At 42.1% G+C, this 144,179-nt stretch overlaps 3 protein-coding genes and 1 non-coding gene across 9 annotated transcripts; 1 reads left to right on the forward strand and 3 right to left on the reverse strand.

Annotated features, from left to right (window-relative positions):
- Positions 1–25,835: 25,835 nt before the first annotated feature.
- si:dkey-183c6.8 (protein O-GlcNAcase) lies at positions 25,836–76,650 on the reverse strand. 2 transcript variants are annotated; one of them, XM_045721869.1, is made up of 18 exons: positions 76,363–76,650; positions 67,078–67,129; positions 66,465–66,562; positions 66,105–66,160; positions 65,842–66,013; positions 59,455–59,553; positions 53,093–53,207; positions 52,786–52,940; positions 51,307–51,393; positions 50,576–51,033; positions 49,749–49,923; positions 49,455–49,511; positions 49,220–49,305; positions 46,389–46,493; positions 46,135–46,226; positions 45,737–45,920; positions 45,400–45,556; positions 25,836–28,243 (listed from the first exon to the last, which is right to left on the reverse strand). In XM_045721869.1, exons 1-18 carry the CDS (start codon positions 76,400–76,402, stop codon positions 28,107–28,109), a joined length of 2,325 nt encoding a protein of 774 aa, XP_045577825.1. In that variant the 5' UTR covers positions 76,403–76,650; the 3' UTR covers positions 25,836–28,106. The 2 variants fall into 2 exon arrangements, with proteins under 2 accessions (XP_045577825.1, XP_045577824.1); XM_045721868.1 differs by having other exon boundaries at positions 66,105–66,235.
- Positions 29,402–29,454, reverse strand: LOC123743878 (U7 small nuclear RNA). Its single transcript, XR_006770730.1, has one exon. It is a non-coding gene; the product is annotated as a U7 small nuclear RNA (small nuclear RNA).
- Positions 76,372–81,930, forward strand: ccdc166 (coiled-coil domain containing 166). Of its 5 annotated transcripts, none has more exons than XM_014207477.2 (11): positions 76,648–76,919; positions 77,013–77,091; positions 77,502–77,620; positions 77,723–77,776; positions 78,462–78,516; positions 78,895–79,039; positions 79,115–79,194; positions 81,086–81,207; positions 81,275–81,329; positions 81,438–81,524; positions 81,605–81,930. In XM_014207477.2, the coding sequence occupies exons 3-11, from the start codon at positions 77,511–77,513 to the stop codon at positions 81,800–81,802; spliced, it is 906 nt and encodes a 301-aa protein (XP_014062952.1). In that variant the 5' UTR covers positions 76,648–76,919; positions 77,013–77,091; positions 77,502–77,510; the 3' UTR covers positions 81,803–81,930. The 5 variants fall into 5 exon arrangements, with proteins under 5 accessions (XP_014062955.1, XP_014062952.1, XP_014062956.1 ...); XM_014207479.2 differs by lacking the exon at positions 76,648–76,919 and adding an exon at positions 77,307–77,376 and having other exon boundaries at positions 76,926–77,091; XM_014207480.2 differs by lacking the exons at positions 76,648–76,919; positions 77,013–77,091 and adding an exon at positions 76,372–76,635.
- A 13,168-nt stretch (positions 81,931–95,098) lies between these two features.
- LOC106609081 (semaphorin-4B-like) lies at positions 95,099–107,906 on the reverse strand. Its single transcript, XM_014207472.1, has 5 exons — positions 107,825–107,906; positions 102,279–102,398; positions 101,919–102,073; positions 101,545–101,764; positions 95,099–95,271 (listed from the first exon to the last, which is right to left on the reverse strand). Exons 1-5 carry the CDS (start codon positions 107,904–107,906, stop codon positions 95,099–95,101), a joined length of 750 nt encoding a protein of 249 aa, XP_014062947.1.
- Positions 107,907–144,179: the final 36,273 nt, after the last annotated feature.

The following is a 144,179-nucleotide window of genomic DNA, read 5'->3' on the forward strand; positions in this document are numbered from 1 at the left end:
TATCCATCTGTCTCGCATCTGCAGGTATGTTTGATGTGAGAGAGGAAGCCAGTCCCGTCAGCCACCTCATCCGCTCTTAACCTGTTTGGGATAGGGGGCAGTATTTTCATGGCCAGATGAAGAAAAAAAAATAGTCGTATGTTTGAAAAATTGAAATTATTGTATTTGAGGTTTTTGTATTTCACGCCACGTTCTTCCATTGGATATTGGCGAGGCTTTCCGCCAGCGGAAGGTCTGTCCTCAACATTAACTTCCCTGGGCTAGTCAACAGCCAGTGGAATTGCTTGGCGCGAAATACAAATACCTCAAAAATGCTATAACTTCAATTTCTCAACATTTTCTCAATATTTTGCAATATTCTGAGTACATAGCCCGGTCCATCACGGCTAGCTATTTTGACACCCACACCAAGTTTAGGACAACCTAAACTCAGAATTACTATTACAAAAATTGGATTACCTTTGCTGTTCTTCGTCAGAATGCACTCCCAGGACTTCTACTTAAACAAATGTTGTTTTGGTTCCAAATAATCCATAGTTATATTCAAATAGCTCTGTTTTGTTCATACGTTCAGGTCACTATCCGAAGGGTGACGCACGAGCGCATTTCGTGACAAAAAAAATTCAAAATATTCCATTACCGTGCTTCGAAGCATGTCAAACGCTGTTTAAAATAAATGTTTATGCTATTTTTCTCGTAAAATAGTGATAATATTCCAATCGGGCGACGTTGTATTCATTCAAAGGCTGAAAGAAAAAAATGGCGAATTCTCATAAACACGCATCTTTAGTGTCACTGTCCCCAGGCTGACCACTCACAAATTCTCCTGCTGTTCTTCGCCCAGAGACAGCAGACACCCCAATACACTTTCTGGCACCTTCTGAGAGCCAATCGAAGCCTTATAAAATGTCACTTTACAGCAGAGATGCTGTATTTTCGATAGAGATGCAACAGAAGGACAACAAATTGTCAGACAGGGCACTTCCTGTATGGAATCTTCTCAGGTGTTTGCCTGCCATATGAGTTCTGTTATACACAGACACCATTCAAACAGTTTTAGAAACTTTAGGGTGTTTTCTATCCAAATCTACTAATTATATGCATTTTCTTGTTTCTGAGCAAGAGTAGTTACCAGTTGAAAAATCGGGTACGTTTTTTTATCCGGCCGCGCAAATACTGCCCCCTAGCCCCAACAGGTTAAAATAGCCTTGGGCTCCCAGTCAGCCCGAAGGTTGGTTAGGAGACACCGCTAGAGACACTATGTAATTGTGACGAACTGAGAGAATATTAGGGTATCACTGGAATTCATTAATCATATGCAGTCTTCCCTGCTCTTCTGTTTTACCTCTCCCCACCTCTTTTATAAATGCACACCATATGTGCATTGAGGTACAGCTTGAACTTGTATTTATAATGCATGTATTTATAACAACTGGATAATGAACTTGTCAAAGTGTTTCACATTCTCCACTGGTTGAATGTAAGTATCTCATTGGAATACGACACCTATCCTGTGTCGTCAGAGTAATGCAGATGTAGAGAGTTAGATATGCATAGATGTATTTCTTTATACATGAACTACAAAATCAGCCTTTACTTAATAAATCATGTTTCTAGTCTATTGCATAGTTACAATGTGTAATCATTGATGTCCCAGGAGCAGTTAACACTGTTGAAATGTATAATTGTAATACATACATGCAGACACAGCATCATTCAAATAATGGAGTTTGATACTCCTGGTACTGGATATGACTGAAAAAGAATGTCAGAGATTCATACCTGAACCGCACCTTTATTTGCCAAGGAAGAGTACATGATCAGTGAATATATTCAATGTACAGTCTACAATGTGGGGGGGGGGGGGAATCTCATGCATGGTAATAACTACAGTACATCCTTGGCACAATAAAGTTATTCTACTCAATCCATAGGCCTCATTAATGCCATTCGGAAGTCGATACAACAACTGATTGGTATGAATATTAGGTTCAGAACCTAAAGTTTTAGGGTCCATACACAGACCGGCTACATACTGTAGCTAGCTACAAATCCATAGGCATGCAATCATTTTTATCCTCCACTACACAGTAAGCAAATAGTTAGCTAGCTATATTATTTCAGCTGTATTGCATGGCAAATATAAGCAAAGCACGCTAACAATTGAACATTCAATTTGCACTAAATGCTTTAGCTAGGTAGATTCTTTACATCCACTATTTCCCAAGACGACAGCCTGGTTTCCTGGTTCTCTCAGCAGTCCCTATAACATTAAACACAAATTCATACTCATGTCATAACACTAGCTAGCTAACTTGCTAAATAGCGATTTTCGTAAATTAACTAAGACAAACAAATATCTACATTAACATATTCCTCTCAATTGTATATTTTTTGCTTGACTCATGACGTTATAAAAATGTACATTTGTTTCCACCATAATGTATTGTCAGCCATCTTTGCTGAAGAAAATCACCAGGGACAGGTGGCGCGCGTCAAATTCTTAATTTGAACCACTCGATATGATCGGTCATATAAAAACATTGGGACCCAAATGCATAATGAGTGCTCTACCGCTCCCTTGTGGTGGTCTGGAGCAATGAAGCCGTGACGCTGGGTACCTAAGTCCCGCGGTGTAAGCTCGCAGCTTTTAAAAGGAAGAACCACAATACCCCATAATGACAAAGTGAAAAACTTTTTTTTTGCAAAAGCATAAAAAATTTAAAAAACAGAAATACCTTATTTACATAAGTATTCTAAACCTTTACCATAAGATGTGAAATTGAGCTCAGGTGCATCTTGTTTCCATTGGTCCTCCTTGAGATGTGTCTACAACATGATTGGAGTCCACCTGTGGTAAAATCAATTGATTGGACATGATTTAGAAGGCACACACCTGTCTATATAAAAAGGTCCCACAGTTGACAGTGCATGTCAGAGCAAAAACCAAGCCATGAAGTCGAAATAATTGTTCGTAGAGCTCCTAGACAGGATTGTGTCGAGGCACAGATCTGGGGAAGGGTACCAGAAACATTTATGTACCATTGAAGAACACAGTGGCCTCCATCATTCTTAAATGCAAGAAGTTTGGAACCACCAAGACTACCTAGAGCTGGCCATCCTGCCAAACTGAGCAATGAGGTGACCAAGAGGTGACCAAGAACCCGATGGTCACTCTGACAGAGCGCCAGAGTTCCTCTGTGGAGATGGGAGAACATTCCAGAAGGGCAATCTCTACACAGTGAGGGAAAAAAGTACTTGATCCCCTGCTAATTTTGTATGTTTGCCCACTGACAAAGAAATGAACAGTCTATAATTTTAATGGTATGTTTATTTGAACAGTGAGAGAGAATAACAACAAATCCTGAAAAACAAAATGTCAAAAATGTTATAAAAATATTTGCATTTTAATAAGGGAAATAAGTATTTGACCCCTCTGCAAAACATGACTTAGCACTTGGTGGCAAAACCCTTGTTGGCAATCACAGAGGTCAGACGTTTCTTGTAGTTGGCCACCAGGTTTGCACACATCTCAGGAGGGATTTTGTCCCACTCCTCTTTGCAGATCTTCTCCAGGTCATTAAGGTTTAGAGGCTGACGTTTGGCAACCCGCACCTTCAGCTCCCTCCACAGATTTTCTATGGGATTAAGGTCTGGAGACTGGCTAGGCCACTCCAGGACCTTAATGTGCTCCTTCTTGATCCACTCCTTTGTTGCCTTGGCCATGCGTTTTGGGTCATTGTCATACTGGAATACCCATCCACGACCCATTTTACATGCCCTGGTTGAGGGAAGGAGGTTCTCACCCAAGATTTGACGGTACATGGCCCCGTCCATCGTCCCTTTGATGCAGTGAAGTTGTCCTGTCCCCTTAGCAGAAAAACACCCAAAGCATAATGTTTCCACCTCCATGTTTGACGGTGGGGATGGTGTTCTTGGGGTCATAGGCAGCATTCCTCCTCCAAACACAGCGAGTTGAGTTGATGCCAAAGAGCTCCATTTTGGTCTCATCTGACCACAACACTTTCTCACAGTTGTCCTCTGAATCATTCAGATGCTCATTGGCAAACTTCAGACGGGAATGTATGTGCTTTCTTGAGCAGGGGGACCTTGCGGGCGCTGCAGTATTTCAGTCCTTCACGGTGTAGTGTGTTACCAATTGTTTTCTTGGTGACTATGGTCCCAGCTGCCTTGAGATCATTGACAAGATCCTCCCGTGTAGTTCTGGGCTGATTCCTCACCGTTCTCATGATCATTGCAACTCCACGAGGTGAGATCTTGCATGGAGCCCCAGGCCAAGGGATATTGACAGTTCTTTTGTGTTTCTTCCATTTGCGAATAATCGCACCAACTGTTGTCACCTTCTCACCAAGCTGCTTGGCGATGGTCTTGTAGCCCATTCCAGTCTTGTGTAGGTCTACAATCTTTTCCCTGACATCCTTGGAGAGCTCTTTGGTCTTGGCAATGGTGGAGAGTTTGGAATCTGATTGATTGATTGCTTCTGTGGACAGGTGTCTTTTTTTTTTTTTTTTTTTTTAACAGGTAACAAGCTGCGGTTAGGAGCACTCCCTTTAAGAGTGTGCTCCTAATCTCAGCTCATTACCTGTATAAAAGACACCTGGGAGCCAGAAATCTTTCTGATTGAGAGGGGGTCAAATACTTATTTCCCTCATTAAAATGCAAATCAATTTATAACATTTGACATGCGTTTTTCGGGATTTTTTGTTGTTGTCATTCTGTCTCTCACTGTTCAAATAAACCTACCATTAAAATTAGACTGAATTTCTTTGTCAGTGGGCAAACGTACAAAATCAGCAGGGGATACTTTTTTCCCCTCACTGTAGCACTCCACCGATCAGACCTTAAATGGTAGTGGCCAGACCGAAGCCACTCCTCAGTAAAAGGCACATGACAGCCTGGTTGGAGTTTGGCAAAAGGCACCTAAAGGACTCTCAGGCCATGAGAAACAAGATTCTCAGGTCTCATAAAACCAAGATTGAACTCTTACCTGAATGCCAAGCATCATGTCTGGAGGAAACCTGGCACCATCTTTAAGGTGAAGCATGGTGGTGGTGGCAGCATCATGCTGTGGGGATGTTTTCCAGCGGCAGGGACTGGGAGACTAGTCAGGATCAAGGGAAAGATGAAAGGAGCAAAGTACAGAGAGATCCTTCATGAAAACCTGTTCCAGAGTGCTCAGGACCTCAGACTGGGGCGAAGACTCACCTTCCAACATGACAACGACCCTAAGCCACAGCCAAGACAAGACAGGAGTGGCTTCGGCACAAGCCTCTGAATGTCCTTGAGTGGCCCAGCCAGAGCCCGGACTTGAACCCAATCGAACATCTCTGGAGAGACCTGAAAATACCTATGCAGTGACACTCCCCATCCAACCAGACAGAGCTTGAGAAGATCTGCAAAGATGAATGGGAGAAAAATCCCCAAATACAGGTGTGCAAAGCTTGTAGCATCATGCCCAAGAAGCCTCATGGCTGGAATCGCTGCCAAAGGTGCTTCAACAAAGCACTGAGTAAAGGGTCTGAATACTTATGTAAATGGGATATTTCAGTTTTGTCTTTGTAATACATTTGCAAAAATTTATAAACCTGTTTTTGCTTTGTCATTATGGGGTATTGTGTGTAGATTGAGGGGGAAAAAAACGATTTAATCTATTTTAGAATAAGGCTGTAACGTAACAAACTGTGGAAGAAGTCAAGGGGTCCGAACACTTTCCAAATGCACTGTATATGAGATTGTTTAATGCCAAAAGGGGTTAATTCATTATTTTTGTTTAATTACAAGTGTTTCAGATATGAGTTTTCCATGCATTAAATCTGTTAGTCAATGCATTTGTATGGGCTAATAGCAGTAAGGCCAAATTTGTTTTATATATTTGATAGTTCAAGGTGTTTTAAAATAGCAAAATGATCCTTGGTATGACCTTTTTAAAACAATTCCATATAGTTTAGTAGAACCTCTCCATTGTCTTAGTCAGGGCTTAGGTTAAGAGCATATTAGCATTGGAATGAGACACTCAAGGCTCATCCATTGATCTATTAATTCATCCTGTCACTTCTCACACTACATACAAGAGCAGATACTTATCCACTATTGTTCAGTTGATAAAAGACATGCTCGCAACAGTCTTAGTGTAGGGGATTCTGTTCCTGGCAGCTGACACACCATGGTCTGTAGGAATTCCCATGCTGGGACACAGTGGGAAAGTTGACATCAAACACATAATAGGACTTGAAGCACACATCCAGTGCATCTTGCTCCAATAATGACTTAAAACCTGTGAGCAGTCCCCAAGAACCAACACAAATAGGTAGGGTCTGGTCACCACCTGGTGTTGGTCCCAACTGGTTACAGAAATCATTTGATTTTAGAATATGAGGACTTGTGCAAAGCAGAGGCACACTGAAAAATGCAATCACACACACAATTTATTTTGTATACTTTATACCCATTTACATCTATAAACACCCATTCCCTCTTTGAAGCTTAGATCTTCCATTAATTTGGGGCTGGGGCTCATAGGTTCAATTACCCCACACTAACCACATTTCCATCCATGAATTACCTGATGCATGACAAAAAAAAAATCATAACCAGGCTGATGGAAACATGAAATACCAGTACAATTTCATAAATGCCTACAAAAAATGTGTTTGTTCGACATGGTGGGATCTTTGTGTCGGTAAAATTATTTATGCGAGAAATGGCTGTGGAAACTCCTTTGTGCAAATATTGATATACAGTGGCAAGAAAAATTGTGAACCCTTTGGAATTCTGGATTTCTGTATAAATTGGTCATAAAATGAGATCTGACCTTCATCGAAGTCACAGACAGTCTGCTTAAACTAATAACACACTAATTGTATTTCTCTTGTCTATATTGAATATGTCATTTAAACAGTCTGTGTAGGTTGGAGAAAGTATGTAACTCCTAGGCTAATGACTTTTCCAAAAGCTACTTGGAGTCAGCTAACCTGGAGTCCAGTCAATGAGACAAGATGTTGGTTAGAGCTGCCCTTGCCTATACAAAAAAAAAAAAAAAAATATGAGTTTGCTATTCACAAGAAGCATATGATGTGAACCATGCCTCGAACAAAAGATCTCAGAAGACCTAAGAATTGTTGATTTGCATAAAGCTGGAAAGGGTTACAAAAGTATCTCTGAAAGCCTTGATTTTCATCAGTCCACAGTAAGACAAATTGTCTATAAATGGAGAAAGTTTAGCACTGTTGCTATTCTCCCTAGGAGTGGCCATCCTCCAAAGATAACTGCAAGAGCACAGCACAGAATGCTCAATGAGGTTAAGAAGAATCCTAGAGTGTCAGCTAAAGACTTACAGAAATCTCTGGAACATGCTAACATCTCTGTTGACAAGTCTACGATACGTAAAACACTAAACAAGAATGGTGTTCATGGGAGGACACCACAGAAGAAGCCATTGCTGTAAAAAAAAAAAAAAACATTGCTGCATGTTTGAAGTCAGCAAAAGAGCATCTGGATGTTCCACAGCACTGCTGGCAAAATATTCTGTATACATGAAACTACAGTTTGGTTGTTTGGAAGGAACACGCAACACTATGTGTGGAGAAAAAAAAAGGCACAGCACACCAACATCAAAACCTCATCCCATCAGTATGGTGGAGGGAGCATCATGGTTTGGAGCTGCTTTGCTGCCTCAGCAAGCTGTCCAGGCCCTATCAGACAGAAAAATGAATTCCCAAGTTTATCAAGACATTTTGCAGGAGAATGTAAGGCTCTCTCTCTACCAATTGAAGCTAACAGAAGTTGGGTGATGCAACAGGACAACGACCCAAAACACAAGTAAATCAACAGAATGGCTTCAACAGAAGAAAATATGCCTTCTTGATTAGCCCAGTTAGAGTCCTGACCTCGACCCAATTGAGATGCTGTGGCATGACCTCAAGAGCGGTTCACACCAGACATCAAGAATATTGCTGAACTGAAACAGTTTTGTAACGAGGAATGGTCCAAAATTCCTCCTGACCGTTGTGCAGGTCTGATCCGCAACTACAGAAAATGTTTGGTTGAGGTTATTGCTGCCAAAAAAGGGTCAACCAGTTACTAAATCGAAGGGTTCACTTACAATGCAGGGTGGGAAAAGTGTTTACATGGTGTGTTCAATAAATACATGAAAATATATAATTGTTTGTGTTATTAGTTTAAGCAGACTGTCTGTTGTTGTGACTTAGATGAAGATCAAATCACATTTTATGCTGAAGTCCAGGTAATTCCAAAGCGTTCACATACTTATTCTTCCCACTGTAATAACCATCATATCGAAGTAAATACTCTCGGACTATCTCGACCTTCTTGGCCCCATTCTGTCTGGTAGACTGAGCCCTCTGGATCGGGGTCTCCTTCATGTACTCCGCAACCTGGTTTGCCGGCCAGATGTTCAGCTACTTGGTCATCTGGGCTGCCCTCTCACATTTGACACTGTTGTGAGCACAAAGTATTCAAACAATTATGAATTCCTTTTAACAATCAGTTTTCAAAATACACAAATCTTTCAACATGTACCTGGCAAGACACAGCTATGCTTGGTGTGTCCACATTCCTATGTATATCCCGAGGACCTTCCCACGTGTATAAAAAAAGGTTGCGTTTACAGAATACTCACTGCATGCAAGGCTTTTACGTTCTTCATTAACTTCCGACTATAGTTTGTTGTCCAAAAGCAAGAGAATTTTCTGGTCCATCTCTTCCCTTTTACCCTCTATTTTGCAGTGGAAAAGCTAATCAGTTGCACAACTGAATGCATTAAACCGAAATGTGTCTTCTGCATTTAACCCAACCCATATGAATCAGAGAGGTGCAGGGGGCTGCCTTAAATCAACATCCACATCTTCGAGGTGTGGGAACAGTTGCTGTTGGGGGTTAACTGCCTTTAAGGGCAGAAAGGCAGATTGCTGATTAGAATCCCCAAGGCAGCAAGATGGAACAAACACCATCTACATACAAAATAATGTAGACACCCATTCAAATTAGTGGATTCGGCTATTTCAGCCACACAAGTTGCTGACAGGTGTATAAAAAATGTAAATCGAGCACACAGCCATGCAATCTCCAGATAAACATTGGCAGTAGAATGGCCTTACTGAAGAGCTCAGTGACTTTCAACATGGCACCGTCATAGCATGCCACCTTTCCAACAAGTCCATTTGTCAAATTTCTGCCCTGCTAGACGTGCCCAGTCAACTGTTGTTATTGTGAAGTGGAAATGTCTAAGAGCAACAACGGCTCAGCCACGAAGTAGTAGGCCACACAAGTTCACAGAACTGGACTCCTGAGTGCAGAAGCACATCGTGCGTAAAAATTGCCTCTCCTTGTTTGCAACACTCACTACAGAGTTCCAAACTGCCTCTGGAACAACGTCAGCACAAGAACTGTTCGTCGGGAGCGTCATAAAATGGGTTTCCAAGGCCGAGCTGCCGCACACAGGCCTGTGACCACCACGCACAATGCCAACCCTCGGCTGGAGTGGTGTTAAGCTCGCTGCCATTGGACTGGAGCAGTGAAAACCTGGTCTCTGGACTGATGAATCACGCTTCACCATCTGGCAGTACGAGGGACAAAAGTTTGGCAGATGCCAGGAGAACGCTACCTGCCCGAATGCATAGTGCCACCTGTATAGTTTGCTGGAGGAGGAATAATGGTCTGGGTCTGTTTTTCATGGCTTGGCCCCTTAGATCCATTGAATGGAAATCTTAACTCTACAGCATAAATTTACCTTCTAGAGGATTTTCTGCTTCCAACTTTGTGGCAACAGTTTGGGGAAGGCCCTTTCCTGTTTCAGCATGACAATGCCCCATGCACAGCAAGGTCCATACAGAAATGTTCCATTCAGATATAGTTTGTAGAGATCAGTGTGGAAGAACTTGACTGGCCTGCACAGAGCCCTGACCTCAACCCCATTGTACAACTTTGGGATGAATATGAATGCTGACTGCGAGCCAGGCCTAAAAACCCTGCATCAGTGCCCGACCTCACTAATGCTTTTGTGGCTGAATGGAAGCAAGTCCCAACAGCAATGTAAAGCCTTCCCAGAAGAGTGGAGGCTGTTATAGCAGCAAAGGGGGGGACCAACTCCATAATGCCCATGATTTTGGAATGAGATGTTAGACTAGCAGGTGTCCACATACACTATATGACCAAAAGTATCAGTTACTGGCCCAACAACCTTAATCACTAAGCTTAAAAGGAAGATTTTAAGGGATAGTGTCACCCACATTTCTAAGCATTGTCATATGGTTGAACAAATACAAGGGAGAGAGAAAATAGAAAATTGAGTACCACCTACTGCTGTTGTGCCCTTGAGCAAGGCCCTTTACCCCTAAATGCCCATGAGCTGCTCCCAGCATGTGATGTGTGTTGTGCGTCAGGTTGGTCACTTTAACAGAATCTTTGAAAGTGACCAATAAAGAAAGTATGGTAAAATTAAGGCAAGACTATGGTAGCTGTGCATGTAATGTATCTAGTAACAAAGTGGCTGCATGGTTCTAAGAGGCTGTGGTGAAGTGTAAGGTCAACTCTAACGTTAGCTAACTAACAGAATTAGCATCCATTCTTCGCAACTTCATAAGTCCGACTAAAGCTGTCACTGCCAGAAACCTTTGAAAACCAGTACAGTAACGCAAGCTAACTCAATCAATCACAATTCAAGCATGAGATAAGCCTGCATAATTGCTTGGTTAAATTAACCCAGATGGAGAATAAATAAAAACAATGGTAATTTAGCTAGCCAGCTAACAAGTGAAAACGGTGTCAGAGACAATCCAGAAGAGTTGTCAGACTTAGCTAAAGAAGTTACCGTTATAGACACTGACAGTTTGCCAACTAGCTAAAACAGTACATTTAGTTATATTCCGCAACACTTCAGTAACCTAGCTAACGTTACCACAGCCAGAGATAATACCTCAGAAAACGGTTAGCTAGCTATCTAACATTAGCTACATACCTAATTATGATAGGACAATCTATTTGACCTGAATGACCATCACATTCATAATTAGTAACATTTGTTACTTAACGTTTTCAGTCAGCCAATCACCCTTAACACGGAACCCAAACCGGCTGCGCATATGCGCCATTGTGCATATATGTATTCTGTCCCCCCACACCAAACGCGGTCATGACACGCAGGTTAAAATATCAAAACAAACTCTGAACCAATTACATTAATTTGGGGACAGGTTGAAAAGCATTAAAACATTTATGGCAATTTAGCTAGCTAGCTTGCAATTGCTAGCTAATTTGTCCTATTTAGCTAGCTTGCTATTGCTAGCTCATTTGTCCTTGGATATAAACATTGAGTTGTTATTTTACCTGAAATGCACAAGGTCCTCTACTCTGACAATTAAGCCACACATAAAACAGTCAACCAAATCATTTCTAGTCATCTCTCCTCCTTCTAGGCTTTTTCTTCTCGACTTTATATTACAATTGGCATCTTTCATACATTAGGTGCATTACCGCACTGACCTCATTCGTCTTTGTCACCCACGTAGGTATAACCAATGAGGAGATGGCAAATGGGTACCTGCTTCTATAAACCAATGAGGAGACGGGAGCACGATCTGCGTCACAAATAAAACTGACTTCTATTTTAGCCCTTGGCAACAGACGCTCATTGGCACCCAAGCAGTGTGGGTGCAATAATTGAATATAGATTTCTAAATTTATTTTGCAACGCTCGTGAGCTGTGTAGTCAGCCTGTTATTTCACGTTTGGTGTGAGGGGACAAAATACATTTATGCATGATGGCGCAGGCGGTTTGGGTTCTGTGTTTGTCTGTCGAAATAACGTTAGCGGTTTTCCACTCAGTCACTGTCGCACTACAACGTTTGCAAGTATTCTTGTGGACTTCACACACTGGCTGGGTCAAATATCCATAACCCAACCTTAACCCAGCACCAATAACTCAACCTTGCTGTATTTACAAAAAAAAAATATTGCCCCAAAACCTGCAACCCAGCAATTGGGTCATCCAAACATTTTGTGTGTGTGTAATTTACATCTTGAAGCCACGCATGCAAGAGGCCTTGACCTGTCTGGTGCACACATTTCTCTGTCCTCAGTTTGATTGGACTCAATCTGTAATATTCCCTTGTAACCAATTGTTTCTAGAAAGAGAGAAGGAACACATGATCAATATGAGCTAGCTGCTAGTTTAAAGCAAGGAAAAGATTTAGCTAATTATTTAAAATAATGAATGTATGGGATAGCAACATTTGAGAATACATGCATTTACTTGCCTTATCACAAGTGTTGAGTGAGTGCACCAAACATATTTCCAGGGTGTTGATGCATCCTCCCAATACAGCCTCCTCCAACACCAAAAGTAAAGTTTTGCTTTGATGTCAAATCAACTTATATATTTGCTAACTACCTACCAACCTCAGCTCTTGTGTTAGCTAACATGTTACTGAACCGTGACTCTAGCATATTGACATGCATATTGGTATTAAAAGACAGCAACGTATTCACCTAAACATGTGTTTAGGCAAGGCATTAGTTAGCTAGCTACCTATCACATGAATTGTGCAAAAATATGCTAAGCGTCAGTCAGTCAGTCAGTCAGTCAGTCAGTCAGTCAGTCAGTCAGTGGCGCTGACAGATTGAAACTGGTATCAACAAAATGTTAAGTTTATCAGGAAGTTAGACACTCACCAGACAGCTGTAGCTAGCTAAATAGCTTGGTTTCCATTTTCCAACAGATGTTTCTAATCCCCTTGATTAGTCATCAAAGGCTACTGGTCTTGGAACTCATGTGCTCACCAGAAAAGGCTTCTGATAAACTGTTTGGCACTATTGGCAATAAATATTGCTGCCACAGATTCAAATAGACTCTTGAGAGAATTGTCTGCCAGTTAAAAACCTCTGGCGAACTGTTTGCCACTAGTGGCAATAAATAGTATTGTTGCCAAAGGTTTGCCGCAGATTCACCACTAGTGGCAAATGTTTGCAAACTTCTGGCAACATTTTGTGGCACACTATTTAGTTTGCACCATATTTGACACAAACTTGCGGAAAATTTGCAGCAACAAATTCATTTTTGCAAGGGTATATTAGACTTTACTGTACTATGCTGTGCTCTGTACTGTACTGTCCAAACTTGTGAAACATAGATGTCTATGATTGGTTAAGATTTTATTTAATTGTCGACAGATTTCACAGATGTCTGGTCCGCACTCAATTTGGCCCAAACATTAGACGTCTGTGATTGGTTCAGATCCGACCAAATCAGAACCAATTATAGACGTCTATGTATGGTTCAGATTTGGTTCATGCCTGACTTTGGACGCTGCTCACTGGGAGGCTACTATTGTTTACTATCGTCTAAACACCCACTCTCTTTATATCAAAATGTAAATGTATGATATCTCACCGGACTCACCCTAGGTTAGGGTCAATTCCATTTCAATTCAGGAACTAAATGGAAATTGTGATGGAATTGACCCTAACCCTTATCTCTCCTAAATACTCTCCCTCAATCCATACCTGTCTCCCTCTTCTGTAGCTAAGTGAGGTCCTCTGTAATTCAGTTGATAGAGCATGGTGCTTACATTACCAAGATAGTGAGTTTGATTCCCGGGACCACCCATATGTAAAATGTATGCACGTATGACTGTAAGACACTATGGATAAAAGCATCTGCTAAATGGCATATATCATGATATTTTCCTGTCCCCTCCCCTCCATCACTTTAGGCTGTATTAGGATATTCCTCCCCATGCCTCGTGTCCTCAGGCTGGTTGTTTTGACTCGCTCATTCTCTCTGGCTCTCCTGCTCCTCTACATGTGGGTGATACACAAGTGATAAAGAGGGGTGGAAGGGATGACTTAAATCACACAATGTAAAGCATGAAGTTCTATTTAAATCTACCAGATACAATAATCTACCAGACTAACACTTCAATTTTTCCCCCACACAGCCAACACAGAATTTATATCACAACGTAGCTTTAGAAGACAGATAGACACAGACAGACTGACTGACTGACTGACTGACTGACTGACTGACTGACTGACTGACTGACTGACTGACTGACTGACTGACTGGCTGACTGGCTGGCTGGCTGATTGATGCATACAGACGGAGAGACAAATGGACAGACGGAGATACATAATGTAAATAATGACTTCTTGATCATTTCTTCTTATTATTATTATTCTTATTATTATTCTTATTCTTCTTCCAGCTCTCTGCTGAGTCCCCACAGCCCCGCTGGGCTACAACAGATGTTCTTCCAGTTCCACCATGTCCACTCCTACCCCCTCCTCAGACAGCCATGCTGATGCCTCCTCCACACACACAAACCTCTCTCCCCTGGACCCAGCCTTGGAGCCAGCCCTATCTCCTGGCCAAGCGACTGCCCCAGCCCCAGCCCCAGCTACAGCCCAATCCTCCTGCTCCTAGCCATCAATTCCCACCCTGCCAACTCTGCCTGCCGGGCTGCCATAATGAATCACCTGGGGCGGGGAGAAGGAGTGGAGAAGTCAGGCTGTAAGCAGGGTGTTTCTACTGGGTCTGGGGGAGACGGGGGAGGAAAGGAGGGGGAGACCCAGAGGTGGGGGAGGAGAGCGAGAGATAATGGGGCACCCTTCAGTGGGGGTTCAGAGAATCCTTTTACAACATGACCCTGATAGAGGTTCTGTTCTGGAACTACATGGAACGTATCTTCATGGACACCCTGTGCGTATGTGGTGGAATAAGTATTACATCCCCTACTCTTTCTCTTTCCCTACTCCCTGTAACCTGGTCCTTAATCTTTCAACTCTGTGTCACGGTTTGTTGTTGTTGTTGTTGTTGTTGTTGTTGTTGTTGTTGTTGTTGTGTTCTTTAGTTTATGTATCGCATAGTTTCACAGTGTAAATAAAATGTGGAATGACACACTCGCTGCACTTTGGTCCGCTTCTCCTTGTGACAATATGCTAGTAATTGAAATCATATTTGGTCATTTAGAAATATATACAGTTGAAGTTGGAAGTTTACATATACCTTTGCCAAATACATTTTACACTCAGTTTTTCACAATTCCTGACATTTAATCCTAGTAAAAATTCCCTGTCTTAGGTCAGTTCGATCACTTTATTTTAAGAATGTGAAATGTCGGAATAATAGTTGAGAGAATGATTTATTTCAGCTTTTATTTCTTCCATCACATTCCCAATGGGTCAGAAGTTTACAGACTCAATTAGTATTTGGTAGCATTGCCTTTAAATTGTTTAACTTGGGTCAAACGTTTCGGGTAGCCTTCCACAAGCTTCATACAATAAGTTGGGTGAATTTTGCCCATTCCTCCTGACAGAGCTGGTGTAACTGAGTCAGGTTTGTAGGCCTCCCTGCTTGCACACGCTTTTTCAGTTCTGCCCACAAATTTTCTATAGGATTGAGGTCAGGGCTTTGTGATGGTCACTCCAATACCTTGACTTTGTTGTCCTTAAGCCATTTTGTCACAACTTTGGAAGTATGCTTGGGGTCATTATCCATTTGGAAGACCCATTTGTGACTAAGCTTTAACTTCTTGACTGATGTCTTGATGTTGCTTCAATATATCCACATCATTTTCCTCCATCATGATGTCATCTATTTTGTGAAGTGCACCAGTCCCTCCTGCAGCAAAGCACCGCCACGACATGATTCTGCCACCCCCGTGCTTCACGGTTGGGATGGTATTCTTCAGGCTTGCAAGCCTCCCCCTTTTTCCTCCAAACATAATGATGGTCATTATGGCCAAACAGTTCTATTTTTGTTTCACCAGAACGGAGGACATTTCTCCAAAAAGTACAATCTTTGTCCCCGTGTGCAGTTGCAAACCGTAGTCTGGCTTTTTTATGGCGGTTTTGGAGCAGTGGCTTCTTCCTTGCTGAGCGACCTTTCAGGTTATGTTGATATAGGACTCGTTTTACTGTGGATACAGATACTTTTGTACCTGTTTCCTCCAGTATCTTCACACTGCACTTTTCGCACCAAAGTACGTTCATCTCTAGGAGACATAATGTGTCTCCTTCCTGAGCAATATGACAGCTGCATGGTCCCATGGTGTTTATACTTGCGTACTATTGTTTGTACAGATGAACGAGGTACCTTCAGGCATTTGGAAATTGCTCCCAATGATGAACCAGACATTTTTTTTCTGAAGTCTTGGCTGATTTCTTTGGATTTTCTCATGATGTCAAGCAAAGAGACACTGAGTTTGAAGGTAGGCTTTGAAATACATCCACAGGTACACCTCCAATTGACTCAAATTATGTCAATAAGCCTATCAGAAGATTCTAAAGCCATGACATCATTTTCTGGAATTTTCCAAGCTGTTTAAAGACGCAATCAAATGAGTGTGTGTAAACTTCTGACCCACTGGAATTGTGATACAGTGAAATAAGTGAAATAATCTGTAAACAATTGTTGGAAAAATTACTGGTGTCATGCATAAGTAGATGTCCTAACCGACTTGCCAAAACTATAGTTTGTTAACATGAAATTTGTGGAGTGGTTAAAAAAAATTGTTTTAATGACTCCAACCTAAGTGTATGTAAACTTCTGACTTCAACTGTAGGTACATACAGTACAGTCAACTCCTGATAACTGCAGATGGTTGATCGATCGCTTGATTTATTGATATTGATTGAATCTATTTAGGAAAACAGTACAACCATATCACTTGTTGTCAATCTACCAAACTTTCACCTATGATTGATTCACAGTACATTCATTCCAAATCATCACTGACAAGCTCACTGTACATTTATCTGATCCTGATCAGTGTAAATTTGCCATCAAAGCTTTCCTTTAAGACAACTGGGACAAACCTTGCTGTCTGTGCATGTACATTTTTCGGAATTCCAATCACTGAGCAGCAGCAGCTGAAAAATGAGCTCCTACAAATATTGAAATTTACATGGTTTTTAGAGTGAAGTACATCGGAAAAAATCTAAAGAAAACTGCAAGACTGAATAGGAGAAAAAACAAGCAACAAACAAAGAAGATAGGTTTTTGAAAAAAGTTACTATTTTCATAAAATTGTAGTTATCTTAGCTAGTTGAATTGTTTACCAGTTGCTAAGCAGTTGCTAGGGACTCTTTTGGAAGAAGCTAGCTAGCTAACGAAGAATAACAAAGAATATCTAGTTAACCTGTTAGGGCTAGGGGGCAGCATTGACACGGCTGGATAAAAAACATACCCGATTTAATCTGGTTACCACTCCTACTCAGTAACTAGAATATGCATATACTTATTACATATGGATAGAAAACACCCTAAATTTTCTAAAACTGTTTGAATGGTGTCTGTGAGTATAACAGAACTCAAATGGCAGGTCAAAACCTGAGAGATTCCTTTACAGGAAGTGGCCTGTCTGACCATTTGTTAAACTTCTTTTCCATCTCTATCATTTACTAAGGATCTCTGCTCTAACGTGACACTTCCCACGTCGTCCATAGGCGCTCAGAGCCCGGGAAAAAACAGAATGTCGTCATTCCAGCCCCAGGCTGAAACACATTATCGCCTTTCTCAAGTGGCCCATCAAGAGACACTAGCTTATGCGCGTGACCCCGACCGCCCCCGCCTTTGGGATTTTTTCCTCTGTTTGCCGAAAAGGAGATTCCCTGTCGGAATATTATCTCTTTTCTACGAGAAAAATTTCGTAAAAATTGATTTTAAACAGCGGTTGACATGCTTCGAAGTACGGTAATGGAATATTTAGAATTTTATTGTCACGAATTGCGCCATGCGCGCGACACTTCTTTACTATTTCGGATAGTGTCTGGAACGCACGAACAAAACGCCGCTATTCGGATATAACGGTGGATTATTTTGGACCAAACCAACATTTGTTATTGAAGTAGCAGTCCTGGGTGTGCATTCTGACGAAGACAACAAAAGGTAATCAAACTTTTATAATAGTAAATATGATTATGGTGAGTGCTAAACTTGCCGGGTGTCTAAATAGCGAGCCCGTGATGCCTGGGCTATGTACTTAGAATATTGCAAAATGTGCTTTCACCAAAAAGCTATTTTAAAATCGGACATATCGAGTGCATAGAGGAGGTCTGTATCTATAATTCTTAAAATAATTGTTATGCTTTTTGTGAACGTTTATCGTGAGTAATTTAGTAAAATGTTAGCGAATTCCCCGGAAGTTTGCGGGGGTATGCTAGTTCTGAACGTCACATGCTAATGTAAAAAGCTGGTTTTTGATATAAATATGAACTTGATTGAACAAAACATGCATGTATTGTATAACATAATGTCCTAGGGTTGTCATCTGATGAAGATCATCAAAGGTGAGTGCTGCATTTAGCTGTCTTCTGGGTTTTGGTGACATTATATGCTGGCTTGAAAAATGGGTGTCTGATTATTTCTGGCTTGGTACTCTGCTGACATAATCTAATGTTTTGCTTTCGTTGTAAAGCCTTTTTGAAATCGGACAGTGTGGTTAGATTAACGAGAGTCTTATCTTTAAATGGCTGTAAAATAGTCATATGTTTGAGAAATTGAAGTAATAGGATTTTTAAGGTTTTGAAAATCGCGCCACAGGATAGCCGTGGCTGTTACGTAGGTGGGACGAATTCGTCCCGCCTAGCCTAGAGAGGTTAACAGAAGAAAAGAAAGAGAAAATCAGGACAGAAGAAAAAGGATATCAAAGTGAAACAGTTCTCTAAAGACACAAGAGACAATAATACAAGAAACAACACTTCTGTAGCTTGTCAACTATGTGTCTGTCTATCCCTGTTCTCTCCTCTCTGCACAGGCCATACAAACGCTTCACACCGCGTGGCCGCTGCCACTCTAACCTGGTGGTCCCAGCGCGCACGACCCACGTGGAGTTCCAGGTCTCCGGCAGCCTCTGGAACTGCCGGTTTGCGGCCAACAAGGCTGAGTTCATCTCAGCCTATGCTACCCTCCAGTCCCTAGACTTCCTGGCGCTGACGGAAACATGGATTACCACAGATAACACTGCTACTCCTACTGCTCTCTCCTCGTCTGCCCACGTGTTCTCGCATACCCCTAGAGCATCGAGCCAGCGGGGTGGTGGCACTCGAATCCTCATCTCTCCCAAGTGGACATTCTCTCTTTCTCCCCTGACCCATCTGTCTATCTCCTCATTTGAATTCCATGCTGTCACAGTTACCAGCCCTTTCAAGCTTAACATCCTTATCATTTATCGCCCTCCAGGTTCCCTTGGAGAGTTCATCAATGAGCTTGACGCCTTGATAAGTTCCTTTCCTGAGGATGGCTCACCTCTCACAGTTCTGGGTGACTTTAACCTCCCCACGTCTACCTTTGACTCATTCCTCTCTGCCTCCTTCTTTCCACTCCTCTCCTCTTTTGACCTCACCCTCTCACCTTCCCCCCTACTCACAAGGCAGGCAATACGCTTGACCTCATCTTTACTAGATGCTGTTCTTCCACTAATCTCATTGCAACTCCCCTCCAAATCTCCGACCACTACCTTGTATCCTTTTCCCTCTCGCTCTCATCCAACACTTCTCACTCTGCCCCTACTCGGATGGTATTGCGCCGTCCCAACCTTCGCTCTCTCTCTCTCCCGCTACTCTCTCCTCTTCCATCCTATCATCTCTTCCCTCTGCTCAAACCTTCTCCAACCTATCTCCTGATTCTGCCTCCTCAACCCTCCTCTCCTCCCTTTCTGCATCCTTTGATTTTCTCTGTCCCCTATCCTCCAGGCCGGCTCGGTCCTCCCCTCCTGCTCCATGGCTCGACGACTCACTGCGAGCTCACAGAACAGGGCTCCGGGCAGCCGAGCGGAAATGGAGGAAAACTCGCCTCCCTGCGGACCTGGCATCCTTTCACTCCCTCCTCTCTACATTCTCCTCTTCTGTCTCTGCTGCTAAAGCCACTTTCTACCACTCTAAATTCCAAGTATCTGCCTCTAACCCTAGGAAGCTCTTTGCTACCTTCTCCTCCCTCCTGAATCCTCCTCCCCCTCCCCCCCTCCCTCTCTGCGGATGACTTCGTCAACCATTTTGAAAAGAAGGTTGACGATATCCGATCCTCGTTTGCTAAGTCAAACGACACCGCTGGTCTTGTTCACACTGCCCTACCCTGTGCTTTGACCTCTTTCTCCCCTCTCTCTCCAGATGAAATCTCGCGTCTTGTGACGGCCGGCCGCCCAACAACCTGCCCACTTGACCCTATCCCCTCCTCTCTTCTCCAGACCATTTCCGGAGACCTTCTCCCCTACCTCACCTCGCTCATCAACTCATCCTTGACCGCTGGCTACGTCCCTTCCGTCTTCAAGAGAGCGAGAGTTGCACCCCTTCTGAAAAAACCTACACTCAATCCCTCCCATGTCAACAACTACAGATCAGTATCCCTTCTTTCTTTTCTCTCCAAAACTCTTGAACGTGCCGTCCTTGGCCAGCTCTCCTGCTATCTCTCTCAGAATGACCTTCTTGATCCTAATCAGTCAGGTTTCAAGACTGGTCATTCAACTGAGACTGCTCTTCTCTGTGTCACGGAGGCTCTCCGCACTGCTAAAGCTAACTCTCTCTCCTCTGCTCTCATCCTTCTAGACCTATCTGCTGCCTTTGATACTGTGAACCATCAGATCCTCCTCTCCACCCTCTCCGAGTTGGGCATCTCCAGCGCGGCCCACGCTTGGATTGCGTCCTACCTGACAGGTCGCTCCTACCAGGTGGCGTGGCGAGAATCTGTCTCTGCACCACGCGCTCTCACCACTGGTGTCCCCCAGGGCTCTGTTCTAGGCCCTCTCCTATTCTCGCTATACACCAAGTCACTTGGCTCTGTCATATCCTCACATGGTCTCTCCTATCATTGCTATGCAGACGACACACAATTAATCTTCTCCTTTCCCCCTTCTGATAACCAGGCGGCGAATCGCATCTCTGCATGTCTGGCAGACATATCAGTGTGGATGACGGATCACCACCTCAAGCTGAACCTCGGCAAGACGGAGCTGCTCTTCCTCCCGGGGAAGGACTGCCCTTTCCATGATCTCGCCATCACGGTTGACAACTCCCTTGTGTCCTCCTCCCAGGGTGCTAAGAACCTTGGCGTGATCCTGGACAACACCCTGTCGTTCTCCACTAACATCAAGGCGGTGACCCGATCCTGTAGGTTCATGCTCTACAACATTCGCAGAGTACGACCCTGCCTCACACAGGAAGCGGCGCAGGTCCTAATCCAGGCACTTGTCATCTCCCGTCTGGATTACTGCAACTCGCTGTTGGCTGGGCTCCCTGCCTGTGCCATTAAACCCCTACAACTCATCCAGAACGCCGCAGCCCGTCTGGTGTTCAACCTTCCCAAGTTCTCTCACGTCACCCCGCTCCTCCGCTCTCTCCACTGGCTTCCAGTTGAAGCTCGCATCCGCTACAAGACCATGGTGCTTGCCTACGGAGCTGTGAGGGGAACGGCACCTCCATACCTTCAGGCTCTGATCAGGCCCTACACCCAAACAAGGGCACTGCGTTCATCCACCTCTGGCCTGCTGGCCCCCCTACCTCTGAGGAAGCACGGTTCCCGCTCAGCCCAGTCCAAACTGTTCGCTGCTCTGGCACCCCAATGGTGGAACAAGCTCCCTCACGACGCCAGGACAGCGGAGTCAATCACCACCTTCGGGAGACACCTGAAACCCCACCTCTTTAAAGAATACCTGGGATAGGATAAAGTATTCCTTCTAACCCCCCCTAAAAGATTTACATGCACTATTGTAAAGTGGTTGTTCCACTGGATATCATAAGGTGAATGCACCAATTTGTAAGTCGCTCTGGATAAGAGCGTCTGCTAAATGATTTAAATGTAAATGTAAATTTAACAACGCTATTTTGGTAATGTTCTTATCTAGGGTTGTTCAATCTCTGTAACTTTCCCAGGTTTTCCAGAAATCAAATATCTTCCAACCGGGATTTCTGGAAAACCTGCATTTTTGCCAACATATTCCTGTCTGTCTCCAGGCAGCCAACCTATCAGATAGACGGGGACGCTCCCCATTATGGATAAACTCACAAAAGTTAATGTAACCATGTTATTTCCATAATGTTCTAATTTCTCCCTATTCCGTCTTTCTCTCCCTTTCTCTTCCCCTCTTCTTTCTCTTTCCATCTCTCAATCCCTCCCTCTCCCCTTCCCCCTCTATCCTCTCCCTTCTCTCCTGGCAGCCAACCTACTAGGCAGACACCACCCTGGCTTCATGTCTGTGGAGCAGTGGAGGTACCTCAGAGGAGGAATGGGAGGACCATCCTCCTCAATGAATTACCTGAAAATAAAAATAGTGAAACATTTACCCTCTACAGCCTAAGCCCTGTCTAAGTCAGGGGGGAGGGGGTTGTTCTACTAAGCTATATGGAATTGTTTTATGGTCATACCAAGGAACATTTAGCTATTTGATTTTGAATTTAAGAATTTAAGAATCAGTAAAAATATTTGATGAAAAATGTAATTTGGCCTTACTGCTATTAGCCCATTCAAACGCATTGAATAACAGATTCACTACACGGAACAACAGATAGACCCCCCCAAATAATCTGAAGGAAGTTTGTCCTGAAGTGTCTATCCTATATGTGAGAAATATAAGAAATGTCAGGAAATATATATTTATTTATATACAGTACCAGTCAAAAGTATGGACACAGTTACTCATTGCTGTTTTTTTCTTTATTTTTACTATTTTCTACATTGTAGAATAATAGTGAAGACATCAAAACTATGAAATAACACATATGGAATCATGTAGTAACCACAAATGGGTTAAACAAGAGTGTGCAAAGCTGTCATCAAGGCAAAGGGTGGCTACTTTTAAGAATCTAAAATATTAAATATATTTTGATTTGTTTAACATTTTTTGGGGTTACTACATGATTCCATATGTGTTATTTCATATTCATATTATGTTATTATCACTATTATTCTACAATGTAGACACTAAACTTAATCTTATATCTTGTGACTACAGCAGCCTCATGGTCCTCCACAAGCTGCTGACCACTGACCTGCTCCATGTCTGGAGCTTCCTCAAGGCCCAGGGGCACTGCTGTAGGGACTTTGCCCAGGATGGACTCATCTTGGCTGCGAGCTAACTGGACCTGACTCCACCGGTTGGATCTAGGTCCTGGAACCTCCACCAAGACCCTTGGTGAAGCTGAGATATAAGGAGTAGGAAGAAGTTGCCCCTAATGGTTAAGGTTAGAATTGAGAGAGGGGTATCTTAGGGCAGTGGTGTCAAACTCATTTAGCCCCCGCTGGCCAGATTCAGTCTTCACAGAGGTCCGGACGTCGCATAAAAACAAATATTTCCTCTGCATTTTATATGATACCTGACTGTCTAGCTTGACTAGTAAGCTGCTGTACAGAGTGGAGAGACTGTATAAATGTAGGTTTGTAAACCCTGATCTAGGTGAACATTCACACCAGTGTGAGATCTATGATGTTGGGTTTTGTCCGACGGGATTAACAGACAGTAGGACTGAAACCACTGAGCTGCATCATAACTGATGGAAGGATCTTGTAATGTGATTAAGTGAGAGATGGTGTACACATGTGTGAGGAGAGGTTCAATTACTGTGAATCAAAGCTGTAAAATTATTGTTGTTTACAATCCAATTCTCAGTAGAGATCAGATTTGTATTGGAAATGTGAAAATGTTACATTTGGATCACTTCAAACTGCCTGTCTAAACATAGCCTTACTGTACTGTATACCTGCATTTTAAATCATGTTCTGTTCCAGCAGTTTTGCTTGTGAATTAAACTGCCTTTCTAATGACACTGGATGGAATTCTCTCTCTCCCAGTGCCTTCAGAAAGTATTCATACCCCTTTACTTTTTCCAAATGTTTTTGAGTTACAGCCTGATTTTGTATCACTGATCTACACACAATACCCCATAATGTCAAAGTGGAATTTTGTTTGTAGAAAATGTAAAACATTTATAGAAAATTAAAAGCTGAAATGTCGAGTCGATAACTATTCAACCCTTTGTTATGGCAAGCCTAAATACGTTCAGGAGTAAACATATTTTTAACAAATTGCATAATAGTTTGCATGGACTCTATTTCGTGTTCAATAATATATATTTTTTTATGTCTACCCCATCTCTGTACCCCACACATACAGATAATTGTAAGGTCCCTCAATCGAGTAGCAGTGGTGTAAGTACTTAAGTAAAAATACTTTAAAGTACCACTTAAGTCGTTTTTGGGGGTTTCTGCCAACTTCTACTTTTACTTCACTACATTCCTAAAGAAAAGAATGTATTTTTGACTTATTTTACATACATTTTCTCATACACCCAAAGGTACTTGTTACATTTTGACAGGAAAATGGTCCAATTCACACACTTATCAAGAGACCATCCCTGGTCATTCCTACTGCCTCTGATCTGCAGACTCACTAAACCCAAATGCTTTGTTTGTAAATTATGTGTTGAGTGTTGGAGTGTGCCCCTGGCTATCCGTCACAGAAAAAAAATCAAAAATTGTGCCGTCTGGTTTGCTTAATATAAGGAATTTGAAATGGTTTATACTTTGATTCTTAAGTACATTTTAGCAATTCCATTTATTTTTGATACTTAAGTATATTTAAAATGAAATACTTTTAGACTTTTACTCAAGTACTTTTTACCTGGTGATTTTCACTTTTACTTGAGTCATTTTCTATTAAAGTATCTTTACTTTTACTCAAGTATGACAATTGAGTACTTTTCCCACCACTGTCGAGTAGTGAATTTCAAGTATAGATTCAACCACAAAGACCAGGGAGGTTTTTCAATGCCTCGCAAAGAAGGGCAGAAATTGGTAGATGTTAAAAATTTCAAAACGCAGACGTTGAATATCCCTTTAAGAATAGGGAAGTTATTGGTCTTTGGAAGGTGTGTCAATACACTCAGTCACTACAAAGATACAGGCGTCTTTCTTAACTCAGTTGCCAGAGAGGAAAGAAACTACTCAGAGATTTCACAATGAGGTCTATGGTGATTGTAAAACAGTTACAGAGTTTAATGGTTGTGATATGATAAAACTGAGGATGGCTCAATAACATTGTAGTTACTCCACAATACTAACCTAAATGACAGAGTGAAAAGAAAGAAGCCTGTACTGAATGAAAAATATTCCAAAACATGCATCCTGTTTGCAACAAGGCACTTACGTAATACTGCAAAAAATGTGGCAAAGAAATACACATTTTTTCCTGAATACAAAGCGTTATGTTTGGGGAAAATACAACACTACACATCACTGAATACCACTTCATATTTTCAAGCATTGCGGTGGCTGCATCATGTTATGGGTATGCTTGTCATCGGTAAGGACTAGGGAGTTTTTCAGGATAAAAAGAAACAGAATACAGCTATAAGCACATGCAAAATCTTAGAGGAAAACCTGGTTCAGTCTGCTTTCCAGTTTTGACTTAAATTGGCTTGAAAATCTATGGCAAGACTTGATAATTGCTGTCTAGCAATGATCAACAATCAATTTAAAAGAGCTTGAAGAATTTTTCTAAGAATAATGGGCAAATATTGTACAATCCAGGTGTGCAAAGCTCTTAGAGACTTAGCCAAAAATACTCATAGCTGTAATCGCAGCCAAAAGGTGCTTCTACAAAGTATTGACCCAGGGGTGTGAATACTGAGATATTTCTGTATTTCATATTCAATACATTTGCAAAAGACTGTCACACAAAATGTGCAATAAGGGGTATGAAGAATTTGTGAAGGAACTGTAGATGTGAAAGAAAATGAATAAAAAATACATTTCTTAAAGAGATATAACCTCATGACATGATGGAAGACAAACAGACACTGAAAGGCACAAGGAAAGGAGGAAAAAATATTTTAATCGTGTCAACACAAAAAGTATTTTTATAAAATGTTACATTTTAAAACATTGGTATTACTGCAGTAATTTGTAAACATATAGACTTCTTTCTACACAGTAACATGATAGTTTAACCCTCACACACCCTGAATGAACAGTTAGGCCGGGATTCAGTCCAAAACTGCGTTGTAGCACGCTTGACATTTAAAGGTAATTTCCCATTGAACCAACCTCTGCAGCTTTTACCGTGAATGTGATCTCTGGGAATATTGCCTTTAAAAGGAATGAACACTGGCTATACACATCTAACAACAGACCTCATTACAAAACAACCATTGCTCACTGAAGCAAGCATAGTGAGACAAAGACAAAGGGTCCTTCCCAATGGCCCCCTATTCCCTATATAGTACAGTACTTTTGACCATAGTGCACTAAATATGGAATAGGGTGTCATTTGGGACAGAGACAGTGATACAAGGACAATGAATAGTAAGCACTGCTGTTCTAGAAAAGTAGTCACACAGATAGGAGACGGTTAGGAAGTGATCGAGAGAAAAAACCTGACTGTCCCATGTTTGTAGTGTTCTCAAGTACTCACCTAGCCAAAGATTCCTTCCATCTGTGACCTAACTCTATAAATAAAGTATATTATTCTCATTAAATTGAATAAAGGTCAAAGACATAGACTGATGATAGTCTTCTCAACCAAGGTCGGATTCAATCCGAAACCTTGTTGCAGCGTGGTTGTCATTTAAAAGTAATTTCCATGTTGCAGCTTTTTCGTCAAGTTTTTGTCACGTGCACAAGTACAGTAATCAATATCAGTAGTACTATAAAAAAAAGTCAAGTAGAACAAAAACACACAAAAAGGTAATAAATCTACATAGATGGTCAGTTCCAGGGTCTGTGCCAATCCCTTGAATGCGATCTCCGCAAACGTGGGGATATTCCCTTTAAAAGCTGCATTGTCTACAAGCAGGATCGGATTGAATCCCAGCCCAAGTCTCCTCAATAGAAAAGGACATTCTTGGTTTCTAGTGAAGACATGTCTCAGGTATAAAACGTTTAACGGATGCGTTGTTGTTCTTGTGCTTCTAGAAGATAGAAAGAAAAGGACGTGGTGAATGATGCTATATGTCCTACGCTGAGTAGGATTTATCAGTGTGTATGTGTGTTTTTGTCTGTGTGCCATCTGATGCACATATTGGTTTTGTGTCTGTCTTCATCATCCATATAACCCTCAGCCTTGTGTGTGTTCATATGTGTTCGCGTGTGTGTTTGCCCTCTCTGTCTTTTCATGTGTTTTCGTGTGTGTATAGACAGCACTGTGTCATCCATTACCCTGTATCACCTGTGTGTGATTAAGCTTACAGTAGTTTTGTTCTATTGTTCCTTTTGTACTACACAGTGTTTATTAGTGCGCATATGAGTATATGTGTGTTTTTGAGCATGTGCTTTGTGTGTGTGTGCGTGCATGCAAACGAATGTGTGAGCGCATGCATGTATGGGTGTGTAACGGTGGCAGTACAGGGACCTCAGGTCGTACTGTGAACTTTAATGAATAATAATTATCTTTTTAAATATGCTATGCCTACGCTGCGATGTATGCCTCGAGTAATTCTGTACTGAAAAAAACATTTCAGGCTATTCCCTTAAAACAACTACAGCCTATGCCCACGTTGTAATTAAAATTGTGATCTTAATTGGTGCATTTAAAAACTCTCATTTTGTGAGGCGCAGCCGGGAACTAGTTCTGTACAATGGCGGGTGGTGAGGTCGACCAATTCATTCGCCAATTCACCCTCTGTTATGCTTACTACAGATGAATGGACCTCCAGGTCTACAGAGCCACTTAACAGTGACAGCTCATCACATTACCTTCGGAGTGGGAGATGAGAAGTACTGTGCTACAGACATGCTCCCTTTATGAGAGTCACACAAGTGCACATCTTTTTCTCTTTGTAAGAAAAACATTATAGCATACAATGTTTGAGCCATTTTTACACACACACTTCACACGCATATTGCACTTTATTTTAATGTAGTTTTGATGAGTAATCGTGTGTTTTCACAATCAGGAATACCAACACCTTGTATTTTCATAAATAAACAAAAAGTAACTAGAGTAGGCTAACTGTTGGCATTTCATTTTCCCGCTGTACCGTAACCGAACTGTGACCCCAAAACTGCAACACGTACCGAACCGTGGGTTTGGTGTACCATTACACCACGTGTGTACATTTCTGTGTGTGTGAGCATGTGTGTGTGTTCAGAGCAGCCTGCCCAGTACCACTCCCTCTCTGTGTCGTGCCTCTCCTCTGATGATTTCCAGGAAGCCTAGTTTAGTCAGGAAGTCCAGCCTCATGCGATCTGTAGGCTGCACCTCACAGAACACACCATGAGAACCTGTAACACACACACACACACACACACACACACACAGAGAGAGAGAGACAAAGAGAGTGAATTAGATGATCGTTGATAGAAATATGAGAGCGAGCAGAGAAGAGAAACTAGAACACGTGCCAAACTCATTCCATGGAGGAAAAAACAAAAACCTGCATCTCAGCCATCTGTGGAATGAGTTTGACACCCCTGAACTAGAACAACCAGAAAGACAAAGGTTACCTCCCAAATGGCACCCTATTCCCTACATAGTGCACTACTTTTAACCAGTGTGCTTACATTTGTCCTGTTTCACACATGTACACATGTGTAACCTGTACAAGTGTGTGGTGTGAAATGGAAATCTGTTTTTTGCATATCCCACTCCCCGAGACACACTCAGAGAGTGGGGTCACGGCCAGGAATCAGCCATTATTGACGCCGACCCTGGAGCAATTAGGGTTAAGTGCCTTGCTCAAGGGCAGATCGACATATTTTTCACCTAGTCGGCTCTGGGATTCAAAGTAGCAATCTTTCAGTTACTGCCCAACAGTCTAACCACTAGGCTACCTGCCGCCCTACACTCTAGGTTTTCGGTTTGTCCCCATAGGGGAACCTTTTTTGGTGCTAGGTAGAACCTTTTGAAGAGTTCTTCCTAGAACCCTCTATAAACGATTCTACCAGGAACCATTTTAAAATCTTACGTTTCTTCCTAGAACCTTCTATGAAGGGTTCTACCTAGAACCCTTTATGAACTGTTCTACCAAGAACCCTATAATCTTTGAAGGGTACCTCCTAGAACCCTCTATGAACGGTTCCACCAGCCTTAGCCTTAACTCTTTATGACAATACATTACATATATCATAAGGCCTTTCTTTGAGGGCCTAGTTATACCCTAACACCCCACATGAAAAAATACTATAGTATACTATGGTATAAATACTATAGTATTCACTGTAGTGTTTTTGATGACTATTGTAGTATTTGCTGTAGTATTTACAGTGAACTATAGTATAAATACTGTAGTAAAATAAAACTGTAGTATATACTACAGTAAGTAATGTAGTGTTTTTGCAGATTGTAGTATACTGTAGTATTTACTGAAGTGTGTTTGCGGACTGTAATATGTTGTAGTATTTACTATAGTATTTTTGATTTATTATCTTTGACATAGAAGTGAAGGCTTTCTCCTTGAGGAAACCTACTGGAGAAATACTAAAAGAGCATATTTCCATAACTTGTAGGACTGGGGTCAATGCAGATAGTCCGGGTAGTTTTTTGGTTAACTATTTAACATCGTCGGGAGAGGTATTCATATGTATTCCGCCCAGAGCAGTTAGTAATCAAAATCTCTCTCTTTGAGACTTTAAGCCTTCCAAAGATCAACTTCCTATCCAATACTTCCTCTACTTCAGCAGGACCAACCTTTTCATGTACTCCGATTACTATTAGTGCATGTCTGAGGTCCACATTGTCCCATTTACTCCACTGTATTAACTTGTCCACTTCCATGTTTGGGTAGGCTTTCTCTTCTTAGATGCCTTGACTTATTTTATTTTTAGATGGAGTTCGATTGCATAAGAGTCTTTAAATTCTCTCCTATAAGTCTACGGCCAGGTATTTAATTTATAAACAGTAGTTTTGTATGATTACTGGGCGCTCTTCTGAGTATGGTCTAGTGCTTTCCTATAGCAATTGTATTAGATTCCAGGTATTCCCAAACTGGGGGTACGCGCAATGCCGTCGGGGGTTTTCTTCACATTTTCAAACAGTCCATTTATATTTTCCAACGAGGCTATACAATTGGGTTCGGTCTTTTTCTTGACTGAGTAGCCTCTCGTTTCACTGTCAAAAATAAAATGAAACCATCTAGAGTTCAGCGAAATAACAACAATGTAAAATACAGGCAGCCTAGTCAAATAATTATCATCCAATCGCATTAACCGTTACTCTCTCGCGGGAATTCCACTAACGGTCCATATGTACCAAACATAGCTGTACTGATGGTACAAAAGCCATGATAAGGAGACATAGTGGAGTGGTAACGCGCGTGCAAGCAGCTGCTCCCGACGCGCCACTTCGGTACACTGCAGCATCCACCGAGAGGCTCTTGCTGCCAAGGGAATGCCTGACAGCTTTTGGACACTACAGTGAAAATGGTTAACTTTGTTAACTTCTATGGGCGCATGATGTTCAGAAAATATTTTGCCTCCAAAACTGTCGGTGAATCAGCACAACAATTTACAAAAATACTCATCATAAACGTTGATAAAATATTAAACTGTTATTCAAAGATTTATAGATAAACATCTCATTGCAACCGCTGTGACAGATTTCAAAAAAGCCAATGAACTCATGTCATTTTCTGAGTCACCAACTTCCCGGCCTTCTTGTTCGCTCTCTGTTCACTGCAAAAGCCTGAAACAAGGTTCTAAAGACTGTTAACATCTAGTGGAAGCCTTAGGAAGTGCAAAATGAACCCTAAGTCACTGTGTGTTAGATAGGCAATGACTTGAAAAGACTACAAGCATCAGATTTCCCACTTCCTGGTTGGATTCTTCTCAGGTTTTTGCCTGCCATATGAGTTCTGTTATACTCACAGACATCATTCAAACAGTTTTAGAAACTTCAGAGTGTTTTCTATCCAAATCTAATAATATGCAAATATTTGACTCTGGGCCCGAGTATTAGGCAGTTTACTCTGGGCACGCTTTTCATCTGACGATTCAGATGCCCCCTATACCTTAAAAAGTTAAGGGGCAAAGTATTGACACGTTTTTTGAATTGAGAGACAAGCTTGAAGTTTTCTTTACTGACCATAATTTTCACTTGTCTAACCGCTTGCACGATGACGAGTTTCTCACACGACTGGCCTATCTGGGTGATGTTTTTTCTCGCCTGAATGATCTGAATCTAGGATTACAGGGACTCTCCACAAGTATATTAAATGTGCGGGACAAAATTGAGGCTATGATTAAGAAGTTGGAGCTCTTCTCTGTCTGCATTAACCTGTTTAGGATAGGGGGCAGTATTTTCACGGCCGGATAAAAAAACGTACCCGATTTAATCTGGTTATTACTCCTGCCCAGAAACTAGAATATGCATATAATTAGTAGATGTGGATAGAAAACACCCTAAAGTTTCTAAAACTGTTTGTATGGTGTCTGTGAGTATAACAGAACTCATATGGCAGGCCAAAATCTGAGAAGATTCCATACAGGAAGTGCCCTCTCTGACCATTTCTTGTCCTTCTATAGCCTCTTTATGGAAAATAGAGGATCTCTGCTGTAACGTGACACTTTCTAAGGCTCCCATAGGCTCTCAGAAGGCGCCAGAACGGGGAATGATGACTCTGCAGTCCCTGGGCGAAAAACAGTAGGGGTTTTGGAAAGTGGTCGCTCTGAGAACAATGATACGGGTGCGCGTGCATGTGAAGACACCATTTTCTATTTTCAGTGTTTGAACGAAAACAAGGTCTCCCGGTCGGAATATTATCGCTATTTTATGAGAAAAATCGCATAAAAAATGATTTTAAACAGCGTTTGACATGCTTCGAAGTACAGAAATGGAATATTTTGACATTTTTTGTCACGATATGCGCCGGCGCGTCACCCTTCGGATAGTGTCTTGAACGCAAGAACAAACGCAGCTATTTGGATATAACTATGGATTATTTGGAACCAAAACAACATTGGGTGTTGAAGTATAAGTCCTGGGAGTGCATTCTGACGAAGAACAGCAAAGGTAATCCAATTTTTCTTATAGTAAATCTGAGTTTGGTGAGTGCCAAACTTGGTGGGTGTCAAAATAGCTAGCCATGATGGCCGGGCTATCTACTCAGAATATTGCAAAATGTGCTTTCACCGAAAAGCTATTTTAAAATCGGACACCGCGATTGCATAAAGGAGTTCTGTATCTATAATTCTTAAAATAATTGTTATGTTTTTTGTGAACGTTTATCGTGAGTAATTTAGTAAATTCACCGGAAGTTTGCGGTGGGTATGCTAGTTCTGAACAAAACATGCTAATGTAAAAACGCTGGTTTTTGATATAAATATGAACTTGATTGAACAAAACATGCATGTATTGTATAACATAATGTCCTAGGAGTGTCATCTGATGAAGATCATCAAAGGTTAGTGCTGCATTTAGCTGTGGTTTTGGTTTTTGTGACATTATATGCTAGCTTGAAAAATGGGTGTGTGATTATTTCTGGCTGGGTACTCTCCTGACATAATCTAATGTTTTGCTTTTGTTGTAAAGCCTTTTTGAAATCGGACAATGTGGTTAAATAAAGGAGAGTCTTGTCTTTAAAATGGTGTAAAATAGTCATATGTTTGAAAAATGGAAGTTTTGGGATTTTTGAGGAGTTTGTAATTCGCGCCATGCTCTACCATTGGATATTGGCGAGGCGTTCCGCTAGCGGAACATCTAGATGTAAGAGGTTTTAAGCACTCTTGTTGCAAATTCGATGAGGCTCTTTTGTTCAGATAACGGTAAGTGGACTGGAAGCAGGGCATGAATGGGATAACATCCAGTTGTTTGTGTCATCCGTTTTGGGAAGGTACCTGTGTAATTGTGCACCCAACTCACTCAGGTGCTTCACTATATCCCAGTTGACATTGTCCGCTTGTTCATTTGCACACAAAAAAAGCATACAATGATGGAAAGACCTGTGTGTTGTCCTTGTTAAATGGTTGAAACTTTCAATTTCAACACGAGGTGAAGAGGATAACCTCACCTTGAGACCAGAAAAGTGTGGAGCATTAGCTTCATGTGGGAAACGGTTGAAGCGTTGAACCAACACGAGGTGAAGAAATAAACTCACCTTCCTTTAGACTAGAAAGACGTGAGACCGTGGTCCACACGTTGAAATGGTTAGAAACTCTGAAACTCTCAACACGAGCTGAAGAAAATGAACTTAACCTGTTGGGGCTAGGGGGCAGTATTTTCACGGCTGGATAAAAAAACGTACCTGATTTAATCTGGTTACTAATCCTACCCAGTAACTAGAATATGCATATACTTATTATATATGGATAGAAAACACCCTAAAGTTTCTAAAACTGTTTGAATGGTGTCTGTGAGTATAACAGAACTCATTTGGCAGGCAAAACCCTGAGACATTTTCTGACAGGAAGTGGATACCTGATGTGTTGAATTACCTTTAAGCCTATGCCATTGAAACACACAGGGGTTGATTAATGTTTTGGCACTTCCTATTGCTTCCACTAGATGTCACCAGCCTTTACAAAGTGTTTTGAGTCTTTTACTGTGAGATCTGACCGAACAAGAGCCATGGAACGGTGATGGCCGATTAGACTCTGGCGCGCGAGTTCATGTTGGGTACCCTCGTTCCAATACGTTATAAAAGAGAATGCATTCGTCCACCTTGAATATTATTCATGTTCTGGTTAAAAAAGGCCCTAATGATTTATGCTATACAACGTTTGACATGTTTGAACGAACGTAAATATATTTTTTCCCCTCGTTCATGACGAGAAGTCCGGCTGGCTTAGATCATGTGCTAACAACACGGAGCTTTTTGGATATAAATGATGACCTTTTTTGAACAAAACTACATTCGTTATGGACCTGGGATTCCTGGAAGTGACATCTGATGAAGAGAATCAAAGGTAATGGATTATTTACATAGTATTTTCGATCTCTCCAACATGGCCCTTTGTCTGTATCGCAAAGCGTATTTTTCTGGGCGCAGTGCTCAGATTATTGCAAAGTGTGATTTCCCAGTAAGGTTATTTTTAAATCTGGCAAGTCGATTGCGTTCAAGAGATGTAAATCTATAATTCTTTAAATGACAACATAATATTTTACCAATGTTTTCTAATTTTAATTATTTAATTTCTGGTGCTGACTTGACTGCCGGTTATTGAAGGGAAACGATTTCCTGAACATCAACGCCATAGTAAAACGCTGTTTTTGGATATAAATATGAACTTGATAGAACTGAAAATGCATGCATTGTCTAACATAATGTCCTAGGAGTGTCATCTGATGGAGATTGTAAAAGGTTAGTGCATCATTTTAGCTGGTTTTATGGTTTTGGTGACGCCTGTCTTTGAATTGACAAAACATTACACACAGCTATTGTCAATGTACTCTCCTAACATAATCTAACTTTATGCTTTCGCCGTAAAACCTTTTTGAAATCGGACAACGTGGTTAGATTAAGGAGATGTTTATCTTTCAAAGGGTGTAAGATAGTTGTATGTTTGAAAAATTTGAATTTTGACATTTATTTGGTTTCAAATTTGCCGCTCTTGAAATGCACCTGCTGTTGATAGGGTGCACCACGGGTGGCACGCTAGCGTCCCACATAGCCCCAAGAGGTTTAAGTATCAAAAGTAAAAGTATAAACCATTGCAAATCCTTGTCTTAAGCAAACCAGACGGCACCATTTTCTTTTTCATTTTTTAAATTGACGGATAGCCAGGGGCACACCCCAACACTGAGACATCATTTACAAATGAAGCATTTGTGTTTAGTGAGTCCGTCAGATCAGAGGCAGTAGGGATGACCAGGGATGTTCTCTTGATAAGTGTGTGAACTGTACCATTTTCCTGTCAAAATGTAACGAGTACTTTGGGTATCAGGAAAAATATATGGATCAAAAAGTACATTATTTTCTTTAAGAATGTCAGGAAGTAAAAGAAAAAGTTGACAAAAATATAAAAAATAAAGTAAAGTACAGAACATTTTTACTTAAGTACTTTACACCACTGGTTATAACTAGCTTAATCGGAAACTATATGATACACCCACACAATGACATTTTTCCTCCACGTTAGCGGAATTTATTGAAGCTTAAGATACTGGTCAAAAATGGAATAGGAAAAAAAAGTAAAACATGTAAGAACATAGAAATCAGCAAAGGACACAATAAAAAAAAAAAAAAAAAATCTACAGTATTGCAATTGTCCAACGTGTATCAAATACCGGGGGAAACATACTGCAACTACTTTCCCAACCTATGAAAAGCTGAAGCTTGTTCGAAACTGGTACAGTACCAGTATATACAGTTGAGGTCGGAAGTTTACATACACCTCAGCCAAATACATTTACACTCAGTTTTTCACAATTCCTGACATTCAAGCCTAGTAAAAATTCCCTGTCTTAGGTCAGTTAGGATCACCACTTTATATTAAGAATGTGAAATGTCAGAATAATAGTTGAGAGAATAACTTATTTCAGCTTTTATTTCTTTCATCACATTCCCAGTGGGACAGAAGTTTACATACACTCAATTAGTATTTGGTAGCATTGCCTTTAAATTGTTTAACTTGGGTCAAATGTTTTGGGTAGCCTTCCACAAGCTTCCCACATTGAGTTGGGTGAATTTTGGCCCATTCCTCCTGACAGAGCTTGTGTAATGGAGTCAGGTTTGTAGGCCTCCTTGCTCGCACACACTTTTTCAGTTCTGCCCACACATTTTCTATGGGATTGAGGTCAGGGCTTTGTGATGGCCTTGACTTTGTTGTCCTTAAGCCATTTTGCCACAACTTTGGAAGTATGCTTGGGGTCATTGTCCATTTGGAAGACCCATTTGCAACCAAGCTTTAACTTCCTGACTGATGTCTTGAGATGTTGCTTCAATATATCCACATAATTTTCCTGCCTCATGATGCCATCTATTTAGTGAAGTGCACCAGTCCCTCCTGCAGCAAAGCACCCCCACAACATGATGCTGCCACCCCCATGCTTCACGGTTGGGATGGTGTTCTTCAGGCTTGCAAGCCTCCCCCTTTTTCCTCCAAATATAATGATGGTCATTATGGCCAAACAGTTCTATTTTTGTTTCATCTGACCAGAGGACATTTCTCCAAAAAGTAAGATCTTTGTCCTCATGTGCAGTTGCAAACCGTAGTCTGGCTTTTTTATGGCGGTTTTGGAGCAGTGGCTACTTCCTTGCTGAGCGGCCTTTCATGTTATGTCGATATAGGACTCGTTTTACTGTGGATATAGATACTTTGTACCCGTTTCCTCTAGCATCTTCCCAAGGTCCTTTGCTGTTGTTCTGCGATTGATTTGCACTTTTCGCACCAAAGTACGTTCATCTGTAGGAGACAGAACGCGCCTCCTTCCTGAGAGGTATGACGGCTACATGGTCCCATGGTGTTTATACTTGCGTACTATTGTTTGTACAGATGGACGTGGTACCTTCAGGCGTTTGGAAATTGCTCCCAAGGATGAACCAGACTTGTGGAGGTCTACACATTTCTTTTCTGAGGTCTTGGCTGATTTCTTTTGATTTTCCCATGATATCAAGCAAAGAGGCACTGAGCTGTATGTCATGTCCTGACCCTAGTAAGATGACATTTTCTATAGTAGAGTAGGGCAGGGCGTGACAGGGGGTGTTTTGGGTTGTTCTATGTTTTCCATTTCTATTTCTATGTTGGGATTGTTTGGGTTGATCTCTAATTGGAGGCAGCTGATCCTCGTTGCCCCTGATTAGAGATTATATTTAACCTGTTGGGGATAGGGGGCAGTATTTGCACGGCCGGATAAAAACGTACCCGATTTAATCTGGTTACTACTCCTGCCCAGTAACTAGAATATGCATATAATTGTTTGATTTGGATAGAAAACACCCTAAAGTTTCTAAAACTGTTTGAATGGTGTCTGTGAGTATAACAGAACTCATTTGGCAGGCCAAAACCTGAGAAGATTCCAAACAGGAAGCGCTCTCTCTGACTATTTCTTGGCCTTGATCATCTCTATCCAAAACAGGGGATCTCTGGCATAACGTGACATTTTCTAACGCTCCCATAGGCTCTCAGAAGGCGCCAGAACGTTGAATGGTGACTTTGCAGGCCATGGCTGAAAAACAGTAGCGCATTTGGATAGTGGTCGATCTGAGAACAATGAGACTGGGGGCGCGTGCACGAGCCGACACCATGTTTTTATTTTTTCGTCTTTGAACGAAAACAGGGTTTCCCGGTCGGAATTGATTTTAAACAGCGTTTGACATGCTTCGAAGTACGGTAATGGAATGTTTTGAAAAGTACAGAGATCTTGATGAAAACCTGCTCCAGAGCGCTCAGGACTTAATACTGGGGCGAAGGTTCACCTTCCAACAGAACAACTACCATAAGCACACAGCCAAGACAGCGCAGGAGTGGCTTCGGGACAAGTCTCTGAATGTCATTGAGTCGCCCAGCCAGAGCCCAGACTTGAACCTGATCGAACATCTCTGGAGAGACCTGAAAATACAGTTGAAGTCGGAAGTTTACATACACCTAGGTTGAAGTTATTAAAACAAATTTTTCAACCACTCCACACATTTCTTGTTGACTAACTGACTTGACAAAACCATATTTTATCTACTTTGTGCATGACACAAGTCATTTTTCCAAGAATTGTTTACAGACAGATTATTTCACTTATAATTCACTGGATCACAATTACAGTGGGTCAGAAGTTTACATAGATTACAGTGTCACAGCTGTTTGAATGATCAGACCAAAGCGCAGCGTGTTCGTAGTTCCACATTATTATTTATTTAACCGTGAAACGTAATGCAAAACACCAAAACTTGAAATAACGAAAACAACAAACCGTGACGCAGAGAGGAAAACACACTACTCAAAATGAATAACCCACAAAACAGGAAGAGAAAAACCCCTACTTAACCTCTATGGGCTAGGTGGGACGCTTGCGTCCCACCTACTCAACAGCCAGTGGAATCCCGTGGCACAATATTCAAATACCTTAGAAATGCTATGACTTCAACTTCTCAAACATATGACTATTTTACACCATTTTAAAGACAAGACTCTCGTTAATCTAACCACACTGTCCGATTTCAAAAAGGCTTTACAACGAAAGCAAAACATTAGATTATGTCAGCAGAGTACACAGCCAGAAATAATCAGACACCCATTTTTCAAGCTAGCATATAATGTCACATAAACCCAAACCACAGCTAAATGCAGCACTAACCTTTGATGATCTTCATCAGATGACACTCCTAGGACATTATGTTATACATGAATGTTTTGTTCAATCAAGTTCATATTTATATCAAAAACCAGCTTTTTACATTAGCATGTGACGTTCAGAACTAGCAAACTTCCGGTGAATTTACTAAATTACTCACGATAAACGTTCACAAAAAACATAACAATTATTTTAAGAATTATAGATACAGAACTCCTTTATGCAATCGCGGTGTCCGATTTTAAAATAGCTTTTCGGGCAAAAGCACATTTTGCAATATTCTGAGTAGATAGCTCGCCATCACGTGCTAGCTATTTTGACACCCACCAAGTTTGGCCCTCAACAAACTCCGATTTACTATAAGAAAAATTGGATTACCTTTGCTGTTCTTCGTCAGAATGCACTCCCAGGACTTCTACTTCAATAACAAATGTTGGTTTGGTTCAAAATAATCCATAGTTATGTTCAAATATCCTCTGTTTTGTTCGTGCGTTCAAGACACTATCCGAAGGGTGACGCACACGACGCGTTTTGTGACAAAAAAAATTCGAAATATTCCATTAACGTACTTCGAAGCATGTCAACCGCTGTTTAAAATCAATTTTTATGCGATTTTTCTCGTAAAAAAGCGATAATATTCCGACCGGGAAACCCTGTTTTCGTTCAAAGACGAAAAAATAAAAACATGGTGTCGGCTCGTGCACGCGCCCCCAGTCTCATTGTTCTCTGATCGACCACTATCCAAATGCGCTACTGTTTTTCAGCCAGGGGCTCCAAAGTCATCATTCAACGTTTTGCCGCCTTCTGAGAGCCTAAGGGAGCCGTAGGAAGTGTCACGTTACAGCAGAGATCCTCAGTTTTCAATAAAGAGAGTGTAGAAGGCCAAGAAATGGTCAGAGGGGGCACTTCCTGTAAGGAATCTTCTCAGGTTTTTGCCTGCCATATGAGTTCTGTTATACTCACAGACACCATTCAAACAGTTTTAGAAACTTTAGGGTGTTTTCTATCCAAATCAAACAATTATATGCATATTCTAGTTTCTGGGCAGTAGTAATAACCAGATTAAATCGGGTACGTTTTTTATCCGGCCGTGCAAATACTGCCCCCTACCCTAGAGAGGCTAAACTAATAACACACAAATGATTGTATTTTTCTTGTCTATGTTGAAAATATAATTTAAACATTCACAGTGTAGGTTGGAAACAGTATGTGAATCCCTAGGCTAATGACTTCTCCAAAAGCTAATTGGAGTCAGGAGTCAGATAACCTGGAGTCCAATCAATGACACGAGATTGGAGATATTGGTTAGAGCTGCCTTTCCCTATAAAAAACTCACAACATTTGAGTATGCTATTCACAAGAAGAATTGCCTGATGTGAACCATGCCTTGAACAAAAGAGATCTCAGAAGACCTAAGATTAAGAATTGTTGACTTGCATAAAGCTGCAAAGGGTTATAAAAGTATCGATAAAAGCCTTGATATTCATCAGTCCAAGGTAAGACAAATTGTCTATAAATGGAGAAAGTTTAGCACTGTTGCTATTCTCCCTAAGAGTGATTGTCCTGCAAAGATAACTGCAAGAGCACAGCACAGAATGACTAATCCAAGACCAAGACATAGATTATTAAACTCAGGATTAACAATGCTGGATCTGTTAGGAGGGGGATATCTGTCAGTCATCACATTAGATACAGAATTAAAATCTCCACCTAAGATAATTTTGATATCCTGAAATACACCTATAACTCTTCAAATTCTTGAAATAATATCCTGTTGTTTTGTTTGTTGTTGGATGCATAAATATTCCCTAATAAAAACGTTTCACTGTTGAAATTCACTGTCAAAATTAACCAACGTCCAGAGTGGTGAGTCTTACTACTGATGACCTTCCCTTTAAATGCACCTCTTAAAACTGCTACACCTGCAGACTGGTTGTTGCCAGATAACCAGATATCGTTACCCCATTGATTTTACCAAAAAGATAGATCGGAAGAACATGCATGAGTCTTGTAGAAAGTAAAAGTTTGCATTAAACCGTTTGCAATACAGGAAAATAGTCTTACATTTGAGTAAATTACGAATACCCCTGACATTAATTGAACAAAGAGATAAAGACAAACTTCAACCAAGCTAATATAAGCTTTTCCTAAGGATATGTAACTCAAAAGGATTTCCATCCCATTATCCTCTCCAACAAAAACAAACAAATACAGGTCATAAAGTTACCAAAGAATTCTTACTCCCACAAGGGGGAGACATTGTGTAGACTTTACAATAAGCAGTTATTCACCTAGAGTTAGTGTTTAGTTTACCAGTTCTCAGGTCAGCCTTTTCTCATTCAAGTGTTTGTGTACATTTTTTTATAATAAAAAGGCAGCTTTTCACCTGGCAATTAGGCAGTTTTTTTGGCCTGCCAGTTGTGTCCGAGTTAGACTCTGGCTCTCTCAAATGTTCTGATTTGGCCGCATTTCTTTCCCATCGACGATCACTCTTGCACCGATTTAAATTAAAAAAATTAAAAACTAATTCCCTGCTTTTCGAGCTGCAGCCACCATCGGCTACAGTTTCTCTCTTGTCACTTTGTCCGCTGAGGTCAGATCCTCATGAACCTCAATTTTTGCTTGATGAGGAATTCACAATTCTTCACTCGCCTCCAGAGAAAATCCCGTGTAGAACTGTTGGTGAACTGGATGATGGTTGTCCTCGGTCTCTTGTCTTGATCCTTACACATAACCATCAACTTCTGGTGTAGAAACAAGAGTGTGGCACTTCTGATTTCCATAGGATACCTGATGATTAACAATATTTCTAGTTTCGAAGTCAGAACCCATCACACAGCATTGTTGAAAACTCATTCTGATTTCTAGAATGCATTGTAGCCATGGACATTAAAACCAGATAGTTGGAAAAGATATCGGGACACCTTGCAATCATGATGCAATATGCGCCTACTCATGCAGACTGCACTTGCTTTAAAGTTACAGAGATCTAAACCAACAACTGCAGAAATGCAGGTCCTACGAGGAAACCCGATTCGTGGCCTTACGTGAGTAAAACATTTAAACGTTAACCCTCGCAAGGCTGCCAACCCAGACAACATCCCTAGCCACGTCCTCAGAGCATGCGCAGACCAGCTGGCTGGTGTGTTTACGGACACATTCAATCAATCCCTATCCCAGTCTGCTGTCCCAACATGCTTCAAGATGGCCACCATTGCTCCTGTTTACAAGAAAGCTAAGGTAACGGAACTAAATGACTATCGCCCCGTAGCACTCACTTCTGTCACCATGAAGTGCTTTGAGAGACTAGTCAAGGATCATATCACCTCCACCCTACCTGTCACCCTAAACCCACTCCAATTTGCCCACCGCACCATTAGGTCCACAGACAATGCAATCGTCATCACACTGCACAATCTCATCTGGACAAGAGGAATACCTACATAAGAATGCAATTTATTGACTACAGCTCAGCATTCAACACCATAGTACCCTGCAAACTCATCATTAAGCTTGAGACCCAGGGTCTCGACCCCGCCCTGTGCAACTGGGTCCTGGACATCCTGAAGGACCACCCCCAGGTGGTGAAGGTAGGAAACAACATCTACACTCCGCTGATCCTCAACAATGGGGCCCCACAAGGGAGCGTTCTCAGCCCCCTCCTGTACTCCATGTTCACCCACGACTGCGTGGCCATGCACGTCTCCAACTCAATCATCAAGTTTGCAGACGACACAACAGTGGTAGACTTGATTACCAACAACGACGAGACAGCCTATAGGGAGGAGGTGAGGGCCCTCGGAGTGTGGTCAGGAAAATAACCTTTCACTCAATGTCAGCAAAACAAAAGAGATGATCGTGGACTTCAGGAAACAGCAAAGGGAGCACCCCCCTATCCACATCCTGTCGGGCTGTATCACCACCTGGCACGGCAACTGCAATGCCCACAACCGCAGGGCTCTTCAGAGGGTGGTGCGGTCTGCACAATGCATCTCTGGGGGCAAACTACCTGCCCTCCAGGGCACCTACAACACCCGATGTCACAGGAAGGCAAAAAAAATTATCAAGGACAATAACCACCTGAGCCACTACCTGTTCACCCCGCTTCCATCCAGAAGGCGAGGTCAGTACAGGTGCATCAAAGCTGGGACAGAGAGATGGAAAAACAGCTTCTATCTCAAGGCCATCAGATTGTTAAACAGCCACCACTAGCACAGAGAGGTGGCTGCCTACCTACAGACTTGATATCATTGGCCACTTTAATAAATGGAACACATGTCACTTTAATTATGCCACTGTAAGAATGTTTACATATCTCGCATTACTCACCTCATATGTACAGTTGAAGTCGGAAGTTTACATACACTTAGGTGGGAGTCATTAAAACTCGTTTTTCAACCACTCCACAAATTTCTTGTAAACAAACTACAGTTTTGGCAAGTCGGTTAGGACATCTACTTTGTGCATGACACAAGTACTTTTTCCAACAATTGTTAACAGACAGATTATTTCACTTATAATTCACTGTATCACAATTCCAGTGGGTCAGAAGTTTACATACACTAAGTTGAGTGTGCCTTAAAAAAGCTTTAAAAATTCCAGAAAATGATGTCATCGCTTTAGAAGCTTCTGATAGGCTAAGAAGGTGTACCTGTGGATGTATTTGAAGGCCAACCTTCAAACTCAGTGCCTCTTTGTTTGACATCATGGGAAAATCAAAAGAAATCAGCCAAGAAAAAACATTGTACAGGTACAAAAGTATCTATAGCCACAGTAAAACGAGTCCTATATCGACATAATAGAAAAGCCAGACTATGGTTTGCAACTGCACATTGGGATAAAGATCATACTTTTTGTAGAAATGTCTGATCTGATGAAACAAAAATATAACTGTTTGTCATAATCACCATCGTTATGTTTGGAGGAAAAAGGGGGAGGCTTGCAAGCCTGAAGAACACCAACCCAACCGTGAAGCACTTGGGTGGCAGCATCATGTTGCTTTGCTGCAGGAGGGTGCACTACACAAAATAGATGGCATCATGAGGCAGGAAAATTATGTGGATATATTGAAGCAACATCTCAAGACATCAGTCAGGAAGTTAAAGCCTGGTCGCAAATGGGTCTTCCAAATGGACAATGACCACCAAGCATACTTCCAAAGTTGTGGCAAAATGGCTTAAAGACAACAAAGTCAAGGTATTGGAGTGGCCATCAATGGGATGGTTCTGACCTCAATCCCATAGAAAATGTGTGGGCAGAACTGAAAAAGCATGTGCGAGCAAGGAGGCCAACAAATCTGACTCCGTTACACCAGCTCTGTCAGGAGGAATGGGCCAAAATTCACCCAACTTATTGTGGGAAGCTTGTGGAAGGCTACCTGAAACGTTTGACCCAAGTTAAACAATTTAAAGGCAATGCTACCAAATACTAATTGAGTGCATGTAAACTTCTGACCCACTTGGAATGTGATGAAAGAAATAAAAGCTGAAATAAATCATTCTCTCTACTATTATTCTGAAATTTCACATTCTTAAAATAAAGTGTTGATCCTGACTGACCTAAAACAGGGAATTTTTACTAGGATTAAATGTCAGAAATTGTGAAAAACTGAGTTTAAATGTATTTGGCTAAGGTGTATGTAAACTTCCGACTTCAACTGTATATACTGTATCCTTCACTATCTATTCTTTACTATTATTGCATCTTAGCTGCTATGTCACTGCTCATCCATATATTTTATACTTATATATTCTTATCACATTCCTTTACTAGATTGTGTGTATTACGTTTTGTTGTTAAATTGTTAATATTACCTGTTAGATACTGCTGCACTGTCAGATCTACAAGCATAAGCATTTCGCTCCACTCTCAATAACATCTGCTAACCAGGTGTATGTGACCAATACAATTTGATTTGAAAAACATAGCAGCCAGCATTTATTTGTTTTTGAGCATCTGATGATCTAAGATAGTGAGTGATGAACATTAATTTCTCTGGTCCCTACTGTTGCAGTCATGACGCAAGTGGCACTTTGCTGTCAAATACTCCCAAATGTTTCTAGTATGACCAGTTGTTTTCAGCAACTAGTATTTTTTTTAATTTGGCAGTCATATTGGCAGGTTTGCTAGCAACAAATTATTTAGCTAGCTTCTAGCCTAGTGTTTGATATGCAAAGTGATCTCCTCATAATGAACAGTGTTGAGTGTCCTGAAGAGAAGACAAACTTTTCTAGCTTTGCCAGGCAAAATCAAAGCATCATCAGCTCATTGTTATGGATGTATCCAAATTAATGTCAATAGAAAACAGCTTGAACAAACTCAAATGCAACTACTTCGCTGTAATTCTGGCTGCAGAGGTGACTGTGTTAGCCGTAGCTAGTTGGCTAGCTAGGAAGCAAGGGACAAGAACGTTTCCACCGAGCATGGCAACAGAACATAGAACGAACAACTGGGTTGCGACCATAAATATCAAAAGACTGGGTCGTTTCTCTAGCAACCAAAATATGAAGAAGTATGAATTATCTTTTAAAAATGTAAATATCAACACAAAATGTTAATTTCTACCCCTAAATGTGTGCTTTAGTATTATCTTCTTTGCCAACTGTGGTATAAGCGGGACAAACGCCTCCGTTATGCACATTACCTTGGAAAAATTTACTCCGCAAAGGGACTTGGCTCCGACCTCGTTCCGCTACGTCGTCCATTATTTCCAAAGTAATGTACAGAATGTCTGCATTTATCCCTTACATAAGTGAATTTGAACTGATGACACCTCCGAATAGGGGGACTAGATACATAAAGTGCTTCCATTTCTAAATAGTAAAACAGATTTGTATGAAAATATCCTAAAATAAAAAGGTGCTAAAATGAAACATTTGATCTCAAATCCAAAATGCTGGAGTAAAGAGCCAAATTATAAGTTTTAGCTTCACTGTCCAAATATATACGTAGGGGAGTCTATAACCAATAAATAATTTCATAAATCCTTGTAACTTTTTATACCTGGGCCTAAACCGTCGAGGACAGACATTTGTCCTCAAAAGGCAATGTCTGCATGCACCACACTCATCCACACACGTGCACACCACACAAACACACACACACCCACCCCGTGGGCTTTCAGTGCAGTAAATAAAGCTGTCAGCAGGCAGCGGTTCACACTGACGTCCACTTACACACACCACACTCACTCAACCCATCGCCACACACACACACTCACCATTGGCTTTAAGTGCAGTGAGGAGTGCGGTTAGCAGGCAGCGGGTCACACTGACGTCCACCAGGTCAGGCAAAGCGTCCAGACGGAGCTGGGAGGGAAAGTGGTAGAGAAGAGAGTCTGGGTATTCCCCTTGGTCCTCCTCTATCTGCTGCAACACCTAATACAGGACAGGAGGGGAACTGGAGTTAGATAATACATAAGAAAGAGGGATGGGGAGGGGGGTGGAGTACGGGATGGAGAGAGAGAGATGGGGAGAGGGATAGAGAGAGGGATGGGGAGAGAATGTGTGTGTGTGTTATGTTTGTGTCCTTACCTGCATGTGTGTGTTTGTTCTAACCTGTGAGTTGGCATGTCCGGTGCGAGGTGGGTATTTATCCCTCATGGCGGGCATCCAGCAGGCCTGGCAGCGCTTGGCGAAGGAACGAACATCTACAACGCCCAACACACTCCCACACACACCGAGCTCATCCTCCAGCACCATGCTGTACTCAGGACACAAAGCCAGGCAGGGCCCCAGACACCTGCAGACACACACACACACGCATATAAATACACAGGCACACAAACTGTTGATTATTTGTCCTCGAGCTCGCACGCTCAGAGACGCATATCCTTTTCACACTATTCTGCCGACCTGAACCATGCGTAACAAAGCCAGCTCAGTACAGCTTGGTTCGACTCATAGCATAGCATAGGAACAGACACATACACACACACACACACACACACACACACCTGTCTCCGATGAGGTCAGGATGTGCTGGGCTGAAATCAGGGCTCCCCTGGGCTCTCTGTTGAAGCTGGCGCACCATACGATACAGCTCCACCTAGGGGACAGGAGGTATAACACAATAATATAACAAAAATAATCTATACACACAAAGTCACCATACAATACAGAGTCAGTCAGCTGACAGAACGACGTGTGTGTGTGTGTGTGTGTGTGTGTGTGTGTGTGTGTGTGTGTGTGTGTGAAAATGTCCTCTCACCTTGTCCTTGTTGTGGTAGGGTCGTATGTTGTAGAGTCGTGAGGTGGGGAAGAGAGGAGGAGGGTGGCTGAACAGTTCACTGTTACTGCCTATAGGGAGAAGCATCTGTAGGACAGACAGAAAATGTCAAACAAGCTGGTGAAAGTAAGCAAGGCACAACACATGGAAAATAAATGTATTTTAAATGAATACATGTTCTTATACATGCGCTTACATTAAACGACATAATACACACAGACTGGACTTTTTGCAAACTGGAAACCACATCCTGAGGCCACATTTATTGTAGCTGGGGATTTTAAGAAAGCAAATTTGAGGAAAACGTTACCGAAGTTCTATCAACACATTGACTGTAGTGCTCGTGCTGCTAAAACACTTGACCACTGCTACTCCAACTTCCGGGATATCTACAAGGCCCTCCCCCGCCCTCCCTTTGGCAAATCTAATCACGACTCCATTTTGCTCCTCCCTTCCTATAGGCAGAAACTCAAACAGGAAGTACCCGTGCTAAGGACTATTCAACGCTGGTCTGACCAATCAGAATCCATGCTTCAGCAATGTTTTGATCACGCGGACTGGGATATGTTCCCGGTAGCCTCCGAGAACAACATAGACGAATACACTGAGATGGTGACTGAGTTTATCAGAAAGTGTATAGGAGATGTTGTACCCACTGTGACAATTAAAACCTACCCTAACCAGAAACCGGGGATAGATGGCAGCATTTGCAAAAACTGAAAGCGCGAACCATCGCATGGCAAGGTGACTGGGAATATGGCCTAATACAAACAGTGTAGTTATTCCCTCCGTAAGGCAATCAAACAGGCAAAACATCAGTATATAGACAAAGTGGAGTCGCAATTCAACGGCTCAGACACTAGAAATATGTGGCAGTGTCTACAGACAATTACAGACTACAAAGGGAAAACCAGCCACGTCGCAGACACTGATGTCTTGCTTCCCGGAGAAGCTAAACACCTTCTTCGCCCGTTTCGAGGATAATACAGTGCACCGACGCGGCCTGCTACCTAGGAATGTGGGCTCTCCTTCGCCATGGCCGACGTGAGAAAGATATTTAAGCGTGTTAAACCCTTGCAAGGCTGCCAACCCAGACAGCATCCCTAGCCACGCCCTCAGAGCATGCGCAGACCAGCTGGCTAGAGTGTTTACGGACATATTCAGTCTCTCCCTATCCCAGTCCCACATGCTTCAAGATGTCCACCATTGTTCCTGTACCCAAGAAAGCAAAGGTAACTGAACAAAGTGACTATCGCCTGCAGCACTCACTTCTGTCATCATGAAGTGCTATGAGAGACTAGTCAAGGATCATATTACCTTACCTGACACCCTAGACCCAATTTGCTCACCGCCCCAATAGATCCACAGACGATGCAATCTCCATCGCATTGCACACAGCCCTATCACATCTAGACAAGAGGAATACCTACTGTATGTAAGAATGCTGTTCATTGACTACAGCTCAGCATTCAACACCATAGTACCCTCCAAGCTCATCATTAAGCTCAAGGCACTGGATCTGAACCCCGCCCTGTGCAACTGGGTCCTGGACTTCCTGACGGGCCACTCCCAGGTGGTGAAGGTAGGAAACAACACCTCCACTGTGCTGATCCTCAAAACTGGGGCCCCACAAGGGTGCGTTCTCAGCCCTCTCCTGTACTCCCTGTTCACCCATGACTGCGTGGCCATGCACGCCTCCAACTCAATCATCGAGTTTGCAGATGACACAACAGTCGTAGTCCTGATTACCAACAATGACGAGACCTGGGAGTATGGTGCCAGGAAAATGACCTCTCACCTAACAGCAACAAAACTAAGGAGTGAATCGTGGACTTCGGAAACAGCAGAGGGAGCACCCTCCATCCACATCAACGGGACCACAGTGTAGAAGGTGGAAAGCTTCAAGTTCCTCGGCTTACACATCACTGACAAACTGAAATGGTCCACCCACACAGACAGTGTGGTGAAGAAGGCTGTATCACAACCGGCTGTGATTGGCAGTCCCATATGGCGGCGCACAATTGGCCCAGCGTCATCCGGGTTTCGCCGGTGTAGGCCTCATTGTAAATATGAATTTGTTCTTAACTGATTTGCCTACTTAAATAAAGGTAAAAAAAAAATATATAAAATAAAACAGGAGGCTGAAGAATTTTGACCTAAAACCCTAAAACTTTTACTGATGCACAATTGAGAGCATCCAGTCGCGCTGTATCACCACCTGGTATGGCAAAAGCAACGCACGCAACCACAGGGCTCTCCAGAGGGTGGTGCAGTCTGCCCAACACATCACCGGGGGCAAGCTACCTGCCCTACAGCACCCGATGTCACAGGAAGGCCAAAAAGATCATCAAGGACAACAACCACCCGAGCCACTACCTGTTCACCCTGCTATCATCCAGAATGCGAGGTCAGTACAGGTGCATCAAAACTGGGACCGAGAGACTGAAAAACAGCTTCTATGTCAAGGCCATCAGACTGTTAAATAGCCATCACTAGCACATTAGAGGCTGCTGACCTATATACATAGACTTGAAATCACTGGCCACTTTAATGTTTACATATTTTGCATCAGTCATCTCATATGTATAAACTGTATCCTATTTCACTGAATCTTAGTCTATGCCGCTCTGACATTGCTCATCCAAATATTTATACATTCTTAATTCCATTCCTTTACTTTAGATTGTGTGTATTGTTAGATATGACTGTACTGTTGGAGCTAGAAACACAAGCATTTTGCTACACCCACAATAACATCTGCTAAACACGTTCATGTGACATAAGATTTGTTTCACACACACACACTGTCCTACCTGCAACTCTCCGGACACTCCCCCTTTGAACACCCAGGGTTCTGACTCCACCCCCAGTAACTCTGCCCCCGTGGTCGTCCCGCACCCTATCAGAGATGAGAACCCACCTGTCAATCACACAGCATTTAAGGAAGACCATGCCCAATTCCATAACGACCCAATGAGGTTTCAGGGTTGAAGGATCAGGGGTCAGAGGCAGTGGAGGGGTCAGGGTTGAGGGGTCACCTCTACTCACAGTGGAAGCAGTTCCTCCAGGAACCCAATGGAGAGCTGTCACTCAACACACGCCCATCTTAGACAGAAAGAGAAAAGGGGGGAGGACAGATAAAGGGAGAGGTGGAGAGAAAAGTAAATCTTACAGTGTATGCTTTATCCAAGTTGAAATGTTTTTCTGTTCTTAATCTCTCACACACACACACACACACACACACACACACACACACACACACACACACACACACACACACTACTCACACACTACTCACACACTACTCACACACTACTCACACACTACTCACACACTACTCACCGAGCCAGCAGATGAAGGCCTTGGCCACCAGTGCAGTGTTTCTGAGGTCCCATACGTAAGGGTAAAGGTCATACAGCACGGCCTTGCTCACTCCTCTCACTACACTACTGTGCAGCGCTGCAATCTCCTCACACACACCTAGGAAACCGGCCGCTCGGCCACGCCACTCCTCCGCCTGCAACACACACACACACACACACACACACACACACACACACACACACACACACACACACACACACACATGAATGCACACACACACAAGCATGCAGACACACACACGCAGGCGCACACACTCGTGCACACATTACCTAGTACCCTTGCACATCGACTCGGTACTGGTATACCGTGTATATAGCCATGTTATCGTTACTCATTGTATTTATTCCCAGTGTTATTATCTTTCTATTATTTTCTATTTTTCTCTCTGCATTGTTGGGAACGCCCCATCAGTAAGCATCACTGTTAGTCTACACCTGTTGTTTGCAATGCATGTGACCAATTATTTTAGATTTTTTTATCCTTTATTTAACCAGGCAAGTCAGTTAAGAAGTTAAGTTAGTTCTTATTTACAACGACGCTGGGCCAATTGTGTGCCGCCCTATGGGACTCCCAATCACGGCCAGTTGTGATACAGCCTGGATCCGAACCAGGCTGTATCTACAGCCTACAGACCGTGTCTGTAGTGACGCTTCTAGCACTGAGATGCAGTGCCTTAGACCGCTGCGCCACAAATACAAAGTTATTTTTTGACATACTGTACATACACACACAAAGTTGAGATGCCATCACAGATACAGTAAATGGGCACACACAAACACACAGACCTTTTGCGGCGGTCCCTTCTTGTCGTTAGCGCTGACCAGGTGGCAGTGTTCTTTGAGCCAGGTGAGGTCCTGTAACAGTCTCTGGGCTGACGGGCCGTGCTCATGGGGAAGGTAGTGGAGACCTACCAGCAGCCGGATTTGGGACTCGCTTAGAGGAGCCTTCCCAACACACAGCACCCCCCCTGAACCCCTTGGCTGGCCTGGCCCTTGTCGGAACTGGTTGTTGTGGAGTTTCTTCCCTCTCTCCTCTCCGTCTCCTCCCTCACTCCTCCCTTCTTTCTCCCCCCTCCTCACCCCTTCCTCTCCCTCAGGGCTGGAGGGGGGAGGGCTGTCCCCCTGCGGAGGTTCTCTAGGGGGTTTGGGGCGACCTTCTCTGGTGGTGGGGTGACAGTTTTCACTCTCTAGGGTCCCTGACCTTTGACCCAATGACCTCTGGTCTGCCTGTCTGCTCTGGCGACCTGTGGAGAAGTCACACATATAGAACTGGAATTATAGAATTACAATGAGAAGTATAGAATTAAATTGAGTAGAATTAAAATGAGAATTATAGAATTAGAATGAGTAGATTGATAGAATTAGAATTGACACAGATCTGAATCCACATCAACATCAGGATGAACAGTTGAGATCAAGCTTCTGTGTCTTGAGTACCTGACACACACACACACACACACACACACACACACACACACACACACACACACACACACACACACACACACACACACTACCTGGCTGCAGTGGTTGGCTGAGCTCTTCCATCCAGTCGTGCAGTGCAGTAGACAGCGCCATCTCTGGACAGTACTGGTACTCCTCATCTACACACACATATATGTACACACACCATGGTTAGGAACACACAAACCATGGTGAAGAACAAACACACACACACACACACACACACACACACACACACACTATGGTGAGAAATACACATTCACTCACACACAAAACAACAAACACCAATGGATCACTAGTCACTTTCATAATGCCACTTTAATAATGTTTACATATCTTGCATTACTCATCTCATATGTATACACTGTATTTTATACCATCTTGCCTATGCTGCTCGGTCATTGCTCATCCATATATGATGATACACACAAATCCTTTACTTAGATTTGTGTGTGTTAGGTAGTTGTTGTGGAATTGTTAGATTACTTGTTAGATATTGCTGCACTGTCGGAACTAGAATCACAAGCATTTCGCTACACTGCTAACCATTTTGATTTGATTTGATATGACACACATGGTTTGTCAAAATGTATGTGAAAAGTAGTTCAGTCAGAACTTGAGTAAAATGTATACATGATGATGTCCCAGTCAGATCATGTATCACACTGGCCTGAACCCCAACATCATATCGTAACCCTGGTGATAGCGGTTAACCTCTATGTAACCATGGTGAAAGTGGTTACCCCTAGGGGTGTGGAGGCACTGAGTGTTCTGATTCTCAGCCCACTCACACGCTCCAGTCCTCTCTTTATCTCTCTCACACACTCCCTCTCTCTCTCTCTCCCTCCCTCCCTCAATTGTCTCTTTAACCATTCTCTTTCTCCTTTACTGTCCATCGCTCTTCCATCCTTCCTTTCTGACCTCACTCACTTCATGTCTTCTTTTCTTCACCCCTCACTTGTCTTTTTGATCTCATGCTTTTGCGCTTAATTTCTCTTTCCTCTCTTGAATGACTCCCTCTTTCCTTCCCTCCCCCTTTCCCTCCCTAATCCCTCTACGATGTTGTCACTGTGGATAACATCAGTCTAATGGTCTACTGCTCTGACAGTGTCAGTGGACCCAGTGTGTGTGTGTGTGTTAATCTATAAACACCCTGCCGCTTACCTGTCCTATTTAGTTGACATCAACCTTCCTCCTCTCTCGCATCTATCCTTCCTCCCTGCCTCCCTCACCCACTATCCATCTCTCTCCTTCCTCTCTCTCCCCCTCCCTAATCCCTCTATGATGTTGTCACTGTGGATAACACTAGTCTAAGGGTCTGCTGCTCTGATAGTGTCAGTGTACCCAGTGTGGTGTGTGTGTGTGTGTGTGTGTGTGTGTGTGTGTGTGTGTGTGTGTCACTTATCTGTCCAAAATGATCCTTCCTCCCTGCCTCCTCTCTCCCTCACCCACTATCATCCCTTTCCCTCCTTCCCCCTCCTCTCTTTCCTCCCCCATCCCTCACCCACTCCCCCCCTTACCCCTTTTCTTACCCTTCTTCTTCTCCCTCCCAGTGCGGTACCAAGTCCCCAGCGTGTGCAGGGGTATGTAGTTGGCTTCGAACTCACAGTTGGGGTTAAGCAGCAAGCCCCGGAGTTTGGTGGCAAGCTGGGGGTAGCGACCCTTGAAGGGACCCAGGAAGAGACGTCTGGAATCAGAATCATAATAAGAGTCAACCTTATTCACCAAGTACATTTGCATGTACCAATAATTTCACGTGGTGAAATGGTGCTGACAATATCTTACAATAAACAAAATATACAAGACATTATCTTCTCATCTTATTTCATCTTATCCTACCTGGAGTCGTAGTCATTTGCGTGCAGGTTGTCCCACACCAGAGGAGGGCGCTGTAGGACAGACTGTACTTCAGACAGACCCTCTACACTCAGCTCTCTAGAGATTACCTTACTACCTGGGGGGAGAGAAGCAAAATGACATTTTATATATTATAATATATATTAAATATATACAGCCAGGTCCATAATTAGTGGCACCCTTGATAAAGATTAACAAAAAAGATGATAAAATAAATAATACAAATACTGAGCTATATTGTATGCCCCCAAAAATTGGTAAACAATAAAAAGTTATATTGTTTATAAAAAAGATAGGTAAAATGTATTGACACCACAGTTTTCAATACCCTACCTTGCGAGGATAATGGCACTTTTTCTAAAATGTTTTTGAGATTGGAGAACACATTGTGAGCGATCTAAGAGGACAGACACACCGAAAAATCTCACTGCTGATAGGTACTTAGCACAGTAGGCCGTTCCTTCTCTTGCTAGAACAAAAGATGTACTGTGCTGCGTACCAACCTGGTACCGACGAACCTGTCGTTACTACTTGCAGAATCGCAATGCTCGTCAGTGGCGGATAAATTGACTTCGAGCCGATCAGAGAGCAGAAACCTCCACGTGAGAGAGCCGACAGGAGTGAGAACAAAAAGTGGAAAAAAGGGCACTTTTCTCAGTGTAATCCCACCCGTTTTATCAGAAGGATAGGTAGTTAATGAACTCCCCCAAAGTATAGATATACTGTAGAACAGCTAAGATAATGAAGCAGAGCCAGACAGAATACCTGCCTAGCGCAGGGATGCAAGTGCATCATTGCACCTAATTGAGTGGTTTTGCACGCCCGTGACCCATTATTTGCTCTTATGATTCAGAGGCATATGAAAACACTAAAACTGGAAATACATTTCTCTCAGTAACATATTCAAACAACGAAGAAAATCTTTCCATTTCAAGCCCAGATTGAAGTAGAATTCATTTAACTGTGATCAATCCATGATAAGGACATGTGCTTGAAGGAAGATCCGAGGGAATGAATTAATAAACTGAGGGAAAACATTTTTATGTTGATAGCATGGTTTTTATATTGGGGGAATACATTTTTATATTGAGAAAAAAAAGGGAACGGAAGAAAAATAACGAGGGAATGGATTAGCCTGGCCTGTTTTTTCTCACCGACAGGGCTCAGTACAATTGCTAAAACAATAAAGCTACATAATGCATATATTTTTTCTAGAGCAAGTCTTTACATCTAGCTAACCCTTGTTGGCAATCACAGAGGTCAGACGTTTTTTTGTAGTTGGCCACCAGGTTTGCACACATCTCAGGAGGGATTTTGTCCCACTCCTCCTTGCAGATCTTCTCCAAGTCATTAAGGTTTCGAGGCTGATGTTTGGCAACTTGAACCTTCAGCTCCCTCCAGATTTTCTATGGGATTAAGGTCTGGAGACTGGCTAGGCCACTCAAGGACCTTAATGTGCTTCTTCTTGAACCACTCCTTTGTTGCCTTGGCTGTGTGTTTTGGGTCATTGTCATGCTGGAATACCCATCCACGACCCATTTTCTATGCCCTGGCTGAGGGAAGGAGGTTCTCACCCAAGATTTGACGGTACATGGCCCCGTCCATCGTCCCTTTGATGCGGTGAAGTTGTCCTGTCCCCTTAGCAGAAAAACACCCAAAGCATAATGTTTCCACCTCCATGTTTGACGGTGGGGATGGTGTCTTGGGGTCATAGGCAGCATTCCTCCTCCTCCAAACACGGCGAGTTGAGTTGATGCCAAAGAGCTCCATTTTGGTCTCATCTGACCACAACACTTTCACCCAGTTGTCCTCTGAATCATTCAGATGTTCATTGGCAAACTTCAGACGGGCATGTATATGTGCTTTCTTGAGCAGGGGGACCTTGCGGGCGCTGCAGGGTTTCAGTCCTTCACGGCGAAGTGTTACCAATTGTTTTCTTGGTGACTATGGTCCCAGCTGCCTTGAGATCATTGTCAAGATCCTCCCGTGTAGTTCTGGGCTGATTCCTCACCGTTCTCATGATCATTGCAACTCCACGAGGTGAGATCTTGCATGGAGCCCCAGGCCGAGGGAGATTGACAGTTCTTTTGTGTTTCTTCCATTTGCGAATCATCGCACCAACTGTTATCACCTTCTCACCAAGCTGCTTGGCGATGGTCTTGTAGCCCATTCCAGCCTTGTGTAGGGCTACAATCTTGTCCCTGACATCCTTGGAGAGCTCTTTGGTCTTGGCCATGGTGGAGAGTTTGGAATCTGATTGATTGATTGCTTCTGTGGACAGGTGTCTTTTATACAGGTAACAAGCTGCGGTTAGGAGCACTCCCTTTAAGCGTGTGCTCCTAATCTCAGCTCGTTACCTGTATAAAAGACACCTGGGAGCCAGAAATCTTTCTGATTGAGAGGGGGTGAAATACTTATTTCCCTCATTAAAATGCAAATATATTTATAACATTTTTGACATGCGTTCTTCTGGATTTTTTTGTTGTTGTTATTCTGTCTCTCACTGTTCAAATAAACCTACCATTAAAATTATAGACTGATCATTTCTTTGTCAGTGGGCAAATGTACAAAATCAGCAGGGGATCAAATACTTTTTTCTCCTCACTGTACGCACTACCCTCTGTAGCGCCTTGAAGTCGGATGCCAAGCGGTTGCCATACCAAGCGGTGAAGCATCCAGTCAAGATGCTCTCAATTGTGCAGTTGTAGAACTTTGAGAATATGAGGGCCCATGACAAATATTTTCTGCCTCCTAAGGGGGAAAAAGAATTGCCATGCCTTCTTCACAACTGCGTTGGTGTGTTTGGAACATGATAGATCCTTAGTGATGTGGACACCAAAGATCTTGAAGCTCTCGACCCGCTCAACTTCAGCTCCGCCAATGTAGATTGGGGCGTGCTCGGGCCTCCGTTACCTGTAGTCCATGATCAGCTCCTTTGTCTTGCTGACGTTGAGGGTGAGGTTGTTTTTTTGGCACCACACTGCCAGGTCTCCTCCCTATAGGCTGTCCATCGTAGTCGGTGATCAGGCAAACTTAATGATGGTGTTGGAGTCATGCTCGGCCACGCAGTCATGGGTGAACAGGAAGTACAGGAGTGGACTAAGTATCGAGGGTCAGCGTGGTGAATGTGTTGTTGCCTACCCACACAACCTGGGGGCGTCACATCGGAAATTACAGGATCCTGTTGCAGAGGGAGGTGTTCAGTCCCATGGTCCTTAACTTAGTGATGAGCTGGGAGGGCACTATGGTGTTGAAAGCTGAATTGGAGTGGGTCTAGGGTATCCGGGAGGATACTGTTGATGTGAGCCATGACCAGCCTTTCAAAGCCCTTCATGGCTACCGATGTGAGTGCTACGGGGCGGTAATCATTAAGGCAGATTACCTTCGCTTCCTTGGGCACAGGGACTATGGTGGTCTGCTTGAAACATGTCGGTATTACAGACTCGGTCAGGAAGAGGTTGAAAATGACAGTGAAGACACTTGCCAGTTGGTCCGCGCATGCTTTGAGTACACATCTTGGTAATCCGTCTGGCCCCACGGCTTTGTGAATGTTGACCTGTTTAAAGGTCTTGCTCACATCAGCTACCGAAAGCATATAGCATCGTCTAGAACAGCTGGTGCTCTCGTGCATGCTTCAGTGGTGCTTGCCTCGAAGCGAGCATAAAAGGCATTTAGCTCGTCTGGTAGCCTTGCGTCACTGGGCAGCCTGTGGCTGGGTTTTCTTTTGTTGTCCGTAATAGTTTTCAAGCCCTGCCACATCCGACGAGCGTCAGAGCCGGTGTAGTAGATTTCAATCTTAGTCCTGTATTGATGCTTTGTTTGTTTGATGGTTCGTCTGAGGGCATAGCAAAATTTCTTATAAGCGTCTGGATTAGTGTCCTGCTCCTTGAAAGAGTAATCCATGGCTTCTGGTTGGGATATGTACGTACGGTCACTGCGGGGATGATGATGTCAATGCACTTAATGATGAAGCCGGTGACTGAGGTGGTATACTCCTCAATGCCATTGGATGAATCCCGGAACATATGCCAGTCTGTGCTAGCAAAACAGTCCTGTAGCGTAGCATCCGCGTCATCTGACCACTTCCGTATTGAGCGAGTCACTGGTACTTCCTGCTTTAGTTTTTGCTTGTAAGCAGGAATCAGGAGGATAGCATTATGGTCAGATTTGCCATGGAGGGCAGGGGAGAGCTTTGTATGGATCTCTGTGTGTGGAGTAAGGTGGTCTAGAGTTTGTTTTTCTCCTCTGGTTGCACATGTGACATGCTGGTAGAAATGAGGTAAAACGGATTTAAGTTTGCCTACATTAAAGTCCCCGGCCACTAGGAGTGACGCTTCTGGATGAGTATTTTCTTGTTTGCTTGTGGCCTTATAGAGTTGGTTGAGTTTAGTCTTAGATCCAGTATCAGTTTGTGGTGGTAAATAGATGGCTACAAATAATATAGATGACTCGGACTCATGGACTCGTTAAAGGAAAAAGCTTCTTCCAGTTTGAGGTGAGTAGTCGCTGTTCTGATGTCCAGAAGTTATTTTCGGTCATAAGAGACGGTAGCAGCAACATGATGTACAAAATAAGTTAAAAACAACGCAAATTTTTTTTTCAAAATAGCACAGTTGGTTAGGAGCATGTAAAACATCATCCATCCTCTCCAGCGCGATTTTGCTGCTAGCTTACAGCTGAAGCCATCATCAATTCACTACCCAGTAATGACGTCATTCCTCGTTAAAGAGACAGCGCACACTTTTATAAAATAAGCTACTTCTATGCAGCCAAAACAAGCTCAATAACTCAATGCATGCACACACTCGTGTGCAGTCATGTGAATAGGCTGAGGCTACATCTTGATTTACCCACTTTATCAATAGAGATTTATCATTACATTTTAGTCATATAGCAAACACTTATCTAGAGCGACTTCCAGTTAGTGCATTCATCTGAAGACAGCTAGGTGAGACAACCACCTACCACAGTCATAGTAAGTAAATTGTTCCTCAATAAGGTAGCTATCAGCAAAGTCAGAGCTAACAAGAAGGAAAAGATTCAAGTGCGAGTGTTAGTTCACTAAAGGCTTTTATTTAAAAAAAATCATAAATGATTACCATTATGTTGTTATATTGTTAGATTGGTAAAAAAAAAAGTCTGATTGTATAATTGATTCATTAATGCATACATGGCTGTCTCTGAAAAATGTTGATGTAAAAAATGTCAAATGTAATGATAATGAACTCATTAGCTGCCCAACAATTGAACAGAGCCATAGCTGAGTTTCTGTTTGGATCAAGTGCCATTCTATGACTTTGGTTAATGTGTCTTCTTGCAGTGGTACCGTTTTGGTATCATTTTGGTATTGAGTATCGTTATGGTAACGAGAATCACGATACTAATCCTGGTATTGGTATCCAAGTCTAAATTCTGGTATCGTGACAAGACTACATCTAAGTACCTCTCGGCATTCAGTATCCTTGGTGTGTCTGATCCTTTAGATCATTCCTCCATAAAGATTATTTCCTGCCCACGACTGGTTTGCTAAATGGCATTGGCACATGGATTTTAACCGGTGCTATGGTCAGATTACATGAATATAGAGCTCTTTGGCCACGCACACCAGAGGTGGGTTTAGTGTTGAAATAAGGTGCATAAGAAGAGAGGAAGCCCATTTTTACTGTAAAATATGGTGGAGGATATTTTATGTTATACGGCCTTTTTGCTTCCACTGATCCTGTGGCTTTTTGTAAAATGTGTAGAGCACGTTGTGAGGGATCTTAGACTATTCCTCCATACAGAATATTTCCAGATCCTTGATATCCTTTGTCTGCTCTTATGCAATTCAAAACACAGGTTTTCAATGGGGTTCATGTCTGGAGACTGAGTGGTCAATTAACAATTTCTTTGCGGATTTTGATGAATGCTTGGGGTTATTGTCTTGCTGGAAGATCCAACTGCAGCCAAGTGCCAGCCACATTGCAGAGGAAACCAGGTTTTCTGGCTAAAATGTCCTGCTACTTGGTAAAGTTAATGACACCGTTGACCTTAACAAGCGCCCCAGGACCAGTGGAAGCAAAATAGCCCCATAACATCAATGATCCACCACCATATTTTACCATAGGTATGAGGTACTTTTCTGCATATGCTTCTGTTTTTCAACGCCAAACCCACCACTGGTGTGCATGGCCAAAGCCCAATTTTCATGTCATCTGACCATAGAGGGAGGGAGAGCGAGAGAGGGAAGGTAGTGGGAGAGAGAAAGAGGGAGATTGAGAATTATCATGCCATATCATTGTAATTTACAGAATAGAAGAAAAAAAAAATACATCTAAAGAATAGAAAGCCTGTCTGTGTCTCACCGGTCCATATGATAGAGATGTTAGGCAGCAGGTCCTCTCCAACAGTCATCAAATATGGAGACTTAGATACACTGGGAGAACATAGAGATCCACAGTACTCTTGAGAGAGGAGTGGAGAGAGAAAGGGAGGAGGGAGGGTGAGTGAAGGAGAGATGGAAAGAGGAGAGTAACATAATATCAGTATGCAATTACTTAATTAGAAGAGAAGCAGTGGAGACTCAGAGGAGGACCATCCTCCTCATTGATTTTCAGAATGTTTTAAATTGTAAAACATCCTTTTTAGATAAAACTATACTTAATATATTCAGGTCAGCAAATAATTGATTAAAACACTATGTTTTGCAATGAAGGTCTACAGTAGCCTCGACAGCACTCTGTAGGGAAGCACCATGGTGTATCCTCCTCTGGGTACATTGACTTCAATACAAAATCGAGGAGGCTCATGATTCTCATAGACTTACATAGTAATTATGATAACTTCCAGAGGACGTCCTCCAACCTATCAGAGCTCTTGCAGCATGAACTGACATGTTGTCCATCCAATCAAAGGTTCAGAGAATGAATCTAGTACTGAAAGAATAATTTCTTTCAAAATGAAGGAAAAGCAAGAGAGTCATTTTTTTTCACTTTCAGTTTCACTTACTTAGCTAGCAAATGCAGCAAGCTAGTTTAGCCTACTCAAACACCCTGATCAAACAGAGGCATGCTATATTAGCTAGCTGGCTATGACTATCCAACACAACACTGGAACTCTTCCAAGTCAAGGTAACCTTTTGGTTTTACTAACTTATTGCCACGGGGCCCACCGGTGTAAGTGCTAAACTGCTTAGTGACTGTACACTAACGTTACTGCATGATTATAGCGGGTTTACTAACGTGTTAGTTCTATTAGCTATGTTGACTATGATGTTACTTCAGCTAATGTGGTGACAATGATGTAGGCTGTGTGTAGCGGTTATGATATGGTTTGGCTTGGAAAGGTTTTTTCGTCTGGTCACATACAGCTAATGAGTTGTGCATTGAAGTCTAAAAGTGAAGGGAAAAGGTGAGAGGAGAAAAGCCCATAGATGCGAGAAGGAATACAAAGAGATTTGGAGTTAGATAAACTTGGATTTTTAGGCAGGAACATATGCAGGATGCTACCCTCCACAGCATGGCCTTTGCTCCAGATCAAAACCCCAAACCTACAACCTAATTTTTGCCAAAATTACCCAGAGGGATTACTGCTCCAAGGTTTCCTTTTTCCAAGCTATACGGAGGGTGTTCTAGCAAACAAACAGCAGAGACCTGAGGACACCATCCAACCTGGAACTGAGTGAGTAATGTTTGGTCTGATGCTATTTTGAAAGCCAAGAAGAAAAATACAATTTAAATAAAAGTACATTACAATTATATATTTTACTTTGTGGGGACTGAATGCTGAGTTAAGGCTGCCAGGCTTGCTAGGACAGACCAGATATAACTTCAATTAGCACTGAGGTTTGAAGTGAGAGGTGTTGAGGGCTTTGGGCCCAACAACTGGCAGGAGTCTTTGAAGCCCCCTCCTGCTGTTCAAAGACCATCCACTGGCATTTTCTATAAGAAATCTGCCTCCAGAAATGCCTCATGACTCCTGCATGCTTTGTTGACAACAAACTTTCTTTACCCAACCGTGGGACAGACTGTTTGTTCCCAAACTTGCAACTCTCTATTGGTGACACAGACTTTCGGCCTCCCATCCAATTCTATCCACCTCTCGCTGGCTTTGTATTCATATTACCTGATGAAATTGCTGTACAATATGATCTTGTTGCCATCTAATGCACATTTCAGATGCCATAAATCAGCACTGCAGAGCCGTCCTTGTCCTATACCATGATTGTATTACTGTTGATAATATCTGGAAATGTGCATGTACATCTACTGTTGCTAGCCCCAATTCTGACTTGTGCTCTGATATCTGCTTCACTGATTTCTTCTCTCGTAAAAGACTGGGCTTTCTGCACGTTTACACTAGAAGCTTATTACCTAAAATGGATCAATTGAAAGTGTGGGTTCACAGCTCCAATCCAGATGTGTTGGTCATTACTGAGACGTGGTTAAGAAAGAGTGTTTGGAATACTGATGTTAGCCTTTCTGGTGAAAATATTTCTTTTCAGCACGACAGATCTTCCAAGGATCACCTTCAGTGCGCAGTTGTCTCCACCAAGTCTGTCCCAAACAATTTGATTTGCTGGTTTTAAGCGTTAAACTTTCAAATAGATCTTTGTTGACTGTTGCTGGGTGCTATCATCCTCCATCAGCACCGGCCTGCCCTAAGCTCTCTCCTGGCCCCTTACACTAAATCTGAATTTGTCCTGCTAGGTGACCTAAACTGGGACATGCTTAAACCACCTGACCAAGTCCTAAAGCAATGGGACTCCCTAAATCTTTCTCAGATTATTACCAATCCCACAAGGTATGACTCCAAACTCCCAGAAAAGGCTACTCTCCTCGATGTTATCCTCAAAAATAATCCTGATAGGTATCAGTCTGGTGTTTTCTGTAATGACCTTAGTGATCACTGTTTTACAGCCTGTGTTCGTAATGGCTGCTCAGTGAAACGCCCAGTCCTGATTTGTCATAGACGCTTGCTAAAAAACTATGCCTTCCTTCATGAACTGGCCTCTGTAAAATGGTAGCGAATCAGCTTGATTCCTAGCCTCAGTGCTCTGTCGTAGATGCTTGGACCTTCTTTTTTGATATTTTCCGTGGTATTGTTAACAAACACGACCCATAAAGAAAATGAGAATTAAAAACAGGTTCAGCCCCTGGTTTGACTGTGATCAGAGTTACTCCACCTCAAGAATTGCATTTGGCGAAAGGCTCGGCACTCAGGCTGACTGGCTCTCATTCAGACAAATGAGAAATAAGTGCAAAAGTTAGTTACTTTAAGGAGCAGTTCTCTCTCTGTGGGTCTAATCCCAAGAAGTTCTGGAAAACGGTTAAAGACCTGGAAAATAAATCCTCCTCCTCACAGCTGCCCATGTCCCTTAAAGTTGATGATGTGGTTGTTACTGACAAGAAGCACATGGCTGAGCTTTTTAATCACCACTTCTTTAAGTCAGGATTCCTATTTGACTCAGCAATGCCTCCTTGCCCGTCCAACATTTCCTCATCTCCCACCCCTTCTAATGCAACTATCCCTGATGCGTCTCCCTCTTTTTCCCCTGCAAAGTTTCTCCCTGCAGGCAGTCACTGAGTCTGAGGTGCTAAAGGAGCTCCTGAAAATTGACCCTAAAAAAAATATCTGGGCCAGTTGGTTTAGACCCTTTCTTCTTTAAGGTTGCTGCCCCTATCATCGCCAAAGCCTATCTCCGACCTTTTTAACCTGTCTCTCCTTTCTGGGGAGGTTCCCATTGCTTGGAAGGCAGACACGGTTTGTCTTTTATTTAAAAGGGGGAGGTCAAGCTGATCCTAACTGTTATAGGCCTATTTCTATTTTGCCCTGTTCATCAAATGTGTTGAAAAAAAACTTGTCAATAATCAACTGACTGGCTTTCTTGATGTCTATAGTATTCCCTCTGATATGCAATCTGGTTTCCGTTCAGGTTATGATGTGTCACTGCAACCTTAAAAGGTCCTCAATGATGTCACCATTGCCCTTGATTCTAAGCAATGTTGTGCTGCTATTTTTATTGACTTGGCCAAAACTTTTGATACGGTAGACCATTCAATTCTTGTGGGCCCGGCTAAGTAGTATTGGTGTCTTTGAGGGGTCTTTGGCATGGTTTGCTAACAACCTCTCTCAAAGGGTGCAGTGTATAAAGTCAGAAACTCTGCTGTCTCAGCCACTGCCTGTCACCAAGGGAGAACATGAAGGCTCGATCCTAGGCCCACTCGCTTCTCAATTTACATCAACAACATAGCTCTGGCAGTAGGAAGCCCTCTCATCCATTTATATGCAGATGATACAGTCTTATACTCAGCTGGCCCCTCCCCGGATTTTGTGTGAAATGCTCTACAACGAAGCTTTCTTAGTGTCCAACAAGCTTTCTCTACTCTTAACCTTGTTCTGAACACCTCCAAAACAAAGGTCACGTGGTTTGGTAGAAGAATGCCCCTCTCCCCACCTCATACAAGTACTTGGGAGTATGTCTAGACGGTACACTGTCCTTCTCTCAGCACATATCAAAGCTGCAGGCTAAAGTTAAATCTAGACTTGGTTTCCTCTATCGTAATAGCTCCTCCTTCACCTCAGCTGCCAAACTAACCATGATTCAGATGAGCATCCTACCCATGCTAGATTATGGAGACGTAATTTATAGAGTGACAGGTAAGGGTGCTCTCGAGCGGCTAGATGTTCTTTACCATTCAGCCATCCGATTTGCCACCAATGCTCCATATAGGACACATCACTGCACTCTATACTCCTCTGTAAACTGGTCATTCAAAAAATGTAGAACCAGGAACAGATATTGCCCTTGGTTCACTCCAGACCTGACTGCCCTTGACCAGCACAAAAACATCCTGTGGTGTACTGCATTAGCATCGAATATCCCCCGTGATATGCAACTTTTCAGGGAAGTTAGGAACAAATATACACAGGCAGTTAGGAAAGCTAAGGCAACTTTTTCAAGCAGAAATTTGCATCCTGTAGCACACACTCAAAAAAGCTCTGGGACACTGTAAAGTCCATGGAGAATAAGAGCACCTCCTCCCAGCTGCCCACTGCACTGAGGCTAGGATACACTGTCACCACCGATAAATCCACGATAATTGAGAATTTCAATAAGCATTTTTCTACGGCTGGCCATGCTTTCCACCTGGCTACCCCTACCCCGATCAACAGCCCTCCACCCCCCACAGCAACTCGCCCAAGCCTCCCCCATTTCTCCTTGACCCAAATCCAGATAGCTGATGTTCTGAAAGAGCTGCAAAATCTGGACTCCTACAAATCAGCCAGGCTAGACAATCTGGAACCTCTCTTTCTAAAATGATCTGCTGAAGTTGTTGCAACCCCTATTACTAGCCTGTTCAACCTCTCTTTCGTATCGTCTGAGATTCCCAAAGATTGGAAAGCTGCCGCGGTCATCCCCCTCTTCAAAGGAGAGACACTCTAGACCCAAACTGCTACAGACCTAGATCTATCCTATCCTGCCTTTCTAAGGTCTTCGAAAGCCAAGTTAACAAACATATTACCGACCATTTCGAATCCCACCGTACCTTCTCCGCTATGCAATCTGGTTTCAGAGCTGGTCGTGGGTGCACCTCAGCCACGCTCAAGGTCCTAAACGATTTCATAACCGCGATCGATAAGAGACATTACTGTGCAGCCGTATTCATCGACCTGGCTAAGGCTTTCGACTCTGTCAATCACAACATTCTTATTGGCTGAACATCTCGTACAACGCTGTGTACTACACCCTTCACAGAACAGCGCAAACGGGCTCTAACCAGAATAGAAAGAGGAGTGGGAGGCCCCGGTGCACAACTGAGCAAGAGGACAAGTACATTAGAGTGTCTAGTTTGAGAAACAGACGCCTCACAAGTCCTCAACTGGCAGCTTCATTAAATAGTACCCGCAAAACACCAGTCTCAACGTCAACAGTAAAGAGGCGACAGATGCGGGCCTTCTATGCAGAGTTGCAAAGAAAAAGCCATATCTCGGACTGGCCAATAAAAAGAAAAGATTAAGATGGGCAAAAGAACACAGACACTGGACAGAGGAACTCTGTCAAGAAGGCCAGCATCCCGGAGTCGCCTCTTCACTGTTGACGTTGAGACTGGTGTTTTGCGGGTCAGTTGTGCACCGGGGCCTCCCACTCCTCTTTCTATTCTGGTTAGAGCCAGTTTGCGCCGTTCTGTGAAGGGAGTAGTACACTGCGTTGTACCAGATCTTCAGTTTCTTGGCAATTTCTCGCATGGAATAGCCTTCATTTCTCAGAACAAGAATAGACTGATGAGTTTCAGAAGAAAGTTCTTTGTTTCTGCCCATTTTGAGCCTGTAATCGAACCCACAAATGCTGATGCTCCAGATACTCAACTAGTCTAAAGGCCAGTTCTATTGCTTCTTTAATCAGGACAACAGTTTTCAGCTGTGCTAACATAATTGCAAAAGTGTTTTCTAATGATCAATTAGCCTTTTAAAATTATAAACTTGGATACGCTACCGTCCCACAAGAAGTTTTTAACTGTGTTTACATGTTATCAGGGGTGTACTTTTTGCACATCATTACAAAACTGTATATGGCCATAATATGACATTTGCAATGTCTCTATTCCTTTGGAACTTTTTTGTTGTTTGTGTTTGTGTGTGTGTGTGTGTGTGTGTGTGTGTGTGTGTGTGTGTGTGTGTGTGTGTGTGTGTGTGTGTGTGTGTGTGTGTGTGTGGTGTGTGTGGATACTACACACATCTCAACTACTCACCTGTTGGACAGAACAGGAAGACGGGCGGCTCTCCCAGGAATCGGTAGATCTCATTGGCAACTGAAACCTGGGCGTGAGCGAATGAGGAGAAGGCTTGACTGTCAGCCTGACACAGGGAGTGATCTATGTCATCAAAAAGGATCGCAAATGCCTGGCAACCCAACTTTGACACCTACAGAGAGGAGAGATAGTAAGGCAGGGGTGTAGGTATGCGTGCGCATGCCTGTGTGCGCATGCAAGTATGTGTAGGTGCGTGTATGTACCTGTCGTAGCTTGCGTTTAAGCAGGGAGAGGTCGCAGGAAGAAGAGAAGACAATGTCTTGACCAGGAGAGAGAGAGTACACAAACCTCAGACCTCTCTTCTCTGACTCTACTATCAAAGTACGCAACTGACCTGCAAGAGAGGAGCGAGGAGGAGTGGAGAGAACCAGGACAGCACCAGGAGAGATACATTTAGTTTAAAGCAAAAGTGAGAGATGGGGGAAAAAGTACAGAGTGAGGAGAGAAGGTAAGATGAGGGTATGGGGAGATCGAGGGGTGGGAAGATAGACTAAAAAAGAGATGTAAACAAATAAATGAAGGGATGAAGAGATGGATGAGTGAGGGATGGGGAGATCCCTTACCCTCCTCTTCAGGGGAATAGACCTCTCTCCAGAGTAGTCTGTGTTTCAGATCATCTTTAGGACCGTACAGATAGGTGTTCAACTCCCACCTCTGCATCCTAACAGAGAGAAAGGGAGAGAGTTATTCATCCAGTGTCAGTTTCTGGAAATCATTTTGATATCATGGACAGTCAAGTCCTTGCACCAATAGCTCGGTCTATACATTTGAGAGTTGATACATTTCTCCAGGCCCATCCCTCAGCTTTTTACCAAAACAAAGTCAACCACCGCTTTGTTTTTGTTTCAACTGCGGATCATACTCACTCCCTCCTTATCCCTCTCCATGTCCTCCTATGTCAACCATACAGATTTAGGATCTTACTTTGAGCCAGTTTGCTACAGAAGGAAAATAATCCTGCAGCAACCGGAAATGTTAATTATGTGGATAAAATTTAAATTGACATTTTTGTATAGGTTGATAAAAGACATTACAATCTTCAGAAGCCTTTTTAAACCTCTAGTACACAGCACATTTAAAATGTCATGCATTGCAGGAAAGTTCTCCTGCAACAGGGTGATCAAATTAAGATCCTACATCTGTATATTACCTTTCTGTTTGTTACCAAGTACTCACCACTGGAAAAGGACCTTCCTCTGCTCCATAGACCAGGGCCTCCCATAGAACCCTGAGACACAGACAAGCACACGAAAGAGAGAGAAATTAATGCTAGTGTACAATTAAGCAGTGCTGCCATTCAGGCCTATATTCATGTTAGTACTTGCACAGTATTTGTTCACGGACACGCATTGGTGAAGCGGCCATATAGATTCTTACCCTGGTGGAACCAGCCTGATCGCTGCATTCACCATTCTATTTCACTTGACGTATCAGTCTGGCCTTTCTCCAATAGATGGGCGTTTGGAATAAGTTAGAAAATGACCAGTCCAATCAGCATCCTCAGAAACAATGGGCTTAGGACAAAATCTCACATGGCCAATCACTGTGCTTTGAATTAGGTTGTTTATCCTGTGATTGGTTAAAGGTGATCCGATCGCAGATAAGTTAGTTTTGAATAGTGTCCCTCATTACAGACCGTTTCAATGAGGAGGAATGCCAGACTGGTGAAGTGAAATGGAATGGTGAACACAGCGTTCAAGCCAGTTCCAGCACAATAACAAATTCCTGCCTATGAGGCAACCCCTCATCTGCAAATACAGCACAGAGCATGCCATACAATTCTTCATATAGAAATGGGAGCATCTCCATTGTCCAAAGCCAGCTAGCACACAACATTCTGAGAACCTTCGGTGTCAACTAATACAGTTGCCTTTTCTGGCAAGTGGGAGTAACTTATCGTCATCACATAAACCACCAAAGGCACACCCATTTCTGTTTCAGAATTGAGAAAGAGGTGGAGTTTGACAGTTTTTCATGCCTGAAGTTGCCCTTTAACAAATAACTTCATTTTCTTGGTACCTCATTACTTTAACAGAACGTTTCCTAAAAGTTCAAACATGGTTACATTTAATTTCTATTTTGGTAATGTTCTAAGAACATTCTCCAACTAGATTGACATTGGGAATGTTCTCAAATTGTTCAGAGAACATTAAGAAACAACATTCTTCTGTGGGAATTTCAGTACTTCCACAAGTTCCCATGTGGTTCTTATTTAATGTCACATTTTTATTACATTCTGGGAACGTTCCAAAAAAAAAATGTGTGACTTGATCGATGTATGGTTCTCTTTAATATTCTGTGAATAAAAAAACAAAACGAATTGTACACATTACATCAATAAGCTCTAAATTACATTCTAATAACATGAAGAAAACTTTCCATGAACGTTCTAAGACTGTGATTTGACAACGTATACATTCCGTTCTCAGCGTCAACAAAACTCTGTCTATCCTCTGTCTTGTTAAAATGAAAAACTCACAAGAAGCGGGCAGGCGGAGCAAGCAGAGCGAGGCAGGTGGAAAGGACCAGCCAGGTGGTCCTTTCCACTTGCCTCACTTTGCTTGCTCCGCCCGCCCACTTCTTGTGAGTTTTTCATTTTCAGTAACTTTTTGCTAGAAGGATAGTGCATATCTCCAATCATTTTTGCTGATAGCGATGTTGTGTTTCCATAAGTGGATGAATTAGTCCAATTTAGCATGCATGTAAAACCTCAACCCTTAGCTACCTCTTCCAATTCAGATGAGCTAGAAATAAAAAAATTATGACAACATTTAGATTATTTTGTGTGACTACAGCGCCAGCAGTAAAATGCAAAAATAGAGACATGTTCTAATTGAACGATAGGTCAAAGCGGACAACCCGCCGCCCAGCTTCGGTTGGGTCATTATAATTCAAAACAATGTATTCTAAAATAAAATCACTTGCATGCTCGCCTATGGTGAGTTTAGGCCATACGTGTGTTCATGTGTGATTGCCACGCCCACTAATTAGCCATACCTGATCTTAATGAGTGCTTGTTTCTTTGAAATGGGGTCTGTGAATAGACAAAAATGAACAGCTTTGTATGCATGAAAACCTGGTGGCGCAGTGGACTAATTCCATGGATAGTGAACAGAAGATCAGGGGCTCGAATCTCACTGATGCTGTGTCAAAATAAAAAAGATGTGTTCGAATGAATGTTTCCCATCTGTGCTTGGAGTTTAAAAAAAGTTAGTAACATGCTAAAAGTCTTACCGAAACATTCAGTTAAAGTTAAGAAAGTTATTAAAAATAACCTAGAATTTCCGTTCTCAGAGCGCTAATAAAACCTCCCAGGAAAACTTAAGGAACCGGAGTAAAACGATCACAGAACCTCCCTGCAACCTAAAAATAAACGTTTCCAGAACAGACAAAATGTTCACTTCTGTTCTCGTAACGTTTAAAAAAAAGTTACGTTTTACCGGTCAGGAAACGTATGACTTCGTTCTCACAACCAATGTGAAACCAAAAACATACCTTTCCATAACTTCAAAAGAACCAAATGTGCTAGCTGGGTAGTGTGATTATAAGAGCCAATTTATGCTTGATCCAAAATTGTGGTCGGAGGCGCCATATGGATGGTGTGACGCAATTGCGGAGCCTCCGGAGGCATGCAGTGGCCAAATTGAGCTCAGTAACGCATTGCTGTGCGCCTCTCAAATATTGTAACAATGCTGAGGGCACCGTATAGCTCAGCATTAACATGATTGGTTGAAGGTAGGTGAGGGCGGAAAGTCCTGTATAAACACAAACTCACTTTCTTGACAAGTTTCTTCACAACAGCTATGCGCTGCTCTACGAAGCGCAAGAAGTAGGAATGCCCTGACTTCTGCAGAGGCCATATCACAGTAAATGCTGCAAGGACAATGCAGATGGCAGATTGACAATGCAGCACCTTTAAGACTGAGTGCATGCTTGTGTGTATTAAGGTAAGTGGGTCAGTAGCAGTGGCGTGTATGCATGGATGCCAAGGGAAGCCAGGCTTCCCCCAAAAAGTTACCAAGAAGATTTTTTTTAAACGTAACTTCCGTCTCTTTGTTTCAGAATTTTCATAAAATTTGCAAAAGGCTGAATGTATCTCACAGGAGAAAGCATCCAAGCGAGCGAAACAGAGCCCCTCTGTCTCTCTACGTGTAGGCCATCTATCTGAAGCTGTCTGGTCCTTTACGAGTATGTTACCGCCCGTTGTATTGAAGGGAAGCTAGCGAGCATCTGGCCTCCCTTGACAATTTATTATAATTTTTTTGCCAATCAGCGTTGAGCTCAACTGTGAATGGTCCTGGTGCCCCACAAAATAGTGTCAAGGGAAGCCAGCTTGGATTTGGCGTCACTCCTATCAAATCCCATTGAGCGCATACGTCATTGACAGAAAAACTTCAATTGTTGCATCTCATTGTGTTGTTGTCTTCCGGTGGCTAGCTAGCCAGCTAGCTAAAATTAGCCCTTTCCTAAATTAGCCATGGACGGATATAGGGATTTGGACTTGGACTTATCCGTACTGGCCAATGGTTATAATGGCGATTCTCATCCAACCATTAAATTCATACATTGTTGTGCTGCTGGCCTGAGAGGATGGACGTTCAATATGTAGCTATATGTAGAAGGCCAATGGTAACTAGCTAATGTTGCCCATGAATGGAAGTTAGCTTAGCGAGCATTTTAGCCAGATGTACAAAATGTAATGTAAGCTTGTACTGTAAGACAGAGTGATAGACCGTTTCGTCAAAATGAAAGAGCGGAGGATGGCATTGGTGTTTCCCTACAAGTAGGGTGAGTCAACATGTTTTTCTACTTGCACGCACACAGAAATCAGAACCATGGACAGCCACATCATATTTAGCTTACATTGACTAAATTGTTTTTGGTATATTTTAGTTATCACTGTATTAGACTAAGCAAAATCCAAGATGGCATAGCAGTCAGGCGTCTTTGTCTTGTCGTGTCCCGTGTATATATATTTTTTCTTCGCATATATATTTTTTTCTTAACCTCAACTTCAACATACTCTCCTGCAACCCGCCTCACCCAATGTGATATGGATCTGCTATTTTCTTTACTTTAGAACCGGAACCCCCAAAAGAAGCTAGCCAGCTAACTAGCTACTAGCTAGTAGTCAGCTAGCCACTGCTAGTGGTCATCAGCTAACCTTTAGCCCGAACAACTCCTGCCAGTCTGCACAGTGCGATTCAACCCATCGGACTTCTTCTCCATATCTCCGTATTCCTACCGCAAGCTCTGAACCTTTCCACCTCGATCATCGCAGCTAGCTAGCTGCTATCCGAGTGGCTACTCCTGGCTAGCGTCTCTCTTCCGAAGCAAGCACCAATTAGCCTGGAGCTAGCCTATGCTAGACCCATCTCCCGGCTAGCTGAAGCAGTCCATCAGCCACTCCTTGGGTCACAATCCCTATTTTCACAATTAGCCTGGACCCCTTTTACTGCCGAAATGGAGCCCCGCCGATTCATCACGACTGGACTACCGACGTAATCCGCCCGAGGGTTTTTTTCAATAGGCTCCTCCCTCGCGATGTCCCCTGAATGCCCATCTGCTAGCCGCGGCCCACTAACTGTCTAGAGCATATCGGAATGTTAGCTGAAGAGGTCCATCAGCCAATTTCTTGGGCTACTATACCTATTTTGCCAATTGGCCTGGACCCTTTTACTACACGGAGCCCTGCTGATCCATCACAACTGGTCTGCCGACGTAACCCCACAAGGGGGCTACAACAGACTTCTTCCGTCGCAACGTCCCTCTAAGGCCCTTCTGCTAGCCCCGGCACGCTAGCTGTCCGAATCGCCGTGCCTCCAGCTCGCCTAGCTACTCACTGGACCCTACGATCACTTGGCTACGCATGCCTCTCCCTAATGTCAATATGCCTTGTACATTGCTGTTTTGGTTAGTGATTATTGTCTTATTTCACTGTAGAGCCTCCAGCCCTGCTCAATATGCCTTAGCTAACCCTTTTGTTCCACCTCCCACACATGCGGTGACCTCGACTGGTTTAAATGGTGTCTCTAGAGACAATACCTCTCTCATCATCACTCAATGCCTAGGTTTACCTCCGCTGTATTCACATCCTACCATACCTTTCTGTACATTATGCCTTGAATCTATTCTACCCCACCCAGAAACGTATACTCTCTGCTCCGAACGTGCCAGAAGACCAGTTCTTATAGCCTTTAGCCGTACCCTTATCCTACTCCTCCTCTGGTGATGTAGATGTTAATCCAGGCCTTGCAGTGCCTAGCTCCACTCCCATTCCCCAGGCGCTCTCATTTGTTGACTTCTGTAACCGTAAAAGCCTTGGTTCCATGCATGTTAACATTAGAAGCCTCGTCCCTAAGTTTGTTTTATTCACTGCTTTAGCACACTCTGCCAACCCGGATGTCCTAGCCTTGTCTGAATCCTGGCTTAGGATGGCCACCAAAACCCCTGAAATTTCCATCGTTAACTATAACATTTTCCGACAAGATAGAACTGCCAAAGGGGGCGGAGTTGCAATCTTCCGCAGAGATAGCCTGCAGAGTTCTGTCTTACTATCCAGGTCTGTGCCCAAACAATGAGCTTCTACTTTTAAAAATCCACCTTTCCAGAAACAAGTCTCTCACCGTTGCCACTTGCTATAGACCACCTTCTGCCCCCAGCTGTGCCCTCCCTGTACACCATATGTGCATTGATTGCCCCCCATCTATCTTCAGAGCTCGTGCTGTTAGGTGACCTTAACTGGGACATGCTTAACACCCCGGCCATCCTACAATCTAAGCTTGATGCCCTCAATCTCACACAAATTATCAATGAACCTACCAGGTACAACCCCAAATCCGTAAACACGGGCACCCTCATAGATACCAGCCTGCCCTCCAAATACACCTCTGCTGTCTTCAACCAGGATCTCAGCGATCACTGCCTCATTGCCTGCGTCCGTAATAGGTCTGCGGTCAAACGACCACCCCTCATCACTGTCAAACGCTCCCTAAAACCCTTCAGCGAGCAGGCCTTTCTAATCGACCTGGCCCGGGTATCCTGGAAGGATATTGACCTCATTCCGTCAGTAGAGGATGCCTGATTGTTCTTTAAAAGTGCTTTCCTCACCATCTTAAATACACTTGCCCCATTCAAAAAATGTAGAACCAGCAACAGATATTGCCCTTGGTTCACTCCAGACCTGACTGCCCTTGACCAGCACAAAAACATCCTGTGGCGTACTGCATTAGCATCGAATAGCCCCCGCGATATGCAACTTTTCAGGGAAGTTAGGAACCAATATACACAGGCAGTTTGAAAAAGCTAGCCTTAGCGTTCCTAACAGAAATGTGCATCCTGTAGCACAAACTCTAAAAAGTTCTGGGACATTGTAAAGTCCATGGAGAATAAGAGCACCTCCTCCCAGCTGCCCACTGCACTGAGGCTAGGAAACACTGTCACAACAGATAAATCCACGATAATTGAGAATTTCAATAAGCATTTTTCTACTGCTGGCCATGCTTTCCACCTGGCTACCCCTACCACAGTCAACAGCCCTGTACCCCCCACAGCAAGTTGCCCAAGCCTCCCCCATTTCTCCTTCACCAAAATCCAGATGGCTGATGTTCTGAAAGAGCTGCAAAATCTGGACCCCTACAAATCAGCCGGGCTAGACAATCTGGACCCTCTCTTACTAAAATGATCTGCCCAAATTGTTGCAACCCCTATTACTAGCCTGTTCAACCTCACTTTCGAATCGTCTGAGATCCCCAAAGATTGGAAATCTGCCGCGGTCATCCCCCTCTTCAAAAGGGTGAGACACTCTAGACTAGAGGTCGGCCGATTATGATTTTTCAACGCCGATACCAATTATTGGAGGACCAAAAAAAGACACTACCGATTAATCGGCCGATTTTTTTTATTTATTTGTGATAATGAAAATTACAACAATACTGAATAAACACTTATTTTAACTTAATATAATACATCAATAAAATCTATTTAGCCTCAAATAAATAATGAAACATTTGGTGCTTCTCCAAGTGTTGGAGAAGAAAGTAAAAGTGCAATATGTGCCATGTAAGAAAGCTAATGTTTAAGTGCCTTGCTCAGAACATGAGAACATATGAAAGCTGGTGGTTCCTCTTAACATGAGTCTTCAATATTCCCAGGTAAGAAGTTTTAGGTTGTAGTTATTATAGGACTATTTCTCTATACGATTTGTATTTCATATACCTTTGACTATTGGATGTTCTTATAGGTACTTTAGTATTGCCAGTGTAACAGTATAGCTTCCGTCCCTCTCCTCGCTCCTACCTGGGCTCGAACCAGGAACACATCGACAACAGCCACCCTCGAAGCAGTGTTACCCATGCAGAGCAAGGGGAACAACTACTTCAAGTCTCAGAGCGAGTGACGTTTGAAACGCTATTAGCGCGCACCCCGCTAACTAGCTAGCCATTTCACATCGGTTACACCAGCCTAATCTTGGGAGTTGATAGGCTTGAAGTCATAAACAGTGCAATACTTGAAGCATTGCAAAGAGCTGCTGGCAAAACGCATGAAAGTGCTGTTTGAATGAATGCTTACGAGCCTGCTGGTGCCTACCACCGCTCAGTCAGACTGCTCTATCAAATCATACACTTAATTATAATAAACACACAAATACGAGCCTTAGGTAATTAATATGGTTGAATCCGGAAACTATCATCTCGAAAACAAAAGTTTTTTCTTTCAGTGAAATACGGAACCGTTCCGTATTTTATCTAACGGGTGGCATCCCAAAGTCTAAATATTCCTGTTACATTTCACAACCTTCAATGTTATGTCATAATTACATAGAACTATGGCAAATTAGTTCGCAACGAGCCAAGCGGCCCAAACTGTTGCATATACCCTGACTCTGCGTGCAATGAACGCAAGAGAAGTGACACAATTTCACCTGGTTAATATTGCCTGCTAACCTGGATTTCTTTTAGATAAATATGCAGGTTTAAAAATATATACATGTGTATTGATTTTAAGAAAGACATTGATGTTTATGGTTAGGTACACGTTGGAGCAATGACAGTCCTTTTTCGCGAATGCGCACCGCATATATGCAACGCAGGACAGGCTAGATAAACTGGACTAGCATCAACCATGTGTAGTTAACTAGTGATTATGATTGATTGATTTTTATAAGATGAGGTTAATGCTAGCTAGCAACTTACCTTGGCTTCTTACTGCATTCGCGTAACAGGCAGGCTCCTCGTGGAGTGCAATGTAAAGCAGGTGGTTAGAGCGTTGGACTAGTTAACCGTAAGGTTGCAAGATTGAATCCCCGAGCTGACAAGGTAAAAAAAATCGGTCATTCTGCCCCTGAACAAGGCAGTTAACCCACCATTCCTAGGCCGTCATTGAAAATAAGAATGTGTTCTTAACGGACTTGCCTAGTTAAATAAAGGTGAAATAAAACAAATAAAAAAGCAGAGGTTATATTAATGATGTTGAAATTGAAATGGTGCTGGAATAGTGGAAGCAGCTCCTGTTTTTCTTTGCGACTTGCAGTAACTCTCTGTGGTTCTGAATCTGTGGTTCTACAGTGATTTTACCCACGCACCACTACTGGTCTGTAGTGAGGAGGGGGTATTCTGGATCCAGCTGTGTGTGCAGTCACATCATTATCTTTTCTATCAATGTTTTTCTCCATGCTCCTTTCAGATTGTCTCGTTATCTCTCGCCTTAGAACCAAAGAGAGAGACTGACTGACTAGCTCAGTGGTTCCCAACACCAGTCCTCAAGTACCCCCAACAGTACACCTTTTAACCCCGGACAAGCACACCCGATTCAACTTGTCAAATAATCATTAGGCCCACAATGAATTGAATCAGGGCTGCGTTCAGTACATTTTTAGGTTATGGAACATTCAATTGAATGGAAAAAGTGCTGTACTGAAAGATCAACTGAAAATTGGGATGGGGTTGGTTTGTGGGTTGAGGTAGGCTGTCAGCATGGCCACTGCCCTTTAAATACGTCACTCATTGCTGTAAGACACACCCACCAAACGTACCTCAAAGTCTGTTCAAGAACGTTTTGGATAAACGTGTCTGTCAGTACAAACCGTTCTGCAAGGTAGCAAACGTTCAAGCGAACTGAACGCACCTCAGGTGTTTTTTTTTGTCAGAGGCTACAACAAAAATGTGTGCTTTTGGTGATACTCGAGGACTGGAGTTGTAAACCACTGGACTAGCTAGCAGGCTGGCAGGCAGGCAGGCTTGATAGATGGCAAACTAACTGAGACACCGATGATGAGAAAATGAAGATGATGAGAATAAAGATGAATGTGATGTTATGCCTGATTGATCATAGGGCTACAATAGCTACCACGTCTCAAAGCTTTACAAACACTGAAAATAGTGTTTTTTTATGCATGGTATTTCATTTGAACTTCTCCGTGAAAATTACAAGATCAGATAACCAGACGACCGTTGTCCTTACCTTCCACAACCCCGCAAAGGAACTCGCTTCTCCCGTCCATCTTATTTGTCTGTGTCGCCCCTGCTTTCACCGTGCGCCTCGCCTCTCTCCAGCAATCCAACCGACTGGAGCAGTAGCCTAACCTACCGAACGTTTCCTAGTACCGTCTCAGGTCAGACGCCGGAGTGGTTCTCCATTTCCATCCTTTCCATCGGTGCCACCACGGCTAGCTCTCCCTGCTCAACTAGCTCAACCCCCGCACAGGCGCACTCACCTCCTGCACGCAAATGCAAGGTGTGAGGAATGGAGGATACTATTTCCTCATCTGTGTCGATATGAAACGTGTAATCTTCAAAATGCCGCGCTATTTGTTATTTATAGGAGATATGTTTAATATATACGAGCTGTATGTAATACAAATTGCGACGTTTATTGCCTAAGTAAACCGCTGGAGACTTGATAGTAGGGCGATTGTCTGTCCGTTGCCCTTTTGAGCGGATCTTTACGGTAATGCAATGTGAAATCAGATCACCGAACGGTGGTAATGATGGGTCAAGTTCGGCAGCAGGGCAAATGCGGTCAGTGGACATTTGTAACTCCAGGCTCGGACTGATCCGTGTTTTTATATTGTATAATGCGGTCTTTACGATCTTGATTATTTTCATTTTTAGGGAACGTGACTTCCCTGTAGAAATGTGTTGTCTATGTAGTTGTCTTGGCAACAAGGGAGCGTTTTAAACAAACGAGAAGGTGAGACATAACTAGATGTTTTCTACTTTTGTAGCTATCAAATTACACTTTATAACTAGATGTATTCAAAGCTATATTTACACCCAATGGAAAGTTGATAGAGAGCTGAGCCAACAAATGCGAACAGCACAGCCAGCGTTGAGTGTAGACTGATCAGTGTTCATTACTGATGCGGTTAGCTAGCTAACTAACATGCAGCGTTTTCTGTGCCCCAGTGCTCTCTGGTAACGGGCGTAGGCGGCGGTATGGTGGGCTCATGGTTGGCTCACGTTACATAGGCTACTGGTGAGATGTGGTGGGCGGTAAAGCAGCGATATGGAACATGATGATGCCATTCAATCAAATGTCTGTTTCTGCAAATAATGGTCCCTATAGATGGCGCGTGTGTGTGTGTGTGTGTGTGTGTGTAGGCTACTAGAATGCCCCCTAAGAAGAAAGGAGAGTCTGCCCTTAAGCAGGATACAGCTGGACAAGGAGTAGAGGACTCAGAACACCCCGGGTCTGACAGAGAGGCTCTGCTACAGAGAGAGTGAGACATGTCTATCTGCCTGTCTTTGTCTCTCTCTATACCTACCTGTCTGTCTGCTTGCCTGTCATCATGTGACTGTACTTCACTTCCTGTAACCTACAGGTACGACAAGCTAACCGACACCTTGAACAACCTCAAGAGGAAAGTGGAAAAGTTGTATCCTTTAAATCCCAGACTTCACTACAGTGACAGAGTGGAACCAGAAATTGGCCCAGGCATTTCTAACACATCTGCCAATTCAATTTTGACAAGCCCACTGGGCAAATGATAACCAGAACATGTGGCATTTGCCTTTATGGCCAGTCTGTTTCTGCCTCACTAGAGCAGGCACTAATAAAGCCACATAATGAACACTATCCCTGGAAGTTGTCCGCACAAGACCACCTGTTCAGAAAGTCTGGCAGATGGCGTCCCAGTCCAGGACGATTCCCAAAGCTTTCACTTTGCACACTGCAGGTAGACAGCCAGGATTTAGTTGTCACAGTCACACACAAGACCGCTAAATTGTAAACTGTTGTGGATTAATCTGCATCCATTTTTGTTTAAGTGAAGGGCCCTTTAAAATAGTTACCCTCCGTTCCAGGATTTGGGTCAATTCGAATTGAAAGCATTTAAATCAGGAAGTAGTTTGAATTAAAAACTTGAAATAAATAGCTTCTACATTTCAGTTATCATTGAAAATAATTATAAAAATGCCCTTCTTTAATAATGGAATTGGAATTTCATTTTACTTCCTGAATGAACTGCCTTCAATTAGAATTGACCCACCCCTGTTCATGTGATAGCGATAGCTTCTCAAGAATACTTTCCTCACTTCCCTTAACTGCGGCTGCTGTACCAGACGGCGTGAGAATGAGTTCCTACAGAATGAGGCCAACCAGACTCGCATGGAGAGCGTGAGTGACAGGCTGACACTCTCTTTCTCCCCATCTCTCTCTTTCCCATCTCCCTCCCTATAAAATCGAATCAACTTTTATTTGTCATATGTGCCGAATACCACAGGTGTATACCTTACTGTGAAATTCTTACTTACAAGCCCTTAACCAACAATGCAGTTCAAGAAATAGAGTTAAGAAAATATTTATTAAATAAACTAAACTAAAAAGTAACACAATAAAATGACAATAACGAGGCTATATACAGGGGGTACCGGTACCGAGTCAATGTGCAGGGGTACAGGTTAGTTGAGGTAATTTGTACATGTTGGTAGGGGTAAAGTGACTGCAAATAATTCCTTATCCCTCTCCTCCTGACCCCATCTCTCGCCTTCTCAGCAAGAGTACATGTCGTACATGTCCAAGCGGACCCAGAAGCGTCAGAGTGCCATCGTCACCCTTAGCGATCAAAACCACCAGGGGCTGGAGGCCCTGAAGTGGCAGAGGGAGGAGACTCTGGACAAATACCAGGAACAGGCCAATGGTGAGTCAGCAGGAAGTGCCAGGGGCCAATGGGGAGAGAGCAGGAAGCTAACTCTAATCTAACCTATCCTAACAGAGCTAAAGAAGGAGATTCTGGAGAAGGAGAATGAACTGGCGCTGTTAAATATTGAGATTGCTGAGCTCCGAGAATTTAAAGTATGACACTTCCTCACCCTTTCCTCCCACCCCCCTCCCCTCTTCTCATTCTCTCCTCTGCCTTCTTATATCCTCTTCCTTCTCCTTTCCTCTCCTCACACACCACCACTTTGTGTACAGAATATATGATCTACTAATATTACACATTTTATTATAATCTTATTTTAGATTAGTGGTACCTTTGCATGGCTGTATGCATACAGTGGGGCAAAAAAGTATTTAGTCAGCCACCAATTGTGCAAGTTCTCCCGCTTAAAAAGATGGGAGAGGCCTGTAATTTTCATCATAGGTACACGTCAACTATGACAGACAAAATGAGAAAAAAAATCCAGAAAATCACATTGTAGGATTTTTAATGAATTTATTTGCAAATTATGGTGGAAAATAAGTATTTGGTCACCTACAAACAAGCAAGATTTCTGGCTCTCACAGACCTGTAACTTCTTCTTTAAGAGGCTCCTCTGTCCTCCACTTGTTACCTGTATTAATGGCACCTGTTTGAACTTGTTATCAGTATAAAAGACACCTGTCCACAACCTCAAACAGTCACACTCCAAACTCCACTATGGCCAAGACCAAAGAGCTGTCAAAGGACACCAGAAACAAAATTGTAGACCTGCACCAGGCTGGGAAGACTGAATCTGCAATAGGTAAGCAGCTTGGTTTGAAGAAATCAACTGTGGGAGCAATTATTAGGAAATGGAAGACATACAAGACCACTGATAATCTCCCTTGATCCCTCGATCTGGGAGATCTCGAACGCAAGATCTCACCCCGTGGGATCAAAATGATCACAAGAACGGTGAGCAAAAATCCCAGAACCACATGGGGGGACCTAGTGAATGACCTGCAGAGAGTTGGGACCAAAGTAACAAAGCCTACCATCAGTAACACACTATGCCGCCAGGGACTCAAATCCTGCAGTGCCAGACGTGTCCCCCTGCTTAAGCCAGTACATGTCCAGGCCCGTCTGAGGTTTGCTAGAGAGCATTTGGATGATCCAGAAGAGGATTGGGAGAATGTCATATGGTCAGATGAAACCAAAATATAACTTTTTGGTAAAAACTGAACTCGTCGTGTTTGGAGAACAAAGAATGCTGAGTTGCATCCAAAGAACACCATACCTACTGTGAAGCATGGGGGTGGAAACATCATGTTTGGGGCTGTTTTTCTGCAAAGGGACCAGGACGACTGATCCGTGTAAAGGAAAGAATGAATGGGGCCATGTATCGTGAGATTTTGAGTGAAAACCTCCTTCCATCAGCAAGGGCACTGAAGATGAAACGTGGCTGGGTCTTTCAGCATGACAATGATCCCAAACACACCGCCCAGGCAACGAAGGAGTGGCTTCGTAAGAAGCATTTCAAGGTCCTGGAGTGGCCTAGCCAGTCTCCAGATCTCAACCCCATAGAAAATCTTTGGAGGGAGTTGAAAGTCCGTGTTGCCCAGCGACAGCCCCAAAACATCACTGCTCTAGAGGAGATCTGCATGGAGGAATGGGCCAAAATACCAGCAACAGTGTGTGAAAACCTTGTGAAGACTTGCAGAAAACATTTGACCTGTGTCATTGCCAACAAAGGGTGTATAACAAAGTATTGAGATAAACTTTTGTTATTGACCAAATACTTATTTTCCACCATAATTTGCAAATAAATTCATAAAAAATCCTACAATGTGATTTTCTGGATTTTTTTTCTCATTTTGTCTGTCATAGTTGAAGTGTACCTATGATGAAAATTACAGGCCTCTCTCATCTTTTTAAGCGGGGAGAACTTGCACAATTGGTGGCTGACTAAATACTTTTTTGCCCCAGTGTATGTGAGTGTGTGTGTATACTGTATTGGCATGGCTGTTCATGTGTGTGCTTTAATATTGTGTGTGTGTGTAACAGAGCCTGCAGCAGCAGCAGCTGGGGCGTATAGCGGAGCTAGAGAGGGAGGTGACCAGTATGCAGTGTCGTCACTCTGAATCCCTGCAGGCCCTGAAGGCTGGCTTCCTCAGTGAGAAGGAGAGGTAAATGGGAAAAGTGTGTGTGCATGACTGTAAATTCCTTTGTTTAAATGTATTATTATTATCATAGGTACGAAGCACAGGCCAAACAAAAAATACAGGCCCTGGCCCTCGCCGCTAATAGGGTGAGTAACACACACATGCATAGACATGCACGCATGCGTACGTACGTCCACAAGAACACATGTACACACACACCTCCATACCCACCCCCTCTCTTCTCCTCCCACTAGGAGGCATCTCGCTGCCTACTGTCCCACACTAGAGCTGTGACCCTGGAAAACCAGCATCTGAGGGAAGAGCTGCAGCAGCTGATCCAGGTATAGCTAAAAGATGGATGGATGCATTGATGGATTGATTGATTAATTTGATTCATTGGCTGGTTGATTGATTGATCCAGAGAGCCCACTCCCTGAGGGGCCTCCAGGACCAGCTCCAGGCCCAGAGGCAGCAGCTCCTACTGGAGAGGGAGTACGTCAGGGAGCTGAGGCGCCTCCGAGCCACCCCGGGGCCGACCCCACCAGGGTCCCACACTCGGCCACTGGGGGTGGACAGAGGGAGAGAAGACACAAGACACCACCGCACAGCAGATACCTGAGAGATAATACATATGGAATCATGTAGTAACCAAAAAAGTGTTAAATCAAAATATATTTGAGATTCTTCAAAGTAGCCACCCTTTGCCTTGATGACAGCTTTGCACACTCTTGGCATTCTCTCAACCAGCATCATGTGGTAGTCACCTGGAATGCATTTCAATTAACAGGTGTGCCTTGTTAAGTTAATTTGTGGAATTTCTTTCCTTATTGCTTTTGAAGGCACACCTGTTAATTGAAATGCATTCCAGGTGACTACCTCATGATGCTGGTTGAGAGAATGCCAAGAGTGCAAAGCTGTCTTCAAGGCAAGATGTGGCTACTTTTAATGTATTTTGATTTGTTTAACACATTTTTGGTTACAACATGATTCCACATGTGTTATTTCATAGTTGATGTCTTCACTATTATTCTACAATGTAGAAAATAGTAAAAAAAATTAAGAAAAACCCTTGAATGAGTAGGTGTGTCCAAACTTTTGACTGGTACTGTATATAGATAGATAGATCTGTGTGGATGTATGAAGGCGACATGTAAATTGTTGGTTCCATGTTTCATGAGCTGCAATTAAAGATCCCAGAAATGTTCCATAAGCACAAAAAGCTTATTTCTCTCAAATGTTGTGCATAAATTTGTTTACATCCCTGTTAGTAAATATTTCTCCTTTGCCAAGAAAATGCATCCACATGACAGGAGTGGCATATCAACAAGCTTATTTAAACAGTATGATCATTACAAATGTTCACATTGTGCTGGGGACGATAAAAGGCCTTTCTAAAATGTGCAGTTTTGTCACACAACACACTGCCAGAGTGAGAGTGCAATTGGCATGCTGACTGCAGGAATATCCCCCAGAGCTATTTGCCAGAGAATTGAATGCTCATTTCTCTACCATAAGCTGCTTCCAATGTCATTTTAGAGAATTTGGCAGTAAGTCCAACCGGCCTCACAACCGCAGGTGACTTACGTGTGTGGGTGAGCGGTTTGCTGATGTCAACGTTGTGAACAAAGTGCACCATGGTGGCGGTGTGGTTAAGGTATGGGCAGGCATAAGCTACAGACAACGAACGTAATTGCATTTTATCGATGGCAATTTGAATGTACAGAGATACCTTGACAAGATCCCCCATTGTCGTGCCATTCATCCGCCACCATCACCTCATGTTTCAGCATGATAATACATGATGATAATATCCAGCAACTTCGAACATCTATTAAAGAGGATGGGACAACGTTCCACAGCTCACAATCAACAGCCTGATCAACTCTGCGAAGGTGATGTGTCGTGCTGCATGAGGCAAATTGTGGTCACACCAGATACTGACTGGTTTTCTGATCCACGCTCCTACAGTAGAATTGTCAGTAGAATGACCTTACTGAAGACATTCAGTGACTAAACGTGGCACCGTCAAAGGATGCCACCTTTCCAACAAGTCAGTTCGTCAAGTTTCTGTCCTGTTAGAGCTGCCCCGTTCAACTGTAAGTGTTGTTAATGTGAAGTGGAAATGTCTAGGAGCAACAACGGCTCAGCCACGAAGTGGTAAGCCACACAAGCTCACAGAATGGGACCACAGTGCTGAAGCGCATAGCGTGTAAAAATCGCCTGTCCTCAGTTGCAACACTCACTACCGAGTTCCAATCTGCCTCTGGAAGCAACGTCAGCACAATAACTGTTCGTCTGGAGCTTCATGAAATGGGTTTCCATGGCCAAGCAGCCGCACCCAAGCCTAAGATCAACATGCGCAATGCTAAGCGTCGACTGGAGTGCTGTAAAGCTCGCCGCCATTGGACTCTGGAGCAGTGGAAACGCATTCTCTGGAGTGATGAATCATGCTTCACCATCTGGTAGTCCGACGAACAAATCTGGGTTTGGCAGATGCCAGGAGAACGCTACCTGCCCGAATGCATAGTGCCAACTGTAAAGTTTGGTGGAGGAATAGTGGTCTGGGTCTGCTTTTCATGGTTTGGGCTAGGCCCCTTAGTTCCAGTGAAGGGAAATCTTTACGCTACAGCCTACAATGACACTCTAGATGATTCTGTGATCCTAACTTTGTGGCAACAGTTTGGGGAAGGCCATTTCCTGTTTCAGCATGACAATGCTCCCGTGCACATAGCGAGGTCCATACAGAAATGATTTGTCGAGATCGGTGTGGAAGAACTTGACTGGCCTGCACAGAGCCCTGACCTCAACACCATCAAACACCTTTGGGATGAATTGGAACGCCGACAGCGAGCCAGGCCTAATCGTCCAACATCAGTACCCGACCTCACTAACGCTTTTGTGGCTGAATGGAAGCAAGTCCCCTCAGCAATGTTCCAACATCTTGTGGAAAGCCTTCCCAGAAGAGTGGAGGCTGTTATAGCAGCAAAGGGGGGGACCAACTCCATATTAATGTCCATAATTTTGGAATGAGATGTTCAACGAGCAGGTGTCCACATACTTCCGGTCATGTAGTGTATAAACAGTTCATTCGGAAAGTATTCAGACCCATTCACTTTTTACACATTTTGTTACGTTACAGCCTTATTATAAAATGTATTAAATTGTTGTTTTTCCTCATTAATCTACAAACAATACCCCATAATGACCAACAGGTTTTTGTAAAATGTAGCAAATGAATTAAATATAAAAACGGAAATATCAAATTTACATAAGTATTCAGATCCTTTACGCAGTACTTTGTTGAAGCAACTTTGACAGCGATTACAGCCTCGATTATTTAAAATAATCCATCTTCATTGCGGATCTGTTTGCACAGTTTGCACAATCGGATGAAAATATGTATTAATTAGTATAATCACCCCTTTTGAGTTTCTTTGCCCATGACAAAAATATTTCTCCCTCCCAGTCCTTTTTACACCCAACCTCATCTATATTTGTAGAATGAGTTTCCTGTAAACAATAGATATTATATGCTTTCTCTTTTTGCCATGTAAACATTTCCTCTTTTTTATGATCTGCTAAGCCATTACAATTATAAAACTTGCTATACTTATTTCCCCGCTTACCATGATGGTACCTACGTTTCAGTTATACCTACCACAACCAATGTTTGTAAACTTACCATTAAAAAGCACCGTGATGATTAAGTGTCCATATAGCTTTACCATAATAATTTGCACTGTTTAGCACACTGTAGCTGCAACTTTGTAAACCTCCAAATGTCCTAATATTCCACCCACTAAAACCTCCGCCCATATCTAGGTCTGTTGTCACTAAGACCATCAGATCATCTCCCTGACTCATGACGCACCTTTGCGTCCTAAGGCAAACCATTGGCCGCAAATTGCCGTTGGCCAGAGGGAAATATATGATAAGGTAAATTCACAAGGGACGCACTATATAACAGCTTTTAAGTCATAATATACCCGACCTCTACAATTAGGCCATATCATATTAAAACCTCTTCAGGATCTGCCCCTTTTTTTCAATTTTTGCCTTAAATGACATACCCAAATCTAACTGCCTGTAGCTCAGGACCTGAAGCAATAATATGCATATTATTGATACCATTTGAAAGGAAACACTTTGAAGTTAGTGTAAATGTTAAATTAATGTTGGAGAATATAACACATTAAATCTGTTAAAAGATAAAACAAATAAAAAAGCATGTTTTTTGTATTTATTTTGTATCATCATCTTTGAAATGCAAGAGAAAGGCCATAATGTATTATTCCAGCCCAGGCGCAATTTAGATTTTGGCCACTACATGGCAGCCGTGTATGTCAAACGTTTTAGACTGATCCAATGAACCATTGCATTTCAGTTCAAAATCCTGTATCAAGACTGCGCAAATGTGCCTAATTGGTTTATTAATACATTGTCAAGTTCATAACTGTGCAATCTCCTCAAACAATAGCATGGTATTATTTTACTGTAATAGCTACTGTAAATAGGACAGTGCAGTTATGTTAACAAGAATTTAAGCTTTCTGCCAATATCAGATATGCCTATGTCCTGGGAAATTTTCTTAACCTCATACTAATTACATTCACCCACGTTAGCTCTAACCGTCCCGCGGGGGACCCACCGATCCTGTAACTAAAACAATTACCTTGGTATTTCTGATGTACAAACTTCAAATACAAAATCATAAAGAAAAAAGTTAGCCTTACCCATCTTCGCCTAAAAAATGTTTTGTAAAAAACGAATGAATCCATATTTGTACTGTGTAATGCGATGCAAATATGTATCGGGGAATACTTCAACAGGAGGTAGCTATCACTCATAGCCACATTGTAATCTTCGAGTCCTTGAACATTTGGTTGTTTACACATAATTTATTGACCACAAGATGAACATTCTTCTTCTCTGCTCAGAGCCTTTTGAAAGTGGGGTACAGGGCACTGCATATCTCCACTATTTCATGAGGAAATTGTTCATTAATAGAGAATTGGGTGTTCTTATATTCTATACCCTGATATAAACCCAACATGCAACAATTTGAAAGATTTTACAGAGTTACAGTTCATTGAAGGAAATCAGTCAATTGAAATAAATTCATTAGGCCCTAATCTATGGATTTCACATGACTGGGCAGGCGCACAATCAGAATGAGTTTTTCCACATAAAAGGGCTTTATTACAAACAGAAATACTCCTCAGGAAAATTTCTGTGATCTTTTATTTCAGCTCATGGAAAATGGGACCAACACTTGACATGTTATGTTAATATTTTTGTTCAGTGTACTTTTGTCTTGCCTTATATTCTCACAATACACTGTCGAGTGATTCGATTGAACACCTTTGGATGGCATTGTTTGTCACTCAAAAGTAGCCGACCAATGGCTGTTTCTAACTGAGTGCTGCTGCAGCCGGTACTGTACTACTGCACCGCTATAGCTCTGCGTGTGATTGATTGAGACTGATGACGTGGACTTAGTCTGTTTTAATGTATCAGAGTCCTCTGATGAACAAAACACTGTGTCATGACTTTTGTTTATTACATCTAACTTTTCTGAAGACAACCGAAAAAGCATGCCTACCTCTCACAGTGCATCAAAATGATTTGAGCATGAGCACGCAGGGTAAAAACATAAGTACGCGCTCCCCTATTGGGGCTGCATACTATCAAATCAACATGCTATATGAATATATGAACCTGGTGAAATTCTAAGTATTTTAACAACTGTTACATTCACCGCTCTTGAATTTCACCAACCTTCTAAACCAAAACATAAAGAGTCTACCAGGCTGAAGTGTCACGTCCTGACCCTTGTAAGAGGTCATTTTCCATAGTAGAGTGATCAGGGCGTGACAGGGGGGTGTTTTGGGTGTGTTTTTGGGTTTCTGTTTCATTGTGGGGTTTCTAGATTTCTATGTTTTCCTTTTCTATGCGTTGGCCAGGTATGGTTTCCAATCAGAGGCAGCTGTCTATCGTTGTCTCTGATTGGAAGCCATACTTAGGTAGCCTGTTTTCCATGTGTGGGTTGTTAATTTTTGAGTAGTGTTTGTTGCCTGCTCTGCGTTACGGTTGTTGTTTTGTTATTTCTAGTGTTTAGTGTATAGCATTCAGTTTCATGGTAAATAAAGATGTGGAACTACGAACACGCTGCGTTTTGGTCCGATCCTTCAGACAGCCGTGACATGAAGGCATAATTCGAGTTCAGCTCAAAGCAACCCATAGGGTTCAGGGCAAGTGAAGGATGGTCCTCAATTGCCCCTATATGCATTCTGCATCTTACACTATATCCACATGTAAAAAAATAAGGTATTTCTGTACTATGTTAACCTCTTACATCTAGACGTTCCGCTAGCGGAATACCTGCTCCAATATCCAATGATAGGCGTGGCGCGAATTACAAATTCCTCAAAAATACAAACACTTCAATTTTTCAAACATATGACTATTTTACACCATTTTAAAGACAAGACTCTCCTTTATCTAACCACACTGTCCGATTTCAAAAAGGCTTTACAGCGAAAGTAAAACATTAGATTATGTCAGCAGAGTACCCAGCCAGAAATAATCAGACACCCATTTTTCAAGCTAGCATATAATGTCACAAAAAATAAAACCACAGCTAAATGCAGCACTAACCTTTGATGATCTTCATCAGATGACACGCCTAGGACATTATGTTATACAATACATGCATGTTTTGTTCAATCAAGTTCATATTTATATCAAAAAACAGCTTTTTACATTAGCATGTGACGTTCAGAACTAGCATTCCCACCGAACACTTCCGGTGAATTTACTAAATTATTCACGATAAACTTTCACAAAAAACATAACAATTATTTTAAGAATTCTAGATACAGAACTCCTTTATGCACTCGCTATGTCCGATTTTAAAATAGCTTTTCGGTGAAAGCACATTTTTCAATATTCTGAGTAGATAGCACGCCATCACAGGCTAGCTATTTTGACACCCACCAAGTTTGACCCTCACCAAACTCCGATTTACTATTAGAAAAGTACCTTTCCTGTTCTTCGTCAGAATGCACTCCCAGGACTTCTACTTCAATAACAAATGTTGGTTTGGTTCCAAATAATCCATAGTTATATCCAAATTGCGGCGTTTTGTTCGTGCGTTCAAGACATTATCCAAGGGTGACGAAGGGTTACGCGCCCGACGCGTTTCGTGACCAAAAAATTCTAAATATTCCATTATCGTACTTCGAAGCATGTCAACCGCTGTTTAAAATAATTTTTTATGCCATTTTTCTCGTAAAAAAGCGATAATATTCCGACCGGGAGTGGTTGTTTTCGTTCAAAGAGAGAGAAAGTAAACATGGAGTCGACTCGTGCACGCGCCTCAGTTTCATAGTACTCTGACCGACCACTATCCAAACGCGCTAATATTTTTCAGCCAGGGCCTGCAAAGCCACCATTCAGATTTTTGCCGCCTTCTGAGAGCCCATGGGAGCCGTAGGAAGTGTCACGTAACAGCAGAGATCCCCTGTTTTGGATAGAGATGATCAAGAAGGCCAAGAAATGGTCAGACAGGGTACTTCCTGTACAGAATCTTCTCAGGTTTTGGCCTGCCAAATGAGTTCTGTTATACTCACAGACAACATTCAAACAGTTTTAGAAACTTTGGAGTGGTTTCTATCCAAAGCTAATAATTATATGCATATTCTAGTTTCTGGGCAGGAGTAATAATCAGATTAAATCGGGTACGTTTTTTATCCGGCCGTGAAAATACTGCCCCCTATCCATAACAGGTTAAACTTGCACCTTCTGTGGGGATTAACTCAATTAGTCTTTTGACTGGTTTAACTACCTCCCCACCCTTGTGTGATCCCCTGCCACTGGACTGCTTTATCAGGTGCATTACAGTGGACTGGACTAGGAGCCATGGTGACTAATGGTGGTGCTGGGCATAGATCAGTACTCAAGAGAGGGTTTGAAGGAGTCAGCCCCAGGATCTCGGAGGTGCTTTCCAAGTTATTTTCCTCAGGCATGGGAGATTCGTCTGGTCCTGTATTTCCATCTGATGTCCAGAGCTCGGAGCAGTCACTCTACTGCATCTACGTTGACCAAAGGTACTGCAGAATCACTGTCATCGAAGTGTGCTCTAATCATTGATTTCAAATGGCAGGAAGTTCACCTGCAGCAGTAGATTTCTTTGAACACCTCTCTGACATCGTGGTCTTGGATTCTATATGTGTGAGTTTGTGGATTGACTCAAGTCACTGTGAATATCTCAGGATTCCACTTGTCAGCCAACTTGCGGCGGCCCCTTTCACCCTTGTTGCCGATGAGAACACGATCCCCATTGGACAAGCTGATGCCTCTAACACTGTTATCGTACTCTCCAGCTTGTCGTATCTGTTGCTCGTTAGTGTGTCTTTAGGCAACACTCATAGCTTCCTTCATCCCAGTGATCAGAGTCTATGTATACTTGTTGCAATCCACAACAATGGAGTATTCCAAAACGTTGCGAAACATCATATCCACTGGTAACCGAGGGGCCCTACCAAACACGAGAAAGAATGGAGTAAAACTGTAGTCTCGTGAACAGCTGCATTTTATATAAATGTCAATGACTGGATTTTTTCAGGCCAGCGTTCTTTGGCTTTCAGGGGTAAACTGCTGAGCATGCTGCCTAGTCCTGTTGAAGCATTCCGTGGGGTGATACGCCGTGGTTCTTGACTTTTGGACATCGGAGAGCTTAATCAGTTCTGCTTTTAGCTCGCTCTCGAAGTTCGCGCCCTTATCTAGGCTCCCTAAATTTTATTAGCATATCGAATGCGCGACCTGGGCTGGCAAATCCTGGATCCTTGTTACACTTACTTCCGCGACGCATACAAATTCCTCCCCCACCCTCCTTTCGGCAAATCTGTCCACGACTCCATTTTATTGCTCCCAGCCTATAGACAGAAACTAAAACAGAAAACGCCCGTGCTCAGGTCTGCTCAACGCTGGTCCGACCAATCTGATTCCACGCTTCAAGATTGCTTCGATCACGTGGACTGGGATATGTTCCGGATAGCGTCAATCTTCAACATTGATGTATACGCTGATTCGGTGAGTGAGTTTATTAGCAAGTGCTTCGGTGATGTTGTATCCACGGCGACTATTAAAACCTTCCCCAACCAGAAACCGTGGATGGATGGCAGCATTCGCACAAAACTGAAAGCACGGACCACTGCTTTTAATCAGGGCAAGGCGACCGGAAACATGACCGAATACAAACAGTGTAGCTATTCCCTCCGCAAGGCAATCAAACAAGCTAAGCGTCAGTATAGAGACAAAGTAGAGTCACAATTTAATGGCTCAGACACGAGTGGTATGTGGCAGGGTCTACAGTCAATCACGGACTACAAAAAGAAAACCAGCCCCGTCGCGGACCCCGATGTCTTGCTCCAAGACAAACTAAACAGCTTCTTTGCTCGCTTTGAGGACAATACAGTGCCACCGACACAGCCCGCTACCAAAACCTGCGGGGTCTCCTTCACCGCAGCCAATGTGAGTAAAACATTTAAACGTGTTAACCCTCGCAAGGCTGCCGGCCCAGACGGCATCCCTAGCCGCGTCCTCAGAGCATGCGCTGACCAGCTGGCTGATGTGTTTACTGACATATTCAATCAATCCCTATCCCAGTCTGCTGTTCCCACATGCTTCAAGAGGGCCACCATTGTTCCTGTTCCCAAGAAAGCTAAGGTAACTGAGCTAAACGACTATCGCCCCGTAGCACCTCCGTCATCATGAAAGTGCTTTGAGAGACTAGTCAAGATCATATCACCTTCATCCTACCTGACACCCTAGACCCACTCCAATTTGCTCACTGCCCCAATAGGTCCACAGATGACACAATTGCAATCACATAGCCCTAACCCATCTGGACAAGAGGAATACCTATGTACGAATGCTGTTCATCGACTACAGCTCAGCATGTAACACCATAGTACCCTCCAAACTCGTCATTAAGCTCGAGAACCTGGGTCTCGACCCCGCCCTGTGCAACTTGGTACAGGACTTTCTGACAGGACGCCCCCAGGTGGTGAGGGTAGGAAACAACATCTCCACCCCGCTGATCCTCAACACTGGGGCCCCACAAGGGTGCATTCTCAGCCCTCTCCTGTACTCCCTGTTCACCCATGACTAACTCAATCATCAAGTTTGCAGACGACACTACAGTGGTAGGCTTGATTACCAACAACGACGAGACAGCCTACAGGGAGAAGGTGAGGGCTCTCGGAGTTTGGTGTCAGGAAAATAACCTCACACTCAACGTCAACAAAACAAAGGAGATGATCGTGGACTTCAGGAAGCAGCAGAGGGAGCACCCCCCTATCCACATTGACGAGACAGTAGTGGAGAAGGTGGAAAGTTTTAAGTTCCTCAGCGTACACATTACGGACAAACTGAAATGGTCCACCCACACAGACAGTGTGGTGAAGAAGGCGCAACAGTGCCTCTTCAACCTCAGGAGGCTGAAGAAATTTGACTTGTCACCTAAAACACTCACAAACTTCTACAGATGCAGAATCGAGAGCATCCTGTCGGGCTGTATCACCGCCTGGTACGGAAACTGCTCCACCCACAACCGTAAGGCTCTCCAGAGGGTAGTGAGGTCTGCACAACGTATCACCGGGGGTAAACTACCTGCCCTCCATGACACCTACACCACCCGATGTCACAGGAAGGCCAAAATGATCATCAAGGACAACAACCACCAGAGCCACTGCCTGTTCACCCCGCTATCATCCAGAAGGCGAGGTCAGTACAGGTGCATCAAAGCTGGGACCGAGAGACTGAAAAACAGCTTCTATCTAAAGGCCATCAGACTGTTAAACAGCCATCACTATCATTAAGTGGCTGCTGCCAACATACTGACTAAAATCTAGCCACTTTAGTAATAAAAAATTGATGTAATAAATGTATCACTAGTCACTTTAAACAATGCCACTTTATATAATGTTTACATACCCTACATTACTCATCTCATATGAATATACTGTACTCTATACCATCTACTGCATCTTGCCTATGCCGTAAGGCCATCGCTCATCTATATACTTATATGTACATATTCTTATTCATTCCTTTACACTTGTGTGTATAAGGTAGTTGTTGTGAAATTGTTCGATTACTTGTTAGATATTACTGGTCAGAACTAGAAGCACAAGCATTTCGCTACACTCGCATTAACATCTGCTAACCATGTGTATGTGACCAATAACATTTTATTTGATTTAATTGCTGTATGGATCCTTGCAGCAAATCCATAGTCACAGCGACATGACCCCACAGTTTACAAGCTATTTGCTTGGCTGTTTGGTTTCTGCATGGCCATGCATGGGCAAGTTTAGTGAAGCGGTCAGTCACCACCAGAACGTAAACTGAGTTCTTCTTACTGTCTTCCAAGGTCCAAAAATCCAAACACACCAACTCCATGGGAGAGCAGGTATTGATGCTCTCTGACGGGATTTAGCCGCTGGCTCTGGAGTCTGTTAGAACACATCTCTGGCAGCATCGTACATACTCCTTGATGTCTCTCTCCATTGCAGGCCAGAAAAACTTCTGTCTGGCTTGGGCTAGAGTTCTAGCTTGGCCTTGATGTTCTGCAAGGTTGCTTTGAGTCTCAATGCCTCTGGTAAGACGTACTGGAAATGTATCCGGTTGTGTGGCTCTCCCTAATGACACGATACAGAGCTCCCTCTCTTAGGATCAAGCGGTCTCACTGCTTCATCAGTAACAATTCTTTGGAAGAAACAGCATATAGGTCTCGTCTAGTGGGCCATTTCTTGTTGAAGATGAAAGAGATAACCTTGGATATCACAGAGTCTTGCAGCTGGAGATCTCAAAGTTCCTCATGTTCAGGCAAAGTATCAATACCAGGAGGAAGCAGCTGTTGGAACAAAGCTGGATTGTTTGCATCTCAGTTGAGCATTCCCAGTCGGTGCTGACATACAGTATAGCTATCACTTCAGCAGTGGTCAAGGAGGTTGGGGATATGAAACTCACCAGAAGGCATCTTGGACATCATCATTCACCATTCCAACAGCCTCACGCAGAAGTGCTTGGTACGACTCTCTCATCAGTCTCTACGCGACCGTTCCTGCTTCGAGGTCGCGGCTCAGAGCATCTGCTACTGTATTCTTGCTGCCTGGGATGTGCTTCAGATCAAAGTTTGCTCAAAAGCATCCAGTTTGGGTTTTTTCATCATGATGTATGTTAACAACTTACTATCTGTCCAGACAGTGAACTCGTGCCCCTTAAAACCTGTTAGGGACAGACATTCCGCTAGCGGAACGCCTCACCAATATCCAATAGTATAGCGTGGCGCGAAATACAAACACCTCAAAAATGCTATAACTTCAATTTCTCAAACATATGACTATTTTACACCATTTTAAAGATAAGACTCTCGTTAATCTAACCACACTGTCCGATTTCAAAAAGGCTTTACAGCGAAAGCAAAACATTAGATTATGTCAGGAGAGTACCCTCCCAAAAATAATCACACAGCCATTTTCAAAGCAAGCATATATGTCACAAAAACCGAAACCACAGCTAAATGCAGCACTAACCTTTGATGATCTTCATCAGATGACACTCCTAGGACATTATGTTATACAATACATGCATGTTTTGTTCAATCAAGTTCATATTTATATAAAACAACAGCTTTTTACATTAGCATGTGATGCTCAGAACTAGCATACCCACCGCAAACTTCCCGTGAATTTACTAAATTACTCACGATTAACGTTCACAAAATACATAACAATTATTTGAAGAATTATAGATACAGAACTCCTTTATGCAATCGCGGTGTCCGATTTTAAAATAGCTTTTCAGTGAAAGCACGTTTTACAATATTCTGAGTACATAGCCCGGCCATCTCGGCTAGCTAATTTGACACCCACCAAGTTTGGCCCTCACCAAACTCAGATTTACTATAAGAAAAATTGGATTACCTTTGCTGTTCTTCATCAGAATGCACTCCCAGGAATTCTACTTCAACAACAAATGTTGTTTTGGTTCGAAATAATCCATAGTTATATTGAAATAGCTCCGTTTTGTTCGTGCGTTCAGGTAACTATCCGAAGGGTGACGCGCCGGCGCGTTTCGTGACAAAAATTTAAAAAATATTCCATTACCGTACTTCGAAGCTTGTCAAACGCTGTTTAAAATACATTTTTATGCGATTTTTCTCGTAAAATAGCGATAATATTCCAACCGGGCAACGTTGTATTCGTTCAAACACTGAAAGTTACACATGGAGTCGTCTCGTGCATGCGCGCTCCAGTGTCATTGTTCTCAGAAGGACCACTCACAAAAACCCCTGCTGTTTTTCGCCCAGAGACTGGAGAGCTCTCATTCCACTTTCTGGCACCTTCCTAGAGCCAATGGAAGCCTTAGAAAATGTCACGTTACAGCAGAGATGCTGTATTTTTGATAGAGATGCCCTAGTAGGAGAACAAATTGTCAGACAGGGCACTTCCTGTATAGAATCTTCTCAGGTTTTGGCCTGCCATATGAGTTCTGTTATACTCACAGACACCATTCAAACAGTTCTAGAAACTTTAGTGTTTTCTATCCAAATCTACTAATTATATGCATATTCTAGTTTCTGGGCAGGAGTAGTAACCAGATTAAATCGGGTACGTTTTTAATCCGGTCGTGAAAATACTGCCCCCTATCCCTAACAGGTTTTAAGACAGTGACTGAATATCTCACACACACTCCATTTCAGTGCTAGAAATTCAAGTCTGTATACTGGATAACTTCTCTGCAACTTGCTCAGGGTCTTGCTTGCGAATGGTACTGTATGGGACTTACTTCATCTCCAGGCACATCCAAAGAGGTGTCCCTGAAGAAAATGAACAGCCTCTCAAAATCAGGGTGAAGCAGCATGACAGTTCAGAAGAGCATCCTTCAGCTTCTGGAATGCAACGACACACTCCTCAGTCCAATCCGATTGTGTTAACTTGCGGAAAATCCCACTGTTGCCCTTCTTCCCATCTCTTCTGCTTCTCTTTTGACCCCGATTGAGTGCAAACGAGGGCTTGGCTATGGCAGAACAGTTAGGAATAAAATGCTGGTAATATAATACTATACCCAAGAAGGAATTCAGGCTCCGCGCAGAGTAAGTGCATCTGTCCACTTTCATCAGCTGAGCTTGGCTCATCTTGGTAATGGCCTCCACCTTTTCAGGGTCCACCGGCACACTGTTTTCGTTAACGATATGTCCAAGTAATTTCACTGTGGAATTTCTTGGGTGCTAGTTTGAGATTGTTGGCACGTAGACGGCTAAACACAACTTCAAGGTGCTGCAGAGCCATTTCCTCAGTGGATGCAAAGACCAAGTTGTCCAGATAGCAAAGAAGACTTGAGAAATGTAGACACTGAACAAAAATATAGACATTCAACAGTCAACAATTTCAAAGATTTTGCTGAGTTACAGTTCATATAAGGAAATCGGTCAGTTTAAATAAATTCATTAGGCCCTAATCTATGGATTTTAAATTACTGGGAATACAGATATGCATCTGTTGGTCACAGATACCTTAAACAAAATGTATGGGCGTGGATCAGAAAACCAGTCAGTATATGGTGTGACCACCATTTCCCTTATGCAGCACGACACATCTCCTTCGCATATAGTTGATCAGGCTGTTGATTGTGGCCTGTGGAATGTTGTCCACTCCTCTTCAATGGCTGTGGGAAGATGCTGGATTTTGGCAGGAATTGGAACACGCTGTCGTACACGTCAATCCAGAGCATCACAAACATGCTCAATGGGGGGACATGTCTGGTGAGTATGCAGGCCATGGAAGAACTGGGACATTTTCAGCTTCCAGGAATTGTGCACAGTCCAATGGTGTGGTAAAGGGTGTGTATCCATCCACCTGATGTAAGTGCATGACCTCAAACTCCCATTTTTCTTCCATACCATGACTAAAGGGGAGGCATACTCACTTACCGACTTGCGTATAAGGCCTACTTCCTCCATATCTGTTAACACCTTCCTCAGCTTCAGGTAATGAGCAGGCAGAAGGAACCCTTCTGTATGGTAGGCGGAAGGGTTTGTTATTGATCAGGTGGATACGGTGAACATAACGCCTTGCTTCGCGGTAGTCCAGATTATGTCTTGAGAAGATGTCTTCACATTCAGTGATGGCGTTCACTAGCTTCTCCTTCCACTGGTCAGTCACTTGACATCCATCAATGTCAATATCTCCAAATCCTAAATCAGTCAGCCTTGTTCGTGCTTCTGTTCAATTGGGGTTTTCCTCAGCTCATTAAGGCCATGAAAGATTGTTGCATCCTCAACAGCCAAGCATATAGACAGCCAGCTTCATGTTACCTTTATCTGAACAGTTTACTACCTTCATGGGGACACAGCCATCTCCCCACATAGGCGTGATAACTCTACCCACAAGTATGTCTCTGGGCATAACCTCAACTACTACAGTGCTGCCTGAAGACAATGGCAAAGTTGGGAAGTTTAACACAGACTAAGTGCTCAGTCTTGGGAAGAGGAGTCACAGCTTGAGTGAGCTTCACGGTCCCAATCTTGTCATCAACTTCACATCCCTTCCATCTTGTGACACTTGTCATCATCTATAGAAATTACTCACCCTCTGGTGAGGGAGTCTGGCCATCCATGTTGACTAAGTTCCAGTATTTGTCAGTGCCCTTTATCTCATGCAGTAGATGCTTAATGACATTTGATCCCAGGATAAAATCATTGTGCTGTCCAGGGACAACTAGGGTGGTCACTTTAACATCAATCCCATAGATTTGCATCTCCAAGTCATCTACAATAAACACTTTGGTGAGACCTTCTTCCCCCCACAACCCACTAACGCTAACTTTTAGGAGGCTGATAATGCTAAGGAAGGGAGATGCCGAACTCGGAGAGGGTGGAGAGGAGGATCTGGTGGTTCACAGTATCAAAGGCAGCAGATAGGTCTAAAAGGATGAGAGCGGAGGAGAGAGAGTTAGCTTTAGCAGTGCGGAGAGCCTCCGTGACACAGAGAAGAGCAGTCTCAGTTGAATGACCAGTCTTGAAACCTGACTGATTTGGATCAAGAAGGTCATTCTGAGAGAGATAGCAAGAGAGCTGGCCAAGGACGGCACGTTCAAGAGTTTTGGAGAGAAAAGAAAGAAGGGATACTGGTCTGTAGTTGTTGACATCGGAGGGATCGAGTGTAGGTTTTTTCAGAAGGGGTGCAACTCTCGCTCTCTTGAAGACGGAAGGGACGTAGCCAGCGGTCAAGGATGAGTTGATGAGCGAGGTGAGGTAAGGGAGAAGGTCTCCGGAAATGGTCTGGAGAAGAGAGGAGGGGATAGTGTCAAGCGGGCAGGTTGTTGGGCGGCCGGCCGTCACAAGATGCGAGATTTCATCTGGAGAGAGAGGGGTGAAAGAGGTCAAAGCACAGGGTAGGGCAGTGTGAGCAGGACCAGCGGTGTCGTTTGACTTAACAAACGAGGATCGGATGTCGTCGACCTTCTTTTCAAAATGGTTGACGAAGTCATCCGCAGAGAGGGAGGAGGGGGGGGGGGGAGGAGGATTCAGGAGGGAGGAGAAGGTAGCAAAGAGCTTCCTAGGGTTAGAGGCAGATGCTTGGAATTTAGAGTGGTAGAAAGTGGCTTTAGCAGCAGAGACAGAAGAGGAGAATGTAGAGAGGAGGGAGTGAAAGGATGCCAGGTCCGCAGGGAGGCGAGTTTTCCTCCATTTCCGCTCGGCTGCCCGGAGCCCTGTTCTGTGAGCTCGTAGTGAGTCGTCGAGCCACGGAGCAGGAGGGGAGGACCGAGCCGGCCTGGAGGATAGGGGACAGAGAAAATCAAAGGATGCAGAAAGGGAGGAGAGGAGGGTTGAGGAGGCAGAATCAGGAGATAGGTTGGAGAAGGTTTGAGCAGAGGGAAGAGATGATAGGATGGAAGAGGAGAGAGTAGCGGGAGAGAGAGAGCGAAGGTTGGGACGGCGCAATACCATCCGAGTAGGGGCAGAGTGAGAAGTGTTGGATGAGAGCGAGAAGGAAAAGGATACAAGGTAGTGGTCGGAGATTTGGAGGGGAGTTGCAATGAGATTAGTGGAAGAACAGCATCTAGTAAAAATGAGGTCAAGCGTATTGCCTGCCTTGTGAGTATGGGGGGAAGGTGAGAGGGTGAGGTCAAAAGAGGAGAGGAGTGGAAAGAAGGAGGCAGAGAGGAATGAGTCAAAGGTAGACGTGGGGAGGTTAAAGTCACCCAGAACTGTGAGAGGTGAGCCATCCTCAGGAAAGGAACTTATCAAGGCGTCAAGCTCATTGATGAACTCTCCAAGGGAATCTGGAGGGCGATAAATGATAAGGATGTTAAGCTTGAAAGGGCTGGTAACTGTGACAGCATGGAATTCAAATGAGGAGATAGACAGATGGGTCAGGGGAGAAAGAGAGAATGTCCACTTGGGAGAGATGAGGATTCCAGTGCCACCACCCCGTTGGCTCGATGCTCTAGGGGTATGCGAGAACACGTGGGCAGACGAAGAGAGAGCAGTAGGAGTAGCAGTGTTATCTGTGGTAATCCATGTTTCCGTCAGCGCCAGGAAGTCTAGGGACTGGAGGGTAGCATAGGCTGAGATGAACTCAGCCTTGTTGGCTGCAGACCGGCAGTTCCAGAGGCTGCCGGAGACCTGGAACTCCACGTGGGTCGTGCGCGCTGGGACCACCAGGTTAGAGTGGCAGCGGCCACACGGTATGAAGCGTTTGTATGGCCTGTGCAGAGAGGAGAGAACAGGGATAGACAGACACATAGTTGACAAGCTACAGAAGTGTTGTTTCTTGTATTATTGTCTCTTGTGTCTTTAGAGAACTGTTTCACTTTGATATCCTTTTTCTTCTGTCCTGATTTTCTCTTTCTTTTCTTCTGTTAACTAGATATTCTTTGTTGTTCTTCGTTAGCTAGCTAGCTTTTTCCAAAAGAGTCCCTAGCAACTGCTTAGCAACTGGTAAACAATTCAGCTAGCTAAGATAACTACAATTTTATGAAAAATAGTTATTTTTCAAAAGCCTATCTTCTTTGTTTGTTGCTTGTTTTTTCTCCTATTCAGTCTTGCAGTTATCTTTTGCTTTTTTCCGATGTACTTCACTCTAAAAACCATGTAAATTTCAATATTTGTAGGAGCTCATTTTTCAGCTGCTGCTGCTCAAATTGGAGTTCCGGAATACATGTGCATGCACACACAAACACACACATACAGTGGTAAGAAAAAGTATGTGAACCCTTTGGAATTACCTGGTTTTCTGCATAAATTAGTCAGAACATTTTATCTCATCTCTATCTTAGTCACAACAATAGAGAAACACAGTGTGCTTAAACTAATAACACACAAAGTATTGTATTTTTCTTGACTATATTGAATACATCGTTTAAACATTCACAATGTAGGTTGGAAAGGGTATGTGAACCCCTAGGCTAATGACTTTTCCAAAAGCTAATTGGAGTCAGGAGTCAGCTAACCTGTTTGTAAGTCGCTCTGGATAAGAGTGTCTGCTAAATGACATAAATGTAAATGTAATCAATGAGACGAGATTGGAGATGTTGTTTAGAGCTGCCCTGCCCTATAAAAAACACTCACAAAATTTGAGTTTGCTATTCACAAGACGCATCGCCTGATGTGAACCATGCCTTGAACAAAAGAGATCTCAGAAGACCTAAGATTAAGAATTGTTGACTTAAATAAAGCAGGAAAGGGTTACAAAAGTATCTCTAAAAGTCTTGATGTTCATCAGTCCAAGGTAAGACAAATTGTCTATAAATGGAGAAAGTTCATGTCACGTCCTGACCAGCAGAGGGAGTAATTGTATTAGTTTTGGTCAGGGCGTGGCAGAGGTCTTTGTGTTTTGGTATGTGTGTCTACGTTCTGTCTAGCTTTGGTTTTCTATGTAGAGTTAATTGGGGTGGGACTCCCAATTGAAGGCAGGTGTGTTGAGTTGCCTTTGATTGGGAGTCCTATATTAGTAGGGTGTGTTTGTCTGTGGGTAATTGTTTTTGCACTGCGTTTGTTAGCCTGCAAAACTGTTCTTGTCGTGAGTATCATTTATTGTTTTTTCACTGTGGATGCTTTGCGTGTTTTTTCATTAAAGAAAGATGAGTATCCACATTCCCGCTTCGCCTTGGTCCTCCCTTCAACAAAACGACATTTTCTGTGACAGTTCAGCACTGTTGCTACTCTCACTAGGAGGGGCAGTCCTGCAAAGATGACTACAAAAGCACAGTGCGGAATGCTCAATGAGTTTAAGAAGAATCCAAGTGTCAGCTAAAGACTTACAGAAATCTCTGGAACATGCCAACATCTCTGTTGACGAGTCTACGATACGTAAAACACTAAACAAGAATGATGTTCATGGGAGGACACCACGGAAGAAGACACTGTTGTCCAAAAAAAACATTGCTGCACGTCTGAAGTTCGCAAAAGAAGTTGGCAACATATTCTGATTAAAATAAAGTTGAGTTGTTTGGAAGGAACACACAACACTATGTGTGGAGAAAAAAAGGCATAGTAAACCAACATCAAAACCTCATCCCAACTGTAAAGTATGGTGGAGGGAGCATCAATGGTTTGGGGCTGCTTTGCTGCCTCAAGGCCTGGACAACTTGCTATCATCGACGGAAAAATAAATTCCCAAGTTTATCAAGACATTTTGCAGAAGAATGTAAGGTTATCTGTCCGCCAATTGAAGCTCAACAGGACAACGACCCAAAACACAGAAGTAAATCAACAGAATGGCTTCAACAGAAGAAAATACGCCTTCTGGAGTAGCCCAGTCAAAGTCCTGACCTCAACCCGATTTCAAATGCTGTGGCATGACCTCGAGAGCGGTTCACACCAGACATCCTAAAAATATTGCTGAAATTAAACAGTTTTGTAAAGATGAATGGTCCAAAATTCCTGCTGACTGTTGTGCAGATCTGATCCGCAACTACAGAAAACGTTAAGTTGAGTTTAATGCTGCCAAAGGAGGGTCAACCAGTTATTAAATCCAATGGTTCACATACTTTTCCCACCCTACACTGTGAATGTTTACACGGTGTGTTCAATAAAGACATGAAAACGTATAATTGTTAGTATGTTATTAGTTTAAACAGACTGTGTTTGTCTATTGTTGTGACTTAGATGAAGATTAGATCAAATTTTATGACCAATTTATGCAGAAATCCAGGTAATTCCAAAGGGTTCGCATACTTTTTCTTGCCACTGTATATACACAGGAGAAAGAGAGAGAGAGAAGGATTTGATTTTGGTAAAGAAAAAGGTGTGTAAACAAGAGCAGTACACAAAGACTCCATCCCTACCTCTTTCTCCATCCTTTCTTCCATCCCTCCATATGTACCACTGAGAAGTAAAGAGCCCATAAAAGTGTGTAGAGCTTGGATCGCTAGGTGTGTGTTGGGTTGTGTAGACATCTGTCAGTATGTTGTAGCGTTGTCCGCTGGCTCTGTCCTCACACACCAACTGAGCCTTGATGAAGGTGGTCCAACGTCTCTGCAATGTCTTCATACCACCTACATCAGACTAGAGAGAGAAGGGGGTGGGGAAGGAGAGGGATCGATAAATGAAGAAAGAGTAGTAAGAACGCATGCAAGCTCAAAAACACACACACACACACACACATCCAACCGCCTCACCTCCCTTCACCCCCACACCCTCCACCACGCCCAACACTCACCTTGCAAACACGTGCGACCCTGGGAACTTTGACTGTAGTGTAGAGGTCGTATTCCTTGGCGACCTCGGTAAAGAAGAAATAGATCTTGTTGTCGTCTCCTGTTGGGTTGTTGTCTTCATCCTGCTTTATGAACACTGAGGACACAAACTCTGGGTCTGCAGAGAGAGAGAGAGAGAGAGAGAAACACACACAGGTATGAACAACTTGAGAGAGAAAGAAAGAGAGACGTGTGAAACAAGTCTGTGAAGCACTGTGTGTGTGTGTGTCTGTGCATGTGCTTTTGGTCTGTGTGTGTGTGTGTTTTGTCTGCACACGCTGTGCTGTATGTGTGTGTACGCGTGTGTATTTGTGTCCTCTCACCACTGAGCCAGTTGATGGATCTCTCGGTGCGGATCCGTTCCTGCTCCTGACCGGTGGCCCGTGAGATATCGAACAGCGTTCCCAAAATGTTACTGGTGGCGGCAGTGTACAGGATACCACCTAGAAAGCAGGAGAGAGAGCGAGAGAGAGAATATATTTATATTCCGGACTCTGGTTCGAAAGCTAATTTCCTGCAATTCTATCCATTTTGCCATGAGGTTTTTAAGACTTTTTAAGATTATTATTATATCTTGTGTAAATTCATCCAGTGTGTATATACTATGTATAGACTGCATTTTGATTACTGTTACAGTGCAATTTCGGTTGTTAACCTGTTAGGGCTAGGGGGCAGTATTGACACGGCTGGATAAAAAACATACCCGATTTAATCTGGTTACCACTCCTACCCAGTAACTAGAATATGCATATACTTATTACATATGGATAGAAAACACCCTAAAGTTTCTAAAACTGTTTGAATGATGTCTGTGAGTATAACAGAACTCAAATGGCAGGTCAAAACCTGAGAGATTCCTTTACAGGAAGTGGCCTGTCTGACCATTTCTTGAACTTCATTTCCATCTCTATCTTTTACTAAGGATCTCTGCTCTAACGTGACACTTCCCACGTCGTCCATAGGCGCTCAGAGCCCGGGAAAAAACAGAATGTCGTCATTCCAGCCCCAGGCTGAAACACATTATCGCCTTTCTCAAGTGGCCGATCAAGGGACTCTGGGCTTATGCGCGTGACCCGACCGCCCCCGCCTTTGTGATTTTTTCCTCTGTTTGCCGAAAAGGAGATTCCCTGTCGGAATATTATCGCTTTTCTACGAGAAAAATGGCGTAAAAATTGATTTTAAACAGCGGTTGACATGCTTCAAAGTACGGTAATGGAATATTTAGAATTTTATTGTCACGAATTGCGCCATGCGCGCGACACTTCTTTACCATTTCGGATAGTGTCTGGAACGCACGAACAAAACGCCGCTATTCGGATATAACGATGGATTATTTTGGACCAAACCAACATTTGTTATTGAAGTAGACGTCCTGGGAGTGCATTCTGACGAAGACAACAAAAGGTAATCATACTTTTATAATAGTAAATATGATTATGGTGAGTGCTAAACTTGGTCGGTGTCTAAATAGCGAGCCCGTGATGCCTGGGCTATGTACTTAGAATATTGCAAAATGTGCTTTCACCAAAAAGCTATTTTAAAATCGGACATATCGAGTGCATAGAGGAGGTCTGTATCTATAATTCTTTAAATAATTGTTATGCTTTTTGTGAACGTTTATCGTGAGTAATTTAGTAAAATGTTAGCGAATTCCCCGGAAGTTATGTTAGTTCTGGGGGGTATGCTAGTTCTGAACGTCACATGCTAATGTAAAAAGCTGGTTTTTGATATAAATATGAACTTGATTGAACAAAACATGCATGTATTTGTATAACATAATGTCCTAGGGTTGTCATCTGATGAAGATCATCAAAGGTGAGTGCTGCATTTAGCTGTCTTCTGGGTTTTGGTGACATTATATGCTGGCTTGAAAAATGGGTGTCTGATTATTTCTGGCTTGGTACTCTGCTGACATAATCTAATGTTTTGCTTTCGTTGTAAAGCCTTTTTGAAATCGGACAGTGTGGTTAGATTAACGAGAGTCTTGTCTTTAAATAGCTGTAAAATAGTCATATGTTTGAGAAATTGAAGTAATAGGATTTTTAAGGTTTTGAAAATCGCGCCACAGGCTGCAAGTGGCTGTTACGTAGGTGGGACGCAAGCGTCCCACCTAGCCCATAGAGGTTATCCACCAGATTTGAAGACTAAAGCATGCCCAAGGATATCATTGAATTAACCTCTATGGGCTAGGTGGGACGCTTGCTTACTCAACAGCCAGTGTAATCCCATGGCGCGATATTCAAATACCTCAAAAATGCAAAAACTTCAATTTTTCAAACATATGACTATTTTACACCATTTTAAAGACAAGACTTTTAACGCTTTTTCCCGGGCTCTGAGAGCCTATGGGAGCCGTAGGAAGTGTCACGTTACAGCAAAGATCCTCAGTCTTCAATAAAAAGAGCCAAGATGAACAACAACTTGTCAGACAGGACACTTCCTGTTCAGAATCTTCTCAGGTTTTTGCCTGCCATATGAGTTCTGTTATACTCACAGACACCATTCAAACAGTTTTAGAAACTTGAGGGTGTTTTCTATCCAAATCAAACAATTATATGCATATTCTAGTTTCTGGGCAGTAGTAATAACCAGATTAAATCGGGTACGTTTTTTATCCGGCCGTGCAAATACTGCCCCCTATGCCCAACAGGTTAAAAAGCAGCATTAGACAGGATTACCGAAACATACTGACAAGCTCAAATAGACAGACGAGTGCTACATGGCAGACCAATATGAACTCATCTCTCGGGATGTCCAGCCCACTCACTGTCTCAGACAATAATGTCTAACGGGAAGGTTGCCGGCTTTTTCTGTGGCTAAACCAACTAGGCTCGTAATTTTTTATAATTTTATTTGTATTTACAGATGGCATACAAGTTTGTTATTAAGGCACATGAAAGTTCACATGTTCGAGAAGGCATTTCTGCCAAAAAACGCATTTTGATCATTTAAAAAAAGTTTGCGTTCAAACGGCCCTCCTGTGAAGTAGTGATCCGCGACATATGTCTAGTTTCCTGAAATGGGTCACAAATGTTGTTGTTTTATAGTTAGTTTCCTGCAATTCTACAAATTTTGCCATGGGGCAGAGAACATTTTACAGCTTTAAAGCTAGTTTCCTGCAATTCTACACATTTGTGACGGACCGGCCCGATCCGGTCTAATGTAGCAAAATTTGATAAAAGTAAAGACTCAGAGCTAGAAAATGGTATATCATACACTACAGTTGAGGAGTTATGGGAAAGTAATTCTGCTTTGTATGTTGATAAACTTGGCCCTTGAATGTTTTGGTATAGCTACTGGAGAGCTCTTTGTCTACACCCATTCAGCATCCTTCACACCCTCTTAAGCCTGATGTGAATCCTTAACCCCACCCATCTCTCTATGTGCTAAACAGAGTGAGTTTGGTAGTTTACTAAACAACCAAAGATTTCTAGACTAAAGGCTGGTTTATACTACAGCTATCAACATGTCTGTATACAGTTGTCGCAGTGACATCATGAAAATTATATTGTCGTCCAACATCAAACATGTAGTTGTCTTTATGAAAAAGTATAAACACAAAAATGACAGGCTGCATCAAACTGCATCAGCAGCCTTGTTGTCCAAAATTGTGCATAACTGGTGTATCTAACACCAATAAACCCATCCGTTTATGAATTAATTTAGTATGTAAATCTAGGAAACCAGACAACTAAAAGCGACTTTCTAAACAATGTTTTAGTTTGTTTATAGCTTGTTAGCTTGCTAGCCAGTTCAAATAATGACAGTATCATATAGCTGACAACGTCTTAACTTTAGCTAATTTGTATTCATTATTACAGGAAAATAAATTCACAATAAGATCATTATTTACAAGTTAATCGCAAGTTAATTACAGAAAATAACTTAGTTGTGAATGTGACAAATTAAAAGCAGGGCATTCTATCTGAGAATGTTTTACCTTGGACACTGTCACGTTGGACTAACTTTATACCCTAATTTGACTTCGGTGCAAGTCATGTTCTTCACATTACCGTCTATGGTAAACACAACTAACGTATATCAAATAAAATCTACTTTTATTTGTCACATGCACAGGATACAGAAGGTGTAAACGGTACAGTGAAATGGTTTCTTGTATAGTGGAATCTTTTTGTTTAGACATGTAGTTAGCTAGCTAAATGATGAACCATAATCAAACCCTGCATGAATCTACATGTAGCTAAAGCTAACCAACTAGATTCAATGTTAGCTAGCTAGCTAATATTTGGCTATAACTAGCAATGCAAATGGCTCTGCAATACGAGTAATATTACTACACAGATCATACACAACTTTTGCAAGCCAGCCAGCTAACGTTAGCTAGCTAACAGTACGCTTTAACCTGTCTGGGCTAGGGGGCAGTATTTTCATGGCCGGATGAAAAACGTACCCAATTTAAACAGGTTACTACTCTGGCCCAGAAACTAGAATATGCATATTAATATTAGATTTGGATAGAAAACACTCTGAAGTGTCTAAAACTGTTTGAATGGTGTCTGTGAGTATAACAGAACTCATATGGCAGGCAAACACCTGAGAAAAATCCAAGCAGGAAGTGAAAAGTCTGAGAATTGTAGTTCTTCTTTTGATTCTCTATCGAAGCTCCAGTGTCTGTGGGGTGACGTTGCACTTCCTAAGGCTTCCATTGGCTGTCTAAAGCCTCCAGAAACTGGGCAGAGTATAGGAGCTCAGTTACTGAGTGGTCTGCCTGGCAACAAAGGGATTGGATATGCTCGGTCCCTTGAGCGCGCCCCTCCTTCTTTTTCTTCTTGAATGAATATGCTTTTGTCCGGTTGGAATATTATCGCAATTTTACATAAAAAATACCATAAAGATGGATTTTAAACAGCGTTTGACATGCTTCTAAGTACGGTAATGGAAAATGTTGACTTTTCGTCTCTCGTTCCGCGCTCGCGCGTTATGCCTTTGGATATGTGATCTGTACGCACGAACAAAACGGAGGTATTTGGACATAAATAAGGATTATTTGGAACAAAAACAACATTTCTTGTGGAAGTAGCAGTCCTGGGAGTGCATTCTGACGAAGATCAGCAAAGGTAATACAATATTTCTAATACTAATTCTGAGTTTAGGTTGCCCCAAATTTGGTGGGTGTCTGAATAGCTTGCCGTGATGGCTGAGCTATGTACTCAGAATATAGAAAAATGTGCTTTCTCCGTAAAGCTATTTTAAAATCTGACACAGCGGTTGCATAAAGGAGTAGTCTATCTATAATTCTTAAAATAATTGTTATGTATTTTGTCAATGTTTATGATGAGTATTTTTGTAAATTGATGTGCACATTCACCGGACGTTTTGGTGGGAATACATTTTCTGAATATCACGCGCCAATGTAAAATGCTGTTTTTGGATATAAATATGTACTTTATCGAACAAAACATACATGTATTGTGTAACATAATGTCCTAGGAGTGTCATCTGATGAAGATCGTCAAAGGTTAGTGTTTCATTTCGCTGTGTTTTGGGTTTTATTGACACATGTCCTTGCTTGGAAAATGGCTGTGTGATTATTTTTGTCTATGTACTCTCCTAACATAATCTAATGTTTTGCTTTCGCTGTGAAGCCTTTTTGAAATCGGACAATGTGGTTAGATTAACGAGAAGTGTATCTTTAAAATGGTGTAAAATAGTCGTATGTTTGAGAAAGTTGAATTATGACATTTTGTTGTTTTTGAATTTTCCGCCCTGATATTTCACTGGCTGTGTCCCGCAGGTGGGACGCTGGCATCCCACCTAGCCCATAGAAGTTTTAACTTGCAATGAAAATTACTTTCTGACAAAATTAGAGATGTATGATATCTGAAATTGTACCTATCTAGACTCTTACCCGTATACATGGATGAACACTTCTCCCCTTCTATCATGGATGCCATGGTGGCCCTTAGTTTGAAGATGTAATCCGGAGACATATTTTATATAACAACCTTTGTTCTCTTTTCGACTCCCGATACATACATTTGCAATAAAACACCTGCATTTTCTCAATTTCCTTAGCTATCATACTCTGCTTCCAGCGGACATTCCACTGATTTGAAAACTCAGTCCTTCAGAGAGTAAAGAGCATTAGCAAGATTGTCACCGATCTACGTGATATCTTTAAATAAAAAGCTGTGTTAGAAAGGATTAACTACACATACTGAGCAGCTCATGTTATAGACAGGAGCGTGCTACATGGCAGACCAATCCGAACTCATCTCTCGGCATGTCCAGCCCATCCATTATCTCAGCATGTCCAGCCCATCCATTATCTCAGCCAATCATGTCTAAACAAACTAGGCTTGAAATGTAACAATTTTATTCATATTTACAGATGGCATACACGTTTGTTATTGAGGCACATGAAAGTTAACATGTTAAAGAAGGCATTTCTGCCCCAAAAAACACATTTTTTATAATAAAATAAAACTGTACAATGCATTTGGAAAATATTCAGACTCATTCACAATGTTACTTTCATTGGCTGTTGTGACTGGATTGTTTTATATTAATTTATAAGTCACCCCGCTGATGCTGCGTTTGAAACTACAGTGCATTCGGGAAGTATTCAGACCTTGACTTTTTCCTCAGTTTGTTACGTTACAGCCTTATTCTAAAATGTATAAAATATTTTTATTATACACACACAATACCCCATAAACAAACATTTAGATAAGTATTCAGGATTTTGTCGAGGCACAGATCTGGGGAAATGTACCAAAAAATGTCTGCAGCATTGAAGGTCCCCAAGAACACAGTGGCCTCCATCATTCTTAAATGGAAGAAGTTTGGAACCACCAAGACTTTTCCTAGAGCTGGCTGCCCGGCAAAACTGAGCAATCAGGGAAGAAGGGCCCTGGTCAGGAAGGTGACCAAGAACCTGGTGGTCACTCTGACAGAGCTCCAGAGTTCCTCTATGGAGATGGGAGAACCTTCCAGAAGGACAACCATCTCTGCAACACTCTACCAATCAGGACTTTCTGGTAGAGTGGCCTGACGGAAGCCACTCCTCAGTAAAAGGCACAAGATTCTCTGGTCTGATGAAACCAAGATTGAACTCTTTGGCCTGAATGCCAAGCGTCACGTCTGAAGGTAACCTGCCACCATCCCTACGGTGAAGCATGGTAGTAACAGCATCACACTGTGCTGATGTTTTTCAGTGGCAGGGACTGGGAGACTAGTCAGGATCAAGGGAAAGATGAACGGAGCAAAGTAAAGAGATCCTTGATGAAAACCTGCTCCAGAGCACTCAGGCCCTCAGACTGGGGGCAAAGAGTCACCTTGAGTGGCCCAGCCAGAGCACGGACTTGAATCCGATCAAACATGTCTGTAGGAGACCTGAAAATAGCTGTGCCAGCGACGCTCCACATCTAACCTGACAGAGCTTGAGAGGATCTGCAAAGAAGACTGGGAGAAACTCCTCAAATACAGGTGTGCCAAGCTTGTAGCGTCATACCCAAGAAGACGCAAGGCTGTAATTGCTGCCAAAGGTGCTTCAACAAAGTACTGAGTAAAGGGTCTGAATACTTCTGTAAATGTGATATTTCTGGGTAGTTTTATTTATAAATTAGCAAAAATGTATAGAAACCTGTTTTTGCGTCGTCATTATGGGGTATTGTGTGTAGATAGATGAGGGGGAAAAACACTTTAATCGATTTTAGAATAAGGCGTAACGTAACAAAATATGGTCTGAGTCCTTTCCAAATGCACTGTACATGATCAGTACCATCATTTCAACGTTCAGGGATACTGGAGTAGTGAGGTAGATATGTACATGTAAGCAGGGGTAAAGAAGTGACTGTTAGCAGGATTATTAATAATAATAATAATAATAATAGCAGCAGCTTATATGGTGAGTGTGTGCATGCATGTTTGGATAGTAAAATCGGACAGGTGGGAACATTGCGACGGTCCCCCAAAAAATACAAATATTTTATAGTTAGGGGTTAGGATTAGAATTAGGGTTTGGAGTTAGCTTTAGGGTTAGGGGTTAAGGAAAATATAATTTAGAATGGGAATCAATTTCTTGATCCCCACAAACATTTGAGTGGGACGGTGTGTTTGAGTGTGTGAGAATGTCTGTAGGTGTTTGTGAACATATGGGTAGAGACCTGTAAGTGTGCATAGAATCAGTGCAGATAAGAGTCAGTGCAGATAGTCTGTGTGTGAGGGTAGGCAGCCATTGGTTAGCTGTTTAACAGTTTTATTTCTTGGGGATAGAAGCTGTCTCAGAGCTTGTTGGTCCAAAACCTGAGGCTCCAATACTGCCTGTCGGACGGTAGCAGAGAGAACAGTCCATGGCTGGAGTCTGGATTTTTTGTGAAAGTTTTTCGGGCCATCCTCAGACACTGCCTGATATGAATGTCCTACATGGCTGGGAGCAGTGATATGCTGGGCTGTCCACACCACCCTCTGTAGAGCCTTGCAGTCAAGGGCGTTGCAGTTGCCAGGGGGTGCTGCAGCCAGTCAATATGCTCTTGATGTTGCAGATGTACAGGTTATTGAGGATCTGAGGGGCCATGCCAAATCTCTTCAGTCTCCTGAGGGAGAAGAGGCGTTGTTTCCCCTTCATCACAACTGTGCTGGTGTGAGAGGACCATGTTAAGTACCCAATGATGTGGACACTGATGAACTTTAAGCTCTTGACCCTCTCCACTTCAGCCCCGTCAATGTGGACTTTAGTGCCTTATTTCAAACATGATGCATGTTTTGAAATATTTGTATTATGTACACGCTTCCTACTTTTCACTCAGTCATTTAGGTTAATATTGTGGAGTAACTACAATGTTGTTGATCCATTCTCAGTTTTTTCCTATCACAGCCATTAAACTATGTAACTGTTTTAGTCATCATTGGCCTCATGGGGAAATCCCATAGCGGTTTCCTTCCTCTCCGGCAACTGAGTTAGGAAGGATGCCTGTATCTTTGTAGTGACTGGGTGTATTAATACACTATCCAAAGTGTAGTTAATAACTTCACCATCCTCAAAGGGATATTCAATGTCTGCTTTTTTTAGGTGCCCTTCTTTGTGAGGCATTGGAAAACCTCCCTGGTCTTTGTGGTTGACTCTGGTATGAAATTCACTGCTCGACTGAGGGACCTTACAGATATGTGTGGAGTACAGAGAGGTAGTCGTAAAAAAATCATGTTAACCACTATTATTGCACACAGAGTGTGTCCATGCAACTTATTATGTGACTTGTTAAGCACTCCTGAACTTATTTAGGGGCTGAATACTTATTGACTCAAGACATTTCACCTTTTCATTTTTTATTAATTAGTAAACATAAATCCACTTTTGACATTATGGGTATTGTGTGTAGGCCAGTGACACAAAATCTCAATTGAATACATTTTAAATTCAGGCTGTAACCCCAAAAAATGTGGAAAATGTCAAGGGGTGTGAATACTTTCTGAAGGCACTGTACTTTATCTGATCTCCCTACATCTGATCTCACACACACACACACTCTTTCTCTCCCTCTCTTAGATCCACTATCTTGTCTGAAGCCTGAGTCAAAGGGGCAGGACCTGTCGGTCTCCAGATTGAGGCCGTTGCTCATTGGTTAGAAGCTCAGTGTAGGCAGAGCTTGACAGTAGATGAAAACTGCTTCAGGGTCTAGAGCTGTTCTGGAGAGTCAGGAGATACCAGACCAGTCTAGAGAAAGAGGGAAGGACAGAGGCAGAGAGGAGGGGAGAGTGAAGATTTAATGGGGGTAGAAAGCCAGCTGCTAAACACAAACATTTAGAATTAGATAAACAATTGTTGACAGTGTGTGTACTCTTTGTAGTGTATAAATGAAATGTGATTTGCAGATTCAAATAAAGTTGTTGCAGCATCAATAATTGTTGGGTTTGGGGCAAAAGTGTCTGAAATGAGGGTTTGGTGAAGGGAGAGGGAGAAAGCTGAGATTGGAGATGAGACTGTTGGTTAGGTGATGGAAAGAGGGCGAAGGGGTCCTGATGGGGGCCTGACTGTGGGTTGGGAGAATAGAGGAGAATAGCTGAGGGGAGGGCTGCTGCTGGCTACAAGAGAGGGGAGGGCTGAGGCTACAGGAGTGGTCCCGTGTGGCTCAGTTGGTAGAGCATGGTGTTTGCAACGCCAGGGTTGTGGGTTCGATTCCCACGGGGGGCCAGTACAAAAAAAAATTAAATAACATTTTAAAAAGTATGAAATGTATGCATTCACTACTGTAAGTTGCTCTGGATAAGTGTGTCTGCTAAATGACTAAAATGTACATGGAATGTTTCCTGTGTTTGTATGGTCTCCCTCATTGTTCACTGTGATGACATCATCATCACCAGGAAATATACAACCCAGCCAGCAGGGCTGGACAGGCCCAGAGAGAGAACATAAGGAAGAGAGGGGCAGAACAGGGTTGGGACATTCCACAGGCCACAATCAACAGCCTGATCAACTCTATGCGAAGGAGATGTGTCACGCTACCTGAAGCAAGTGGTCACACCAGATACTGACTGGTTTTCTGATCCACACCCCTACCTTTTTTTAAAGGGATCTTTGACCAAAAGATGAATGAATATATGTATTCCCAGTCATGTGAAATCCATAGATTAGGGCCTAATGAATGTATTTCAATTCACGAATTTCCTTATATGAACTGTAAGTCGGTAAAATCTTCTAAATTGTTGCATGTTGAGTTTATATTTTTGTTCAATGTGTGTGTGTGCGTGTGTGTCATTTTCATTGGATAGTCCACTCTGTAACATTTTGAGTCTTGTGTGGGTTGGAGATACTCTTGTGTTAAATTTTGAGCCATAGGGGCCTTGGCTGCCTTGGGAAGCTAGAAGAATCAGATTTACTTTTTGGAGGCTTGGTATCCCGCTCAAGGTCGGAACAGTTATTCCCAACTGCTAAATTCCTCACGTTATCTCATCTCTCCCTGTCTTTTTTTTATTCCTTCATAATGAACCCATTTTCCCTCCCTTACTCACTCCCTCGCTCCCTCCCTTCCCCCTGCATCACTCCCTCCCTCCCCTTCTCTTACACTTTGACTATGGCTCTTCATTTTAAACTTGTCAAAGTAGAGCCAATGCTGAGCCTCCTCAGGGTCCAGATCATGATAGCGGTCTCTGACTGCAAACCCAAAACTATGGAACTTAAGCTCGGGTCAACAGGCTCGTAGGGCTCGTAGGGCTCTTCTGGTTGGCTATGCCCAGGTCCCTGCCCTCCCAGCACCTGTAGAGAGTAGATGAAACAGCCGTGGGTCATGGGAGGAAGAGTGTTGGGGGTTGTGAGGTGTTTGGGATGGGATGGGATAAGAGGATGAGAATGGCCTTTGGGTCCTGAGTGAAGCTGAATGGATAGCCACTGGAGGTGGTTCCAAAGTCTACAGGCACCACTACAGAGAACGAACGAGCCATCCTCAGTCTGGCTTCTGGTCTCTGGAGAGAGAGAGAGGAAGGAGAGAGACACTAATGATGGTGTGTGTGTGTGTGTGTGGGGGGGGCTCTGAATAGAGAGAGAGAAGGGAGAGTAGCGGGGTAGAGAGAGGAGCAGGAGATTGTGTGTGAGGTATGCTGGTACTGATAGATCCGAAACACCTTCCTATCATCATATTATAACATCTTAATTTCTCTACGAATACTAAATTGATTGAATAGCTGGTAAGGAGGCATTGGAATTTCAGATTAAATAGTTCTGTGTGATTTCTCTGATTTTGCCAAATCTAGGCCTATAATTTTCATGAACTTTGCAATGAGAAGGAATCTAGAAATATCCACTGCGCTGACCCAGCCTCAAAGTACAGTTGAAGTTGAAAGTTACACTTAGGTTGGAGTCATTAAAACTCGTTTTTCAACCACTCCACAAATTTCTTGTTAACCTCTTACTGACCCCTTCAGGATAGGGGGCAGTATTTTCACGTTTGGATGAAATACGTGCCCATATTAAACTGCCTCCTACTCAAACTCAGAAGCTAGGATATGCATATTATTATTAGATTTGGATAGGAAACACTCTGAAGTTTCTAAAACTGTTTGAATGATGTCTGTGAGTATAACAGAACTCATATGGCAGGCAAAACCTGACGAAAAATCCTACCAGGAGGTGGAAATCTGATGCGTGGACTCTCTTCAAGTCATTGCCTATCGAACACACAGTGACATGGTAATCATTGTGCACTTCCTAAGGCTTCCACTAGATGTCAACAGTCTTTAGAAAGTTGTTTGAGGCGTCTACGATGAACAGAGACCAAATGAGAAGGCTGGGAAGTTGTAGACCCAGGGAAGGACATCAGTTCATTGGCGCGCATTCACGTGAGGAGGTAGCTCTGTTCCAAAACGTTTTTCAAGACACTGGAACCGTCCGGTTGGAATATTACTGAATTTTAACGTTCTAAAGGCCCTAAAGATTGATGCTTTACAACGTTTGACATGTTTGAACGAACGTAAATAGATATTTTTTTAACTTTTCGTCGTGAAATCTTTGGCGCGCTTCCTACATTTGGAGTAGCTGAACTGAACGCACATAAATTATGGAGTTTATCGAACAAAACAACATTTATTGTCGACCTGGGATTCCTGGAAGTGCCTTCTGATGAAGATCATCAAAGATAAGTGAATATTTCTAATGCTATTTCATATTTTAGATGACTCCAAAATGGCAGCTATCTGTATTGCCTAGTGTATTTTTCTGAGCGCAGTACTCAGATTATTGCAAAGTGTGCTTTCCCAGTAAAGTTATTTGGAAATTTGTCAATGCAGTTGCATAAAGGAGGTGTTCATCTATAATTCTTTGAATGACAGTTTAATATTTTATCAACGTTTATGACGAGTATTTTTGTAAATTGTAGTGCTGATTCACCGGCAGTATTGGAGGCAAAATATTTTCTGAACGTCACGCGCCAATGTAAAATGCTATTTTTATATATAAATATGAACTTTATCGAACAAAAAATGCATGTATTGTGTAACATGATGTCCTAGGAGTGTCATCTGATGAAGATCGTCAAAGGTTAGTGCTTCATTTAGCTGTGTTTTGGGTATTTGTATTGCATGTAGTTGCTTTGAAAATGGCTGTGTGGTTATTTGTGTCGATGTACTCTCCTAACATAATGTAATGTTTTGCTTTCGCTGTAAAGGCTTTTTGAAATCGGACAACATGGTTCGATTCAGGAGAAGTGTATCTATAAAATGGTGTAACATAGTCCTATGTTTGAGAAATTGAAATGATTAGATTTGTGGTTTTGAATGTGGCGCTCTGATTTTTAGGAATCCTCGAGCTGAGAAGGTACAAATCTGTCATTCTGCCCCTGAACAAGGCAGTTAACCCACTGTTCCTAGGCCGTCATTGAAAATAAGAATTTGTTCTTAACTGACTTGCCTAGTTAAATAAAGGTAAAATAAAATATACTTTGTGCATGACACAAATACATTTTTCCAACAACTGTTTACAGACAGATTATTTTACTTATAATTCACTGTATCACAATTCCAGGTGGTCAGAAGTTTACATACACTAAGTTGACTGTGCCTTTAACAGCTTGGAAAATTCCAGAAAATGATGTCATGGCTTTAGAAGCTTCTGATAGGCTAATTGACATCATTTAAATCAATTGGAGTTGTGCCTGTGGATCTATTTCAAGGTCTACCTTCAAACGCAGTGCCTCTTTGCTTGATATATGATGGGAAAATCAAAAGAAATCAGCCAAGACCTCAATTTCCAAATGCCTGAAGGTACCATGTTCATCTGTACAAACAATAGTACGCAAGTATAAACACCATGGGACCATGCAGCCGTGCTACCGCTCAGGGAGGATACGCGTTCTGTCTCCAAGAGATGAACGTACTTTGGTGCGAAAAGTGCAAATCAATCCCAGAATAAACAGCAAAGGACCTTGTGAAGATGCTGTTGGAAACAGGTACAAAAGTATCTATATCCAGAGTAAAATGAGTCCTATATCGACATAACCTGAAAAGCCGCTCAGCAAGGAAGAAGCCACTGCTCCAAAACCGCCATGAAAAAGCCAGACTATGGTTTGGAACTGCACATGGGGACAAAGATCGTACTTTTTGGAGAAAAGTCCTCTGGTCTGATGAAACAAAATAGAACTGTTTGGCCATAATGACCATCGTTATGTTTGGAGGAAAAAGGGGGATGCTTGCAAGCTGAAGAACACCATCCCAACCGTGAAGCACGTGGGTGGCAGCATCATGTTGTGGGGGTGCTTTGCTGAAAGAGGGACTGGTGAACTTCACAAAATAGATGGCATCATGAGGCAGGAAAATGATGTGGATATATTGAAGCAACATCTCAAGACATCAGTCAGGAAGTGAAAGCTTGGTGCAAATGGGACTTCCAAATGGACAATGACCCCAAGCATACTTCCAAAGTTGTGGCAAAATGGCTTAAGGACAACAAAGTCAAGGTATTGGAGTTGTCACATCCTGACCATAGAGAGCTCTTATTTTCTATGGTAGAGTAGGTCAGGGTGTGACTGAGGGGGTTTATCTAGTTCATTTAGTTCTATGTTTTTTGGTTCTAGTTTCTTTTTTCTATATTGGGGTTTTTGTATGATCCCCAATTAGAGGCAGCTGGTCATCGTTGTGTCTAATTGGGGATCATATTTAAGTTGTTGTTTTTCCCACCTGTGTTTGTGGGAGATTTTTTTGAGTTAGTGCATGTAGCACTTCTGTCGTCACGGTTTGTGTTTTGTTTATAGTTTATTGTTTGTCTGGCAAATTTTCACATTAAAATAAATGATGTGGAACGATACCCACGCTGCGTCTTGGTCTCCTTCCTACGAAGAACGTGACAGGAGTGGGCATCACAAAGCCCTGACCTCAATCCCATAGAACATTTGTGGGCAGAACTGAAAGTGTGTGCGAGCAAGGAGGCCTAAAAATACTGATTCAGTTACCCCAGCTCTGTCAGGAGGAATGGGCCAATATTTACCCAACTTATTGTGGGAAGCTTGTGGAAGGCTACCTGAAACGTTTGACCCAAGTTAAACAATTTAAAGGCAATGCTACCAAATACTAACTGAGTGCATGTAAACTTCTGACCTACTGGGAAAGTGATGAAAGAAATAAAAACTGAAAGAAATAATTTTCTCTACTATTGTTCTGACATTTCACATACTTAAAATAAAGTGTATAAGAAAATAAATCCTAATTGACTTAAAACGGAATTTTTACTAGGATTAAATGTCAGGAATTGTGAAAAACTGAGTTTAAATGTATTTGGCTAAGGTGTATGTAAACTTCCAACTTCAACTGTATGTTGTTAGAGAGGGTGTGTGTTTGTTGAGAGAGTGTGTGCCACCAGTTCTTAACTGGTAAAGCTAATGCTAGTGTTTCACAGCCACAGATGACCATGTACTGTAGGTGTAGATTAGAAACCAGGAAATGGGCTAGAAAGCTCTCATGAGCTACAGTGAGGGAAAAAAGTATTTGATCCCCTGCTGATTTTGTACGTTTGCCCACTGACAAAGAAATGATCAGTCTATAATTTTAATGGTAGGTTTATTTGAACAATGAGAGACAGAATAACACCAAAATAATCCAGAAAAACGCATGTCAAAAATGTTATAAATTGATTTGCATTTTAATGAGGGAAATAAGTATTTTATTAGCATATTTAAATTCACACAGGACACCGGATAAGACATGAGAAATACTCCAGATGTAACAGACTGACCCTAGCCCCCCGACACATAAACTACTGCAGCATAAATACTGGAGGCTGAGACAGGAGGGATCAGGAGACACTGTGGCCCCATCCGATGAAACCCCCGGACAGGGCCAAACAGGCAGGATATAACCCCACCCACTTTGCCAAAGCACAGCCCCCACACCACTAGAGGGATGTCTCCAACCACCAACTTACCGTCCTAAGACAAGGCCGAGTATAGCCCACAAAGATCTCCGCCACGGCACAACCCAAGGGGGGGGCGCCAACCCAGACAGGAAGACCACGTCAGTGACTCAGCCCACTCAAGTGACGCACCCCTCCCATGGACGGCATGGAAGAACACCAGTACGCCAGTGACTCAGCCCCTGTAATAGGGTTAGAGGCAGAGAATCCCAGTGGAGAGAGGGGAACCGGCAAGGCAGAGACAGCAAGGGCGGTTCGTTGCTCCAGCCTTTCCGTTCACCTTCACACGCCTGGGCCAGACTATACTTAATCATAGGACCTACTGAAGAGATAAGTCTTCAGTAAAGACTTAAAGGTTGAGACTGAGTCTGCGTCTCTCACATGGGTAGGCAGACCATTCCATAAAAAGAGAAAGCCCTACCTCCAGCCGTTTGCTTAGAAATTCTAGGGACCGTAGCGTACGTGTAGATATGTACGGCAGGACCAAATCGGAAAGATAGGTAGGAGCAAGCCCATGTAATGCTTTGTAGGTTAGCAGTAAAACCTTGAAATCAGCCCTTGCCTTAACAGGAAGCCAGTGTAGGGAGGCTAGCACTGGAGTAATATGATCACATTTTTTGGGGTTCTAGTCAGGATTCTAGCAGCCGTATTTAGCACTAACTGAAGTTTGTTTAGTGCTTTATCCGGGTAGCCGGAAAGTAGAGCATTGCAGTACATTGCACACACACACACACACACACACACACACACACACACACACACACACACACACACACACACACACACACACACACACACACAGTACAGTTCAAGCCATGTAACACAGCCACACCCTCCAACATAAAAAAAAAAATGTAGTTTACTATAAATCCCTGTAGTACTTACTATATAATTATATAGTAAATGGTAGTATACTGTATAATCCTACACTAGATTCAGATTGCAAGAATATACACATTTTTTATTGCAATTGTAACATTTACACTTTGGACAGGTTCTAGGCCCATTAAAGGGAAACAGTACAGAGGTAGATAAAGAACAAGCTAAGTTTATTAAAGCTTAGAGGATAAGGTTTGGTTGTTTGACACATAAACATTAACAAGAGTACACGAAAATTACATCTTAGATCTATTACTTCCACTAGATAGCTTTCTGAAATACAACAGTGCTTTCACAAATATTGCACTGACCAAGTTCACAAGACCAAAAACAGTGACAAACAATACTGTAGTTAACCACTGCATTTACGTTAGAAATACAAATTATTTTACTTAAAGACAGTCGCTTATTGGAGGGCAATGCCAATAAACTAACTTAAACAAAAAGGACATTATTGGAGTGGCTTTACATAATGAACATCTTGAATATTGTCATAAGAATAAACTCACTGATGGCCAAACACATACTGTACCATTCAGAAAAAAAACGACCATACCCCAAACATTTCTTCAAGACCGCATGGTCACAAAATGGTTGTTCACAAATAAACCATCAGCAACAACGGAAAGTCTATACACACAAAGGACCTTCCAGGTACAAAGCACTCACCTGAACATGACCAAGGGGTACTTTTATACATTTCGGAGGCGCTGAAGATGGCGGTGAGTGCAGACGAGATTTCAGCTTGCTAAGAGTAACCTTAACTTTTATCCCTCTCAAACTTACTTAAATGTAACAGAACTTGGCTTATAGTAAACACAATAGAGAACAACGCTTAGTTGACCGCTAATTTGATCTGAAACTTTGAGAAATGGAAGAAAAAAATGTGCGAAAGAGCAAAGGGAGGAGAAGGCAGTTGCTAGCTGAGCACTCATACATTGGAGAAAAACCGCCACCTGACTCCTCGGGAGAAGAAATGGAGGATTCTGGACATTTGGTTGATTCTGAAAATGCAGTCAATAGTCCTGCATCCAAAAAGACACAGAAAGATTTGTCTTTGCGCGAACTACAGGTCAACATAATCGACGCTGTCTCTGCAAAGTTAAACGAAAGAGCCGATGGTCTGTAGAAAATGATACGCAAAAACACATCAAAAATAGTTGACCTCGAGACCTCTCTGAATCATGCATACAAAAGTATCGAAGAGCTTAAACTTGCAAACACTGCTACATCTGAGAAATGCACTGAGAAGACCATCGCAGACATGCAAGAGCGCTTATCAGAAGCAGAGCGATACCGGAGAAGGTGGGGGCTACGGCTTTACGGTGTCCTCGAGGACCAGGATGAGAATGTGAAGCGCTTAGTAAGAGACATCTGTAACCGTGTGGCACCGGACTTCCCCGATGGATATGGCTGTGGATGTCGCTCATCGTATTGGGAAGAAACAAGATGCCTTCGTCAGCCGCTCGATCATCATCCAGTTTGCTTTTCGCACAACGAGAGATGCAGTTTGGAAGAAAGCAAAGGAAAGCACCTTTCTGAAAGAGAGAGAACTTAGATTCGGTGAGGACTTGACTGCAGCAGACAAGGCAGCAAAGGTAAAATTGTGGCCTCTTGTACAACAGGCCCGAAATCAAGGAAAGGGTGGATACTACAGGGGAATCAAAGCCTTTTTCGCCAACAGAAAATAAATACGACCGGGGTGATTTATTCTGTCGGTAGGTTTACAAGGTAGCTCCTTCCCCACTGCAAACTGAACGTTCTAGTTTTGAAATTTGGTGTTACTGTTTTACAGGTTAAGACTTCTGTTAATACATATATGAAGCAACTTTTTATAGAGAGGGTAAAGTTGAGATTGCATAGGATTTTTCTTTCTATTCTATAGATATGGACTTGAAGTTTATGTCAATCAATGCCAGGGGGATACGTAACCTGAAGAGAAAAGCTTTTTTTTTTTTTTGTAAGGACTGCAACGCAGATCTTGTATTCGTTCAAGAAACACATTCATGCAAAGAGGACTATAATTATTTGAAAAATCAGTGGGGCAATGTAATTGTTTTGGCCCACTGGACTAATCATTCAGCTGGGGTTGCAATTTTAGCACATCATTTCAAAGGGAAATTTTTGTTTACTCAAATGGACTCCAATGGACATTGGCTAGTAGCGGTCATCAACCACATGGACAGATTATTTGTGTTGTGTAATGTATATGGATACTGTTTTAGTCCTCCAAATAACTTACTTCTAGAGGAAATTGAAGAAATTCTTAAAAGTCTTCTGAGAAAATATCCATCCAGTCAGATTATAGTTGGTGGAGATTTTAATATGGTTTATTCTAATGAGACTGATAGATTGCCCCATAGGCCTAACATTGTTGTGAACAAGTTGGTGAATTCCTGCCAAAGCTTGGACTTAATTGACATATGGAGAGTAAAAAACCCTGGAGAGATACAATACACATGGAGTAATAGAGATCGTTCTTTACAATCAAGAATTGATTTGTGGGTGATAACCTCTAGTCTTGAGCCCAACACTGTAGAGGTAAAAATACTGCCTGCAGTCCTGACGGATCATAAAGTCATATGGTTGACTGTAATAATGTGCAGTAATGATGATAAGAAATACTCTGGTGGTTATTGGAAATTAAATAACTCATTGTTATTGCATGATGATTTAAAAAAATGTGATTAAGAATCTAATCTCTGTTTACTGGAGTTTAGCTACATCTAATGCAGAATATGGGAAATATTTGGAACTGCTGAAATTTTAAATCTGCTCAGCCTGTATTACTTATGGAAAACGGCTTGCTTTAAGAAGGAGATGTGAGGTAGCTGAACTCTCTAAAACAATTGCCGATATCACAGAGATTGAGCATCTTGATCTTAATGAGAAAGCTAAATTGAATGATTTACAGAATCAACTAGATACATTGTATGAGGAAAAGGCTAGAGGAGCTTTCATAAGATCTAGAAAACAATGGCTTGAAAAAGGCGAAAAGAACAGTAGATACTTTTTTAATTTGGAAAAGAGGAGAGGGGAACACAACACACTTCGGAAACTTAAGATTAATGGGGTTACTACTGAGGATAGAGAGTTGTTATCAGACTTTACCACTAAGTATTATGGGAATCTTTACTCCTTAGATAACAATTTGAGTGACTCTAAGGATCTCCTTGATTCTATAGAGAATGTTAATTCGGTTAGTGAAGAATTCAATCAGTCTTGTTGCCAAGATTTATCCATTATGGACATCCAGTACGGGGTTGCTCAGTTAAAAAAGAACAAATCTCCAGGTTGTGATGGATTAACCTCTGAATTTTACAAAACCTTCTCTGAAGAAATAGCACCTTTTTTACTTTAAATCTTTAAGGAGTCTATAAAGAAGGGAGAACTACCTGCCTCTCTGAAGCAAGGGGCTATTACTCTTATACCTAAACCACACAAGGATCTCTTAAATATTGATAATTGGCGTCCAATCACACTCCTAAATAACGACTACAAAATTATAGCCTTAATCTTTGCAAAAAGGTTAAAGTCTTGCTTAAATGATCTGGTTGATGAATGTCAATCAGGGTTTATGAAAGGGCGCCACATATCTAATAATCTGAGGCTGGTGTTAGACTTGGTTGAGTATTGTGATCTATTAGATGACTTCCCTGTTATCCTATTTTTGGATTTTCAGAAAGCATTTGATACAGTAAGTCACAATTTTATCTTTGATTGTCTTAAGCATTTGAAATTTGGTTGTTTTTTTGTTGATGCTATCAGAACTCTGTATAATGGTGGCAATAGCTGTATCAAACTCTGTCGTGGAACATCCTCAAGGTTTAACATTTACAAAGGAATACGACAAGGTTGTCCAATTTCACCTTTTTTTGTTTTTGTTAGTATCTCAAATGTTATGCTCATTAGTTCATAAAAGTCCATTTGAAGGCATTACATTCCAGGCCAGAGAGATCAAGATATCCCAACTGGCGAATGACACCTCACTTTTTGTGAAAAATGTGTCTCAAGCTAGATTAGCGTTGGATATCGTGAAGCAGTTCTCCAAAATCTCAGGTTTGGCATTAAATCTTTCCAAATGTGAGATGTTTGTTTTGAAATGAGCTGTCAATCCAGCAGATTGTAACATCTCTGAAAAAGATACTGTAACCTACCTCGGTGTAAAGATCACCAAAAATCTTAAGGCTGTGAATGATCTTAATTTGAACCCGGTAACTGAATCTGTCAAAAACAAATTATCCTCATGGTTAGGGAGGGATTTAAGTCTTCAAGGAAGGGTGCTTTTATCCAAAGCTGAGGGGCTATCTCGTGCATCCTATCTTTTCTCATCTATTGACATTCCCAAATCCACTTGCTGTACCTTAGATAGGCTTTTGTACAACTTCATATGGAAAAACAAGCCACATAAGATAAAAAGAGATGTTATCACCAACAGGGTTTGTGATGGTGGTCTAAATGTCTTAGATTTCACTCTCTTTAATCAGATATCAAAGGTTAACTGGATTAAAAGGTACATAAAAAATCCTCATAGTTTCTGGAATATTATACCTCATTTTGTTTTTCAGAAGTTCGGAGGGCTTAATTTTTTACTACAATGTCCATATATTGTGGGTAAACTTCCTGTGAAACTGGCGGATTTTCACAAGCAGGCTTTAATGTGCTGGGCTTGTTGTATAAACACAACTTTTCACCTCATAAATGTTTTATATCGAACAATGGGTCGATATTACATAGAGACAAGATGTTATTTAACCATAAATGGTTCTCAAAAAACATTGTTCTTGTCAGCCAATTAGTTGATAATAGTGGGAATCTATTTACATGGAGAGAATTTATGGAAAGATACAACTTTGAGGTTTCAAGCAAGGAATATGACACTGTTATTAAAGCTATACCTAGTGGGATAAAAACTTTACTTCAGAATAATACATATTTTGGAATATCTCCGATTATAAGCAATATTCAGGTGAATGGCATTGGTCTACTAGATACAAAATTCAACAATCGTTTATTAAGGGATATTTTCTACAGGAAGTCTATTCCCTCTGCGAAATTTTGTTGGGCTTCATCGTTTGATGTAAACTGGCGCCGTGCTTGGCTCACTCCACACAAATTTATGGTGACCAATAAAGTGAAGGAGATCTCCTTTAAGATAATCCATAGATTCTATCCGTGTAATAGCTTGATTTCTAAATACATACTTGATGTTACCAGTGAATGCAGTTTTTGTGAACTAGAAACTGAATCCATTGAACACTTATTCTGTAATTGTTTATATAGTGAAGTGTTCTGGACTGATGTAAAACTATATCTTGGCCACAAATTGCATACAACCATTGACATTTCTAAGTTTGACATATTATTTTACTACACTGATTCCACAATTGAACGTATGTCATAAATCTCTTTATTTTATTAGGAAAATGTTTCATACACAAATCAAAATTTATGAAGAAAAAGCCCCTTTTCTTATTTTTTTTATCTGATGTGGAAAACTATTTAGAGTCTTTAAAACATATACAAAACAAAATGTAAAAAAAATGCATTCGCTATATGTCTGTATTTGATTTGATATAATGTGGAATAGTTTTATTTAATTTTTTTCTCATTTTTTTGGAATCCCTCTGGCTGTTATGTTTATGTTTTGCATGTTACTGTTAATAAAAAAACTTTGGTTCCTCACAATTTTCTTAAAATACAAAACTAACTGATTGAGGTTTATGGTGATGCCCAGGACTCCAGTTAAGAGCCGGCGGAAGCAGAGATGCAGTTCAGTTGGTTAGCTTTTGTATGGAGTATGGTTTATCTAAAAGAAGACAGAAAGGTGCAAATAACAGGCAATAACAGCAATTAACATACATAATGAATCGTCTGTCAATGGAAATAATCAATGACAATATTATGCAAACACAATAAGCATATCAATTGGTTAAGGTTATATAGAAATATAGCCACAGTTAACAATCAATGACCAGAAAGAGGGTGCAGTAGCATGCAACATGGTATGCTGAAGCTATAGCAGGCCAATTTATCAATGGCTACATAGCATGGCAAGCAAACAAATAAATAAACAATATTAAGCTAACAAAAATAGTAAGCATAGCCATAAAGCAGTCCTAGTTAGCATAACAAAGGAAATGCACAAAAAGCGCAACAATTATTAATGTGTCCATTAATTAACACTACCAGCAAAGACAGTACAGGATAAAACTAAAACTGCTTCTCCAATAGAAATCCCCAATTATGGCAATGTTGGCTAGCAAAGCTCATGCATAGAAACACATCGGGTCTAACAGTCGTCTCGTGCCGAACTGCGCCTGTGCAGGCCATCAAATCAAAGGCTTAGATATAAAGTAGATTTTCACAAAATTAAAACGTGTCAGTTTGTCACTCTCACAAGGTTGGAGTAATAACAAGTTGAACTACTTAAGACATTGGCTAGGATCTAGGTTGTGCCTTAAAACTTCGAGAAAAACTAAAGATTTTTCACTTCCATCAATTACTTCTCAAACCCCGGCCTGGTCTGTTTGGTCTGTTTCGCAAGCGTTCCCGGAGGTCTTGCGATGTTGCGCCTCTGAGTTTAAAAACTCTATGCTACAAGTACCAAAAAGAGAACACACAATAGACAAAAATGTCTGTTTGAGTGAACCATTAGCATTTCGCAGCCGATATCAACTATACAAAAACAATGGTGAGTGAGTCCTCTTCTATAAGATGAAACGCTTGTACTCACATTTCAATGATGCATACTGGTTGTTGTGTGTGTGAGTTGTTTGTTGTGCCCAACTACCCAGCTTCTCCTTCACCAGATCTTCCAGAAGGCTTTTGCGATCCCCCACTCCATATTCATTCATAATATGTTCAACTTTTTTTCCTTGTCCGCCTTCCTTCAACCCTCCTTCCTCAAAATTATGTTGCTAGGGTTCATTCAGGTCTCTCGAAAGGATTTCACTGTACGCTGATGATCCATGTTTTTTTTTTTTTTTTTTTTTAACAGTAAATCCACAATTTGGATACCTCCACATTCTCATAGAGGATATTGATGATTTTTATAACCTCTCTGGATTACAACCAAATTATGATAAATGGACATATCTCATATCCCTAAATAAATAATTGATCTCACTACAATACATTTTAATAGAAAGTTAGCAAAAATACATAAGATCTTGCTAACATGGAAAGGAAAATACCTGTCTATCTGTGGACAAATCACCCTGATTAACTCTTTAGTCATATCCCAGTTTACCTATTTGCTTATGGCCTTGTCTACATCTACACTTTCACATGTACCAACACACGGGTGTGATAATTCTACAGTGGTCCCTGTAGTGTATGATCAAACCGGTGTGATTAGAACGCTTATTTAGAACGACCAGTTTCGAATGACGCACCAATCAGCATTTGAACTGTCCACACTTTTTTAAGAAACATTTTGCACAAACACAGTCCTTACAAAGTTATGTCAAGAATGTGAGACGTTTATTTCTGGATGCAATGTTCAGACATTCATAGAAGTATCTACAGCATAACACAATCATCCAAACCGGAAAATCGCAAATGTAGGCTACATCCAAACCGCAAATGTAGGCTACATTTGTCCTACCGCTGAGGAAAGATTGACATAACACAAGCGGTCATATTTGTATAACTCTCGCTGACAAACTACAATATGAATTAGCTAATAGAAATGACTATTTATAATTAATCACATCACGGGAGAGCTCACCATTGATTGAAATAATTTAGTAAAACACTCTCTAGAAATCGAAAGTAATCCGAAGATTGGTAGTTTCTACGCGCTGCCATGCCTTTTTTCCCCCCACAGAAACCAAAGATAATAAGACAAGATGAGTTTGGTCTGTTTATAGTACGCATGTTCAAGGGGGGGTTCGTCTACCATCGTTCACATCCCATCATTCATTTCCGGGAGTCCTCCAAGAAAATAGTGAACCCTTACTCACCTCATTGTGTTATAACATCTTTGGTCCAACAGACAATTACGTGAAACCCAGAATGCATTATGTCAACAAACATGGCTACAGGCAGCTGGAATGAGCTTAGCTCATCATAATCAGTACAACCTTCAAAAAAGTATTTTACACACATAATATGTGCCCATTACAATCTATGCAAGAATCGGAATGCATGATTTGTCACCGGAAATTGAAAACATGTGAATAAAACAGTGAATATATAAATAATTACCACACAAAACATTTTCTGATAGTGATTTATTGATACAAATGGCGCGTGCAGGCAGTCAATCGCGTAACCTCTTACTCCCACTGAGCCATTCAGTGTTGTTGTTTATGTATATAGCTAGTGAGCTAAGATGTAGCATTGCAATGTCTTTCAAAAGGAGACAACTCACAAATGTGGAAATTCTGGAGATTTTTTAAAATTCTGACAATGAGTCTGAGTATGAAAGTCAGGAATCAGATTCTGACAGTGAGGAGCTGCCCCCAACCTTGTAGCCATTGAGAACCCTGAATCTGAGGATCGCCTTGTCCACTGAAGAAGTCCCAGATCCCTTTGAAGATGCTGGTGGTGATGGAGGCAGACCGACAGTGGATGAAGTACAGGAGCACCACAACCCTCGGTGCCCATCCACTGGGGGGTCGTCCTGCTGCAGACAATCCCCTACGCCTCACTGCATGGCATTTTCCCTGCAAAGTCCCTCAAACTGCTGCTCAAGGTAGTCGCACACAGAGGCACTGCAAAATCAGCCTGTCTGGCACCAGGAAAAGTAAGCAGAGGAAGTTGACAAAATACATGTGTTTAGCTTGTGATACACCTCTATGTGTTTCACCTTGCTTTGAGGAGTATCATATGCTCAAGCACTATTGAGCACATCTGCAGCAATTAGCGACTGACTGACCTGACTGGTGACCTGCCATGATACTATGCCTTTAGAGGTGGGGGTGGAAATGCAGTTGTTGTTCAGTCGCTGCATGAATATTAAATACGGGTTATGCATGTTCCGTTTTTTTTCCTCTAGTTAAACAAGTTGTTGAACCAACCACCAATACTGCAATAAAATAGACAACTATTACATATTGGCCTATGTGTTTTCTTGCTGTGTTTTCATCCAGTAAAACTGTTAAGGAGTGTACACTAGCATGCAAAAGCTGGCCTCAATCTTCAGCTCGAAAGATGTCCAGCTCCAGTTCCAGTTATGATATTGGCAAATACTGTCTGTGGTTTCTGAAAGTACATAATAAAGAGGAATTATTAATTAGAATACAATATAAGGATATAGCAATAAAACAATATTATAAAGAAGTAACAATAAACACTGCTATAAAAATAGTATATTGCATTGACAAAACTCACAAATTTGAGTTATAACAGTAAGAAACAAACTTTTGAGCTCCACAAAGGGGCAAGGCAGGGCAGAACAGAGCTATGCTAAATAGACCAAATAAACAAACCAAGGTCATATTTTTTATTTATTTAACTAGAAAAGTCATTTAACAACAAATTATTATTTACAATGACGGCCTACACCGGCCAAACTCGGACAACGCTAGGCCAATTGTGTGCCGCCCTATGGGACTCCCAATCACAGCCGGTTGTGATACAGCCTGGATTCAAGCCAGGGTGTCTGTTGTGACGCCTCTAGCACTGAGATGCAGTGCCGTAGACAGCTGCGCCACTTGGGAGTCATAAGGCCAGGGTAGCTTCAAAACACAACACATGCTAATAATTCTCTGATGCAATTAGCATTGTTTTCCAGCGCTAATAGAATAATGTAGCTAGCTACCACCGAGGTAAAGATATTTGACGGATATTCACGCTTTCAAACCTCAATAGCTTTAAAACCACTTGAGCCACAAACTCAAAATAAGTGTCATGATGTTGGAAAAATTGCGCACAACATTGCACAGGTCTTATTTTCTCGATGTGGACATTAATTCACTTTCCAAAGCTAATAAACATCTGGAAATGTGAGCAGCATTTTGTATTCCTAGTTGAATTAGTTAGGGAGCGTAAACGAAGTACAAACTTTTTTTACCTTCAAATTTCAATAGCTCCTTGGTCATGTGACCTACTGACTTCAAACAAGTTTCAGAATGTCCACTGAGTGGGCCTACACATTGCACACCCTTTAGTTTGTCCATTTTCATCTCACATAGTTTTACATGAAATTTTCAAAATGTAAAATTTCAATAGCTCCTTGGTCATGTGACCTAATGACTTCAAACAAGGTTCAGAATGTCCACTGACTACCCTTCTATATTGCACACCCTTTAGTTTGTCAATTTTCATCTCACAAGATTTTACATGAATTTTCAAAATGTAAAATTTCCATAGCTCCTTGGTCATGTGACCTAGTGACTTCAAACAAGGTTCAGAATGTCCACTGACTATACCTTCATAACGCACACTCTGATGTCTGTCTACTTTCATCTCATGCTATTAAACTTAACACAGACGTTCCGCGAGCGGAACGCCTCACCAATATCCAATGGTAGCGCCTGGCGCGAAATACGAAAAACCTTAAAAATGCTATAATTTCAATTTCTCAAACATATGACTATTTTACACCATTTGAAAGATAAGACTCTCCTTTATTTAACCCCATTGTCCAATTTCAAAAAGGATTTACAACGAAAGCATAACATTAGATTATGTCAGGAGAGTACCCTCCCAAAAATAATCACACAGCCATTTTCAAAGCATGCATATATGTCACAAAAACCAAAACCACAGCTAAATGCAGCACTAACCTTTGATGATCTTCATCAGATGACACTCCTAGGACATTATGTTATACAATACATGCATGTTTTGTTCAATCAAGTTCATATTTATATCAAAAAACAGCTTTTTACATTAGCATGTTTTGTTCAGAACTAGCATACCCACCGCAAACTTCCGGTGAATTTACTAAATTACTCACGATTAACCTGTTAGGGCTAGGGGGCAGCATTTGCACGTCTGGATAAAAAAAATGTACCCGATTTAATCTGGTTACTAATCCTACCCAGTAACTAGAATATGCATATACTTATTATATATGGATAGAAAACACTCTAAAGTTTCTAAAACTGTTTGAATGGTGTCTGTGAGTATAACAGAACTCATTTGGCAGGCAAAACCCTGAGACATTTTCTGACAGGAAGTGGATACCTGATGTGTTGTATTGACTTTAAACCTATCCCATTGAAAAACACAGGGGCTGAGGAATATTTTGGCACTTCCTATTGCTTCCACTAGATGTCACCAGCCTTTACAAAGTGTTTTGAGTCTTCTGGAGGGAGATCTGACCGAACAAGAGCCATGGAACGATGATGGCCCATTAGACACCTGGCGCGCGAGTTCATGTTGGGTACCCTCGTTCCAATACGTTATAAAAGAGTATGCATTCGTCCACCTTGAATATTATTCATGTTCTGGTTAAAAAGGCCCTAATGATTTATGCTATACAACGTTTGACATGTTTGAACGAACGTAAATATATTTTTTCCCCTCGTTCATGACGAGAAGTCCGGCTGGCTTAGATCATGTGCTAACAAGACGGAGATTTTTGGACATAAATGATGAGCTTTTTTGAACAAAACTACATTCGTTATGGACCTGTGATACCTGGAAGTGACATCTGATGAAGAGAATCAAAGGTAATGGATTATTTACATTGTATTTTCGATTTTAGATCTCCCCAACATGACGTCTAGTCTGTATCGCAACGCGTATTTTTCTGGGCGCAGTGCTCAGATTATTGCAAAGTGTGATTTCCCAGTAAGGTTATTTTTAAATCTGGCAAGTTGATTGCGTTCAAGAGATGTAAATCTATAATTCTTTAAATGACAATATAATATTTTACCAATGTTTTCTAATTTTAATTATTTAATTTGTGGTGTTGACTTGACTGCCGGTTATTGGAGGGAAACGATTTCCTCAACATCAATGCCATAGTAAAACGCTGTTTTTGGATATAAATATGAACTTGATAGAACTAAAAATGCATGCATTGTCTAACATAATGTCCTAGGAGTGTCATCTGATGGAGATTGTAAAAGGTTAGTGCATCATTTTAGCTGGTTTTATGGTTTTGGTGACCCTGTCTTTGACTTGACAAAACATTACACACAACTCTTGTAAATGTACTGTCCTAACATACTCTAAATTTATGCTTTCGCCGTAAAACCTTTTTGAAATCGTAAAATGTGGTTAGATTAAGGAGATGTTTATCTTTCAAATGGTGTAAAATAGTTGTATTTTTGAAAAATTTGAATTTTGACATTTATTTGGATTCAAATTTGCCGCTCTTGAAATGCACCTGCTGTTGATGGAGTGCACCACGGGTGGCACGCTAGCGTCCCACCTAGCCCATAGAGGTTAACGTTCACAAAATACATAACAATTATTTTAAGAATTATAGATAAAGAACTCCTTTATGCAATCGCGGTGTCAGATTTTAAAATAGCTTTTCGGTGAAAGCACATTTTGCAATATTCTGAGTAGATAGCCCGGCCATCACGGCTAGCTAATTTGACACCCACCAAGTTTGGCCCTCACCAAACTCAGATTTACTATAAGAAAAATTGGATTACCTTTGCTGTTCTTCGTCAGAATGCACTCCCAGGACTTCTACTTCAACAACAAATGTTGTTTTGGTTCCAAGTAATCCATAGTGATATCCAAATAGCTCCGTTTTGTTCGTGCATTCAAGTCACTATCCGAAGGGTGACGCGCCGGCGCATTTCGTGACAAAAAAATTCTAAATATTCCATTACCGTACTTCGAAGCATGTCAAACGCTGTTTAAAATACATTTGTATGCGATTTTTCTCGTAAAATAGCAATAATATTCCAACCGCGCGACGTTGTATTCGTTCAAACACTGAAAGAAAAAAATGGAGTCGTCTCGTGCACTCGCGCACCAGTGTCATTGTTCCCAGAAGGACCACTCACAAAAAACCCTGCTGTTTTTCGCCCAGAGACTGGAGAGCTCTCATTCAACTTTCTGGCGCCTTCTGAGAGCCAATGAAAGCCTTAGAAAATATCACGTTATAGCAGAGATGCTGTATTTTTGATAGAGATGCCCTAGAAGTAGAACAAATGGTCAGACAGGGCAATTCCTGTATAGAATCTTCTCAGGTTTTGGCCTGCCATATGAGTTCCGTTATACTCACAGACACCATTCAAACAGTTTTAGAAACTTTAGAGTGTTTTCTATCCAAATCTACTAATTATATGCATATTCTAGTTTCTGGGCAGGAGTAGTAACCAGATTAAATCAGGTACGTTTTTTTATTCGGCCGTGAAAATACTGCCCCCTATCCCAAACAGGTTAAATCTGTAAGCTTTGCAGGCCTTCATTTTACATGGTTGTTACATTTTTTTTGGCGCAATAACTATCTTTCACATGGACACTGAAAAGATCTGCAAACGGCTGTATGTGGTATGGATCAAGGACAGGAGAGGTGTTCGAACAAAGGTGCTTAAAGGAAGGCGCACAGGTAGGCCTCATGAAAAACAATGTTTCATATGCTCTTTTTAATCACAGTAATAGGCAGTGATTTGTCAGTCAGAGTGAGCTTAATAACGTAAAATAATAATTTTCCTAGCATCACTTTCATATACTGTACATTAAGACAAATCCTTCTACGTTGAGAATTAGAACACAGTTACATAACCTGATAATCACTTGATATTTGTGTGCGTTCACAACAAGCCACCTGCAGAGAACTTACAAAATGCAATAGTGCATTTGAGGGTTCGTTTTTCTGATGAAAATAGTTATTTGATGCATGGACTACTATTTCTAACTGGAAGAATTAATTCCTACGTCTTTTGTGAGTAAAATCCTTTTTCCAAAATTGATTTAAGTACATTTTTGCGAAGCAGTATGAGGGTTGTGATATGGGTCATTTAATAGTCAAATCATTTAAGGGATCAATACATTTCTATATTGCTTCCCCAGTATCTGCATGAACCATCAGGCCAAGTGTTTTTGGTTGACCCTGCTGGACAGAAAGAGAAGGATGAATCGGAACACGCTGCATTCAAATTCAGGTCTTAGTTATTCCATTGTACTGGATCTAATCATATTAGCATTTTACATACATTCATAAGTGCAATAACTTATTATGACATACTGTGAAAAACACTCTTGGCTGCTGGCTCTGTCACTTTCAGACATGCGCAGAGCAGACTGAAAGGGGAAGGGTAGCTCTTGACTTGAACCACAGGGGTTCTCTGTAAAGAGAGAGTAATCCAAAAGTCACAGACACACCCCTTGACTTTCAATTGGCACCGTTGACCTGTACGTATTCTCTCCTGATTGGCTCTGTGGTGCACAGTCTGACTAAAGTGCCAGAGGTATGAGGAGAGACATCCTCCTTTGTATTTATGGGAACAAATATTTCCTAACACTTTGGATCCTATTCTTGGACAGTTAGATGACAATGCAACATTTTTTTTTTTTTTTACTAATTACTGTCCATGAGTAACCTCAACCTTGTGGGTCTGTGGGTGTTTGGGCCAATAAAATGGCAACTCAATTCTACCACTGACTAGTCTCTCATGCCCCTATGAACGGGTACACAGGGCAATAGTTTTTAATCTAAACCAGCCCTTTTTTACTGGAGTACACTAACCCCTAATTGGGGATCTTTTCTTGACACACAGTAGCAGTTTACCAGATAAGAAGTCAAGAAGATCAAAAAGTTGATTGTTGTAAGGGTTATTGACTGTACATTTGTTTATTCCATGTGTAACTCTGTGTTGTTGTTGTTTGTGTCACACTGCTTTGCTTTATCTTGGCCAGGTTGCAGTTGTAAATGAGAACTTGTTCTCAACTGGCTTACCTGGTTGAATAAAAAAATACTGTATGTGGGAATATCTTATGTCCGTCCTACATGTAGTGTTGGTACATGGAATATTCCTCAACTGCATATATCATAAATAGCTATTGCAAATAGAAGTATTATGTTCAACAACTGACATTTTCAGATATTATTTTGACAAACTAACTTTGGTGCTTAAAATTCATTCTCTATTGTCATAGAGTTGGTGGGCACTGTCATCTGTGATCTTTGTGGTATGACTTTCTTTAAGCACGTACTGATGAAACTGTCACTTCATATTTTTTTCTTAAAGTCTACAGATGCTCTACATTCATTCCCTCTGTGATAGGGTTGGATCATATATGCTACTTTTATTATTGTCCTGTAAATAGTTCAGTGCCTATAATTTAGGCTGTGTGTAGAATGGGGCATAAATGAAATTACCTCTACAACTAAATTACTACTAGATGATAGTAATAAGGAAAACAGCATACAAATTTGGCTTGTGTATTCATTTGCCTATAATCAGAATTCCATTATGTTTACATAAAAAAAGAGAATACTTCAAAATGAGAAGATCCTGTCATTGAAAAGACAACTGGGTGGACATAAAGTGGAAAGGAGGGGAAATAACTCACACCATGCAGCAGGACACCTTCAGCTGCGGGGTCTTTGTAATGCAGGTTTGATAGTTATATTTTCAGTAATGAATGGTTAGCTGTTATGTGACAATTAGGTCAAAAACTCTATTTTATGGTGAAGATGGCCAAGGAAGTTGCACAGAACTTCCCCAACATCCCCTCCCAAATTGATATGGAACCTTCAAAAAACACATGGAGCAACTGAGAAAAGAAATGACTGAATATATTCTAAAAATGTCTGGTATGTAATGACATTTAATTCAAAGTAAATGTAAATTCTTTATTTTTATGTAGTTGTGTGGGACAGCCATATGTTCAGTTTATGCCTATGATTTCAGAGTTCAACAAAGCCAACAACTGCTTCATGTGTGCCACTGATAAAGAACCTGGATGTGGCCCAAAGACTGACTGGGTTAGTAACTTTATTTAACATGTTTATAATCTTCTGACAACAGTGACGGCATGTAAGACAATTTATGATATAACACAATGGATGGCTAATTCGTCATTCGTCATATGGCATTGATTATTTATAATGTGTTACGCTTTGTTTTGTTTTAGATTGAATGTTTTGCATGCCAACGGTGGTTCCATGTGCTGTGCCTAAGAATGAAGACAAAAGAGTTCAACAGAGTGAAGAACACAAACTGGAAGTGCAGTCTTTGTTGTTAAACATGTATGCTATACCCCATCCACACTGAAGAGGCTCTGAAATGTACATCAACCAGGGATAAAGAGAAAGTTAACTTCAAATAAGTATGAAACATTTCACAGTGTTAAGTGTCTGTTGACATGTTGGAAAAGATTAAAGATTGAAGGTCTACAATTTCTGTTTAATTTGTCAATATAACATGTTTATTCATTGATTTACTGGCCACCATTGTGGTTACATGTTCAGTATATTGACCAGCAAACCCACTGCAGCCTACCTCACTAGCTCACTCTCCATCCCTGCTTTGGACAATTAATAGCATGACTCTCGTACTTTGCCCTTTTCCTTTATGGTTGATCTGTCTCTGTATATCTGTATATCCACTGCACGCTTCTTAGGTGACATTGACATGACCAAGGAGCTATTGAAATTTAAAACTATGAAATGTACATTACACCGTGTGATTTTACAGTACACAAACAAGAGTGTGCAATATAGAAGGGTAGTCAGTGTACATTCTGCACATGTTTGAAGTCAGTAGGTCACATGATCAAGGAGCTATTGACATTTTACATTTTGAAAAATTCATGTAAAATCATGTAAAATCATGTGAGATGAAAATGGACAAACTAAAGGGTGTGCAACGTGTAGGCCCACTCAGTGGACATTCTGAACCTTGTTTGGAGTCAGTAGGTCACATGACCAAGGAGCTATTGAAATTCTAAATGTAGAAAAATTCATGTAAACTCCTATGAGATGAAAATGGACAAACTAAAGGGTGTGCAATATAGAAGGGTAATCAGTGGACATGCTGAACCTTGTTTGACATCATTAGGTCACATGACCAATGAGCTATTGAAATTCAAAAATGTAAATAATTTCAAATAGTGCAAGATGTAAATCGACAAAAAAAAAGTGTGTGCAATGTGTGTCTATGCCGTCAAGTTAGCTACAACCAGTTTAGAAAGTTTTAGGAGTAATGGTTAAAGAGCTATTGAAATTTGAAATGTGCTTTGTCACTATGTTGAAGGTCCCTAACTGCTGTTGGTGGATGTAAGGAAAACTACAGGCGAATATCCAACCTGAAACTGTCTTTACCTCGGTCTAGCTACCTAAGCATTGAGTATAACACCTTAAAGGTTATGAAATGAGTAACGTTACATCGCGTGTCCACCGTTGTAAGGAATATACACAAAAATATTATGCTACAGTAGAAACGACATAAGGCACTTACTTTGATAGAAACGCACACATTTCCAAAGTTATTATTGGTAACGAAAACCACTATGACTGCGACGCAGGCAACAGACCGAAAATGTGAACACGTGTGTGTAGGATGAGAGATGAGCAAATGTCTGCAGACTTGAACTGCACAAACAATTGAGAAGTGTTTGGGGAATTTTGTCTGGGTCAGAAATGTCAAAAAAATACATTACATTACATTTACATTTAAGTCATTTAGCAGACAAAAAATAAATTGGGCCGCAAAAGTAAAAATGACTACTTTTATGTGAATGAATGAGGCGGAACACATTTCAATTCAAACTGTTCTTAGAAAATAAAAAAACTTGTTAGAAAATAATTTGAAAGTGACCAATTGAAAACAGCCTATAAATAAAAACAGGCTGCGTGCCTTGGTTTGAGGGCAGTGCGGATTAAATGTACTGTTGCGTAACAATCACATTCTGGAATGGAGAGAACATTCTAACATCACGACCGTTAGAGATATTTGGAACTCACGCATGAAAGGACTAGAATTCGGAGGGCAGAAATAATTAAATATTAAAGCATTAGACCTCTCACTAAAGAATTCAGACATACAAAAGTCATACTTGAATCCAAACTGCTTCTCTAGCAGATTAGTAATGTCTCACCCCATGTCCAAGAATGACCTTTTTCCATTTATTCAGATTACAACCTCTCACACCTTTGGTTATTTGAAAATTAAATAAACTCCAAATTACCTACAACATTTTACCTGCTGTGTGATCTGAAAAGTCATAGCCAATCGATCAATAATATAATAATACTCTTAGCAAAAATGTTAATCTTTAATTTACAATCTTTAGAAACGTTTAGAATAGAACGTTTCAGAACTTTTGTGAAACAGCACAGATGGAAAATATATGGCAAATAGAATAGATGGGAGGGGTTGAGGGTAGCAGCAATTCGACCATGAAGGCTTGATTCACACAGTCTCCTCTGAACAGTTGATGTTGAGATGTGTCTGTTACACACTTTTCCGTATTGACTGACCTTCATGTCTTAAAGTAATGATAGACTGTCGTTTCTCTTTGCTTATTTGAACTGCTCTTGCCATAATGTGGACTTGGTCTTTTACCAAATAGGGCTATCTTCTGTATACCTACCTTGTCACAACACAACTGATTGGCTCAAACGCATTAAGAAGGAAAGAAATTCCACAAACTTCATGAATCTGGTTGAGAGAATGCCAAGAGTGTGCAAAGCTGTCATCAAGGTAAAGGTTGGCTATTTTGAAGAATCGCAATATAAAATATATATTCATTTGTTTAACACTTTTTTGGTTACTACATGATCCCATATGTGTCATTTCATAGTTTTGGTGTCTTCACTATTATTCTACAATGTAGAAAATAGTAAAAATAAAGAAAAACCCTTAAGACTAGGTGTTCTAAAATTTTGACCGGTAGTGTATACATACGGTACCAGTCAAAAGTTTCGACACACCTACGCATTCCAGTTTTTTTTCCTTTTTAAACTTTTTTTGTGTAAACAGTTTTTTCTCTCAAAACAACATTTAAGAGAAATAAGCTTTTAGTGTGTATGGAACATTTCTGGGACCTTTTATTTCACCTCAGGAAACATGGGACCAACACTTTACATGTTGCGTTTATATTTTTGTTCAGTGTATATATTAAAGATGTTCATTATGTAAAGCCACTGCAATAATGTCCTTTTATGTTTTCAGTTGGTTTGTTTGAAGAGGCTTTGCTGGTTTGAGGTCCAGGCGGTTTATTGGCAGCACCTTCCAGTAATTGTCAGCGCCCTCCAGTAAGGTGGCGGTCTTTAAGTAAACTCTTTTGTTTTTCTAAAATATCTGCTGTTTATGTAAATGCATTTGGTTAACTGTTATTTATTACTATCAGATGTACAGTATTGTTTGCCACTGTTTTTGGTCATCTTGAATCTCTGTGAATGCACTATATTTCAGAAAGCTATCTAGTGGAAGAAACAAAGTAATTTTTTGTACACTTGTTATTGTGTGTTATTTATCTATCAAACAAACAATATACTACAGTCGTGCGCAAAAACACTACAGTAAATACTACAGTCAAATAGAGCAGTATACTACAGTCATGTCTGCAAAACACTACAGTAAATACTACAGATAAGTTCCACAAAAACAATACAATGAATACTACAGTAAAGTCTGCAAAAACACTACAGTGAGTAATATAGTATACTACTGTCATTTCCACAAAAACACTACAGTAAATACTACAGCAAAGTCCGCAAAACACTACAATGAATACTATAGTATACTACAGTCATGCCCTCAAAAATACTACATTCAATACTATAGTTTACTACAGTCATGTCTGCAGAAACACTACAGTGAATAAATATAGTAAAACTATATTATTTAGACCATAGTATACTATAGTATTTTTTTCATGTGGGCTCAGATCCCTAAGAAGCCAAATGGTGGTTTGACTACGCTTCTTTAAAATATAAAGTGATGGACAAGGATAGAGTGTGATAGAGAGAGGTGTAGGACATGGTAACATCCCACAATTCTCCAGACTCCTGATCTCTAACCCCTGACAGACAGGGTGTCAGGATTGTGTGGAGAGACGGACCAAGGCGGAGCGTGCTCTGAGTTACACATATTTTATTTAGTGAAATTTACAAAAACAAAAGGAAACAAACAACTAACCGTAACATCAGAGGTGCTACATGCACTAACTCAAAACAAGATCCCACAAAACACAGAGGGGAAATGTCTGCCTAAATATGATCCCCAATCAGAGACAATGATAAACAGCTGCCTCTGATTGGGAACCATACCAGGCCAACATAGAAATAAACACACTAGATCACCCACCCTAGTCACACCCCGACCTAACCAAAATAGAGAATAAAAAGGCTCTCTATGGTCAGGGCGTGACAGTACCCCCCCAAAGGTGCGGACTCCGGCCGCAAAACCTGACTCAATAGGGGAGGGTCCGGGTGGGCGTCTAGCGTCGGTGGTGGCTCCGGTGCGAGGCGAAGTACCCACTCCGCTCGTGGATCCGCCAGCATCGGTGGCGGCTCTGGTGCGGGACTTTGCCCCCGCCCAGACCACGGATCCGGCCATGGAGCTGGGTAGGACACCGTACCCGGACTGGGCACCGGCGCCAAGGAAGGCTCCAGCCATGGAGCCGAGATGGCCGCCATGCCTGGACTGGATACCGGCGCAGAGGAAGGCTCCAGCCATGGAGCAGGACCGGACGCCGTGCCTGGACTGGGCACCGGCGCAGAGGAAGGCTCCGACCTTGGAGCGGGACTGGACGCCATGCCTGGACATGGCACCGGCGCAGATGAAGACACTGGCCTTGGAGCTGGACTGGACGCCGTGCTTGGACTGGGCATCGGCGCAGAGGAAGGCTCTAAGTTCTAGGGAGGGGCTGTACAGTCATTGCTTTTGTCCAATCACAATGCAACTTAGGTTTAAGTTCTAGGGAGGGGCTGTACAGTAAGTTCTAGGGAGGGGCTGTACAGTCATTGCTTTTGTCCAATCACAATGCAACTTAGGTTTTGGGTTACACAGCTAAGAGGTGAAAAAGGCAATGCTTGTGGAACATTGACCGTCGCCGGAGGCTCTGGACTGGGGACACGCACTTCAGGGCGAGTGCGAGGAGCAGGCACAGAACGTACCGGACTGGGGAGGCACACTGGAGGCCTGATGTGTGGGGCTGGTACAGGTTGCACCGGACTGGTGACACGTTCTTCAAGACGAGTGCGAGGAGCAGGCACATGACGTACCGGACTGGGGAGGCGCACTGGAGGCCTGATGCGTGGAGCCGGCACAGGTTACACCGGACTGGTGACACGCTCTTCAGGGCGAGTGCGAGGAGCAGGCACAGGCCGTACCGGACTGTGGAGGCTTACTGAAGGTCTGGTGCGTAGAGCCGGCACAAATTGTCCCGGACAGATGACACACTCCACACGGCGAGTGCGGGGAGCTGGCACAGAACGTACTGGGCTGTGGAGGCGCACTGGAGACCTGGTGCATAGAACCGGCACAAATTGTACCGGAACGGTGACACACCTCAGGGCGAGTGAGTGGAGGAGACACAGGACGTACCGGACTGGGGAGGCGCACTGGAGGCCAGATGCGTGAAACCGGTGCAGATGACACCGGACTGGTGTCATGCTCCTCAGCACGCCCACGCTGCAGCTCTCTCATCGCCACCACCTCTCTCCAGAATCTTTCATCGAGTTTCTCCTTCAACTCCCTGACAGTCTCTGGCTCATTCCTCGGCTCTGCCGACCACACCGTGTGCCCCTCCCCCAAACAAAATCCGGGCTGTCTTTTGGGCTGTCTTTGTGGCCGCGAACCCCGGCATCGTCGCTGTCCTCCCTTCTCTCCTTGCGTCCGCTGCAACGGCAGGCTTTCGTATCTTGCCAAGATTTCCTCCCAAGTCCAGGATATTCTCTCCTCGTAAGTCCAGGATGCCATCTCCTCCTGGGCACGCTGCTTGGTCCTGTTGTGGTGGGATCCTCTGAACAAATTAAAGGAATCGTTCACAAACATTGGCACATTCTGAAATATGATGATAGTCTCGTTAATGTGTTTTCTGATCTTCCCCTGGTCGTATTCTCGCGGGGAAGAAATCTCAGAGACCAATTGGTACACTCTGATTTACCACCCCAAGATATTCCTGAACAATGTCTATTTGCGCCCATACTGGATGGAAATTACAAGTGTAATGGCTGTGCTCAATGCAATGGCACTTATAAATGTAGATCCTTCAAACACCCCCAAACAGGGAAATCTATCCCAATTAAAGGTGTTATTACGTGTTCCACTAAGGCAGTTATTTATCTTATAACTTGTCCTTGTGGTAAAAATTATGTGGGTAAAACAAAGCGTGAATTAAAAGTACGTATCTCAGAGCATCGTAGCACCATTAGGTGCAAAAACTTAACTTACCCAGTTGCGGCCCACTTTTTGGAAGCAAACCATCCGATTTCGTCTCTGCGTTATATTGGTATCGAACATGTCACCCTCCCGAGGAGAGGGGGTGACCTTGATAATTTATTGTTGAAACGAGAGGCTGCCTGGATCTTTAATTTAAAGACCCTTGCTCCCTTCGGTCTCAACATAGACTTTGATCTGAAGCCATTCTTGTGATAATTGTGATTTTGCCATTGTAATTGTTTGTTAGATACATTTTAGACTACAAATGCTATGATCGTATGCTATCCATTTGTTTGTCTTTTTGTATGTTCTTTGTATGCCATTTTTTTAAATATTTGAGTTAACCAATGATATTAGGCCATACTTGGCCATGATTACAAACACCTGTGTGTCTCTTGACACTATATAAATGACTCATCTCGCAGTGTTTGATGATACCCTGATGAAGACAGCTTCGCTGTCGAAACGTTGGTGATTAAATTTTTGCATCTGAGCTCTTAGAGTGTGCGGCTTTCCTTTATTTTCTAGTGTTCTACTCCGCTAGCCAGCACCTCGCCTTTAAAGGTGTGCGTTTCTTTTTTCTAGATTGTGGTGGGATCTTCTGTCATGATTGTGTGGAGAGACGGACCAAGGCGCAGCGTGCTCTGAGTTCCACATATTTTATTTAGTGAAACTTACATAAACAAAAGGAAACAAACACCTAACCGTAACATCAGAGGTGCTACATGCACTAACTCAAAACAAGATCTCACAAAACACAGTGGGGAAATGGCTGCCTAAATATGATCCCCAATCAGAGACAACGATAAACAGCTGCCTCTGATTGGGAACCATACCAGGCCAACATAGAAATAAACACACTAGATCACCCACCCTAGTCACACCCCGACCCAACCAAAATAGAGAATAAAAAGGCTCTCTATGGTCAGGGCGTGATACAGGGGTAACTCAGGTGAACATGAGTGACACCCTGACCAACCCTCCAACCCCCCAACCACAATCAACCTCCCCCAAAAGCTTCTACCTAACCATTGCATAGGGGGCTGTTCTAAGATGCCCCTGGCTTTTTCACATTTCCCATGCTATGAACAAAGTCTATAAACACACACCGATAAAACATAGACAAACACATGCACCCATAAACTAAAACACTAACACACAATGCACCCACAACTGAGTCAGCAGTAAGAAGTTCCCAAATGAAATTTCAGCAGCATATCATAACGCAAACCCTCAAACCTACCCTTTCTTTTCCTTAAACAACGTTTTTGTCCTTGTTCCATACCGGAGGAGAACTAAAATGGAAAAGTCCAATAGAACAGGAGGGGGGTGGGGAGGGAACGTTCCCAGAAAACTACATAACAATCCCTAATCTTCCCAAATGTTCGCCTGGAGCGTTCCTCTCTTGTGTCCCCAGCCCAGCAATCGGTCTTTCAACTGCCCCCCCCCTTGTTACAACACAAGGATTGGAAGATGCTATGGGTGTGTGTATTTGTGTGTGAGTGGGCGAAGTGTTCTAGTGGCAGTACACACTGACTAAGTCATCTCACCCCTTTCCTTCTCCCCTCTCTCTCTTCCTCCCTCCCTCCTCTTTTTGCCTCCCTGTTTTATTCCCCTTCTTCCTGTCTTCCCCTCGCTTCTTCGTTAATGTGTAATCTCGCCCTCTCCTTCCCTTTCTCTCTCTCTTTCATTGAATCCCTGCTTTCTGAGAAAATAAATATTTAAAAGGTTTCCTGTTGTGGATTTATAGCTTTCAAAGATGAATGTGAGAGAGATAGAGAGAGGGAGAAAGAAAGAGAGAGGGAGTGAGAGAGAGAGAGTGGAAATAGGTGGAGTTCACTGAAAACCTCCCTCTACTATACAACTAAAAGTATAATTTTTAATACTTTTGGCAAACCAAGGAAATTATTGTTTTTTAATATTTTTTTTAGGGGGTGGATCAGCTTTAATATTGCAAATAGATTGTGGCATCTATCAATGTAATTATCTGCATCATTTCCAATACCATTTTTAATTTTTTTTATAAATATATATATATATAGACAAACACATGCACCCATAAACTAATATATATATTAATATATATATATTCATATATTTTCCTTTATTATTTTCCACTAAGCCTATCACCCCTCCCCTTAATTGGAGTAAACTAATGGACAACATACATACAGTGCATTCGGAAAGTTTTCAGACCGCTTGACCTTTTCCACACAGAAATACCTTATTTACATAAGAATTCAGACCTTTTGCTATGAGACTCGAAATTGAGCTCCACTGCATCCTGTTTCCATTGATCATCCATGAGATGTTTCTACAACTTGATTGGAGTCCACCTGTGGTAAATTAAATTGATTGGGCATGATTTGGAAAGGCACACACCTGTCTATACAATGTCCCACAGTTGACAGTGCATGTCAGAGCAAAAACCAACCAATGTAGTCGAAGAAATTGCTCCGAGACAGGAATGTGTCGAGGCACAGATCAAGGTAAGGGTACCAAAAAAGTTTGTAACCACCAAGACTCTTCTTAGACCTGGCTGCCCGGCCAAACTGAGAAATCTGGGGAGAAGGGCCTTGGTCAGGGAGGTGACCATGAACCCGATGGTCACTCTGACAGAGCTCCAGAGTTCCTCTGTGGAGATCGGAGAACCTTCCAGAAGGATAACAATCTCTGCAAAACTACACCAATCAGGCATTTATTGTAAATTGGCCAGACGGAAGTCACTCCTCAGTAAAAGGCACATGTCAGCCCGCTTGGAGTTTGCCAAAAGGCACTTACAGACTATCAGACCATGAGAAACAAGATAACTGGTCTGATGACACTTTGGCCTGAATGCCAAGTGTCACATCTGGAGGAAACCTGGCACCATCCCTACGGTGAAGCATGGTGGTGGCAGCATCATGCTGTGGGGAAGTTTTTCAGCGGCAGGGACTGGGAGACTAGTCAGGATCGAGGGAAAGATGAATGGAGCAAAGTTCAGAGAGATCATTCATTGGAACAATCTTTTGAAAGTTATTAGACATGATGGGCAATGGTGTTCTGCGCTGCCTTTTTTGTGTCCCACATTTATTTATGTAGAAATACAAACGTGTTCTTTGATAATGCATTTTATACAAGGCTATGTTGAATTTTATGAAGGTTGTCAGATTTAAAAAAATCCAGACTTCTTATATATTATTTTAATGATGGGAAATTTCTATACACACCATAACACACACACACACACACAC

This window comes from Salmo salar, chromosome ssa07, assembly GCF_905237065.1.
Source record: "Salmo salar chromosome ssa07, Ssal_v3.1, whole genome shotgun sequence".
NCBI lineage: Eukaryota > Metazoa > Chordata > Actinopteri > Salmoniformes > Salmonidae > Salmo > Salmo salar.

Excerpts from the sequence above, each read along its gene's own strand:
- ccdc166 (XM_014207480.2), top strand. The coding sequence starts at position 77,511 with ATGCCCCCTAAGAAGAAAGGAGAGTCTGCCCTTAAGCAGGATACAGCT. Across the intron at positions 77,621-77,722 it reads GAGGCTCTGCTACAGAGAGA|GTACGACAAGCTAACCGACA; the intron begins GTGAGACATGTC and ends TGTAACCTACAG. Across the intron at positions 78,517-78,894 it reads ACCAGACTCGCATGGAGAGC|CAAGAGTACATGTCGTACAT; the intron begins GTGAGTGACAGG and ends TCGCCTTCTCAG.
- LOC106609081 (XM_014207472.1), bottom strand. The coding sequence starts at position 107,906 with ATGTCTCCGGATTACATCTTCAAACTAAGGGCCACCATGGCATCCATG. Across the intron at positions 102,074-102,278 it reads ATCCATCAACTGGCTCAGTG|ACCCAGAGTTTGTGTCCTCA; the intron begins GTGAGAGGACAC and ends CTCTCTCTGCAG. Across the intron at positions 95,272-101,544 it reads AAGAAAGGATGGAGAAAGAG|CCAAGCCCTCGTTTGCACTC; the intron begins GTAGGGATGGAG and ends GTTCTGCCATAG.
- si:dkey-183c6.8 (XM_045721868.1), bottom strand. The coding sequence starts at position 76,402 with ATGGACGGGAGAAGCGAGTTCCTTTGCGGGGTTGTGGAAG. Across the intron at positions 66,236-66,464 it reads CTATTCCCCTGAAGAGGAGG|GTCAGTTGCGTACTTTGATA; the intron begins GTAAGGGATCTC and ends CCTCTCTTGCAG. Across the intron at positions 51,394-52,785 it reads TGGGAGGGAGAAGAAGAAGG|ATGAGGAGTACCAGTACTGT; the intron begins GTAAGAAAAGGG and ends ATGTGTGTGTAG.